Genomic DNA, 125,109 nt, shown 5'->3' with positions numbered 1-125,109 from the left:
TCACCCTCTGCTTTAAACATAGGGTTAGAGACTCAGATAGAGTCACAATCCTACCTCGCTTATACAGGCAACTCCCCGAATGTGAGAGGGTAACAGGCAGGAAGGCCAAGGGTCTCCAACGGGAGGAAATAGCCTGCAAGTGTCAGACATTTTTATCTCTTTTAAGCGGCAGGAGGAAACAAACCAGCAATATTTTTTTCTTCTCTATACAAATTTAAAAGGAGGTTTCTCTTAAAATACTGTGTTGCCATAATGACACCTGGTTTCACTTGGAGTTCAGTTCAGTTACTCAGTCATATCCGACTCTTTGTGACCCCGTGAATCGCAGCACGCCAGGCCTCCCTGTCCATCACCATCTCCCGGAGTTCACTCAGACTCACGTCCCGAGTCAGTGATGCCATCCAGCCATCTCATCCTCGGTCGTCCCCTTCTCCTCCTGCCCCCAATCCCTCCCAGCATCAGAGTCTTTTCCAATGAGTCAACTCTTTGCATGAGGTGGCCAAAGTACTGGAGTTTCAGCTTTAGCATCATTCCTTCCAAAGAAATCCCAGGGCTGATCTCCTTCAGAATGGACTGGTTGGATCTCCTTGCAGTCCACGGGACTCTCAAGAGTCTTCTCCAACACCACAGTTCAAAAACATCAATTATTCGGTGCTCAGCTTTCTTCATAGTCCAACTCTCACATCCACACATGACTACTGGAAAAACCATAGCCTTGACTAGACGGACCTTTGTTGGCCAAGTAATGTCTCTACTTTTCAGTATGCTATCTAGATTGGTCATAACTTTTCTTCCAAGGAGTAAGTGTCTTTTAATTTCATGGCTGCAGTCACCATCTGCAGTGATTTTGGAGTTAACTGATCACTTGAAGTTAACTATTCTCAAACCTTGAGATAACCAATGCATTTTTCTTATGGAAATGTTTATATTAAGCTATGTTAATGTTCTATGCATTTACTCCTAACTCTGTCTTCAAGTCATTTCCGCCTAATGGCTCAGAACCTGCTTGACAAACCAGTATGTTATACTGATATTGTTCCCCTAATCTATGTAAATGAAACTATTTGTATGGTAATCTGTCCTTCTACAAGATTCAAGTTAATCGTTTTATGGCCCAGGATAAACCATTTGGTGTCAAGATTATCCCAAAATGCATCTGTGGGTGAGGGGCCTGGTGCCATTCTGAGTTTTAAGACATTTTTATCTTCCCTGGTGGCTCAGACGATAAAGTGTCTGCCTACGATGCTGGAGACCCGGGTTCAATCCCTGAGTCAGGAAGATCTCCTGGAGAAGGAAATGGCAACCCACTCCAGTATTCTCACCCGGAAAATCCTATGGACAGAGGAGCCTGGTGGACTACAGTCCATGGGATCACAAAGAGTCAGATGTGACTGAGCAACTTCACTTTCACTTTTTCTTTCATTAACAGACTGCTGAAGACTAGCAGGGGGGTACTCTTTTTGCCCCCTTCTGATGCCTATGTCAGAAGCTTTCTCTATCTCCTTTATACTTTAATAAAACTTTATTACACAAAGCTCTGAGCGATCAAGCCTCATCTCTGGCCCTGGATTGAATTCTTCTCCTCTGGAGGCCAAGAATCCTGGCCATCATTTCATTCAGCAACAACCTTTCAGATGTTTGTTTCTAGACTGTGGGTGCATTTCAACAAGCTAATTTTGTGGGTTTGTTTTATCCTTTAACAATGACACCTCCATCATGCACCATCCTGTCTCCTTAGCCCAGTCCATCCCAGCACCGATACCACCTGGGAAGAAGCTAGATGCTGCTAGGGCCACAGGTCAGGGGGGGCCCTCCCTCAACCTCTGCCCCCCTGCCCCCACCAGGGGGTTGTGCTATGAAAAACTCTGAACCATGGCATAGCAAGCACACAGCCCACATGGAGAATTCAGGACTGGGTTCCCATACAGGCAGGTCGTGACCCTCGGCAGGTGGCACACACGGGGGGTGGGGGGAGAAAAGCGGGGAGGGAGGGTATCAGAATGATGTGGGAGCATGGTTCATAGCCAGGCCCAGTGACCAACTATTCACTGTGGCCTGGAATGCCCCGGGTTTTTTTCTTGGCTGAGCCACATGGCATGTGGGATCTTAGTTCCCCAACCAGGGATGAACCTGAGTGCCCTGGAGTGGAAGTATGGGATCCCAACCACTGAACCGCCAGGGAATTCCCAAGGGATGTCCCGGTTTAACCTTCAATTTTCCTTATCCTGGGAAATCCTGCAGTCTGGGCAAGTTTGGACAATGGGCCACTTCTGCTATCTGCACTTTCCCACACAACCAAGCAATTAACTCAGTTCCCTGAGGACACTGCCCAGCGTCCCACAAATTTTACTCAATTCTGATTCCATCTGCCTGGAGATCTCACAGATATAAGAGATCGGTGCCACCAGACCGCCCCCGTCATTGCCCGTCCCAGGTCACCTGTGCTTCGGATGGACCAGCTACTGCTCAGAGATCTTGTTACCTTGCCAGAGGGGCTCACAGAACTGGAAAACAATTTACTCACTAGATTACCAGCTTATTTTTGTAATGAATGAACAGACAGAAGGGCCGCAGGGTTTCCGCGCTCTCTGAGCCTGCTCTCCTCGCCCTGCAAGGCCCCCGAACCCTATCCTTTTGGGTTTCTGTGGAGGTTCTGTTGCAGGAAGGTTCTGTCTGCTTGTGTAACCCTCAGAAATGAATTGTCTGAGGAGACGCACGTGCTGACAAAGCAAGAGCCTTTATTGAGAAAGGACACCCAGCCGGAGAGCAGCAGGTGAAGGGAAACCAGGAGGACTGCTCTGCCATGTGGCTTGAAGTCTCGGGTTTCATGGTGATGGGACTAGTTTCCGGGTTGTCTCTGACCAGTCATTCTGACTCAGGGTCCTTCTTGGTGGCCCAGGCATGGCTCAGCCAAGATGGTACCAGCGAGGAAAATTCTGGGAATTGGTAGGGCATGTGGGCTAGTGACTCCTCTCTCCTTTTGATCTTCCTAAATTCTTCTGATTGGTGGTCGCGTGTTAGTTCTGCATTCCTTACTAGGACCTCCTGTTGTAAGATAATGTTGTAAGATAACTCACACTCTCAGGTCTGGCCAGGGCAGGCAGTTTTGATTGGTGATTCCCATAATATTTCCATTACATAGGCCTAGGCATGGTTGGTCATATCACTCTGGCCCTTCTCCCCTCCCTGGAGGTCGGACTGCCAAGGGGACTGGAAATTCTCCTGGCAACTGGCCCCCATCCACAGCTACTTTCCAAAGGTCACAGCATGAACAAACTGATGCGGTTGAAAGGGGATTGTTGTGAGTAACCAAGACACACATTTTATCACTCATCACTTAGGAAATTCCAAGAGTTCTAGGAGCTTTGTGCCTTGAACAAACATATATTTCTTATTATATCACAGTATCACAGAATCCTCGGGGTCCCAAGCAGACCTGCAAAGGGACACATGCAGAGGGCAATTGGCTTTCGGTCTCTTTTGCTCAGTTGCAAAGTCGTGTTCAAGTCTTTGCAAACCCAAGAAGCACGCCAGGCTTCCCTGTCCTTCACCATCTCCCTGAGTTTGCCCAAACTCAGGTCCATTGACTCACCTACTTTTATTTTATAAACGCTAACTGCTGAGGGCCTCTTACTTTTGAGACCTGGGACCTGAGCAGGTGAGGAACTAGAATTGTGGATGCCTTTGAGGCAGGAGGTAGATGGCGCCACCCCCTACCAGGTGAAGCCATTGAACATTCTTTCCCTGTAGACTGAAACTTCAGGATAAGAATAGCAGGACAATTAAAAGAGGAGGCTGGGCCCTGCCCAGACCACAGATCTCTTACTCCTGAAGTCAGGAGACCTCCCTGACCACACGCACTCAGAAAGGCTCCTTGGAGGTCAAAGGGGAGTGATGTCATGGGATGTTCTACCCATATGCTTTTGTGATAGAATCCATCTTGGCTGAGAGATGTGTGCACTCATGGGAGGGCCCTGAGGTATACCAGAAAAGAACTGAACTAAGGAAACCAGAATGACTGGTCAGAGCAAACCCAGAAGAAATGCCTCATAAAAGCAATCCAATCTGCCACGAGGGTGCAAGCCTGCATCTCAAGGGCTCTCCCTCTGAGTCGGCCTGTGTGTCTGTCCACCTGAACTGTATCTTGTGTGTCTGTCCACACGTATCGCAATCCTGTGTGTCCACCCACATGTACAGAACTCCTATGCGTCTACCCCCATATTGCACTCTTTTTCCTCTTAGTAAATACTTACTTTGCCTCTTTCCATCTCTATGGGAATTCTTCTCAGCAAAGCTAAAGGGCCAGTGCCCTGGTCACTGACCACTGGTCTACTGGTTAGGATCAGGAGCCTGAAGGAATATGAACAGTAGACTCAGCTGCACTCAGTCCATTTCCTCTTTTTGTGACTTATTCCGGCTAGTTTCCAAATAATGCTTTTGAAATGTTTCCACCTTCTCCTGGTAGGACTGGAGACCCCAGGAAGGAGAGTGGACCCCCGGGGGGAACCCTGAGGTTCAGGCCCAACCTGCCTCCCGTGGCATGACCTGGATAAAATTTGTTTTCAACCTTGTCAAAGTGCAGGTGGAGGACTGGCAGTCCAGGGGTTAAGACTCCACACTTCCAATGCAGGGGCTTGGGTTCCATCCCTGGCCAGAGAAGTTCCGTGTGCAGGCCGCATAGCATGGCCCTCTAATTTTTTTCAATTAAAAAAGAAAGAGGTACTGGTGGAGGGGTCCATAGTGCCCCCTCCCTGTCCCTGAGAGGAAGTGCTTTAAGGATCACGACTGTCCACGTGGGAAGAGATGGGTGGCAGAGTATCCCTGCTTTGGTCCAGGACAAATCCTGGGGCGCTGAGAGGCCCGACCTGCCAGGGCCTGAGGAGCCTTCCTGCTTGCAGCCCTCCTTGGAGCCATCCTCATACCTGGGGGTGCATGCATGGCCCATACCGTCTCTCAATCCAACCGTGGAAAATGGGCTCCGGACACTCAGCACAGTCTTCTGCCTCTGTCCATCCCTCCCAATGACCCCTGCCTATCTAAGAGCCCCACAGACCTTCCCAGATCCCTCCCAGTGCCCAAGGGTTCCCTTGTCCTCAGCTGAACTGAAAATAATCCCAGGGGTTAAAATGTGACCTGTCTGGGTAGAAGCTTCCATCTTTTCACACAGCCTTTCTGGAAGTCATTCTTTAACTTTCTATAGAATATACTAACAATGATGAGAAAGTCAAATGGCACGCTCAACCACCTAATAAAAACAACATGTTACGGGAACAGCTGATGGAAGTCGCCTGTCCTGACCAGGCCTGACAGTAACCACTTGCGTGACTTATATTACAACAGGAGCTCCTGATAAGGAACTCGGAACCAACAAGCTACCACCAACTGGAAGGATTCGGGAAAGGTCAAAAGGAGAGAGGACACACAAGTCCACATGTCCTACCTATCTCCCAGAATTCTCCTCGCTGGTACCGTCTTGGCTGAGTGAGTGTGCACCACCAGGAAGGACCTTGAATCAAAATGATTGGCCAGAGACAAGCTGGAAACTAATCACCCATCACCATTAAACCTGAGACTTTGAGCCACATGGCAGAGCGGTCCTCCTGGGTTCCCTTACCCTGCTGCTCTCTGCCCGAGCGCCCCTTCTCAACTCAGTCTCTTTCTTTGTCAGTAGCAATTGTTTACTTGGACAATTCATGTCCGAGTGTTGCCCACTCTCAGGCCCTGAAAGGTTCCCTTTCCTGCAACAAATTCAGGTGAAAATGCCTAACCTGTGTGACTCCCACATGCACCTCCTGGGGAGGGGGCCTTGGAGCTCCTGTCTGTGGACAGCCTGCTCCATCTTGCTGGGGTGCTGCAATTATTTCTCCCAAGATGACTCCACTGTGATTGTGTCAGCATAATTTCTTAACCATTGTTCTTGCAAAAACAAATTCCACGTTGCAAACAACAATCAGTTTCTCCAGAAAGTGCTGTATTTCACATTTCTCATTAGCTTGAAGCTCTCTGACAATTGAATGGGTCAAGTTTAATAATGCTGTCCCCACCTCCGCCTTTTCAAACAGAGATGTTGGCTCTAGTTACTAATTTTTAAACTTCCTCTTTATCTAATTATCCCAGAACCTCAGCTGGATTTTAAATGCCTTTGCTGAGGGCAGCGTTTGAGATGCAGCCATGAACACTTTGTCTTGGTTAACGTGACAAATACCCAGTGTCCTTCAAGAGCCAGCACACGGTTGTCCTGTGGTTGTTAGGATGAAAAATATGTTGCCTTCTGGACTTCTCTGGTGGTCCAGTGGCTAAGAATCCACCTGCCAGTGTAGAGGACACCAGTTTGATCCTTGGTCTAGGAAGACCCCACATGCCAAGGAGCAACTAAGCCCGTGTGCCACAATTACTGAACCCAGGAGTCTAGAGCCCAGGCTGCACAACAAGAGAAATTAGCACAAGAAGAAGCCTGAGCATCACAACTAGAGAGAGGCCCTGCTCAACGCAACTAGAGAAAACCCATGTGCAGCAACTGTCGACTTAAAAAGATGAGGACCGCAGCCCAGGAGACAGCACCTCAGATGGTTATGAGAGACTGCTCCAAACAGGTAGGAGGGGGGAGGCCAATATGTGTGATTTTGGTGAAGAGGGAGTACACGCAATCAAGCACTTATCTTACAAAATGTTCTCTGCTAGTCATGAGGAGCTGACGTCATCACGAAGGGATTTAGTGCTTTTCTGGATATGAAGAGGTGCAAGGATTGGGATCATGAAATCAGTTCCTGAAAATATCTAACTATCTAAAGACGCATTCCACCAGTTTCCGGAGCACAGAGTGCCTCACTCCACCCCAAACTCCCCTCAGAGGGTGTCAGCAGCTTCAGTAGCACAGGGTTCAGTAAACCACAGAGGCAGATGCCAAGTGCCCTTGGCAAGCTCTGGCAATCTATTGCTGACACAATGAACACCCAGTGCAGCCAAAAATATAAAATAATTTTTTTAAAAAATGTTGCTATCTGGGGACATAGTTCTAAGCCAAGGATGGTACTTACTCTACTACGAATGCAAATGTGGCTTTTTAAAATTTTTTATTGGAAGTTAGTTCAGTTCAGTTGCTCAGTCATGTAGAACTCTTTGCAATCCCATGGACTGGAGCACACCAGGCTTCCCTGTCTACCACCAACTCACTGAGCCTGTTCAAACTCAGGTTCATTGAGTTGGTGATGCCATTCAACCATCTCATCCTCTGTTGTTCTCTTCTCCCCCTTCCCTCAATTTTTCCCAGCATCAGGGTCTTTTCCAGTGAGTCAGTTCTTCGCATCAGGTGGCCAAAATATTGGAGCTTCAGCTTCAGCATCAGTCCTTCCAATGAATATTCATCATTGATTTCCTTTAGGATTGGCTGGTTGGATCCGCTTGCAGTCCAAGGGACTCTCAAGGGTCTTCTCCAACACCACATTTCAAAAGCATCAGTTCTTCGGTGCTCAGCCTTCTTGATGGTTCAGCTCTCACATCCATGCATGACTACTAGAAAAACAATACTTTTTTAACTAGACAGTAAAGCAACTTTGTCAGTAAACTAATGTCCTGCTTTTTAATATGCTGTCTTGGTTTGTCATAGTTTTTCTTCCAAGGAGCAAGCATCTTTTCATTTCATGGCCACAGTCACCATCTGCAGTGATTTTGAAGCCCAAGAAAATAAAGACTGTCACTGTTTCCACTGTTTCCCCATCTATTTGTCATGAAGTGATAGGACCAGACGCCATGATCTTAGTTTTCTGAATGTTGAGTTTTAAGCCAGCTTTTTCACTCTTCTCTTTTACCTTCATCAACAGATTCTTTGATTCCTCTTCACTTTCTGCCCTAAAGGTCTTGTCATCTGCAAACCTGAGGTTATTGATATTTCTCCTGAGAATCTTGATTCTGGCTTGTGCCTCATTTAGCCTGGCATTTCGCATGATGTACTCTGCATATAAGTTAAATAAGTAGGATGACAGTATACAGCCTTGATATACTTCTTTCCCACTTTGGAACCAGTCCCTTGTTCCAGATTCTAACTGTTGCTTCTTGAGCAACAGTTAGAGCAATACAGATTTCTCAGGAGGCAGGTAAGGTGGTGGTCTGGTATTCCAATCTTTTGAAGAATTTTCCACAGTTTGTTGTGATCCACATGGTCAAAGTCTTTGGCATAGTCAATAAAGCAGAAATAGATGTCTTTCTGGAACTCTCTGGCTTTTTCAATGATCCAGCAGATGTTGGCAATTTGATCTCTGGTTCCTCTGCCTTTTCTGAATCCAGCTTGAACATCTCAAAGTTCACAGTTCACATACTATTGAAGCCTGGCTTGGAGAATTTTGAGCATTACTTTACTAGTGTGTGAGATGACTGCAATTGTGCAGTAGTTTGAGCATTTTTTGGCATTGCCTTTTGTTGGGAGTGAAATGAAAATTTATCTTTTACAGTCCTGTGGCCACTGCTGAGTTTTCCAAATTTGCTGGCATATTGATGCAGCATTTTCACAGCATCATCTTTTAGGATTTTTTTTTTAATTTAATTTTACTTTACAATGCTGTATTGGTTTTGCCATACATCAACATGAATCCACCACGGGTGTACATGTGTTCCCAATCCTGAACCCCTCTTCAACTTCCCTCCCCATACCATATCTCTGGGTCATCCCAGTGCACCACCCCCAGGCATCCTGTATCCTGCATCGAACCTAGACTGGCGATTCATTTCTTATATGATATTATACATGTTTCAATGCCATTCTCCCAAATCATCCCACCCTTGCCCTCTCCCACAGAGTCCAAAAGACTGTTCTATACATCTGTGTCTCTTTTGCTATCTCGCATACAGGGTTATCATTACCATCTTTCTAAATTCCATATATATGTGTTAGTATACTGTATTGGTGTTTTTCTTTCTGGCTTACTTCACTCTGTATAATAAGCTCCAGTTTCATCCACCTCATTAGAACTGATTCAAATGTATTCTTTTTAATGGCTGAGTAATACTCCATTGTGTATATGTACACAGTCCATTCATCTCCTGATGGACATCTAGGTTGCCTCCATGTCCTGGCTATTATAAACAGTGCTGCAATGAACATTGGGGTACACATGTCTCTTTCAATTCTGGTTTCCTCGGTGTGTATGCCCAGCACTGGGATTTCTGGGTCATAAGGCAGTTCTATTTCCAGTTTTTTAAGCAATATCCACACTGTTCTCCATAGTGGCTGTACTAGTTTGCATTCCCACCAACAGTGTAAGAGGGTTCCCTTTTCTCCACACCCTCTTCAGCATTTATTTCTTGTAGACTTTTGGATCGCAGCCATTCTGACTGGTGTGAAATGGTACCTCATAGTGGTTTTGATTTGCCTTTCTCTGATAATGAGTGATGTTGAGCATCTTTTCATGTGTTTGTTAGCCATCTGTATGTCTTCTTTGGAGAAATGTCTATTTAGTTCTTTGGCTCATTTTTTGATTGGGTCATTTATTTTTCTGGAATTGAGCTACAGGAGTTGCTTGTATATTTTTGAGATTAGTTGTTTGTCAGTTGCTTCATTTGCTATTATTTTCTCCCATTCCAAAGGCTGTCTTTTCACCTTGCTTATAGTTTCCTTTGTTGTGCAGAATCTTTTAATTTTAATTAGATCCCATTTGTTTATGTTCGCTTTTATTACCAGTATTCTGGGAGGTGAGTCATAGAGGATCCTGCTGTGATTTACGTCAGAGAGTGTTTTGCCTATGTTCTCCTCTAGGAGTTTTATAGTCTCTGGTCTTACGTTTAGATCTTTAATCCATTTTGAGTTTATTTTTGTGTATGGTGTTAGAAAGTGTTCTGCTGCTAAGTCACTTCAGTCATGTCCAACTCTGTACGACCCCATAGACGGCAGCCCACCAGGCTCCCCTGTCCCTGGGATTCTCCAAGCAAGAACACGGGAGTGGGTTGCCATTTCCTTCTCCAATGCATGAAAGTGAAAAGTGAAAGTGACGTCGCTTAGTCCTGTCCGACTCTTAGCGACCCCATGGACTACAGCCCACCAGGCTCCTCTGTCCATGGGATTTTCCAGGCAAGAGTACTGGAGTGGGGAGCCATTGCCTTCTCTGAGAAAGTGTTCTAGTTTTATTCTTTTACAACTGGTTGACAAGTTTTCCCAGCACCACTTGTTAAAGTTCAGTTCAGTCGCTCAGTCGTGTCTGACTCTTTGCGACCCCATGAATCACAGCACGCCAGGCCTCCCTGTCCATCACCATCTCCTGGAGTTCACTCAGACTCACATCCATTGAGTCCGTGATGCTATCCAACCATCTCATCCTGGGTCATCCCCTTCTCCTCCTGTCCCCAATCCCTCCCAGCATCAGAGTCTTTCCCAATAAGTCAACTCTTCGCATGAGGTGGCCAAAGTACTGGAGCTTCAGCTTTAGCATCATTCCTTCCAAAGAAATCCCAGGGTTGATCTTCAGAATGGACTGGTTGGATCTCCTTGCAGTCCAAGGGACTCTCAAGAGTCTTCTCCAACACCACAGCTCAAAAGCATCAATTCTTCGGCACTCAGCCTTCTTCACAGTCCAACTCTCACATCCATACACGACCACAGGAAAAACCATAGCCTTGACTAGACGGACCTCAGTCAGCAAAGTAATGTCTCTGTTTTTCAATATACTATCTAGGTTGCTCATAACTTTTCTTCCAAGGAGTAAGTGTTTTTTTAATTTCATGGCTGCAGTCACCATCTGCAGTGATTCTGGAGCCCAGAAAAAGAAAGTCTGACACTGTTTCCACTGTTTCCCCATCTATTTCCCATGAAGTGATGGGACCGGATGCCATGATCTTCATTTTCTGAATGTTGAGCTTTAAGCCAACTCTTTCATTCTCCTCTTTCACTTTCATCAAGAGGCTTTTTAGCTCCTCTTCACTTTCTGCCATAAGGGTGGTGTCATCTGCATATCTGAGGTTATTGATATTTCTCCCAGCAATCTTGATTCCAGCTTGTGTTTCTTCCAGTCCAGCGTTTCTTATAATGTACTCTGCATAGAAGTTAAATAAGCAGGGTGACAATATACAGCCTTGACGTACTCTTTTTCCTATTTGGAACTAGTCTGTTGTTCCATGTCCAGTTCTAACTGTTGCTTCCTGACCTGCATACAGATTTCTCAAGTGGCAGGTTAGGTCGTCTGGTATTCCCATCTCTTTCAGAATTTTCCACAGTTTATTGTGATCCACACAGTCAAAGGCTTTGGCATAGTCAGCAAAGCAGAAATAGATGTTTTCCCAGAACTCTTTTGCTTTTTCCATGATCTAGTGGATGTTGGCAATTTGATCTCTGGTTCCTCTGCCTTTTCTAAAACCAGCTTGAACATCAGGGAGTTCAGAGGTTGTCTTTAATCCATTGTATATTCTTGCCTCCTTTATCGAAGATAAGGTGTCCATAGGTGTGTGGATTTATCTCTGGGCTTTCTATTTTGTTCCATTGATCTATATTTTTGTCTTTGTGCCAGTACCATACTGTCTTGATGACTGTGGCTTTGTAGTAGAGCCTGAAGTCAGGCAGGTTGATTCCTCCAGTTCCATTCTTCTTTCTCAAGATTGCTTTGGCTATTCAAGGTTGTTTTTTTTTTGTATTTTCATACAAATTGTGAAATTATTTTTTCTAGCTCTGTGAAAAATACTGCTGGTAGCTTGATAGGGGTTGCATTGAATCTATAGATTGCTTTGGGTAGTATACTCATTTTCACTATATTGATTCTTCCGATCCATGAACATGGTGTATTTCTCCATCTATTAGTGTCCTCTTTGATTTCTTTCATCAGTGTTTTATAGTTTTCTATGTATAGGTCTTTAGTTTCTTTAGGTAGATATATTCCTAAGTATTTTATTCTTTTCATTGCAATGGTGAATGGAATTGTTTCCTTAATTTCTTTTTCTACTTTCTCATTATTAGTGTACAGGAATGCGAGGGATTTCTGTGTGCTGATTTTATATCCTGCAACTTTACTATATTCACTGATTAGCTCTAGTACTTTTCTGGTGGAGTCTTTAGGGTTTTCTATGTAGAGGATCATGTCGTCTGCAAACAGTGAGAGTTTTACTTCTTCTTTTCTAATCGGGATTCCCTTTATTTCTTTTCTGCTCTGATTGCTGTGGCCGAAACTTCCAGAACTATGTTGAATAGTAGTGGTGAAAGTGGGCACCCTTGTCTTGTTCCTGACTTTAGGGGAAATGCTTTCAATTTTTCACCATTGAGGATAATGTTTGCTGTGTGTTTGTCATATGTAGCTTTTATTATGTTGAGGTATGTTCCTTCTATTCCTGCTTTCTGGAGAGTTTTTATCATAAATGGATGTTGAATTTTGTCAAAGGCCTTCTCTGCATCTATGGAGATAATCATATGGCTTTTATTTTTCAATTTGTTACTGTGGTGAATTACATTGATTGATTTGTGGATATTGAAGAATCCTTGTATCCCTGGGATAAAGCCCACTTGGTCATGGTGTATGATCTTTTTAGTGTGTTGTTGGATTCTGATTGCTAGAATTTTGTTAAGGATTTTTGCATGTATGTTCATCAGTGATATTGGCCTGTAGTTTTCTTTTTTTGTGTGGCATCTTTGTCAGGTTTTGGTATTAGGGTGATGGTGGCCTCATAGAATGAGTTTGGAAGTTTACCTTCCTCTGCAATTTTCTGGAAGAGTTTGAGTAGGATAGGTGTTAGCTCTTCTCTAAATTTTTGGTAGAATTCAGCTGTGAAGCCGTCTGGACCTGAGCTTTTGTTTGCTGGAAGATTTCTGATTACAGTTTCAATTTCCGTGCTTGTGATGGGTCTGTTGAGATTTTCTATTTCTTCCTGGTTCAGTTTTGGAAAGTTGAACTTTTCTAAGAATTTGTCCATTTCGTCCACGTTGTCCATTTTGTTGGCATATAATTGCTGATAGCAGTCTCTCATGATCCCTTGTATTTCTGTGCTGCCTGTTATGATCTCTCCATTTTCATTTCTAATTTTATTGATTTGATTTTTCTCCCTTTGTTTCTTGATGAGTCTGGCTAATGGTTGGTCAATTTTATTTATCCTTTCAAAGAACCAGCTTTTGGCTTTGTTGATTTTTGCTATGGTCTCTTTTGTTTCTTTTGCATTTATTTCTGCCCTAATTTTTAAGATTTCTTCCTTCTACTATCCCTGAAGTTCTCCATTTCTTCCTTTTCTAGTTGCTTCAGGTGTGCTGCTGCTGCTGCTGCTAAGTCGCTTCAGTCGTGTCTGACTCTGTGCGACCCCATAGACGGAAGCCCACCAGGCTCCCCCGTCCCTGGGACTTTACAGGCAGGAACACTGGAGTGGGCTGCCATTTCCTTCTCCAGCTTTAGGTGTCGAGTTAGGCTATTTATTTGACTTATTCTTGTTTCTTGAGGTATGCCTGTATTGCTATGAACTTTCCCCTTAGCACTGCTTTTATAATGTCCCACAAGTTTTGGGTTGTTATGTTTTCATTTTCATTCATTTCTATGCATATTTTGATTTCTTTTTTTATTTCTTCTGTGATTTGTTGGTTATTCAGAAGCGTGTTGTTCAGCCTCCACATGTTGGAATTTTTAATAGTTTTTCTCCTGTAATTGAGATCTAATCTTACTGCACTGTGGTCAGAAAAGATGCTTGGAATGAATCAAGTTTTTTGAATTTACCAAGGCTAGGTTTATGGCCCAGGATGCGATCTATCCTGGAGAAGGTTCTGCGTTCACTTGAGAAAAAAGTGAAATTCATTGTTTTGGGGTGAAATGTCCTATAGATATCAATTAGGTCTAACTGGTCTATTGTATCATTAAAAGTTTGTTTCTTTGTTAATTTTCTGTTTAGTTGATCTACCCATAGGTGTAAGTTGGGTATTAAAGTCTCCCACTATTATTGTGTTATTGTTAATTTCTCCTTTCATACTTGTTAGCATTTGTTACATATTGCGGTGCTCCTATGTTGGGTGTATATATATTTATACTTGTTATAGCTTCTTCTTGGATTGATCCATTGATCATTATGTAGTGTCCTTCTTTGTCTCTTTTCACAGCCTTTGTTTTAAAGTCTATTTTATCGGATATGAGTATTGTTACTCCTGCTTTCTTTTGGTCTCTATTTGCGTGGAATATCATTTTCCAGCCCTTCATTTTCAGTCTGTATGTGTCCCTTGTTTTGAGGTGGGTCTCTTGTAGACAACATATATAGGGGTCTTGTTTTTGTATCCATTCAGCCAGTCTTTGTCTTTTGGTTGGGGCACTCAACCCATTTACGTTAAGGTAATTATTGATAAGTATGATCCCCCTGCCATTTACTTTATTGTTTTGTGATCTGGTTTATACACCCTTTTTGTGTTTCCTGTCTAGAGAATATCCTTTAACATTTGTTGGAGAGCTGGTTTGGTGGTGCTGAATTCTCTCAGCTTTTGCTTTTCTGTAAAGCTTTGATTTCTCCTTCATGTTTGAATGAGATCCTTGCTGGGTACAGTAATCTGGGCTATAGGTTATTTTCTTTCATCACTTTAAGTATATCTTGCCATTCCCTCCTTGCCTGAAGAGTTTCTATTGAAAGATCAGCTGTTATCCTTATGGGAGTCCTCTTGCGTGTTATTTGTTGTTTTTCCCTTGCTGATTTTAATATTTGTTCTTTGTGTTTGATCTTTGTTAATTTGATTAATATGTGTCTTGGGGTGTTTCGCCTTGGGTTTATCCTGTTTGGGACTCTCTGGGTTTCTTGGACTTGGGTGATTATCTCCTCCCCCATTTTAGGGAAGTTTTCAACTATTATCTCCTCAAGTATTTTCTCATGGTTTTTCTTTTTGTCTTCTTCTTCTGGGACTCCTATAACTCGAATGTTGGAGCATTTCATATTGTCCTGGAGGTCTCTGAGATTGTCCTCATTTCTTTTAATTCATTTTTCTTTTTTCCTCTCTGATTCATTTATTTCTACCATTCTATCTTCTACTTCACTAATCCTATCTTCTGCCTCCATTATTCTACTATTTGTTGCCTCCAGAGTGTTTTTTATCTCATTTATTGCATTATTCATTATATATTGACTCTTTTTTATTTCTTCTAGATCCTTGTTAAACCTTTCTTGCATCTTCTCAATCCTTGTCTCTAGGCTATTTATCTGTGATTCCATATTAATTTCAAGATTTTTTATCATTTTCACTATCATTATTCGGAATTCTTTATCAGGTAGATTCCCTATCTCTTCCTCTTTTCTTTGATTTGTTGGGCATTTATCCTGTTCCTTTACCTGCTGGGTATTCCTCTGTCTCTTCATCTTGTTTGTATTGCTGTGTTTGGGGTGGCTTTTCTGTATTCTGGCAATTTGTGGAGTTCTCTTTATTGTGGAGTTTCCTCGCTGTGGGTGGGGTTGTACGGGTGGCTTGTCAAGGTTTCTTGGTTAGGGAAGCTTGTGTCGGTGTTCTGGTGGGTGGAGCTGGATTTCTTCTCTCTGGAGTGCAATGAAGTGGCCAGTAAAGAGTTATGAGATGCCAATGGTTTTGGAGTAACTTTGGGCAGCCTGTATATTGAAGCTCAGGGCTGTGTTCCTGTGTTGCTGGAGAATTTGCGTGGTATGTCTTGCTCTGGAAGTTGTTGGCCCTTGGGTGGTGCTTGGTTTCAGGGTAGGTATGGAGGCGTTTGATGAGCTTCTATTGATTATTGTTGCCTGGAGTCAAGAGTTCTCTGATGTTCTCAGGATTTGGACTTAAGCCTCCTGCTTCTGGTTTTCAGTCTTATTTTTACAGTTGTCTCAAGACTTCTCCTTCTGTACTGCACCGTTGATAAAACATCTAGGTTAAAGATGAAAAGTTTCTTCACATTGAGGGACACCCATATAGGCTCACAGTGTTACATGGAGAAGAGAAGAGGGAGGAGAGAGTTAGAGGTGACCCGAATGAGATGAGGTGGAATCAAAAGAGGAGAGAGCAAGCTAGCCAGTAATGACTTCCTTATGTGCACTCCACAGTCTGGACCGCTCAGAGATGTTTACGGAGTTATACAGAGAAGAGAAGAGGGAGGAAGGAGACAGAGGTGGCCAGGAGGATAAAAGAGGGGAATAAAAAGGAGAGAGACAGATCAGCCAGTAATCAATTCCCTAAGTGTTCTCCACTGTCTGGAACACACAGAGATTCACAGAGTTGGGTAGAGAAGAGAAGGGGGAGGGAGGAGACAGAGGCGATCTGGTGGAGAAAAAGGAGAGTCCAAAGGAGGAGAGAGCAGTCAAGACAGTAATCTCGTTCTCAAGTAAAAATGGGTACTGAAGATTGGGTTTTTGAAGGTACAAAATTGATAACAAATACCAAAAAGCAAAGATTAAAAATCTAGAGTAGAGGTTGGATTTTCAAAAATACAATATTAAAGAAAAGAAGAAGGAAAAACAAAGTCACAAGAATTATTTAAAATCTATATATATGAAGTTTGTTTTAAAAATAGGGTCTTTTTTTTGAAAAGTAATAGTAGGTTATAAAAATGAAAATTAAAGGAGTAATAGAGGACTTAAAAATTAAAAAAGGTTAAAAAAAAGAAAAAGAAAAGGAAAAAAAGAATGATCATAAAAATAGTAAAGATATATCTAGGACTTTCTCTGGTGGTGTTGTGCGCAGTGTGGGGTCAGTTCATTTTCAGATAGTTCCTTGGTCTGGCTTATGTTTCTCAAGAGCTATAGGCCCCTTCCTATGTAGTCGGTACTAACGACAGGGTTTTAATCTATTGCACCTGTCACTTCCAAGGCGGTTCCCTCTGGTTTAGCTTCTTCTGTTTGCTGGTCTCTTCAGTGTCTGATTTCCGCCCTGACACAAGGAGGGCGGTGGTGGACACTTTTTTTTAGGCTCACTTATTCAGTCACACTGTGGGGAGGGAGGGATGATGCAAACAAATAACACTGGCGTGTGCTCGCTGTGTCTAAGCCACACTGGGCCTGCCCCTGCTCACGCTCAGGCTCTAGGTTGCTCCACCGGGAACCATCTGAGGCCGGCCCTGGGCTGCGTGTGCCTCCCAGGTCTAAGCCACTCAGGCTCAGGCACTCAGGTAGTCCTCAGAGGCACAGACTCAGTTGGGCCTGCGTTTTGTGCCCTCCCCAGGTCCGAGCAGCTCAGGTGTTTGGCGAGCGTGGTCGCTGCGACTTATCGCCTCTCCCATCTCTGCTGCTCAGTTTTCTGGGTGTACAACTGGCGCACCTTCTCAGGCGGATGATGACTGTCCAGGACCCCGAGAAGTCTTAGTTAGCAAAGAAGCCTGTTTGCAGTTTGGTAGTTAATGTCTCTCTGGGGCTGCGATTGCCCCCTTCCGGCCCTTCCATCTCTGGCTGCCTGTCACCAGAGGGGGATGGTCTGCAGCCGGCTAATTCTGTTCCGTCCTCTCTTCTGTGTGCGGTCCTGGCGGTGTCTTATGTTAGAGCTTTTTGTGTGGTAGCTATCCCACAGTCTGGTTTGCTAGCCCAAGTTAATTCGCTCTGGTTATCCTCGGGGCATTCAGCCCGATCCTTAAAAAGCAATGCAGCCCGCGCCTCCCTGCCCAGCCCCCGCTTGCTAGTGGCGGATGCAAGCATCTGTGCAGTTTCTCCGCTGGGGGAGTTACCACTGGGCTCATAATCTGTGGGTTTTAATTATTTATATATTTTTCCTCCCTGTTATGTTGCCCTCTATGCTTCCAAGGCTCGCCACAGACTCGGCAGTGAGAGTGCTTCCTGGTGTTTGGAAACTTCTCTCTTTTTAAGACTCCCTTCCTGGGGTGGAGCTCCATCCCTACCTCTTTTGTCTCTCTTTTTGTCTTTTATATTTTTTCCTACCTCCTTTCGAAGACAATGGGCTGCTTTTCTTGGTGCCTGATGTCCTCTGCCGGCACTCAGAAGTTGTTTTGTGGAATTTACTCAGGTTTGAAATGTTCTTTTGATGAATTTGTGGGGGAGAAAGTGGTCTCCCTGTCCTACTCCTCTGCCATCTTAGGACCGTCCCCCCATCTTTTAGGATTTGAAATAGCTCAACTGGAGTTCCATCACCTCCACTAGCTTTGTTTGTAATGATGCTTCCTGAGGCCCACTTGACTTTGCATTCCAGATGTCTGCATCTAGATGAGTGATCACACCATCGTGATTATCTGGGTCATGAAGATCTTTTTTGTATAGTTCTGTGTATTCTTGCCACCTCTTCTTAATATCTTCTACTTCTGCTCTATGAAGACCTATAATACCTTCTAGAACTAACAGGAAAAAAAAAAAAGATGTCCTTTTCATCATAGGGGACTGGAATGCAAAAGTAAGAAGTCAAGAGTAACTTGACTTAGAGTAACAGGCAATTTTGGGCTTGGAGTACAAAATGACATAGGGCAAAGGCTAACAGAGTTCTGCCAAGAGAATACACTGGTCATAGCAAACACCCTCTTCCAACAACACAAGAGACAACTCTACATATGGACATCACCAGATACTCAATACTGAAATCAGATTGATTATATTCTTTGTAGCCAAAGATGGAGAAGTGCTATACGGTCAGCAGTAGGAAGACCTGGAGCTGACTGTTATTGCAAAATTCAGACTTAAATTGAAGAAAGTAGGGAAAACCACTAGGCCATTCAGGTATGACCTAAATCAAATCCCTTATGATTATACAGTGGAAGTGACAAATAGATTCAAAGGATTAGATCTGGTAGAGTGCCTGAAGGACTATGGACGGAGGTTTGTAACATTCTACAGGAAGCGGTGACCAAAACCATCCCCAAGCAAAAGAAATGCAATAAGGCAAAATGGCTGTCTGAGGAGGCCTTATGAAGTGCTGCAAAAAGAAGAGAAGTGAAAGACGAAGGAGAAAAGGAAAGATATACCCATCTGAATGCAGAGGTGCTCATATTTTGTTCAGTTGCTCAGTTGTGTCCAATTCTTTGCAACCCTATGGTCTGCAGCACACCAGCCTTCACCATCTCCTGGAGCTTGCTCAAATTCATGTCCATTGAGTTGGTGATGCCATCCAACCATCTCATCCTCTGTTGTCCTCTTCTCCTCCTGTCTTCAATCTTTCCCAGAATCAGGGTCTTTTCCAGTGAGTTGGCTCTTTGCATCAGGTGGCCAAAGTGCTGGAGCTTCAAAGTGATGTCTCTGCTTCTTAATACACTATCTAGGTTTATCATGTTTTTCTTCCAAGGAGCAAGCGTCTTAATTTCATGGCTATAGTCCCTGTCCACAATGATTTTGGAGCACAAGAAAATAAAGTCTGTCACTGTTTCCATTCCTGCCCCCCATCTATTTGCCATGAAGTGATGGGACCAGGTGCCATGATCTTAGTTTTTTGAATGTTGACAGGATGCCATTACTTTAGTTTTTTGACTGTTGAGTTATAAGCCAGCTTTTTCACTCTTCTCTTTCACGTTCATCAATAGGCTCTTTAGTTCCTCTTCACTCTCTGCCATTAAGGTGGTGTCATCTGCATATCTGAGGTTATTGGTATTTCTCTTGGCAATCTTGATTCCAGCTTCAGCTTCATCCAGTCCTGCATTTTACAAGATATATTCTGCATCAGTTCAGCTGAGTTCATTTCCTCAGTAATGTTTGACTCTTTCGACCCCATGGATTGCAGAACGCCAGGATTCCCTGTCTATCACCAACTCCCGGAGCCTGCTCAAACTCTTGTCCACTGAGTCGTGATGCCATCCAACCATCTCATCCTCTGTTGTCCTCTTCTCCTCCTGCTTTCAATATTTCCCAGCATCAGGGTCTTTTCCAATGAGTCCATTCTTTGCATGATGTGGCCAAATTATTGGAGTTTTGGCTTCAGCGTCAGTCCTTCCAATGAATATTCAGGATTGATTTCCTTTAGGATTGACTGGTTGGATCTTCTTGCAGTCCAAGGGACTCTCAAGAGTCTTCTCTAACACCACAGTTTAAAGGCATCAATTCTTCAGTGCTCAGTTTTCTTTATGGTCCAACTCATATCCATACATGACTACTGGAAAAACCATTGCTTTGACTAGATGGACCTTTGTCAGCAAAGTGATGTCTGTGCTTTCTAATATGTTGTCTTAGTTTGTCATAGCTTTTCTTCCAAGGAGCAAGTGACTTTCCATTACATGGCTGTAATCGCTACCTGCAGTGATTTTGGAGCCCAAGAAAATATTTTGTCACTGTTTCCATTGTTTCCGCCATCTATTTGCCATGAAGTGATGAAACTGAATGCCATGATCTTAGGTTTCTGAATGTTGAGTTTTAAGCCAGCTTTTTCCCTTTCCTCTTTCACTTTCATCAAGAGGCCCTTTAGTACCTCTTCACTTTCTGCCATAAGGGTGGTGTCATCTGCATATCTGAGGTCATTGATATTTCTCCCAGCAATCTTGACTCCGGCTTGTGCTTCTTCCAGCCCAGCGTTTCTCATGGTGTACTCTGCATATAAGTTAAATAAGCAGGGTGACAATATACAGCCTTGACACATTCCTTCCCAATTTGGAACCAGTTCCATGTCTGGTTCTAAGTGTTGCTTCTTGACCTGCATACAGGTTTCTCAGAAGGCAGGCCAGGTGGTCTGGTATTCCCATCTCTTTAAGGATGTTCCACAGTTTGTTTTGGTTCATACAGTCAAAGGCTTTAACGTAGTCAATGAAGCAGAAGTAAATGTTTTTCTGGAATTCCGTTGCTCATATTTAGAAAAGTGCTAAACCCCTTCATGGTGACATCACCTCCTGTGACTAGCAGAAAACCTTTTGTAAAGTAAGAGCTTGATTGCGCCGAACTACTCCTTTACCAAAATCACATATATTGACCTTCCCACCTACCTCTTTGGAGCAGTTTCTCTTAGTTATTGATGCGAAGCAGTGCCTTGTGGAACTCCTGGACACAGAGGCCTTTTTGTCCTGCATTTCCTATAGGTAAGACTTCAGCCTCCATGGCCTCTCAGTTCCAGGAGGCAGAGCAGTTCTTAATCAAAGGAGGATCAGCAATGTACCACCTGAGGCCAGACTGAAGGGCCAGAGAGATTCATCAAGATCAGGAGACAGACCACCTGAGACCCTGCACACCCCTCATCTTGTCAGCAACATTGCCCTTTCTAAACTCTGCTGTGCTGTGCTCAGTCGCATCCAACTCTGTGTGACCCCCATGGACTGTAGCCCACGTGGCTCCTCTGTCCATGGAATTCTCCAAGCAAGAATACTGGAGTGGGTAGCCATTCCCTCCTCCATGGGATCTTCCCAACCCAGGGACTAAACCCAGGTCTCCTACATTGCAAGCGTATTCTTGACCATCTGAGCCACCAGGGAAGCCCCTGAAATCTTGCAGAATGAATAGCATGTTACTGTCTTGATTCTTATCACATACTCCTGCCTGACTATATAACCTCTCCCTGCTCACCAGGAAGGAAGGCATAGTTCTTGAGGCACTAGCCTACTCTGTTCCCCCTTTGCCTGGCAAATTTATAAAGCTAGTCTCTCCTTCTCCTCCATAACTCTGTCTCCATATTTCTGTTTGGCACTGATGCACAGAGAGCCAAGATTTTGGCGACACTATCTCCGGCAGCCTCCTGGGCTGCAGTCCTCATTTTGCCCCGAATAAAACTTAACTCATAACTCTCACATTGTGCATCTTCTTTAAGTCGACAACTGGAAAAGGTGGGGCAGACACAGCTTACTGCAGTCAAGGGCCTTTTGCTGCCTGACATGGGCAGAAAGGAACCTTGTCCCTCTACAAAGAGCCAGAGCAAAGTTGAAGACAGTCTTGTTAAAACATTTGACAGTCACACTGATGCGACCTCAGAGACCTGTGGTCTCTGTGCGCAGGAGGGCCGGCTCCGTCCTGGCACCACAGAGCAACAGCAGCAGGACCCAGGCTCGCTCGGGGCTGCCCTGAAAGGGAAGGGCAGGGACATGAACTCTGGGCTCTGACCTGTGGCCCTCAGGTCCTTTCAGTATGTGACCCTGTGACCTTGTGATGTCAGCAGTGCGCTGAGCTGTGGCACTAAAGCTCATGGCAGCTGAGGTCATGGAGGCAGGAACTGGTGGGTTTGGGATGTCAGCTCACAGCCCTGATGCGCTGTTCTCCTGGCTTGGGGAGAGCATGTGGAAGATTTTAAAGGCCAGGCTGCTGAGTCCTAGCATGTTGGGGTGCTTGGGAGATGCCTCTGAGGCAAGAGATAGATGGGCCCCTGGCTGAACAATTTCTGAACAATTAAAAACACCCTAATAGCAGAAACTCCATAAAATCAGGTATTAGGGGAATTTAATGGAAGTAGTCTTGTTCAGGCTTCAGAAGCAAGGAGGCAGAGCAGGCCTCCAACCTTGCTGCCGGCCTGCCTGGACACTACCCTGACTATCTGTCTGCTCCTGAGGGCACCAGTTGTTACCTGTAAGCCAGGGGCACTGTAGATAAGATTGGGAGTGAGTCCTGGAATTCTCTTGAGCCCCTGAATCTGGCCAATCCCCCATGGTCTAGCAATCTTATCACTTACAAGATAAAAGAAAAATAGCATTGTAAAAAGATTAACATGAAACCAGAGCTACATTTCTGCCTGCAAACTGTTGATCAGTTTGTGGCCTGGGATTATAAGTGGAAGCCCCTAAATTACAACTTTCAAGTCTCACCCGTGGGGTGGAAGAACTTTCCCAATTGGGACTCCAGATTGCTACTACATGGGACTTCCTACGCTGTTTGAGTCTGGATGTTGGTTGGCACAGTTTCGTGATATATGTGCTGTTACTCTCCTCTACAGTGTCTCTCTGTTTTTAAATGTTTGTATCAGTTCAGCTGCTCAGTCATGTCTGATTCTTTGTGACCCCGTGGACCGCAGCACGCCAGGCTTCCCTGTCCATCACCAACTCCTGGAGCTTGCTCAGACTCATATCCATCAAGTTGATGATACCATCCAACCATCTTATTCTTTGTTGTCCCCTTCTCCTCCTGTCTTCAATCTTTCCCAGCATCAGGGTCTTTTCCAATGATGGTATTGTCAACCACAAATTGGCATTTGCCAAGAGCTTTTGCCAGCAACTGAAGAGCAACAACAAGGGCATTTCCCGTCTACCTCTGTGGAGACTGAAGCCTATGCTGCTTTGGCCGCCAACCTTCAACACCCTTTGAGGGAGATCAGGGTGGAGAGTGAGGCACTCTGTGCTCCAGAGAATCTGCACCTGTAATAGGTCTTTGGATAGTTAGATTATTTTCAGGAACTGATTTCATGATCCCAATCCTTGTATCTCTTCATGTCTAGAGAATCCTTAAATCCCTTCATAGTAACATCAGCTCCTCATGACTAGCAGAGAACCTTTTGTAAAGTAAGCACTTAATTACAATGAATCCCTCCTTCACCAAAATCTTAAATATCTACATCCCCTACTACCCCTTTGGAGCAGTCTCTCAGAACTATCTGAGGTGATGTCTCCTGGGCTGCAGCCCTCATTTTATCCCCAGTAAAACTCACCTTGCAACGCTCACATTGTGCATCTTTTTAGTCAACAGTTATGGTGGCCAATGAAGTGACCTAAGTCGACTTCCCTCCTTCGCCTGAACTTCATGAGGAATTGGAGCTTTGGTCCCAGCAGCAGCTGGGACCCTTGTGCCCATCTGCCTTCTTGGGGAGTGCAGATGGGAACTCTCCTGGTTCTCAGATATCCTGTATGGGTTGAGACCATGAGTTTTATTTGGTGGTGGTGGAGCAGGTTACCTGCTCCCCCTCCCAGCTGAAAGATACTGAGGGAGGGGAGCTGAAATATGCTGAGGCACATCCACTAATACCCCAAATCACTGTGGACAATGACCGCCACCACAAAATTAAAAGACCCTCACTCCTTGGAAGGAAAGCTATGATAAACCCAGACGTGTATTAAAAATCAGAGACATTCGCTTTGCCACCAAAGGTCTATATAGTCAAAGCTATGGTTTTTCCAGTATTCATGTATGGATATGAGAACTGGACCATTAAGAAGGCTGAACACCCAAAAACTGATGCTTTTGAATTGGGTTGCTAGAGAAGACTCTCGAGAGTCCCTTGGACTGCAAGGAGATGAAACCAGTCAATCCTAAAGAAAATCAACCCTGAATATTCATTGGAAAGACTGATGCTGAAGCTGAAACTCCAGTGCTTTGGGCATCTGATGCAAAGAGCCAACTCATTGGAAAAGACCCTGATGCTGGGAAAGATTGAAGGCAGGAAGAGAAGGGGACGACAGAGGATGAGATGGTTGGATGGAATTGCCAACTCAATGGACATGAATTTGAGCAAACTCTGGGAGATGATGAAGGACAGGGAATACTGGTGTGCTGTGGTTCATGGGATTACAAAGAGTCAGATATGACTTAGCAACTGAAGAACAATACCCACTCATAGTCCAGACACTGTGTGGGGCTTGGTTGAAAGATACCATCGGAATACCCACCCAGTGGAAAGGTACTGGGTTGGGGGGCTCAACTGAAAAAAATTCAGGAATATTGGGGGCTTGGCTGAAAGTTACCAACGTCGCTCTGCTGCAGAGGACTGAGTGGTTAGTAAGAGGCTGACCTGTCACTTTTCCTCAGTTCTGCTGCCTTTATAGAATTTGTCGGGATAAAAGTGAGGAGAATGAAGAAAAGGGACCAGTCTCCTCCCAGCTGGTTCCAGTTTTCTCAGGGGACTGAGAAATTTACAGAAGTGGTGGAGGCCTAGTCCTCACACCATGCAGTGGTCCCTTAGGGAAACCCATTCATTAATTAAAACACTTGCTCGTCCAGGGGTCACAATAACAATTGGCCATTTAGCGACCTGAGCAGCCACAGTCATCTTGGATTGCCAGAGGCAGAATCTGAGACAAGTAAGATGGGCTGAAACAACTTTGGGATGACTCCTGGAGGAGGTAAGCCAACAAGCAGCACACAGGCCCACCACACAATTTCCCTAGTGATTTTTGTCCCTGACAAATTCAACTTAAAATGGGAAACGGTATCTCAAAAACAGAAATGAAGAGCATCAGAAAGTCAACTTCTGATTAACATTCCAACTAGATTTATGTACAATATATACAGACTTATATACTTGCAAGTATCTAGTTAACTGAACCTATATACTTATGTACTTGCAAATACCTAGTTAACTGAACTTCCCTGGTGACTTAGATGGTAAAGAATCTGCCTGCGGTGCAGGAGACCCAGGTTTGATCCATGGGTCAGGAAGACTCCCTGGAGAAGAGAATGGCAACCCATTCCAGTATTCTCGCCTGGAGAATTCCATGGACAGAGGAGCCTGGAGAGCTACAGTCTACAGGGTCACAAAGAGTTGGACATGACTGCGTAACTAACAGATGTAGTTAATCGGAGAAATTATACTGAAGGACCTCTCAACAAAAATGTCCAAATTGGAGTTCTTTTGATATTCCAAAATTGATATTTTTGCACACACTTAGAAAATGCTGGCCATAAGATCAAACAGACTAAATGGAATGCTTTCTTTAGTATTTAGAAGGTTCTAAAAGAGGAAACGACAGAGTAACTTCTTTGCAGAAAATCAAATGAAATTGCTTGAAATTATATCGAAACTAAAAAATGCCACCTAGCACTGACTCTGCCAGGTCACAGGTCTAATGGGACTGGGAAGTCACATTTGACATTTATGCCATTTGGCTATTGACTTCTTGGGTATCTCTTTGCCTTTTGTTTTATTTGAAGTGTGACTTCTGGTTGGTAAGCTTCTGGTTTGGTTTGGTCTGAGCACACAGACATCTGGTACAAACGGCTCAAGCTAAAACTGGAAGTCTACCTCTCACCTAGGAGCCTTTTGGGAAAGATTTTAAATGACTGATCACCCCATACATTATGATCCAATGACGAGGAAGAATGGCCTAACAATATTAGATCTTTATTGCCATAGGATGGGAAAACAGACTGAAGTTCCCTTATGTGTAAGACTTTTCTCCTGTATTCAACAGCCTGGAGCTGATCTAAGACCCCCACCTCTCAGAGGGACAATCCCTTCTGGAACAGATATTTTATCAGCCAGTTAGGGCCAACTTGAGCACTATCTGGCCTAAAATTTGGCTCTGAAACTATGACCACAAAAAAATAAATATGCTTTTTGACAGTGTGGTCACAATATTCTTTAGCCTCCAGAGAAAGTTTGAAGGGAAAATTATCTCTTTAGAATCCTTGCCCTGAGGAAATAACTCTAATTATGCCTTGAGACCAGAGCTCTCTGGATCGCTTATCTAGACTATCTCTAATTCCTGAAATTGAAGGGAAAAAAAGGAAATAAAGCCTTTAAAAATTTTCTTATTCCAACTGCTATTTACAAGTAGTGAGTTTCATATTGTGATATCTGATTCATAGCTAAGTTTGGAAAACAAAGCTATGAGATCTCTTGTGTCTGTTTGGATACATATGTGTCTCCGTACGTGTTTTTGTCTTTGGATAATATTGGTGATTGCTGAGGTTAGTTTGTAAATGAGCTATAATCTAATCGGCAGAAAGAAAAGTAAGCACTTACAAATCAAACAATTCTAAATACAAGAGAAATCAACCTAAATGAATTTCAGGTCCATGTGAACTGGGAAATATTCAGTATTAAGTTAATACCCGGTGTCAACGTTTGTTGATCTAACTAATACAGACATGTCTAAGAGTCATTAACTTTAAGCACAATATTTTCATTGTGCCTAGGTTTAATATAAGTTAAATATTATTATATCTGTTACAAGTTTATCAAGAAGGAAAGTAACTCAAGTAAAGAAACCTCTCAGGAAAGAATGTAAACGAGATAGGAACTTTTAGATAAACTCTATTAAGAATAATTATACTTTAGGAATATCTGTCTAAAATGGTCTCTGCAGATTTTGGTAACCTGAATTTCTAGGGTTATGCTAAACTGAATGATAAAAGCTTATTGAATACCTAGGTCATTTCCAAATAAAATAAGATTCTGAAACACTGATTCTTGAAAACTAATTTCCTCTTACAAAGCAACTTTGGGCTATTGATGAAAAATGCTTGGTGCCATCCTGAGATGCCTTCTATAAGGAAGCAAAGGTTTTTTAGAAATTATCACTAGCATTTATACAGCCAGCAAAAACAAGACTGGGAGCTGACTGTGGCTCAGATCATGAACTCCTTATTGCAAAATTCAGACTTAAATTGAAGAAAGTAGGGAGAACCACTAGCCCATTCAGGTATGACCTAAATCAAATCCCTTAGAATTATACAGTGGAAGTGACACAAAGATTCAAGGGATTAGATCTGATAGAGAGTGCCAAAAGAACTATTGACAGAGGTTTGTAACATTGTACAGGAGGTGGTGATCAAAACCAACCCCAAGAAAAAGAAATGCAAAGGGCAAAATGGTTGTCTGAGGAGGCCTTACAAATAGCTGAGAAAAGAAGAGAAGCAAAAGGCAAAAAGAGAAAAGGAAATATTTACGCATCTGAATGCAGAGCTTCAAAGAATAGCAAGGAGAGATAAGAAAGCCTTCCTCAGTGATCAATGCAAACAAATAAAGGAAAACAGTAGAATGGGAAAGACTAGAGATCTCTTCAAGAAAATAGAGATCCTAAGGGAACATTTCATACAAAGATGGGCACAATAAAGGACAGAAAAGGTATGGACCTAACAGAAGCAGAAGATATTAAGAAGAGGTGGCAGGAATACACAAAATAACTGTACAAAAAAGATTTTAATGAATGAGATAATGATGATGCTGTGGTCACTCACCTAGAGCCAGACATCCTGGAGTGTGAAGTCAAGTGGGCCTTAGGAAGCATCACTACAAACAAAGCTAGTGGAGGTAACGGAATTCCAGCTTATCTGTTTCAAATCCTAAAAGATGATGCTGTGAAAGTGCTGCACTCAATATGTCAGCAAATTTGGAAAACTCAGCAGTGGCCACAGGACTGGAAAAGTTCCATTTTCATTCCAATACCAAAGAAGGACAATGCTAAAGAATGTTCAAACTACCACACAACTGCACTCTTTTCACATGCTAGCAAGGTCATGCTCAAATTTCTCCAAGACAGTCTTCAACAGTAAGTGAACTGAGAACTTCAAGATGTGCAAGCTGGATTTAGAAAAGGCAGAGGAACCAGAGATCTAATTGCCAATATGCATTGGATCATAGAAAAAGCAAGGGAATAAAAAAAAAGTCTACTGTTTCATTGACTACGCTAAAATCTTTGACTGTGTGGATTACAACAAATTAAAGAGACAGGAATACAAGACCACCTTACCTGCCTCCTAAGAAGTCTGTATTAAGGACAGAAAGCCACAGTTAGAACTGGACATGGAAAAAAGGACTGGTTCCAAATTGGGAAAGGAGTACACCAAGGCTGTATATTGTCACCCTGCTTATTTAATTTATATGCAGAGTACATCATGCAAAATGCCAGGTTGTATGAAACACAAGCTGTAGTCAAGATTGCAGGGAGAAATATCAACAACCTCAGATATACAGATGATACCACCCTAATGGGAGAAAGTGAAGAGGAACTAAAGAACCTCTTGATGAGGGTGAAAGAAGAAAGTGAAAAAGCTGGCTTAAAACTCAACATTCAAAAAACTAAGATCATGGCATCTGCTCCCATCATTTCATGGCAAGTAGATGGGGGGAAAGTGGAAACAGTGGAAGATTTTATTTTCTTGAACTCCAAAATCACTGCAGACAGTGACTGCAGACATGAAATTAAAAGCCTTTGCTCCTTGGAAGAAAAGCAATGAGAAACCTAGACAATGTATTGAAAAGCAAAGACATCACTTTACTGACAAAGGTCTGTATAATCAAACTATGGTTTTTCCAGTAGTCATGTGCGGATGTGAGAGTTGTACCATCAAAAAGCCTGAGCACCGAAGAATTGATGCTTTTGAACTGTGGTGCTGGAGAAGACTCTTGAGAGTCCGTTGGACAGCAAGGAGGTTAAATCAGTCAATCCTAAAGGAAATCAAGCCTGAATATTCATTGGAAGGACTGATGCTGAAGCTTAAGCTCCAATAATTTGGTCATCTGATACAAAGAGTCACCTTATTATAAAAGACCCTGATGCTGGGAAAGATTGAAGGCAGGAGGAGAAGGTGGCAATACAGGATGAGGTGGTTGGATGGCATTACTGAATCAATAGACATGAGTTTGAACTAACTCCTGGAGACAGTGAAGGACAGGGAAGCCTGGTGTGCTGCAGTCCATGGGGTTGCAAAGAGTTGGACAAGACAGAGCAACTGAACAACAACAACATTTATGCTCACCAATCTATAGAATGCTAATATTAAGGTCAGTTTTGGGTTGCTTAAGGAAAGTAGGTTGTGTGTTTTTGATAAAGAAGGTATGAGGAATGGATCGCATTTTATGAACGGAAAAGGAAGTATGTCTGACTTACAAGTGGTTGTTTCAGGATGTCAGAACAATCAATGTATGCTGAAAATGATACGAAGGTTTGTGGATAGTGGACCCTGAGCACAGAGTTTTGGGCAGGGTCAGGACAGACTAAGTTTAAAATAAATTTAATTAAATTTACTTTTAAATGAATTTAAAAGTAAGTTGGTGTAAAAACTTGAATTTGACTCTTCTCTCCGTTAAGAGGATATGCTTTCTTCAGATGTTGAACTGCCTTTGATAACAGATTTAAGTTTCTTTACCTCTTAAATAATCTGTTCTTTATTTGCTTTTGAAATCCTTCTTGGTTACTTTGGCTAAGTAAATAGCTATTGTCACCGTGACCTATGATCCTATCTGACCGAATGTTCTAAACTCTTTTGATATTTATTGACAACGCTTCCTAAATCAAAAACTAATGAAACACTTCTGACTTCTTGCTAACTTTGGGATGCTTCAGAGGGCCCCTGAAACATCCCAAAGAGAGATATTAAACTAATTAGGCTCATTTGGTATGTCAAATTATATGGGAAGTATTGTCAAATGAGCAATAAATCTCAGGTGTGGTAAATATTATTAATACAAATATCCTAGAAATTATGTGCCTGCTCAGTCGCTTTGGTCGTATCTGACTCTGTGCGACCCCATGGACTATAGCCCACTGGGCTCCTTTGTCCGTGGGATTCTCCAGGCAAGAATACTGGAGTGGGTTGCCATGCCCTCCTCCAGGGGATCTTCCTGACCCAGGATGAAACCCACATCTCTTACACCTACCTGCATTGACAGGTGGGCTCTTTACCACTAGCACAATCTGGGAAGCCCTAGTTTCTAAAATTCGGATAGGTCCTGGTAAAATGTTATCAGTCATGATTCTAGTTACTATCTTAAAGTGCTGTCACGGTGGTAACCAATTTTTGCGAAAATGCTTTCTCTTAAAGAAGATTTATAGAAAGGACTTTTGGATAAATATTTTAGTGGGCTACCTGATGGCTTCACAAAGATTAGCAAAATGACAGGTTTGGTGTGGGAGACTCATGGCTGAAATATTTACTTATAATTCCACTAATGTTATTAGCTATATTACTTGTATTTTGCCTGTTTTACAAGATTAGTTTTTCTTGTATTACCAAGTGTATGACTGAGCCACAAATGAAAATAACGAGGACTAGATTTGAAGCAGCTGATCAAACGTGTAACTCGGTATGTGACCAGTTCAGTCGCTCAGTTGTGTCTGACTCTTTGCGACCCCATGAATCGCAGGATGCCAGGCCTCCCTGTCCATCACCAACTCCCAGAGTCCACTCAAACCCATGTCCATTGTGTTGGTGATGCCATTCAACCATCTCATCCTCTGTCGTCCTCTTCTCCTCCTGCCCTCAATCTTTCCCAGCATCAGAGTCTTTTCAAATGAGTCATCTCTCTGCATCAGGTGGCTAATGTTTTGGAGTTTCAGCTTCAACATCAGTCCCTCCAATGAACACCCAGGACTGATCTCCTTTAGGATGGACTGGTTGGATCTCCCTGCAGTCCAAGGGACTCTCAAGAGTCTTCTCCAACACCACAGTTCAAACGCATCAATTCTTTGGTGCTCAGCTTTCTTCACAGTCCAACTCTCACATCCATACATGACTACTGGAAAAACCATAGCCTTGATTAGATGGACCTTTGTTGGCAAAGTAATGTCTCTGCTTTAATATTCTGTCTAGGTTGGTCATAACTTTCCTTCCAAGGAGTAAGCCTCTTTTAATTTCATGGCTGCAATCACCATCCACAGTGATTTTGGAGCCCAGAAAAATCAGCCACTGTTTCCACTGTTTCCCCATCTATTTCCCATGAAGTGATGGGACCAGATGCCATGATTTTAGTTTTCTGAATGTTGAGCTTTAAGCCAACTTTTTCACTCTCCTTTCACTTTCATCAAGAGGGTCTTCAGTTCTTCTTCACTTTCTGCCATAAGGGTGGTGTCATCTGCATATCTGAGGTTATTGACATTTCTCCCGGCAATCTTGATTCCAGCTTGTGCTTCCTCCAGCCCAGCAATTCTCTTGATGTACTCTGCATAGAAGTTAAACAAGCAGGGTGACAATATACTGCCTTGATGTACTCCTTTTCCTATTTGGAACCAGTCTGTTGTTCCATGTCCAGTTCTAACTGTTGCTTCCTGACCTGCATACAGGTTTCTCAAGAGGCAGGTCAGGTGGCCTGGTATTCTCATCTCTTTCAGAATTTTCCACAGTTTATTGTGATCCACACAGTCAAAGGCTTTGGCATAGTCAATAAAGCAGAAATAGATGTTTTTCTGGAACTCTCTTGCTTTTTCCATGATCCAGCAGATGTTGGCAATTTGATCTCTGGTTCCTCTGCCTTTTCTAAAACCAACTTGAACATCTGGAAGTTCATGGTTCACATATGTGATCAGTGATGGTAATAGTGTAACTCTCAATATGGGAAGATGCAGAGAAGGTGTACTTTCCTGGACTGTAACTAGAAGACAGGTGTCCAGAGATCTTTGACTATTAAGACCCAGTCCAGTAAAAGCACACGGAGTGGCCTGTCGGCAAAATCTTCTCCAGAACTAGGAATGAGCCTTCCTGGCAACGAGGGGATGAAATGATCATGAAATACCTCCCAAAGTATGGTCCAATTTATGACCATGAGACTGAGAAGGCCATGGCACCCCACTCCAGTACTCTTGCCTGGAGAATTCCATGGATGGAGGAGCCTGGTAGGCTACAGTGCATGGAGTCGAGAAGAGTTGGGCACGACTGACCGGCTTCACTTTCACTTTTCACTTTCATGCATTGGAGAAGGCAATGGCAACCCACTCCAGTGTTCTTGCCTGGAGAATCCCAGGGACAGAGGAGCCTGGTGGGCTGCTGTCTGTGGAGTCACACAGAGTCGGACACGACTGATGCGACTTAGCAGCAGTAGCAGCATGACCATGAGACAGCCCTGTCAATTACAAATTGGCACTTGCCAAGATCACTTGCCATAACTGAGCAGCAATGATAACAATGAGGGCTTTTGCCATCTGCCTCTGTAGGGATTGAACCCTGTGCTGCTGCAGCTGCTGACCTTCAACACCCACTGAAGGGTATTACAGTGGAGAGAGAGACACTCTGGCTCCAGAGAAATTGGTGGAACAGGTCTTTAGATAGTGAGGTATTTTCAGAAACTGATTTCATGATCCCAGTCCTTGACTCTCTTCACATTTAGAAAAGCACTGAATCCTTTCATGGTGACATCAGCTCCTCATGCCTAGTAGAAAACCTTTTGTAAAGTAAGCACTTGATTGCATTGAACTCCTCCTTCACCAAAATCTTATGTACTGAACTCCCCCAACTACCTCTTTGGAGCAGTCTGAGGTGCTGTCTTCCAGTCTACAGTCCTCATTTTATCCCAAATAAAACTTAATTCATAACTCTCATGTTGTGCATCGTTTTGGTCAACAGTATATTGAAAGTAAGTTAGATAATTCTCTATTAAGTATTTAATTTATTTGTGTATAACGAGTTTCTTTGGTTAACAAATCCTTTGAACCTGAAATGGAAGTTGACGCTTTTAGCAAAACAGCAGGATGATGGAGGACAAGATAAATGATCACATATTCCTCATTCTCAAAGTTAAGAATTCTCCCACTAGACACGCACAGAAAGGTTGGTTGGAGGTCAAAAAGGGAGAGGGTGCCACCCCACAGCATGTGATGTCAACCCACCCACAGGCCTCTTTGCTGGAATCTGTCTTGGTTAAGAGGTGTGCACACATGGGAGCACCCTGAGATAAACCCAATATGGACTCAGCAGCAGGCAAAGCAAGATGATTGGCCAAAGGGAATTCAGGAAGAAACACTCATAAAAGTGATTCAAGCTACCTCGAGGCCACAAATCTGAGCCTACCTGTGTGTCCATCCACATATACTCTTTTTCCTTCTAATAAGGACTTGTTTCACTACTTTCTGTTTCTATGTGGAAATTCCTTTTACACAGCTGCTGGGCAAGGGCCTTGTCACTGGTTGCTGTCCCTGGTGGTCTAGTGGCTAGGACTCAGCGCTGCCTCCTTCTCTGGCTCCATTTCTGTCTTTGGCAGGGAACAGATATACCCTGCTTCAAATGGTAGCAGGCCATCTGTCTGCATCCCACCTATCTCCCCAGTGTCAGCTAGATTCCATGCTGGACTACAAAGCCCCTGCCCCAGATTTCACAGCAATAGTCAGGGTTGAGGTAAGTGTGGGACAGTGGTGGAACACGATCCAGTAAGCTATGCTTGGATCCTGAATTGGATCAAAGATTACAGAGACCCTGGGCTTCCCTGGTAGCTCAGCTGGTAAAGAATCTGCCTGCAATGCAGGAGACCCTTGGTTCAATCCCTGGGATGGGAAGAGCTGCTGGAGAAGGGATAGACTACCCACTCCAGTATTCTTGGGCTACTCTGGTGACTCAGCTGGTAAAGAATCTGCCTGCAGTGTGGGAGGCCTGGGTTCAATACCTGGGTTGGGAAGATCCCCTGGAGAAGGGAACAGCTACCCACTCAAAGAATTGATGCTTTTGAACTGTGGTGTTGGAGAAGACTCTTGAGAGTCCCTTGGACTGCAAGGAGATCCAACCAGTCCATTCTAAAGGAGATCAGTCCTGGGTGTTCTTTGGAAGGACTGATGCTAAAGCTGAAACTCCAGTACTTTGGCCACCTCATGCAAAGAGTTGACTCATTGGAAAAGACTCTGATGCTGGGAGGGATTGGGGGCAGGAGGAGAAGGGGACGACAGAGGATGAGATGGCTGGATGGCATCACCGACTCGATGGACATGAGTTTGGGTGAACTCCGGGAGTTGGTGATGGACAGGGAGGCCTGGCGTGCTGTGATTCATGCGGTCACAAAGAGACACGACTGAGCGACTGAACTGAACTGAACTGAATCCACTCCAGTATTCAGGCCTGGAGAATTCCATGGACTAGAGTCCATGGAGTGGCAAACAATCGGACACGACTGAGCGACTTTTCACTTTCTTTCTTTCAGAGAGACCCTACCCCATCCCCCACCCCACCTCGTAACAGAAGCTCCACCCCTGATCTCAGCACTGCTCTACCAGGGGAGGTGGTCTTACCAGACTGGTCCAGGAAGCCTCAAGTCAGGGACCCCGGAAGCTTAGGAGATGGGTCTCTGGCTTCCCTGTACCGTCCCCGAAGCCACATTGCACTTTTTCAAACACAATCAAACACAAGAAAGCAACTGGACTCTTGCAATATATATATATTTTTTATCATTTCTTGAGGCCGTCGGGGCCGGAGCTGCAGCCTACAGACCTCCCAGGAGAGGGCCAGCCCCGGCTGAGCCCCGGGGAGTTAAGGGGGGGTGCGAGGATCTGGGTGTCGGGGCGGGAATGGGGGCCTAGCGCACTTGTTCTACACCGCCTGCGAGACCAATCCAGGAAGCAGCGCCACTCCCTGACTCCTGAAGAGCTGCTGCACCTCTTGTGGGCCAAGGCCTCGGGGGAGCCGCAGCCGAACAAGCTCTCGCTGTCGCGCAGGCGCACTGGGTCGCACGGATCCCGCAGCCTGCCGCTTTCCCGCCGCGCAGGCGCACTGAGCCGCGCACAGGGAGGCGGGATCGCGAACAGCTGGGAGCAGGCTGGAGGGCGATGGGCGGGGCCCCTGTTGCGCTGTGGCCTGGCCGTTGCTCCGCCCACTTCCGGCGTGCGGCTCTTCCGGGCGAAGGCGCCTGGCCTGGGTCTGAGGTGGGGCTCGTCCAGACGACGGAGACGGCGATCAACCGTCAAGGCTGCAGAGACCATGGCGTCCAGCGGAGTCCGCGGGCCGACTCCGCGCTGGGGACCAACACTCTGCGGCGCTGCGCTGTTCCTGCTGCTCCTCCCGGCGGCCGCCGCTCAGGGTGAGGGCGGTCGGGGGGCATAGGGTCAACGGGTAGAGGGGACCAGGCGAGGTGAGGACAGGGGGAGCAGGGTCGGGGTCAAGGAGGGCGGAGGGCACGGGGTCGCAGCCGCCCGGGGTCGCTGCTCCAGTCCCGCGCGGTTTGCGGGGGCGGCCGAGGGCCACCCGAGTGTCCGTCGGTGGCCTGGGCCCGCCCTTTGTCCTGGCTGAGCATTCGGGGTGGTGTGGGACAGCGGGGGCGGCCTGGCAGAGCGCGGTGTCCCCTCTAATGGCCCCGCTACCCTGGGAAAGAGCTGTCGAGTGTGGACCCGGGGTCGGAAGCAGAGCTGGAGAGCTTGCCTGACCCACAGTAGGTCAGCGGCTGGAGTCCAGGGGCCTGGCCTTGTGTGGGCACCGCTGGTGTGTTGTGGGGTTTGCTCCCCTCCAGGAGACCTGTGTGCAGCCCTTTCACCGATGCCCACTGTGCAGAGTAGACCCCTCTGAGGAGCTCCAGGGACAGGGGCCAGTGGTTGAACTTGGCCTGCCCTGCCAGGGCAGTCTCTAGGCTCTCCAGACCTTCCCTACTTGGGTAGGTGGGTGGCCCTCCTTGTTTATCCCACCGCCTCTCAGTAACCACCTGTGCCAGGTGCTGAGCCCACATGGTGACTGGCTGATGGAGGCGCTGAGTTCTGGGCTGCCTGACCTGGAAATAGCAGTTAGAGGGGTGAGGAGAGTGCATGACCTAAGAGCTCAGAAGCTCCAGAAAAGGGGCTGCTGGAAGGCAGCATCCTGTGGGTGGTCTGCAGGTGGGTGGGAATCTTGGACGATTTGATGGAGCTGTGTGTGGCGTGCGAGGGGTGGGGGGATAATCACCAGTGTGGAAAACAGAGCCTCTGGCTGGTGACCTCACCCACCTGGGCCAGCCTGAGGGGCTGGGGTGTTTCTCAGCTCTGGTCAGCTGTAGCTGCATCAACTCTTCAGCACTGCAAGACACCTTTCCTCTGTGCGGCCTGAGCGGGTGTCTGCGTGCAGCACTGCATGAGTCTCTTCAGTCTCCTGAACATGCTTGGGTGCACACTGGTGACATTGTCTCTCAGTGCAGCAGTGGAGTTGCACAGAATAGGGAACTTTTGGTTGAAATTGACTTTTCAGCACAAATAATGAATTTTCAGCACAACAGGATATATGTAGCTGTAGAGAAAGAGTTGTTACGAAGACCTGGCTCCCATGACCGTGGCTCCAAGCCTTGTGAGCTGGTCTCTTTGACCTGGGAGTGCTTTTTACTAAACAGGCCGGATGAGAGCCAAATCTGCTATCACCCAAGAGCCTCTCCTGGGTGGCTGAAGGGCCTGCGCTCTAGTATTGTTAGAGTAGGTGTGTCAGGAAACGCCCCCAGTGTGTTTGGCTGCTTGCTTTTCATGCTGGCTTGGCCCTGGACTTCTGAAGCCGCCAGAGACCCCTGTGAGCTGAGTGGGCGGGTCCTGTGACAGTTTGGGAATGAAACCAGGCATAGTATTTCAGGAGAAAAGCCGCTGTTTTTCTAGCCACACTGAGCACTGAGGTGCCCCTTTCCCACAGAGGCTGGGCTTGCTGTGTGATTTTACTGCTTGTCATGCCATAGGAATGTGACTACACCATCTATGATACTTTTCATTCCTTGCAAGGATGCTGTGCATATTAGTCAGGAAAAATTACCCTAAAGAAACAGAACCAGCAGGATATATGTAGAGTTATTTGGCTCAGACGGTAAAGCATCTGCCTGTAATTGCAGGAAACCCGGGTTCGATCCCTGGGGTGGGAAGATCCCCTGGAGAAGGAAATGGCAACCCACTCTAGTACTCTTGCCTAGAAAATTGCATGGATGGAGGAGCCTGGTGGGCTACAGTCCATGGAGTCACAAAGAGTCAGACACGACTGAGGGACTTCATTTCACATGACGGACTGGCTTACGGGACCATGAGGCTGAGGAGCCCCATGAGCCACTGTCTGCTCAACCAGGGAGAGCTGGTGTGTTGTCTAGTCCACACCTCAAGGCCAGGCAGCAGGGAGGCAGGGAGTCACGGCGCAGCCTAAGCCTCACTGGCAAGAGGAGATGACATCTCAGATTACACGGCAGATTTGTGCCGCTTTGCCGTTTTGTTCTGTCAGGGCCTCAGTGGATTGGGAGATGCCCACCTCCCTGGAGAGTCCACTGGTTCAGATGCTAATCTCTTCTGGAAACACTTTCACAGATACCACCGGAACTGTTTTGGGAATTCCCTGGCAGTCAAGTGGTTAGGACTCGGTGCTTCCACTGCCAGGGGCCCCGGTTCCATCCCTGTTCGGAAAACTAAGATCCTGCAATCCATGAGGCATGGCCAAGAAGAAGAAAAAAGTCTTCGTAAAAAGGAAAAGAGAAACGGTGTTTTACCAGCTCTGTCGGCATCCCTTAGCCCAGACAATTGATAGATAATATTAACCACCACAGGTGTGTGAACTCAAAGACCATCACAACAGTCCAGAACCAGGCATGTCTTCTCTGCTGTGCGCTTGGGTGGAGGGGACGCATTAGGAACCAACAAGGTGTTGAAGAGCTTCGGAGAGAAATTCATTGAACTGAAGAAGTTTTGTGGTTGGACCCTACTTTAATTGTGTATGGGGTCAGACTCCAGCTGAGTTTCATCTTCACATCTGGAGGGAAGGCGACCCCTGAAAGGACCTCAGTCTGATGTTCTAAACAGGGGTCCAGAGGAGCTGTGGGGGTGGAGGTGGGGCTCCTTTAGCACTCTTTCAGTCCAGCAGCACTGCGGTCCTGCTGCTGAAAACTGCGGGGCGGGGGACTCCCAAGCAGGCCACAGGGCAGTGGGCGCGTGCATGGGTCTGAGCCTTTGCCTTGCTCTGTACTCTCCTTCCCCCTTTTCTGCCTAGGTGGTGAGACAGCGAGGACTTTCTGTCTAAATGAACTTGCACTTCTGTGGAATTGGCAGCCGCAGCACCCTCTGCCCCCTGTGTCCTTTCACCCTGCGCCATGGCCACAGTGCCTGATTCTGGGGACCTTCCACTGCCCTTGGCATGGCCAAATGCAGCCCTCTGGTCTGTTACGTTCCACAGGCAATATGCTTGCTTGTTTCTTTGTTGTTAGAAAACATGCCTCTTAACACACGTAGTGTGTATCCTTGCATGGTTAAGCAGAACTCCCCTGAAACTGTAGGAAAGAGCTCACATGTACCACAGCTGGTGTGTCCTGAGAACCCTTGTTCTTCAGCTTAGTTTTCCTGGGAGCACAAGACTTAAGGCTCTCGAGTCAGTGGCTCAGAGTCCAAGCTGGAGAGCCCAGCCTCAGCGAATCGCCGCTTCGAGCTCGGGATCTTGGGCAGGCTTTCTAGCTCCAGATTTCCTGTTTCTGTGTTGAGATAAAATGCCCTGAATGACCAGGAGTGCCTGGTCTCTGGATCAGATGTAAGTAGTTAACATGTTGCCATTTCTTACTATGCCCTGGTGTTTTCAAGGGCTCTGTGCTGACTTCGTGAGGGCTGTGTAACATTGGCGTTTCTGCACTGAGAACCTGCCCGGTGGTTCCAGGCCATGCTAGGAGCAGGAGGGCGAGGCAGTCCCCTTAGCCTGCCATTCTTGGCCTGTCTGTTGACTTGTGTTGGCCCGTGACCTGGAGACCCTGGGCTGGACGGGTTTGCTGGTTCTTGCAGGACCAGTTGTCACACAGGCTTCTATGTTGGAAATTCTCCATGAAGAATTCCTGTGCTTTATTACTGTTGCTCTCCTGGTCTCTGTTAAGATTGACGACAAGGAAGTGCAGGCTTTCTTCAGTTTTTCAGAAGGAATCGAGAGTGAATGCGTTAGGCGTCATGCAGATAGATCCCCGCCGTGCCTCCCTGCCCAGCGCTTTATTAGAAAAAGTTCAGAGCTGCAGAGAAAGTTGAAGGAAAGGTGATGCGGTGATCTCCAGAATCCCTGTCTGTTCTTGCAGACTGGGCCATGTGTGCTCTGCCTTCCTGTCTGTGTCTACCTGGGACGGCTTATTTGCTTATTTTGGCTGTGAAATGTGGCTTGTGGGACTGTACTTCCCTACCCAGGGACTGAACCCAGGCCAGTGCAGTGAAAGTGCGAAGTCCTAGCTGTTGGACTGCCGGGAAAGTTGGATTACCCATATCGATGAGAGCAAGTTGTGATGCGGCCATTTGCCCTAAGTTCACCAGGGTGTATCTCCTAAGAAGGAAGATATCAGCAGAACGTGACAGTCAGGTCTGCATGGTGACCATTAGAATGCTACTGAACACTTGGTTTAACACACACCTCGTGCGCATGGATCACCAGTTACCCAGTAGCATCTTCCGGCCGCTGACCCCGGGCCCACACGTGTTGCTTTTGGCTGTGATGTCTCTTAGTGTCCCTTCCCCTGGGGCAGCCCCTCAGCATGTCCTTGGGCTCAGAGGCCTCTTTGCTGTCCCGTCAGTTTCCTCTGATCTGATTCGAGTGCATGTGGGGAGGGTTCAGCCACTGGGTGACTGTCCTTCCTGCACCCTTGCAGGCACCTTCTGCCACTGGTGCTGTGGTCTCGTGGTCACAGGTTGTCGTGGCAGTACGTTTATCACTCTGCGGGTGCCTTTTCTCTTCCTGAGTACAGATAAATGGGGTGGGGGTGCCCTGAGACTGTATGTAATCTCTTGTCCCTCCACAAATGGCTCAGTGGTCTTGGCGTCCATTGTGACGGAGACTCTTGGCTGGTTGTCCTTCTCTGTTTATTCCATGCTAGTGTGAAATCACGAATATTCAGGAGGTGAGAGTCCATCACTCTGATGTTTAAGTCGTGCCAGTTTGGCAAGGAGGACCCCCCACCCACGCTGGCTTCTGGGCCTTTGTGCCACTCTCAGAGGCAGCAGGCTGTCTGAGGTGACAGTGTCATCTCTGCCCCGGTTGTGGGGTCAGCTGTTGTTCTGCACGGAGCCTGGTGCCTTGTAGTGGGGACAGTATCATCTACCCTTGGCCCCTTGGTGGACAGAACTCAGAATTCAGCTTTCAGGTAAAGCCGTCCTCATGGCAGCCCCATGGGGTTCTGCCTCCTGCCATCCAAGGCCTGGGGGTAGGGGGACTCCGAACACCTGTGGCAACCCTGCCCTTTCGGCCCTGCTGTGAGAGGCGTTTGGGGGCTGTTAGCTTTCTCTGCCCTCCTGAGCTGAATGTGTCAGAGTAGTCTAAAATCAGCTTTAGCAGAAACCTAACAGCACGCCACTGGGGGCTCTGAGAAGGGTGTTGTTTAGTAGTGATTGCCTTAGAATGGTATGTTGTGACAAAAATGGGCTTTTATTTTTAAAATTGGGATGTACAAGAGCTACACTGTTGAAGAGAAGCACTCCCCAGCCCTCTCAGACAGCAGTTTAGTACAGGTCCTGGTCAGCAAACATTATGAATGAGATTGTGACTTAGACCTAAAGCTCTCTTTCCTTGCATTTTATCATGAGAATCTCAGGAAGTCCAGGGAGTTGTGGGACCCATGTGGTGAGCACTCCTCTGCCCACTGTTGGGTTTGGGTTTGTCACATTCTCAAATTACAGACACCCCTAGTCCCCCAACCCCCGCGCCTCCCTGCACATGTCATTACCAAAAGCTCAGTGTTCCTCTTTTTTGAGATCCATTCATTTTATGTGCAGTGAGATGCAGGGACCTACGTGTGCTGTTGAGTGCATTCCACCTGTGCGACCCTGACCTCTTTCCAGCCTCAGAACAGGCATCTCCAGCGGTCGAGGCCCCACCCAGTTGGACCTGTGTCCCCGCAGTTGAGTCTCACCTGTCCTGAAGCCTGTGCTGTGTGCCTTTGTAGGGGCCTCTCCCGGCCCTCGTGGTCTGTAGAGTCATCTGTGTGCAGGCATGCTTCTTTTGGGGGCTGAAGAGTGTCCCACTGCAGGACTCACCAGTCACCTCTGTCCCCTGCCCCCCAGGCACTGCGTGTGAGGAGAAGGTGGTGCTGGGAGGGGAGCATGCTCCCACTAGGCAGGAGGAGCCACCTGGCGGCTCTCTGGACCTGCAGGGAGACTGAGGGGCATGCATGGTGCCTGGACCCCTGGCCGTGTTCAGCTCTTGGCTGTTAACCATATGTAAAGCTTGCTGTCAGCCCTCCTGTGCATGGGGGTCCTGGTGTATCTGGGACACACAAGACTGAGAGTGGAATTGCTGAGTCTTGGGGGAGCATCTTGTTGGGGTCCTTCAATGGACTGGAACCTGGTGGTCTGGAGTCGAGGATAAGAAAGTGAAAGAGAGAAAGAGGCTGATTGATATTCCCTGGTTTATGCAGATAACCAGTAAAGCTCTTGACACCGAGCTTGCATCGCTCACGAAGGCACTAGGCGCCCTCTCCAGGGAATGAAGGCACAGGGCGCCTTCTCGAGGGGGTCTGAGAAGCCTGGGCAGGAGAGTGAGCTCGACGGGTGTCTGTGCTCCAGAGAATTAGCCTGGGGGAGAGCGGGGAGAGAAACAAAAACAACATGGGGACCTAAGCTCTGATGGAGCAAAGGTGCTTTAATGATCTTTCTGTGAGTATATAGGCTGTTGTACAAGAAATTTCTTTCAACAATGATAAAGATCAGGAAACCAAATGTACAGCAACCGTTACCAAGGGAACAAGGGGTTAATAATGGTCACAAGTTCAGGAGACAATCCATATCTCAAGAAAGGGGATCGAGACTAAGCAGTTTTGTTGTAAAGAGAATGTTTACTAAAGGAGATTGAAGCCTGTCTCACACAATGACCTCAGTTCCTGGGAGCAGCGTGCTGCCCCGCGTGAAGAGAAACAAAGGACTTGTGAGAAGCAGCACGTAGGAATCCTGTTAAATGCTCCCTGACAACATCTGTTTGTTTTCAAGTGGCTGAGCCGTTGTGCACACCTGTTGACATGTTGAGAGCCCCTGGTCCTCGCCATGGTTTCACATCCTCAGTTCGGGTGGGTGGGAAGTAGGACCTGACTGTGACTCCTTGCCTTTCCTGGTAGCCGAGGGTTGTGCTTAGGCCTCTTATGAGTGTGCGCACATGTCGGGGCAGCCTGGGGTGAAGAGCAGCTGCTTGGTGGTGGGTTGGAGGGTCTTTGTTCATACACCAGCTCTCCCCTGACTGACTTGAGTTCCAGAGCTGTTAGCTGCTCAGCTTTGAGTCCTTCCTGTAGTGGTTGTCCTGTGAAGATGCCCGAGAGTCGGGGGTGTGTGGGGTACTCCATGGGGTTGGAACGGCTTCTCCCTCCTGCCTGGGGAACCGGCCGGGGGCTGAGGCTTGGCTCAAGCCCAGCCTGGAGCTGCTGTGGCCTTCAGCTCCAGAGCATCTGCTGAGGACCTGGTCATTGGTGCCCAGGCAAGAAGCAGACGACTGTCTCCTGGGAGACCCCCGGGGTCAGGACCACACACGCTGCTGGCGTGTCCCCACAGGATTCCACTTACAGAGGCTCAGCCATGCACCTTGAAGGCTGGGTGTCCCTCTCCAGGTTCTGAGCATGACTTGCTGTGCCCTCCTGGTGTTGAAACTGCAGGATTCTCAGTGATGTTCATTCTTTCCCTGCAGGTTGTTCTCAGAACACAAGCAGAACCTGTGAAGAGTGCCTGAAAAACGTCTCGGTAAGTGGTACGTGGTCAGCACATGATCCAGAAGCACACTGGCCAGCTCTGACTCCAGGCACCGTGTGCATGGTATGGGGTTCAGGGCGGTCAGTAACAGCTTTTTTGGGGGGATTTAAACTGTCAGGAGAGCTGCACACACCACCAAGTGTTATTAACGTGCAGCTTCAGCCCCAGAGAGCAAACGTGTAACTGGCTCACGGCCAGGAATGCATATGAGCCCTGGGGCCTGCAGGTGTGGTGTTGGGTGAGTGCAGGTGCTTGAAAGTGGGGGGCATGTTTAGCCCCTAGTCTGTGACTGTCGACCTGTGTCCAGGGCTTCCTGGGTGTCTTTCCACCTTGCAGGCCTGTTGGGACAGGGGCTGGACTGGTCTACACATGGGCCCTGAGACATGGCCGGTGTGCCTGGGGTCCTCCCAGCCCCCCATTCTCACCCGGTGCTAAGCGTCAGCTCTCCTGCTGAGGGGTCCTTGAGACAGAGCGCCCCATGTTCTTTCTCATCTCTGTGGTTGGGTTTGCCCAGATGACTGGGTGCACACGTCCTCTGAAGGCCTGACTCCCACTCTGAACCCAGGCAGGGGAGGGCTTCCCTGGTGGCTCAGTGGTGAAGAATCCACCTGCTCAGTGCAGGAGACATGAGTTTGATCCCTGATCTGGGAAGATCCCACGTGCAACTAAGTCCCTTGGCTGTAAGTACTGAGCCTGCGCTCTGGAGCCGATGCTTTGCGACAAGAGAAGACACCACAGTGCGAAGCCCACACGTTGCAACTAGAGAAAACGCCTGAGCAGCAGTGAAGACCAGTGCAGCCGAGAGTAAAGAGTGTAGAGGAAAGTGCAGCCAAGAGTAAAGGGTGCAGAGGAGAGCCAGGCCCTCAGTGTGTGACTCCTCGAAGCTCAGGAGCTGCTAGAAGGGTCCATAGGCCCCTGCAGCCTGCCAGCGCCCCGTGTGGCTCACCGCGTGCTTATACCTCGTTATCTAAAAACGGGGGAGAGATGGTGGCGGAACCTCCACAGAGGAGGACTTGGCGCAGTGCGCTCCAGGGGCTCTCGGTAAAACTGCAGGGGAAGAACGGAAGATGAGATGTTTAAAACTTGACTGTTTTAAAATGGAGGATTTCCCCCCAGTTTTTAACTCAGGAAAGAACCACTGAAATGGAAGGGATCCTCAAATGGCCAAAACGAAGAGGGCCTTGCTGCTGTTTGTCATTTGAACACGAGGCACCAGAGTGTACACTGCCTTGGTGGTCCTGGGACCCCAGGTTTCATTGTGACATTTTTTTTGGTAACAGACTCTCACCCTAACCTGGGATGGAAGAATAACATTGTTTTCCATCCTGTTAAAACCTGTAAGAAAAACAACTTAGTGAAATCTTTACTTTCAAGCATAAAAATACCCAGACTATTCTAACCTGAGTGGGCTTGTTAGGTGGCTCAAACCTCCCATCTGAGCCGATACGTGCCCGGCTCTGGGCCCCTGCCTGCTGTGCCGGCCAGGTCCCCACCATGTGTTCCAGGGACACGGGCAACACGCCTTCAGGTTCACTAGCTCCACTTTCTCTTCAGTTGCGTCCTTTAAAATGGACTGCTCGGTGGAGCTATAGCAGTCAAGTGGGGTCTTTGCGGGGTAATAACCTTAGGTGGACACCACTCAACTGCCTGGCTTGGTCCCTCCTGCAAGGGATGCGGACCCTCCAGTGATGGATGTGGGGAAGCACACAGTGCCTGCCTTCCTGCCAGAGCTGCAGGAAGCCACGAGGCACGGGGGTGCCTGGTGGAGGAGGTTTGAGTGAGGAGGGCCTTGGTGGGTGGGTGGAGTTGAGCTGCTGTGTTGAGGAGGGGGCTGAGGAGGGAACAACAGTGGCGGGGGCGGCACAGGGCAGACCCTGGCCCGTCTGACGCCTGAGATCCTGTCATCGTCTGTTCCAGTGCCTTTGGTGCAACGCAAACAAGATGTGCTTGGACTACCCAGTGACCAAAGTCCTGCCGCCCAGCTCCCTCTGCCAGCTAAGCTCCGCACGCTGGGGCGTGTGCTGGGGTAAGTCGCCACTTTCTTTGGTTTCTTGCAAAACCAGTGTCATTTTGAACATTCTGGTTGTGCTCAATGAAGGGAAGACACCGCAAGTGGGGATGGGCGGTGAGAGTGCTGGTGTCTGAGAGAGAGGTGGCCCGGGTTTGACGGCCATGGCCCCGGTTCTGCAGGCGCCTCCCCACGTGCCAGGGCCGTGCAGGTGGTGTCAGCCCCTGTCCCAGTGGCGGTGCTTCTCCTGGGGAGACGCGCGCTCAGTGAGACCCAGGCTGGTTTCTAGTGGCCATATGAGTTGGTGGGTGGTACGCGCTGCCACCTGGAACTCATTTTTATGAGATGGGCTTATTAATCCTTTCCTTAGTGGCTCAGGTTTGGGGCCTTCCAGAGGCCCGCCGGGCTGCAGGTTGAGGGAGCTAGTGCTCTCTCAGGGAGTTGTGATGGCCCGTCTGTGTGTTTGCATCCTGGGTTCATCTGCAATTTATTCTGTTACCTTTTTCTAAACGATTTCTGTCCCAGAATTTGTCAGCCTTCAACTGAACAACTCACTTCTGATTTCACCTGCTGAAATCTCGGGGACCCAGAAGTTTGTGGCTGTGTGAGTGTGTGTGTGTGCATGTACACGTGGAGACGTGCCTGTTGATGTCCATGCAGCTGGCTGCCCTCCTGGCCACCCTCGCTCTGGAACAGCTCCCTGGGCCTTGCCAGCGTCTGTGTCGTCCTGGTGTCTGTCTCCCTGGGACCTTCCCTCCCACCTGTTCTGCAGGGATGGCTCTGGCTCCAAGGAACCGTGGGCATCTCGGGCTCGAACTATTAAAGTGCTGTCAACAGTTGGAAGCGTGACGCCTAACACAGTGCACACTTGAGTCCTCACCCCTCCAAGCCTGAGCTCTAGAGTACACGCATGCGTGTGCACATACATGTGTGTGTATAGACACTCGTATTCTAGTGGACACACACACATGCATGTATGTGTGTGCAGACACACTCGTACTCTAGAGGACAAACATGCACGCACATGTGTGTGGATAGACACACACACACGTGTGTACTCAGTGGGTTGTCACAGGAGCCTGCAGGTAATGCCACTCAGCAAGACACACAGACCATATCCAGTACTTGCCTGTCCCCTGGGACCCCACGGGTGGCTGCTGTGAGTACTGTCCCCTGGGACCCCACGGGCGGCTGCTGTGGCGTGCTGTCCCCTGGGACCCCACGGGTGGCTGCTGTGGTGCGCTGTCCCCTGGGACCCCACAGGCGGCTGCTGTGAGTACTGTCCCCTGGGACCCCACGGGCGGCTGGCTGTGGCATGCTGTCCCCTGGGACCCCACGGGTGACTGCTGTGGTGTGCTGGTGGACATCGGGCTGTATGTGGGCTGCCATGTCCTCCTGTGTGGGCTGAATGCAGCCGCCCACCTCTCTGGGCATGCCCTTAGGGGGACTGCTGGCTCACACCAGCAGTTTAGCCTGTCGGCCACACATATCTCAGGAGTGGCCGCCCCAGTCGACACTGCTTCAGACAGGGTGGGGCCTCAGTCGGTCCTTTTCTGTGACGTGAGGTTCCCGCCCTGGGGCTGTGAGTGCGGCTGGACACAGGACGCCCTGGGCAGTTTGGGGAGGGGCCTCTGTGCTCCACGCAGGCTTGCACTGGGTGAGGGGGTGCTGGGGGCAGTCTTTGTGGTAACAGGAGGGTAGGGTGCCCGCAGTTTGGACTTGGGCTCATCCTCGGGCAGGCAGGGAGCTGGGATCCGTCCAGGGGAGCCTTGCGGTCGGGCCGCTGGAGACACTCCCGGTTCACCTGGTCACAGCACACCTCGCTCTCATGCAGGCCTGCACCCTAGGTGCCTCCTGTTCTTAGAGGTGACCATAGGGGCATCTTATCCAGTTCTAGGCATAATCGTGTGGGCTTGTGACTGTGACACAGTCACAACGTATACATTCAGTTGGAGAACAGTGAAGTCTCTATCATTTGGCCCCTTGCCCAGGTCTCTCTTTGCTCAGGTCTGATACATCCTGTTCCCCATCATGGTGAGGTTTCTGTTTCTGCTTTATAACCCGGTCTAGCTGCTGACGAGAAAGGCTCCGGTGGGGGCAGGTGTGTCTTAGAGCCACGGTCTTCTCAGTGTGACTGTTTTTAAAGTTGATTGTTTGGGAGTTCTCTAGTGCAAAAGGTATATCCTCTGCCTGCGAGGGTCTTGTGTTACTTCCGTTTCTTGTGTTTCTGGCACTTCCAGGATAGGTCAGGGGACGAAAAACCACAAGATTCACGGCCAGTGCTGTCACGCTGGCAGCCTGAGGTGGCTCTGGGGTGGGGGCACCAGGGCAGTGGGCATCTGCCTCCCCCATCCCCAGCCAAGAAACCGGCAGGGTCAAAGGTTATCAGCTCCGTGAGGCAAGTCCAGGGCTGCAGGCTATCGTGGGAGGGTCCCACCACCGTCCAAGAGTACAGGGCGGGGCCAGGCTGACTAGACTGTGCCAGGCTGTCCTGTGAGAGGCTCTGGTGTGAATGGAGTGGAAAAGTACTGACTGGCTGTTTTTAATTTGTAAACCCTCAAGAGAAGCTGGAAAGAATTGGAACTTGTCCTAAGTGTGTTTGGTCTGGACAGGAAACCATGGTCACCTGATGGCGGCAGTGCCGTTTTCCAGCCCCCGGGTGTCCCTTGGCCTGGGCCATGGCTCTGGCAGGCCCTTGGCCTGCACAGGCGGACATGCCTCCTGCTGGCCTTTGACTGAGGCCGTCAGAGCAGGGCTGGTCTCCCTGGTTTTGTCAGCTTTTCTCAGGCTGGAAACATCTCTCCAGCATCAGGTGGTGAGGAAAGTTACCTGCTGCTTGAAGTTAATGGAAACTGGTGACTCAGTCACAGAAACAGGCTGGAGGAAGGTGGGGCATTGCCTCCACACTCCTGGTTCTGGAGGCCTCATGGAGGAGGGGCACTCCTGTTCTGGAGACCCATGGGGGAGGGGCGTCCCTAGTTCTGGAGTCCTCATGGGGGAGGGGCATCCCTGGTTCTGGAGACCTCGTGGGGGAGGGGCGCCCCTGGTTCTGGAGACCTCATGGGGGAGGGGTGTCCTCGGTTCTGGAGACCCCATGAGGAGGGGCGCTCCTGGTTCTGTAGACTCCACGAGGAGGGGTGTCACCAGTTCTGAAGACCCTTTGGGGAGGGATATCCCCGTTCTGGAGACCCCACGAGGAGGGGCGCTCCTGGTTCTGGAGACCCCACGAGGAGGGCTGTCCCCAGTTCTGGAGACAGGGCAGGGAGGGGTGCTGCCGGGAGCACTCGGGCCCTAACTCTGCGCCTTTGAACTTGCAGTGAACTTCGAGGCCTTGATCATCGCCATGTCGGTGATCGGGGGCTCCCTTCTCCTGGGGGTTGCCATCTGTTGCTGCTGCTGCTGCAGGAGGAGCCGGAGCCGACGGCCAGACAAGAGCGAGGAGAAGGCCATCCGGGAGCGTGAGGAGCGCCGGGTCCGGCAGGAGGAGCGGTGAGGCCCAGCCTGATCTGGGGGCAGCAGGGTGGGGCGCTCCTGCTGCCCGAGCTTCCTCCACGTCTGAAGAGCAGGACCACGTGGAGTGTCCACAGGGTTTTCTGAGTGGTGTGGAGGGTGGGAAGCTGAGTGTGGGGGCTGGGCCGGCATGGCTTCTAGGGGGTTAGGCTCAGCGGGAGGAAGGCGTTTAACTAGGTCTCCTGTCCATCTGAGCCTAACTGGGCCTCTTGTGTGGCCAGTGCTCTGGTGACCATGTGTCCCTGGTCCTGGAGCCCTTTGGCGAGTATGTGCAGTGCAGCCAGGGTTGGGGGTGCTGACCTGCCAGCCTGTGGCTGCTGGGGGCCAGAACCCATGTACTCCTCACTGTCTTCAGAACCAAGGAGAAGATCTTTGCTGATTTGTTGTTATGTGAAAAGAATGTTTTCTAAAATTACAGTAAGGGGCGCTGGAATTGGTTTTATCGAAAGGAGGAGTTGAATGATGTGCCATTAAAGCAGCCTCAAGTGTGTGCTTAACACCTGCCCGTCCTGGTTGGGGTGGCCACAGCCAAGCTGTCCTGCGTGGTCTGGTTCCAGGCCAGAGGATGTGAGAGGCACAGCTGTTAGAATTACGCTGTAGTTTGGTGCTAAACCAGATTTCTCTGTTTTAGGAGAGTGGAGATGAAGTTAAGACATGATGAAATCAGAAAAAAATATGGTAAGAACAGTGGGCTCCTCATTTCTGTTGGCAGGGGCTGGCCCGGCCTTCCCTGTCACGTTCAGTGCCGGGCAGTCTCTGCTGTGTCGGGGGTGGCTCTCCAGGAGCATGCTGTTGACCACTGGTCCTCCCGCGTGTTTGTGCCTCCGTCGGCCTTCCCGGTACCTGTGTGCCTGTGAAGTGCTGCCTCCCTTCCCTTCTGCTCTGATTTGCCTTCCAGTTGGGGGGCTTCTGAGCTGCGGGGCCCTGCGTCCCCCGCCCTCATGCCGGAGTTGCTTCTGGCCTGACTTCCGCCCTCTCGGCAGTGGCCACACTCAGGCCTTGTCCTGGGAGCTGTGTCTTGTTCTGTCCAGTGTTTGCTTGGCGAGGTTTTCCATGGGGGGACTGTTTTCTTTGGTGTTAGGAGCATTGAACCTGCTCCTGTGTTTAGTTGGTTCTGTGCTGATTCTCAAACCACCAGGATCATTGGTGTTTTCTGCACTTGGTTTCCTACGAAATTGGAAATTGTAGAAAGGAGCTTTTTGACATCTGTTTAAAATTAATGTAAGTAAGAGACAGGTGGGTGTGTGCTCGCATGCGTGTGTACACACACACACACACACCTGGACCTGTGCCCAGCCTGCACAAGGCCTTTTCTGGAGCAGTCCGAGATTCCCTGTATTCCTTTCAAGGAGCTGATCAGTTGCCCTGTAATTGCACTGATGGAATTAACTTGTGCGCTTTTGTGTGAAGCCTCCTGAATGGCTGGGACTGTGGAAGGAAAGCCTCTTGACCATGGGAAGAATTTGGGGCGGGGTCAGGGCTGAGCCTGATTGACACACGAGACACAGTGCAGATGAAACCCCCTCCTTTGGCTTCCTTCTCACCAGGCAGCTTCCCTCTGGTTTTCCCTCTAAACTAGAAGTAGCGCCAGGAGCTGGTTTGGGTATTTTTTTCCAGCAGGACCTTAACAGTACTGCTTGTCCTTGGCACATGATAGTCTCCTACCCCAAACCAGCCGTGCGTTTCTCCCCAGCTGAGCTCACCGTCTTCCCCTGACAGACAGCACCCCCCCTCTGCCCGCACCTGGCCCCATCATCCCCCACGCCCCAAGCCCTGTGGGGAGGAGGGTTTTGCAGTGGCTCCAGCTGTTTAAAGAGAGGGAGAGTACGCTTCTCACACACGCAGCTTCTGGTCTTCGGGTGTTTAGCTCCTTCACTGTCGAACTGATAAGTCACCTTCTGCCTGTGATCTTAATTCTGAAAATTAATCAGGATTTATATAGAGCATCTCAAGTATGGTGCTTTTGTTTTCGTCTGTATAATTTAGCCAGCCACGGAGGGATGACACAGTGGCTTTCCTATTTCTTTCTGGATCAGCAAACAAGTCTTTTTTGCTTAGGACCTATTTTTCTTAAAAGTATTGTTTCCAGTAAATTTCGCTTTGGTTTTAAAGTCGCCAGTGGTGTGACTTTGTCCGAAGGGGCTTCAGGAAACCTTCATATGGGCTTCTGTGGAAACCTTCACGTGCCATTTTCTGGCTCTTGTTGCCTGTGGCTGAGTGTATTTCTAATCAGGCTTGTTTTGTTTTCAGGTTTGTTTAAAGAAGAAAATCCATATGCCAGATTCGAAAACAACTAAGACGCACTCGGTGGCGCGGCGAGCAGTCTCCAGGCCTCTGGTCAGCAGGGACCCCTGCCGCCCATGCGCCTCCCACCCTGGGGAAGGAAGCTGCCTGGGGTGGAGGCCTGGGAGCTTCTGTTTCCTCTTCTCTCATTTCTGTATTTAATCACTTGAGACACGAAGGCTGTCAGGGCTTCTCTGTTCTGTTGTCCACTTGGGGAGGAAGCGGCACACTTCAGGCCTCCGCTCGTCTGTGAGCCCAGTGCAGATGGCCCTGCATCCAGGCCCGCGAGGTCCACGTGCAGGAAGCAGAGCAGTGCAGTCCGTCCTGGGACCTCCCCAACCCCTGCCGTTGCCCTGCATCTCGGGGCCCAGGATGCAGTCTGACCCCACCCACACCGAGTAGCATTGAGCCATAAACCTTTCTTTTTTTAATTATTGGATTTTATTCTCTCACCCAAAAGATTCTCCCAAAAAGCTTTGTTGTCAGAGTTCAGACCGCTTATGGGGTGATTTTCCAAGTTTGTGTCTTTACTGGTACATCAAGATATTTTTCTAGGGTTCATCTGAATTATAAAACCTCTAACGGGCAGTCATCGGTCAGGTGCTATTGTGTCCTGGGGGTGGGAGGGCCTTCTGAGGCTCTGCCTGCCTTCTCTTCAGCCCCACTGGGGGTCAGCCTCGGGGTCTCCTGAGTCAGACCCTCCCTACTGTGTCTGGTGGTCACTCAGGGCTTGCAGATGACCGCAGGCTCTCCCTCGAGAGGAGGCGGCCACCGATGGGATCTGCACACACTGGCGCTGGCGGCTGTCCCGCTTGTCCACCGACCCTAGCTCCCTATCCGTCATCTGTGTCAGCCTGTCCTGGGAATCTCCCGCAGAGGCGGCTTCTCAGAGGGGCACTGGGTGCGCGTGGTGCCGCCCTTGGGGTTCCTTTCTTCCAGGTCAAGATGCGTGCCTGCAGTCAGTAGCCCTTGCACTTCTTGGCAGGGACGGCAGATGGTGAAGTCACTGTGAACAGCCTTTCTTAAAAAATATCTGAAAATAGTCCTAGTTTCCAGATTGTTTTAAATAAGAAAAACATTGAGCTTTGGGAAGGAAGGTGAACATGCACAATAGGTAGGGGCGTTCATGCGGATCCAGGGGTCGCAGGACATATTGTCACAGTCACATGTGCCTGGTTAGCCACACGGATCTGTGTTTGACCACACAGTTCCACCCTCACGTTTCACAGACCAGAAACAACCTTTAACAGAGTCTTTTGTCTTATTTCTCTGATTTCTTGGGCATTTGATAGCAATGAAAGTATTACGAAACATTCCTAAATATAACAGTCTGCAAATTTTCTTTATGCTGTTTGTTCATAAACTTTGTAGTAGATTTTAATGAACTTTGTATTAACATGGTAGTATGGATGTAGAATCACTCTTTCTTGACTTGAGGCTGCTGAGCTGAAAGCAGAGCCGGGTTGAAGATAAAAAGGGTTGTTAGAGCGGGGATGCTGGTGCACTGTGCCACCTCCCACACAGCACAGAGCCCTCCTGGGAGCGGCTCTGCAGTTTCACGTTCTTCTGAAGCAGCACCAAGAGCAGCCAAAGATTGTAACCTCAAGGAAACCACGAGTCTGAGTGCCTTAATCTTTAACCAGTTACCAATCAGTTGATTAATACATGCTTTTGTTGACTATGCCTTGCGTTCCTTGTGTTTCATTTCTGGGGGCTGTGGAAATGAGTGCTTGAGGAGCAAGGGCAGCAGGGCTGCTGGAGTGTAAGACGGGCTTCAGGACCCATTGGCACGAGTGTGCAGCCTGCTCCTAATGCCAGGCCGGTAGGGAGCCTCCACACCATAAGGTGAGTGGTCCCCGGGCCCTGCCTCGCCATGCATTCATTGCTCCCGCAGCTCCCCTGCTTCAGACCTGTGGCCAGGATAGACACCTCTTGCCTCATCCCCCGCCCCCGCCCCGGGGCCTCATTGCCTGCTCTGAGGCCGGCCCCTCCATCTTCTGAGTTGCTGCTTAGTTGGGGTTTTTTGAGCACAAGCCACGTGTCTCTGCTTAGCCCTGCGATAAATGTTCGCTGCTCCAAACTCCGAGGTTAGTCTCAATTACAGGGTTGCTGAGGGCAACTGGAAGGGACGGAAAGGCAAAGCACTGCAAGAGGAGGTTGGACCTATTCACACCTGGAACTGGGCTCTGCTGCCTCCCCTCAGGACGCAACTCAGGAAGGGAAACCATGGTGGGGGCCAGGCTAGGTGGCTGCTTGGGGAAACTGGCCCACCTCCCAGGAAGGCTCCAGGCACTCACTGCCCACCAGTGCTGGCTGAGGGACAGTGAGGTTGTGCCAGCCCACAGGGACCCTGCCTGCTCAGTGGCTGAATCCCAGGGGTCCAGGCACCAGAATGAGCAGAAGCCTCTCCACATGCTTCTGACCACAGCCTCGGCTCCATGATCTGTGACTGCGCTGCCCAAGTGTGCCGCCCATCGTCGTCATCAGCAAGTCAGCAACTGGCCTCCAGGGGACATTGTAGCGTGTTCCCAACACCCAGATTGCTGGCGGGCCACCTGCCCTGATCAGTATGCTTCCCCCCACTGTCTGGGGGTGCACAGGATCTGGCTGAGCATCTGGGCTCCCTGCTCACGGGGCCCCAGCAGCTGTGACCTTTGAGGCTTGGCCTGTGGCCCCAGCCGGTCCTCAGGGCTCACCTGGAACAGCCAGAGGGGGGCTCAGAGGATCTTGGAGTGCCTCCGCTCCAGCCACTGTGATGAGACCAATGGCTCGAGGCGGGCACAACAGACATTTCCTGTCTCAAAGTCAGCCCGGGCGCCTCAGGCAGCCCCTCCTGTGGGAGCGTGTGGCCGTCCCTCTACATACCTGTCCTCTCCTGTCCTTGGAAGGACCCGGACAGACAGGATTAGGGCTCACCCAGCGACTTCGTTCTAACTTCATTTCCTCATTAACCATCCCCTCTCCAGAGCTTGACATTCGAAGTGCTGGGATTAGGGCTTTGGCTTGTGAATCTGGGGGACACGACCCAGCTGTTCACATGCAGGGAGCCCCACATTTGACCCTTGGGGTGCAGTAGCCTGGGGCACCTGCTCTGGGGTGCAGGGCTCTGCTCGCCATCTCAGCGGCAGGGGTGGCTTCCACAGCTTCCCAGGCCTATCTATAGGGCAGTCTTCCCTTCAGTCCCAGGCACCAGTGGGGAGGCAGCAAGTGATGTCTCATCCCTGACACATGTCTGGGCCTCTTGGTTCCCACGGACCCACAGTGAGCTAGACTCGAGTGGGACCCGTCCTCATCTGGCCTCCACAGGCCCCACTCTGGCCAGCAGACCTCGGTGGCTGGCCAGGTCCCCACAGAAAATGTTAGCTGTTCAGTCATATCTGACTCTGCGAACCCTGGGCTGTAGCCTGCCTGGCTCCTCTGTCCTTGCCATTTTCCAGGCAAGAATACTGGAGTGGGTTGCCATTCTCTCCTCCAGGGGAGAGGACTCGGATTGAATCCCAGTCTCTTGCATTGGGAGGCAACTTCTTTATCATCTGAGCCACTGGGGAAGCCCCGCAGAACTGGTAATAACTCCCGAGGGTCAGGGATTTCCTTTGCTCCAGGACAGTGGCCCTTGAAAATGGCTACAGGTTCATCTGGGGGAGCCCTGAGAACCACTCCATGGTCTCACCTGTGGCTGAATGACAGGGTCCTTTCTCACCAGCCTGGAGACCACTGGGGAAAAGCCAGGTGTCTCCATTACCGTCACAGCTGGGTTTTGCCGGAATGTATATGCACACTCAGTCATGTCTGACTCTGTGACTCCATGGACTGTAGCCCACCAGGCTCCCTTGTCCATGGAATTTCCCAGGCAAGAATACTGGACTAGGCTGCCATTTCCTTCTCCAGGGGATCTTCTAGACCCAGGAATCAGACTCGCTTCTCTTGCATCTCCTGCGTTGGTAGGCAGGTTCTTCACCAGCTGAGCCACAGGGGAAGCCTTTGTCAGACTTCAGGAAGTCTTTGACCAAAAGACCTAGAATTTTCCTTAGCTATGCATCAGTTTCATTCTCAGGGCCCCTCCCCTAACAGTTCCTGGGGCTCAAAAAAATTCCGATTCCTCTCCTTCCTTCCAGGTGACATATTATTTGCTCCTGATCTATCTCTAGCTTCTGGTGCTGACCCCTGGCATCCACCCCACCAGGACCCCTTGGAGATCCATGGCAGACTCTCCAGTCTGCAGAGGTCAGCCGCTGAGGGCGCTTTGCCTGTGCATTTCTCCATAACTCGGTGCAGGAAGTGCCCTGAATTTGGATGGAGGGGCAGGGCGGAGGCTCACGTACTAGGCCCACCAACGGCCTCGTTTCCAGGAGCCCAGACCTTTGCTCCACAGCAACTAACCTACCTTGGCAGCCCACTGCCCTCGCCTGTGCCAGGCCCCGCCTCCAGGCACGTCCATTGCCCGCCCCTGTGCCAGGCCCCGCCTCCAGCGCGTCCACTACCCTCTCCCGTGCCAGGCCCCGCCTCCAGCACGTCTACTACCCTCTCCCGAGTCTGGCCCCGCCTCCAGGCGCACCGGTCTCCTGGGTTTGGGGAGGGAGGGACGCACGAAGTGGTTTTCCCCCACGGTCTCCAGGTGATCTTAATGCGGAGCAAGGCTTAGAACGACTGCCCCAGAGGCTTGCTCCGCGTGATGTGGTCCGGGTTAAGTAGCCTGGCGTCACCTGGGAGCTCGATTGGCTTGGAGAGCGTCAGTGCCCACGCAGGGCCTGATAAACCAGAGCCTGTGTTCCTCCGATGCCAGTTTGGAGTGTCCCGGCTGAGCACCGCCCACCAGGGCTCTCAAGCTGCAGCTGCGTCGGAATCCCGGAATCCCCCGGAAGGCCCTTAAAACCCGGATGGTTGGGCCCCGCCCCAGAGTCTCTGATCTAGTCTGTGTACTTGCAGCCTGTTCCCAGAAGGCGAGGATGCTGCCCGTCCAGGGATGCAAGAGGATGACCCCGGTGAAGCCCGACGTCCTGTTAGCCCTGCGTCCCTGGCCTGCTCTCACGGCTGCACCAATAGCCCCAGGCTTGTGCAGCACCTCCCAGGTCTGACAGGCGCGAGGCCTGTTTCTAGGATGTTCCCCAGACCCCGCCAGGACAGCTGGGGAGGACCCAGACCCTCGTTTGGGGTCGGGAGGTGGTCGGCAGAGGGGCCCCACCTCCGCAGGAGGGGCCAGGTGGAGTCAGGCGACCGGAGGCTGCCCAGGGATCCAGCAGGGAGGGAAGGAGGATAAAATGAAGGATCGCTGACGATTTTTCTGGACCACGGGGCTGTTTCCCGGGTTCTGTGGCCAGGAGGAGGGGTTTTCTGCGAAGGTTTGGGCGGGTGCACTGCCCTCATCGTGCTGCTCCAGGATTGGGATCTGTCCAGGAGTAAAAGAGCACAAAACCTGGGTTCACCATGGCCTTCGGTCCTCACGGTCCCCTTTTCTCTGGCTAGAGAGACAGGATTTCTCTTGGGGTTTTGCCACCTGCACTGGCTTGTCACCCCCACACTGGGGGCGCCCTCTGGTGGGAACTGGGAGATGAAAGAGGAAGAACACCGTGGAAAGTCACCATATCGAGTCTCTTGGGTCTGCTCTCTAACCTGCCTTGTCACACCGGAAGTCTCTCCTAGTCTTCAGGAGGCCGGTTTGCCGGGTGTAGAGATCTGAGCTCCAGGTGTATAAAGGCATCTGTCCTTCCTCTTCCTGGTCTCCCGCTTGCGTGGTCTCTGCATCAGGTGTGTGGTCTTCTGGTCCTTGTTCTTCTGCATGTCATGTGTCTTTTCTCCCTCTGCCTGCCTTCAAGATGTCTTCCTTATCTTTGGCTTTCATCACTTTGAACATGATGTGTCTTGGTGTGACTTTTGTATGTTTATTATGCCGCGGCTGCTTAGTCACTTCGGTCGTTTCTGACTCTGTGCGACCCTGTGGACTGCAGCCTGCTAATCTTCTCTGTATACATTTAAATCCTTCTGAATTTGAATCTGTGCCATGGTGTCTTTACTTATAGAAAATTCCCAACCATTATTTTTTTCAAATATATCTCATGCTCATTCTTGCTTCTCCTGTGACTCTAGTTGTTGCTAATTGTATGTTGTATGGTGTGAGTGGCTCAGTTGTTTCCAACGCTTTTCGATCCCATGGACTGTGGCTCGCCAGGCTCCTCTGTCCATGGAATTCTCCAGGCAAGAATACTGGAGTGGCTTGCCATGTTAGGCCATTTGAAATCATTGCAGGCTTTTGTTTGCTCTGTTCTGTTGGGGGTGGGGCCCATCTTTCCTCTCTGTTTAGTCTGGGTTATTTCCATGGTCTTATCTCAAAGCTCATGGTTCTTCCCCTTGTCTGTACTGAGTCTCCTCATGAGACTGTTGAAGATCCTTCATCTCTGTTCCCCTGTTTTTATTTCCAGAATTTCCATGGGCCCCTTCTGTCTCCATCTCTGTGCTCAAAGTCTCCACTCTTTTCTTCATGTTATCTTTCCTCTAGAGGCTTAATATCAATTCGGTCTGACAACCCCAGCATTTGAGTCACATCTGAATCTGGTTCTGGTGATTTTGTGTCTTGATTGTGGGAGTTTTTCCTTCTTTTTTGTGTGTCTTGTAATTACTGAGAGAAAGATACTGTCTGGAGGGCAATAGAGACTGCGGTTAACAGTATTTATATCTAGAAATGGACATTTTTCTTCCGTTTGGCTGCTATTGTAGGGGTCAGGCAGCTACAGGGCTGACTGGCTCTGGGTTTTGTGGTTGCCATGGTTACCTTTAGTGCCCACTGACCTCACATTCCTCAGCATCACCCGTGCTGAGGGTGGAGGATGGTTTGCTGGAAGGTTTTTCTCAGTGTCCCCACTCCGCCTGGAACTCCAGGCCTGCCCTGCGCACCTGCACCATGGGGAGGGCCTCTCTCCAGGCTCACTCCCCTCAGTGTGATGGACCCTCCAGCTTGCTTCTGGGCACTGACTGCTCTGGAATGGGGCGTGGCAGGTTGGGCTCACTGTTGCCGTGATGCAGGTTCACATGGACGCAGATCTCATGTCCCTGCACTTTGGGGTGGGACTTAGTGACCCTGTTTCCTCTCCAGAGACAGAAGACCACCAAGGGGCTGGGCCTGGATGTACTCTGACAATAACGACAGTGAGGTGATACCTTTAAAGACTTTAGGCTCAGACTTCTATACCCAGAAAGCTGTCCTTCTAATATTGAGAGACTTCTGGTGCGGAAAAGACAAAGTGAGCATCTATCTGAGGAGCCTGAATGCTTCAGTCTGAAAGTAAGAGCAGACCGATTAGGGAGAGAACCCTAAATTTAAACACTGGAAAGTCAAAATCCCAGTTTTCTGATGGGTTTAAGAAAAGTTGTAATTTTTAGGTTGTCCAAATTTTCTCATTTGTAGACCGGGAAAATGATCATCCCAGCTTTCCACATCCTAGGCAGAACTCACCCTCCACAGGATTTTGCTTCTTGAGTTTTCTTAGAGACCTAATATGTGCTCAAACTTTGTAAATATTCCAAGGTGATGAAAAATAGTACATACAGCTTTCTTTGGCTTCCAAGTTCTCTCTCTATGCATTCAGTTCAGTTCAGTCACTCAGTCGTGTCCGACTCTTTGTGACCCCATGGACTAAAGCACTACACGCTTCCCTGTCCATCACCAACTCCTGGAGCTTGCTCAAACTCATGTCTGTTGAGTCAGTGATAACATACAAGCATCTCATCCTCTGTAGTCCCCTTCTCCTCCAGCCTTCAATCTTTCCCAGCATTGGGGACTTTTCCAGTGAGTCAGTTCTTTGCATCATGTGGCCAAAGTGTTGGAGCTTAAGCTTCAGCATCAGTCCTTCCAATGAATATTTAGGACTGATTTCCTTTAGGACTGACTGGTTTGATCTCTTTGCAGTCCAAGGGACTCACAAGAGTCTTCTCCAATACCACAGTTCAAAAGCATCAATTCTTCAGCTGTCAGCTATCTTTATAGTCAAGCTCTCACATCCATACATGACTATTAGAAAACCATAGCTTTAACTAGACAGACCTTTGTCAGCAAAGTAATGTCTCTGCTTTTTAATATGCTGTCTAGGTTGGTCATAGCTTTCTTTCCTAGAAGCAAGTGTCATTTCATGGCTACAGTCACCATCTGCAGTGATTTTGGAGCCCAAGAAAATAAAGTCTGTCACTGTTTCCATTATTTCCCATCTATTTGCCATGAAGTAATGGGACCAGATGCCATGACCTTGAATGTTGAGTTTTAAGCCAGCTTTTTCACTCTCCTCTTTCACCTTCATCAAGAGACTCTTTAATTCCTCTTTGCTTTCTGCCATAAGGGTGGTGTCATCTGCATATCTGAGGTTATTGATATTTCTCTTGACAGTCTTGATTCCAACTTGTGATTCATCCAGCCTGGCATTTTGCATGATGTATTCTGCATATAAGTTAAATAAGCAAGATGACAAAATACAGCCTTCATGAACTCCTTTCCCAGTTTTAAAACAGTCTGTTGTTCCCTGTCCAGTTCTAACTGTTGCTTCTTGACCTGTATACAGATTTCTCAGGAGGCAGGTAAGGTGGTCTGGTATTCCAACATCTTTAAGAATTTTTTATATTTGTTATGATCCACACAGTCAAAGGCTTTAGTGTAGTCAATGAAGCAGAAGATGTTTTTTTCCTGGAATTCTCTTGCTTTTTCTATGATCCAATGGATGTTGGCAATTTGATCTCTGGTTCCTCTGCCTTTTCTAAATCAAGCTTGAACATCTGGAAGTTCTCAGTTCACATACTATTGAAGCCTAGCTTGGAGAATTTTGAGCATTACTTTGCTAGCACGTGAGATAAGTGCAATTGTGCGGTAGTTTGAGCATTCTTTGGCATTGCCTTTCTTTGGGATTGGAATGAAAACTGACCTTTTCCAGTCCTATGGCCACTACTGAGTTTTCCAAATTTGCTGACATATTGAGTGCAGCACTTTCACAGCATCATCTTTTAGGATTTGAAATAGCTCAACTGGAATTCCATCACCTCCAGTAGCTTTGTTGTAGTGATGCTTCCTAAGGCCCCCTTGACTTCACATTCCAGGATGTCTGGCTCTAGGTGAGTGATCACACCATCGTGAGTATCTGGGTCATTAAGATCTTTTTTTTGTACCATTAGTTTGTGTATTCTTGCCACCTCTTATTATCTTCTGCTTCTGTAAGGTCCATACCATTTCTGTTCCTTATTGTGCCTATCTTTGTATGAAATGTTCCCTTGGTATTTCTAATTTTCTTGAAGAGATCTCTAGTATTTCCCATTCTACTGTTTCCCTCTGTTTCTTTGCATTGATCACTTAGGAAGGCTTTCTTATCTCTCCTTGCTATTCTTTGAAACTCTGCATTCAGATGGGTATATCTTTCCTTTTCTCCTTTGCCTTTCACTTCTCTTCTTTTCTCAGCTATTTGTAAGGCCTCCTCAGGCAATCATTTTACCTCTTTGCATTTCTTCTTCTTGGGGATGGTTTTGATCACCACCTCCTGTACAATGTTACAAACCTCTTTCCATAGTTCTTTAGGCACTCTATCAGATCTAATCCCTTGAATCTATTTGTCACTGTATAATTGTAGGTCATACCTGAATGGTCTAGTGGTTCTCCCTACTTTCTTCAGTGCTCCCAGTTCTGTTTTTGCTGACTATATCGTTTCTCCATCCTTGGCTCCAAAGAATATAATCAATCTGGTTTCAGTATTGACCATCTGGTGATGTCCATGTGTCGAGTTGTCTCTTGTGTTGTTGGAAGAGGATGTTTGCTATGACCAGTGCATTCTCTTGGCAAAACTCTGTTAACCTTTGCCCTGCTTCATTTTGTACTCCAAGGCAAAACTTGCCCATTACTCCAGTTTTCTCTTGACTTCCGACTTTTGCATTCCAGTCCCCTATGATGAAAAGGATATCTTTTTTTTTTTTTTGGTGTTAGTTCTAGAAAGTCTTGTAGGTCTTCATAGAAGCATTCAGCTTCTTCAGCATTGGTGGTTGGGGCCTAGACTTGGATTTACTGTGATATTGAATGGTTTGCCTTAGAAACAAACAGAGATCATTCTGTTGTTTTTGAGATTGCACCCAAGTACTGCATTTTGGACTCTTTTGTTGACTGTGAAGGCTACTCCATTTCTTCTAAGGGATTCTTGCCCACAGTAGTAGATAAAATGGTCATCTGAATTAAATTTACTCATTCCAGTTCATTTTAGTTCACTGATTCCTAAACGGTCAATGTTCGTTCTTGCCATCTCCTGTGTGACTATTTCCAATTTACCTTGATTCATGGACCTAACATTCCAGGTTGCTATGCAATATTGTCATTTATAGCATCGGACTTTACTTCCATCACCAGTCACATCCACAACTGGGCACTGCTTTCTCTTTGGCTCAGCATCTTCATTCTTCTCTGAGCTACTTCTCCACTGATTTCCAGTCGCATATTGGGCACCTACCGACCTGGGGAGTTCATCTTTCAGTGTCCTCTCTTGTTGTCTTTTCATACTGTTCATGGGGCTCTCAAGGCAAGAATACTGAAGTGGTTTGCCATTCCCTTCTCCAGCGCACCATGTTTTGTCAGGACTCACCACCATGACCTGTCCATCTTGGGTGGCCCTACACACGGCATGGCTCATAGTTTCACTGAGTTAGACAAGGCTGTGATCCAAGTGATCAGTTTGGTTAGTTTTCTGTAATTGTGGTTTCCATCTTGTTTGTCTGCCCTCTGATGGATAAGGGTAAGAGGCTTATGGAAGCTTCCTGGATGGGAGATACTGGCTGTGGAGGAATCTGGGTCTCGCTCTGATGTGTGGGGCCATGCTCAGTAAATCTTTAATCCAATTTTCTGTTGACAGGTAGGGTTGTGTTCCCTCCCTGTAGTTTCTGTTCAGTTCAGCCACTCAATGGTGTCTGACTCTTTGCAACCCCATGGACTGCAGCACACCAGGCCTCCCGTCTATCGCCAACTCCCAGAACTTACTCAAATTCACATCCATCCAGTCTGTGATGCCATCCAATCATCTGATCCTTTGTCGTCCCCTTCTTCCCCTGCCTTCAATCTTTCCCAGCATCAGGGTCTTTTCCAGTGAGTCAGTTCTTCATATCCAGGTGGCCAAAGTATTAGAGTTTCAGCTTCACCATCAGTTTTTCCAATGAATATTCAGGACTGATTTCCTTTAGGATGGACTGGTTGGCCTGAGGCATTAGTGGTTGGGGCGCCCTGTAGTTTGGCCTGAGGCCAAACTATGGTAGGGGAAATAGAGACCTCCTTCGAAAGGACTTATGCCAAGACTGTTGTATTCAGTGCCCCGACCCCACAGCAGGCCAGTCGACTCATGCCTCTGCCAGAGACTCCTGGACACTCACAGACAAGTGTGGCTCAATCTCTTGTGGGGTCACTGCTCCTTTCTCCTGGGTCCTGGTGCACACAAGGTTTTGTTTGTGCCCTCCAAGAGTCTGTTTCCCCAGTGCTGTGGAAGTTCAGTAATCAAATCCCACTGGCCTTCAAAGTCAATTTCCCTGGGAGTTCTAAATCCCTTTTGCCGGATCCAGGTTGAGAAATCTGTTGTGGGCCCCAGCACTTTTGCAACAGTGCGAGAACTTCTTTGGTATAATTGTTCTCCAGTGTATGGGTTGTCAGCTTGGTGGCTCTATGGTGGGGCTCACACGCCTCTCAGGTCTGCTGCAGCCAAAGCTCTTGCCCCTGCAGCAGGCTGCTGCTGACCCATGCCTCCTCAGGAGATGCCCAAACACTCAAAGGCAGGTCTGGCTCAGTCCCACGTGGGGTCCCTGGGTCCTGGTGTGCACAACATTTTGCTTGAACCCTCCAAGCATCTCTGGCTGGTATGAAGATTGATTCTAAATGCGATTTCAACCCTCCCAGTGTCTTGGTGGGGCTTCTCCTTTGCACTGAGTTGTGAAGTATCTTTTTTTGGTGGGATCCAACATTCTCCTGTCGATGGTTGTTCAGTGGTTAGTTGCAGTTTTGGAGTTCTCACAGGAGAAGATAAGTGAATGTCCTTCTACTCCACCATGTTGTAATACAAGGTGCAAGCTTATCGCAAGATTATTATGTTACTCAGATCTTCTAAATGCTTACTTAGTTTTTGTCATTGTGACATCTTTCGGAAAGAAGATGGACTTTCACACAAATTTTGGTCCAGCCGTCAAGACTGATAACCATACATACACACTAAGACAGTATGGAAATGTTTATCCCTTACACAAGGAGGCTTTTTGGGGTGAGCAGTGCAGGCCCCTCAAGCTGGTCTAAACATGACTTGAGAGCCAGGAAAGGAGAAGCACCTGGGCTTCTGTTGTGTTAGGGGTGGGGCCTTGATGAGGGTTCCGGCACGGGCAGGTGCCTCCTGTATGGTTTGAATTTCCTACTTGTACCAATTTCCAGGCTTTCTTTTCTGTCTGCTAAGATGTGGGGAGAAAGAAAAGACTCAGGGATGAGGCTTCAAAGATGTCAGCAGTTACCTAGAGGGGTGGGATGCAAGGAGGTGGGAGGGAGGTCCTAGAGGGAGGGGATATATTTATACATACAGCTGATTCCTCTCATTGTACAGCAGAAACTAATACAGAAAAACATCAATAACAGATATGCAGATGACACCACTCTTATGGCAGAAAGTGAAGAACTATAGAGACTCTTGATGAAAGTGAAAGGAGAGTGAAAAGGTTGGCTTAAAGCTCAACATTCAGAAAACTAAGATCATGGCATCTGGTTCCATCACTTCATGGCAAATAGATGGGGAAACAGTGGAAACAGTGGCTGATTTTATTTTGGGGGGCTCCAAAATCACTGCAGATGGTGATTGCAGCCATGAAATTAAAAGATGCTTGCTCCTTAGAAGGAAAGTTATGACCAACCTAGATAGGATATTAAAAAGCAGAGACATTCCTTTGTCAACAAAGGTCCATCTAGTCAAGGCTGTGGTTTTTCCAGTAGTCATGTTTGGATGTGAAAGTTGGACTATAAAGAAAGCTGAGTGCTGAAGAATTGATGCTTTTGAACTGTGGTGTTGGAGAAGACTCGTGAGAGTCCCTTGGGCTGCATGGAGATCCAACCAGTCCATCCTAAAGGAAATCAGTCCTGGGTGTTCACTGGAAGGACTGATGCTGAAGCTGAAACTCCAATACTTTGGCCATCTGATGCGAAGGGCTGACTCATTGGAAAAGACCCTGATGCTGGGAAGGATTGAGGGCAGGAGGAGAAGGGGACGACAGAGGATGAGATGGTTGGATGGCATCACTGACTCAGTGGACATGAGTTAGGGTGGACTCCAGGAGTTGGTGATGGACAGGGAGGCCTGGTGTGCTTTAGTCCATGGGGTCGCAAAGAGTCGGACATGACTGAGTGACTGAACTGAACTGAATTACACTTCAATAATAAATAAAAATTTAAAAATAATAAAATAGATAATCAACAACAGTCTACTACAGCACACAGGGAACTCTAGTCAGCACTCTGTAATAACCTATATGGGGAAGAATTGAAAAAGAATGGATATATGTGTATGTAAAACTGAATCAAGTTGCTTTATACCTGAAACTAATACAACGTTGTAAATCAACTATACTCCAATATAAAATAAAAATAAAAAATATTAATGGATAAAAAGGGATTCCAATTTTTTCTTTGTGATGATCTTCTGGTCAATAAAGTAAATAACCTAGAACAAGCAAGCAAAAAAACAAACAAAAAAAAAACAGAGTCAGACTCCTATTTGCAGTTTCCTACCTGCTTCTTGGTGGAATGGACCTGTTACTAATGTATTGATAATGTATCTCTTTGATGCTGAGGTTCAAGCTCCAATACTTTTGCCACCTGATGCAAAGAACTGACTCATTGGAAAAGACCCTGATGCTGGGAAAGACTGAAGGCAGGAGGAGAACCGGACAACAGAGGACAAGATGGTTGGATGACATCACCAACTCAATGGACATGAGTTTGAGCAAGCTCTGGGAGATGGTGTTGGACAGGGAAGCCTGGCATGCTGCAGTCCCTGGGGTCACAAAGAGCTGGACACAACTGAGCAACTGAACTGAACTGAATGTATCTCTCATTGTCCATTTGATGCTTTGTGGTTTGAAATGTATTTTATCTGATATAAAAGTTGTTATAAGCTATAGCGAATTTGCTTTTTATTTCTACCTTTTCTTCTACTCTTCAGCTGTATCTCTTACAAACATAGTTGTGCTTTTTTGACACATTTGGGAAGCAACTGTCTTTAAATGGAACAACTTAATCCACTAATACCTAGTGTGATTACTGGTATTTATTTATTCTTGGGTTTCTCAGGTAGTGCTAGTGGTAAAGAATCTGTCTGTCAATGCAGGAGACACAAGAGATGTGAGTTCGATCCTTGGGTTGGGGAAGATCCCCTAGAGTAGGAAATGGCAACCCAGTCCAGTATTCTCACCTGGAGAATCCCCATGGACAGAGGAGCCTGGTGGGCTACAGTCCAAGGAGTCGCAAAGAGTCAGACATGTCTGAGCATCCAAGCACACACACAGCACATGAGGTAGCAGGTCAACAGCCGTTAACAAAACACCATCACTTGGGGCCTCAAGTTCCCTAAAATATCTTCATATACAATATTCAGAATAGAACGTTCATGGAGAAAACCAGAAATCAAATGATCAAAACCAATTATATATTAATAATGAATCCACTGACATTATTAGATAGGTTTAAAAATAACTTTAAATAATATGTTCAAGGGAATAGTTTATGAGATGGAAATCTTCAGCCGTTAAGTGAAATCTATACAAAAATAGAAATTTGTAAACAAAAATGCAATTGTTGAAACTAGAAGAGTTTAACAACAGATTAGACACAATGGAAGAGATGATTCTGAACTGGAAGTCAGGTTAGAAGAAAATAGAAGCAGAGGGAGTGGATTTTCCCAAGAAAATGAGAAATAACTTTCAAACCACTGCAAGAACAACACATCAACAAAATGGAACCAATTAACATAGTCATAAAAACAGGTAAAAGGAAACAGTAGAAAATAACGGAAGATATTTACATAGCACTTACATGACTTGCACTCTCCTACCTTCATATAGATTAATGGAATGAGGTGAGTAAGTGTTAGTCGCTCAGTCGTGTCCGACTCTCTGCGACCCCATGGACTGCAGCCCACCAGACTCCTCTGTCCATGAGATTTTCTAGGCAAGGATACTGGAGGGGGTTGGGTACCATTATTGAGCCATTGCACAGGGAAGTTGAGGCACACGTTTTGCATCCAAGGTTACCTGGTTAGTAAAAGCAGCAGAGCAAGGATGAAAGCAAAGGAAACTATACTAGCTCTAAAATGAGAAACTAGAATAGAATATGAAATATAGTAAGAATATATAAATGGTGCTGTCACTCAGTCATGTCCGACCCTTTGCAACTTCGTGGACTTGAGCCCATCGGGCTCCTCTGTCCACAGAATTTTTCAGGTAACAGTACTGGAGTGGGTTGCCATTTCCTAATCCAGGGCATCTTTCCCAACCCATCACTTGTTTCCTGCATGGACAGGGTGTTTCTTTACCACTGGCGTCACCTGGGAAGCTGATATATTGTGTGTGCGTGAGAATTAAGTTGCTTCAGTCATGTCTGTTTGCAACCCCATCATACCAATCATCAAATACCTGAAAAGGAAAACCACTTCCTGTCTTTTGGGGATCTTCACCCCTCAGAAAAAGTCTTTTCTGTTTTGGCAGCTATCTAGTGTCTTCAGATTTTTAAAATATTTTTATACACATTTTCTGGTTGTTCAAAACCATAATAGTTTTATAATTTGCTTCATAAAAAACAACATATGAACATATTTTTCCTGTTATCAACCTTTTTTTTTTACACATTTAATAGTGGCATAGCTGTTCATTATATGAATGAACTGTAGTTTAATTCCTTTTGTAACACATTTAGATACTGTATTTCATCAACTCTAACCTGTAACCTGCATAGTTTAATGTGTCTGTGTTAAAGGAAACAATGTCATATTTTATAGCTGCTGGTGTCTTAAGAGTCACTGATGGGTCTGAACACTGCCTATCTGAAACTACACCACAGCCAGTCGTCTGGGGGCAGGGGGTGATTCTGGTCCCAGATGTCCACCTCTGTCCTGGAAGGGGCAGGATCGAGAGACTCCCTTCTCCAGCAAGCACCCCTTGAGCTGGCCACTGTGCCAAGATCCTCTGGAACACCGCTGGTCACATTCCAGGACGACAGGGGCCAAACTTTTGGACCTGGCTGAGATGGGAGCTCAGGTCTGACCACACCTGTCAACTGAGAGACTTAGTCTGTGATGTGGCAGCTCCATTCTGGGGCGCTCTTTCCCCCTCTCCCATTCATTTTGACAATGTTTTGTCAGTGTTCTCTTTTCTCAAATAATTAAAAAATATTATTTCGGCTGCTTCAGGTCTTAGTTGTGGCGCATCTTCTTTGCATCACTCGGGAGCTTTCCTGGCACCTCATGCAGGCTCACATCCAATAGGATCTTAACTTTCCCCAACCCAGCAATCAGCATTGCCTGCATTGCAAGGCAGATTCTTAACCACTGGACCACCAGGGAAGTCCCAAGAAGTGAATTTTTAAGAGTCAAAAACGGTTAGATTAAGGTCCATGAAAACTTGGCTTTATGGCCTTTCGATATTGACAGGAAATGCGCTAAACCCAATGGGCTAGATCACTGTCTCCTCAGGTGCTCAGCTTCCACTGGCCAGGCTCAGAAGGACCCTGAAGGGGGCTGGACAAGGGGAGAGGAAGGAGCCACACACATTCAGGGAGCACAGATCGCAAAGTGGGTGGAACTAGAGACTGTCCACCACCCCGAGGCCCTCTTAGAAAGGCCTCTTGATGCCTCTGTTCACCCGAAGCTCAGGGTGGAGGCAGCGGACTTTGGAGCCTGCGTGGCCTTGCTGAATGAACACACCATATGTCCTTTGTGGACGGAGCTGCCAGGTGGGTCGGCCTCGTAGGAATTCTTCCTCACTCCCACTTCCTCATGACCTGACCTTCGGCTCCTCAGTGGAGGTTAGCTGGCTTTTCCTAGTAGCGTTGGGTCCCCTCCAGAGCAGCTTTCACTCAGGTCTCCTGGGGCCACTGTGGAGGTGGTTCTCCTGGCTGGCTTTATTTTCCTTGTTTCCTTCTGAGAAACGCACGCACTATACGGGAGTCAGTGAGTGCAATGGGGTTTGGCTGGTGGAGCTGCGGTAGGTGAGTGGCCAGTTTGGGAGACGGGGACTGAAGAGGTGAACCGGCCATTCTCAGGCTACAAGATCGGGTGTCAGGCCTCATGGCTTGGATCTCTGTGCACCCTTGGGGGTCCCAGTGCGCCCCCTCGGGGTCCCCGCGCGCCTTCCAGCGGCTCCCCGGACCCTCGGGGCCCCGGGCACCTCTGAGTCCCAGCGCCCCCTGCCCCACAGCTTACCCCTCGCCACCCCAGCTGCCCTATGCACCGCCCCTGACCTCGACCCTAGCTGCTCTGTGCGCTCCCCGAGTCGCAGCGCGCCCCTACTCCTCCAGCGGCCCCAGGCCTCGCTGCCCGGAGCACCCCCGAAGGCCAGACGCCTGACCGCGCAGGACCCGCCCGGTGACGCATTTCCAACAACCAGGAACCCTGGTAGACCGGGCACGCGCCCGACGTCCGGGAGCGCGCCTCGTGCACGCGCGACTGCCACGTGACCCTCGCCGGCCAACCTGCGCGCAGGGATTTGGGGGCAAAGCGCGGCCCCGCGAGCAGTTGCGGCGGGAGAGCGGCGGGCAGAGAGCGTGAGTCGCTCGCCTGGGGCTGCCTGCCGTCCCGCTGCCCTCCGAGCGCAGCCATGTCCGAGGAGAAGCCCAAGGTAAGGGCCGGCGGGTGGGGGTCGGGCCGGACTCAGCCCCCACGCCCGCGCCGCCCCCGCGCCCGCGCTCCGGGCCCCGCCGCCCTCCGCCGCCGGCCGCTGGGACCCGTGCCGAGCCGCGCCGCTGGGCCTCCCCTCCCCCCTTCTCCCTTCACCCCTCCCCCACGCCGCCGTGCCCCGCTCGGTTCCCCTCCCCCCGCCCGGTCTCGCGCCCCGCCCTCCTTCCAGGCCCCGCCCCTTCCAGGCCCCGCCCCTACCCAGACTCCGCCCTCGCGTTCCGACTCCGCCCAGCTCCTGCGTCCACTGTTCGAACTCCACCCCTCGGCTCCAGCCCGGCCCGCCGTGCGGGGAGCCCCGCCCCGTTGGCCCGAGTCTGGGAAAGCCGGAGCTTCTAGTCTGGAGCCTCTCCATCCGCCGACATCGCCCGCGTCCCCAAACCCTGTCTGGGGCCGTCCCTCCCCAGGACCTCTTCCTTCGCCAGGACCCTCCCTAACTATGCCCCTCACGGGGACCGGCCAGCCTGGGCTCTACTGCCCCGCGTGCGCGTGGTCCCCTCCTCAGTCCTCGCTGCGGAGCGCCGAGAGGGCGCAGGCTGGGCAGGGGCTCCGAGAGGCCTGACTTGTCTGGATCCACTGCGGCCCCTTGGGTGTGCGCCCATCCCGCGTCGCCGCTGCCGGGTGTGCGCTCTGCAGTCTGGTGCCCTGGCCGGCAGTCCTCGCGAAGGTCCGCGGTCGTGAACATTAGTCTTGGAAATGGGTTTCTGGAGCTTTTCGTCTGCACTCTTGCTCTGCGCGCAGCCTCTCTTACCCCGCTGCTGTTGCTTGGAGATCGCACCCTAGTGCGTACGGGAGGCAGAGCCGGGCTGGGTGCGCCTGCAAGGAGCCCTTGGACGGGATCCCACGGTGGGGCCCCGGTGGACGCGGCCCTTTCCGCCCTGGAGCCTCCTCGGAGCTGTCTTTGCTTTTCCGGTGGGGGTGGGAGCAGATGTAACTGCCTTTCCTTATGCCCTCTAGGTGGTCTCCTCTTCCTGAGTTTAAATGCAGTGAGATAGTGAAATACGCCCAATACTGATCCTTTGGGTGTAACACTCCCACATGTTCAATGTCCAAGGCCTAGTTCAGTAGAATTAACTTGTTTTAACTGCTTCCAAGATAGCAAGCTGGTTGTGCCTCACGCCCCACCCTTGTCTTCGGTGGCCTTGGTTCCTGCCGGGCTGCTCTGGCTCAGATATGCTCTCTCCTTCGGGCCTGGAGGGGAGGGGTAGGAGGCACACCCCAGGTCATCTTGGTGCAAAGAAAACCTTGTGGGTCAGTTGGGAAGACAGTTTGCCTCCCCTGGAGAGTCCAGGTAGGGGACTGACCGGGTGAACCCTGCTGTGGTTTTCAGGGTTTCTTCCTTCCCTTTCCTTTTTCCCAAGTTTTGATGATTAGGGACTCACCCCAGGTCTGGCCTTCCTCTGCCTGGTTTGTAGCCACCGCCCTCTTTCTGTTTGTGTTCTGGTCCCTGCATCTCTCTGTTTTAAACACCCATATTTTTTTATGAAAGTAAATGCATCATCTGTCTATGTGCAAAAGAATGAAGTTGGACCCTTCTCAACACTAAATGCAAAAATTAAGTCAAGATGGATCAAGAATTAAAACAATACAACTTTAAGGTGAAAGCATAGGACAAAAACTCCATGACATTGGACTTGGTGGTGATTTCTTGATTATGACACCAAAGACACAGGTGTCATGAAAAAAAAAACGACTTATGAAAATTTAAAAATTTTATACATCAAAAGACACTGATAAAAGAACAGGGTAAAAATGCAACCACAGAAAAGGGAGATGATATCTTCAGACCACTATCAACCCAAGGAAACCCCAGAAAACTGCCAATAAGAAAGTAATTTGGGGTGTTAGGAATTGTGATTTGGGAAACACAGATTTGGGTAAACCAAAGAGCTTTCTGGGTAAGAGAAAGAATCGGGCTTACAAAGGCAGGAGCCACAAGGTTGAACTCTGACATAAAAGAAATGTGTGTCCCGAAGGTGTGGCTGTCACGCGTTGTTTCAGGGTCAGGGTCCCACAGGCGTCTCGAGTTTTGGGCAGGTATCCTGGATGCTTCGTCAGGATAGGATGTGGTCACAGGTCAAACTCCATCCTGGTTGAGGTGAGCGTGAGTCCCGTCCTCAGTGATCTCTGGGTTCTGTCTGAGGGGCTTTCTGAGCAACACCGACTCCCTTTTGATTTTCCTTCTACATTGCATATCTCATAAAGGATCAATATTTAGACTATATAGAGAACTCCTAAAACTCAACAAAAAAATAACTGACCTCATTAAAATAATGATAAAAAAAACCTGAATAGACATTTCTCCAGAGAAGACATACAAATAGCCAAGAAGCTCATGGAATGATGCTTGACATCACTGATCAGGGGAATGCAAACAGAACTACGGCGAGATGCTGCCTGACGCCCATTAGGATGGCTCCTTTAAAAATCAAAACAGAGAGCAGCAAGTGCTGGAGAGGGTGCGGAGAAGTTGGAATTGTTGGTGGGAATGTCAAATGATGCAGCTGCCATGGAAGAGAGAATGGAAATTCCTCAAAGGATTAAAAGCAGAATTTCCATATGATCCAGCAGCTCTACTGCTGGGTCAAAGTGTTACTGGCTCAGTGATGTCCAGCTCTGTGGACCCACAGACTATAGCCCGCCAGGCTCCTCGTCCATGGAATTCTCCAGGCAAGAATAACTGGAGTGGGAGCCATTTCCATTTCCAGGGGATCTTCCCAACCCAGGAATCAAACCCAGGCAGATTCTTTACCACCTGAGCCACCAGGCAGGCCTGATCTATTCAGGCTTAAAAAGGAAGGAAATCTCGACTCTTGCTACATCAGGGATGAACCTGGAAGACATTATTATGCTGATTGATGTAAGGCAGTCACTAGAGGACATATACCGTAATTCCACTTAGAGGAGGTCCCTAGAGGAGTCAGATTCATGAAAGTGGAAGAATGGTGGTTGCCAGTGGCTGGGGGAGGACGAGTGAGGGTTTCATGGGGACAGAGTTTCAGTTTTATAAGATGAAAAGAGTTGTAGAGATGGATGGTGGTTTGTAGTATTTTATACTACAAACTGTACACTTAAAAATGGCTGAGGTGGTAAATTTTATGTGTATTTTAACACAGTGAATAAGCAGCGAAGAAATAAAAGAATAAATGGATAGGAAATCATATCTGTAAATGCAAGGAGGTACCCTGGATTGGATTCTGGAACAGAAAAATGATATTAGTGGAGAAAAATTGTGAAATACAAAACAGAGAAAGAGTATTAGTGGAAAAACTGGTGAAATACGAAAAAGCTTGCAGTTCTGTTGCTAGCGGTGTGCTAGCGTTGCGTTCTTGGGCAGGAGGCACACTGCAGCGCGTGAGATGCTAATACCAAGGAGACCCAGTGGGGCGTGTAGGAGCGCTCTGCCTCTGTATGGCAACTTTTTTGGAAATGTGGGATTTTTTTAAAATAAAACCTTTATTTGAAAAGATGAAAAAGCAAAAGCACCCTTGGTTTCTGGGGAGTGGTGAGGTGCTGATTGTGGGACCCCCAGCTTCATCAGATGGGGGCTCGTGGCTAGAGTCTCGCCTACTGGGACCACTTCTCAGAGCCAGTCTGAGCTCCCCTACTCTGGCTCCAGGGGCCTCCTTTCCTTTCCCCTCCATGTGGCGGGGAGCAGGTCCCAGGGCTTGGACGGGGGAGCGGTGGGGAAGGAGAGCCCCAGGAAGAGGAGAACTTGGCTGGGACAGCACACAAACCTGCTTTGGGCTCCATCCAGACTATGCAGATTGACTTAGGTCAGCTTCATCATTTTGTGAAAAAGCAGAGACTCCTCTTTTCCCCAGCAGTGTGCTCTCAGAACACCAGCTTCTTGCATCAACTTCCAGTAGTTTCCAAGGACCAGAGACCTTGTTGATTGCTCAGCAGCTTGGAGCGTCCCATGGGTCATGTCAGGATGGGATAGGGCGGTGACCCCATTCAGGTGGGACTGGCGACCCAGGACACACTTGAAGGTGGCCCTCCCTGGGAGGCAAGCGGGGAAGCCACGGGCAGTCTGGACCCTGAGCCACTGCGCAGCCTGCTGTTCTGGCCAGAAACGTCTCTGGTGTCTGACTCACCCTCACACTTGAGTATAAGTCACTTGTGCTCCACTCTAAGAGCAACCTTACAACAAAGCCGGGCCTTCTCTCTCTTGTTTTCTGGTGTTACGCAGACTTTTTTCCCCTTAAGCCGATGTTTGTGACAAACGCGAGGTTGGCAGGGCATTTGCCTGATTCAGCAAATAGAAGTTACAAGTCAGTTCGGTACAGGAATACGACAGACACACCAGTGACTGAATTGCTGGGGTCGTTTAGGAAGCAGTGGTGGTTGTGGGCCAACAGGTGGAGGCCCAGATGCATGTCTCTTTGCAGGAGGGAGTGAAGACGGAGAACGACCACATCAACCTGAAGGTGGCCGGGCAGGATGGCTCCGTGGTCCAGTTCAAGATCAAGAGACACACACCGCTCAGCAAGCTGATGAAGGCCTACTGCGAGCGCCAGGTGTGGGGAGGGGTGGTGAAATGTGCGTGCAGGGGCCTGTGTGTGTGCTCATGTGCGGCCAGGTTGGCCAGGCTTCCCCGGGCGGTGCAGCTGTCTGGTGCTGTTGGAATCTGAGCAGTGGGTTCTCACGGATTCCATCCCTCCTCCTCCGTGTCTGTGGAGACACTGCCCTGGCAGTTTGCTCCAGACACACTTAATCAGTTCAGTTCAGTTCAGTCGCTCAGTCGTGTCTGACTCTCTGTGACCCCATGAACTGCAGCACGCCAGGCCTCCCTGTCCATCACTAATTCCCGGAGTCCACCCAAACCCATGTCCATTGAGTCGGTGATACCATCCAACCATCTCATCCTCTGTCCCCTTCTCCTACCTTCAATCTTTTCCAGCATCAGGGTCTTTTCAAATGAGTCAGCTCTTCGCATCAGGTGGCCAAAATACTGGAGCTTCAGATTCGTCAGTCCTTCCAGTGAACATCCAGGACTGATTTCCTTTAGGATGGACTGGTTGGATCTCCTTGCAGTCCAAGGGACTCTCAAGAGTCTTCTCCAACACCACACTTCAAAAGCATCGATTCTTCGGTGCTCAGCTTTCTTTATTGTCCAATTCTCACATCCATCACTTCCCTTTATTTACTGCTTTACAAGACAAAGCCGCCTCACTGGCGCCCTCCCATGGTGATCAGAGACAGTGAAGCCCAGCGCGTGTGTGTGTGTGTGTGTGTGGGGGGGGGGGGGGTGGTGGTGGTGTGGGGTGTGTGTATGTGGGTGTGTGTGTGGGGGGTGGGTGGTGTGGGGGGTGTGTGTATGTGAGTGTGTGTGTGTGGGGTGTGTGTGTGTGTGGGTGGTGTGGGGGGTGTGTGTGGGATATGTGTGTGTGTGTGGTGTGGGGTGGGTGTGGGTGGTGTGGGGTGTGTGTATGTGGGTGTGTGTATGTAGGTGTGTGTGTGTGGGGGTGTGTGTGTGTGGGGGGTGTGTGTGTGGGGGGTGTGTATGTGGTGGGGGGGTGTGTGTCAGACTGTGCCCTGGGGCCCCTGGTGCTCTCCACAGGAGCCAGTCCTCTGGGGGGGATTCGGAAATCCTTGACCTTAGTTTCCACCCTTAGCTTTGATAACCCTTGCCTTGGCCTGTTTGTTGTTGCTATTAAAAACACCTAAAAAAGCTCCGTGCCTTCCTCTTTTTCTCCCCTCTTTTCAGGCTTTGCTCTTCAGAGGAGGTCACTGTCAATTCCAGCTTTTTTTTTTTTTTCCACTTTTTCTTGGTAAATATACTTGTGCTTCTGTTTTGTAAATTTTGGATTTTGGAGACTATTTTTACCTGTGAAAGGTGGGACTTCTGCTCTGACCCATGGTCCACACAGCCAGCCTCTGCCCCCGCACACAGCCCCCTCCCTGCACCCAGCCTGCTCTGGAATCTGCTGCTTTTGTGACCAGGCAGCCACCCCAGCCACATAGCAGGTTGTGCTTATTGCTGGCTCTTGTCTGAGTCCTGTTGTTCTTGGTCTGGTGGTGGCTGTGTGTGTCGATTTCAGGGTGTCTCGTCGTGACTTTATGCCCTGCATTTCCTGCCGTGCTGCACTGTCTCCCACCCGGGCCCCTCCCTCCTGCCCCACCTGGGCTGCTTCTCTGCGGTCCTCCCAGAGCCTCCCGGGAATCCTGCCCACGTCCTCGGCCCCCGTCCTGGACTAATCTTTCTGGACTAATCTTCTTCCCGTCTTGATAAAGCATATCTTCCAGTATCTTGCTCGGAAAGCATATGAAGAATACTGCTTCTCTGAACGTGATTTGCTTTATAAACCTTCACACTTGAGTAATTTGACTGCACGTAAATTTCTAAGTTGAAATTCATTTTCCTCTTTTGGAGTTCCTGCATCATATTCTTCTAGTTTCCCCCATTTGTGTGTAAAGTTCAGTGACGCTCTGATTCTCGGTCCTTTGTTGTAATGTGGTTTATCTCTGCTAGCTTTCAGGACTTTATTCTTGGGCTTTTAGGTAGGCATTTTTGTCTTAGACTCTTCCGGGCACGTTCTCGGCCTTTTGGTCTAGAAGCTCAGTTCAGTTCAGGAACTGGACCTTCTGTCAGTCAGAGACAGTTTGTGTCCCTCTCCAGTGGGATTCCATCCGATTTAGTCATCTGTGCCAGGTGTGTGCATCTGGGTCATTTCCTCCAGCTGTGCATGGGGTTTGTTGCTGTTGGTCTCCTTTCTGGGAGGTTTTCTCGACTTTGTGTTCCCACTTTTTATGGGTGGTCTTGTGTCTGTCATGATTTCTGATTTTCAAAAGTCCTTGTTCTTTACTGTTTTTTGTGGCTCCCTTTTCTGGGGGGGACTCCGTTGTTTTCTAGCTGCTTCAGAGTTTCAGGCCCACTGGTGAGACTTTGTAGTCAACTGGGTCGTAAACCTGTGTATTCACAAGTCTGGTGTTTTGATGAATGTGTGATTCTTTTTGAACTAATGTGTTAGCAGGAAATACTTACACAGTGATAACTGCTTTTCTTTTCAGGGCTTGTCAATGAGACAGATTCGATTCAGGTTTGATGGACAACCAATTAATGAAACAGACACCCCAGCACAGGTAGGAACCCAGCAGGTCGGCACTCAAGGGCTACTTCCGACCTGTGTGTGGCAGCTGCCAGCAGGAACGCTCACGTTTGAGAGTTACTGATCGCTGTTCATACGGAACACTGTACATTTTCTTTCCTTTTTTTTTTCGTAGCCTGCTGCATGGCTTATAGTTCCTGACTAGGGATTGAACTAACGCCCCTGCAGTGGAAGCGCAGAATCCTAGCCACTGGATGGCCAGTGAATTCCCCTTATATTTTCTTAACGGCTTAGATTATTAGATTTTGTAATTTTGAGGTTTAGTTTTCAAATGAGAAAAATGTACTTTGTCAGCCTCATCTGTGTTGGGAGAAGGAGCAGGGGGGCTGGGTTCTAGCTGAGGTGGTCCAGGGTGACGGCCGAGGCCCAGCGTCCTCACCCCCGACCCCCACCCCCACCCCTACTCCAGGTGAGCTGGGCAGATATGATCACCACCGCATGTTGTCGGGACACTGGCCCTGCAGCGTTAGTCTGCAGCTACATTCCCGCCTCCATCTCCTGCCCTCTGAGCACTGACGCCAAGGGACATGAGTGGAGAGGGGTGCAGCGTGCTCCGTTTCCTCCAGCATCAGTCACCATGTGCAGCTCTGTCAGGTCCGCTCGTCGCTCCTCATGGAGGGAGAGCCCGGGGTCCAGGCTGCACCCGTCACTTGTCTTCCAGACGACTGTGGAGTTGAGTGTGGGGAGAATCAGCCAGGCTTCAGTGTGAAAGGGCTGCTCTGTAGAGGTTTCATCTCTGCTCCTGTGGGGAGCCGCATGCCCCTTACACAGAGGGAGGGGGCAGCCGTGGGCTCCCCCAGCCTCTGCGCTGATGTGCGTGCTGGGTCATGTCTGCAACAGTAGTCCTCCCCCTGCCCTCCCACCCCCCTCAGGGGTACTGCTCTTGATTTCTGAGCAGGATGCTACTCGACGGGATGGGGAGGCCAGCAGGGACCCCTTTCTTTGGGATGGAGTTGGCTTTGGCAGCACCCGTGTGGACTCCACTCCTCACCTCTGAGGTCCCCAGGATTCAGCGCTTCTGGTCACTCCTAGCTGAAATCTGATTTTGTATACTTCTCAGTAAAACTTGAGACACTTTGCTTTTAACGGGACTTAGTTTCTCTGTCAGTCAAGGCCCTAGTGTTGTGGATTCTTTTAGGAGAACTTGGGGAAGAAGCGAGCTAACTGGAAAGTCATAGCTGAGTCTCTGTCCTCATGTGCCGACTTGAGGGTGGGCTCAGGTGCGTGGGGGCGGGTCCCCCCCCCCCAGCATAAGAAAACACTGACACGCCTTCTGTGCCTGCAGCTGGAGATGGAAGACGAGGACACCATCGACGTGTTCCAGCAGCAGACGGGGGGCTCCAGGGTGGCCAGCTGCCTCTCGGGGAGCGACCTCTAGAGACCCCATCCCCTCGTGGCACTGTGCTGTGTTTGCTATTGAACAGTGGACGTGTGGCCAAGCCCATCAGCAGGGAGGCTCGGACACCGAGGACATTCCCCAGAAGGACTTTGCTCTGATGCACTTGAGTGCCACCGTGGTGATGGTCCCTAGCCTCCCTAGGCCCATCACCTGGTACCTGTGTTTGGGTAAAATGCGTGGTGAGGGACTTGGGCTTTGTTTTTACTTTTTTGTTTTTTCTCCCTCCTATGACATTTTCTCCAAGCTTGTGGCCTGAATGCCTGCTTTCTGTCTAGATGGGGATCTCACTCCAGGTGTTGACCCTCCTCATTCCAATCATGGAGAGAACGTCACTACTCTGGGGGTGCTTCTGTGGGGCGAGTTTTGGGGTCATGATTGGTATGGGAGATACACTTTCACTTACTATTTCTTGTGGGCACAGGTTTTTTTAATGCTACATATTAAAAACGTAAGCTTTGCCAGAGCATAGTAAAGTTGAAGGGAAAATACTGGAATGTTTCTTATAAGGTAAGAAGTTTTGTCAGTAACACAGCCCTGGGCGGGGTCTGGGGCCCTGGACCCATTGCCACCAACTGCTGGTGACGCTGCTTGGACACAACAAAAATGGGCTTTTCCCCATTTCTTAACAGAGAAGAAAGTAAGTCCCACACGTCTGCTGTGGTCACAGTGCCAGGGCCTCAGATTTCCTCCAGTATTTGCTTCTGATGAGTAACAATGGTCTGTATGTAAACAAGGAAGATAGAATATTGCTGATTTTGCTGGTATGTTTTTGTGTAAAAGAGCTGCTTCAGAGTGTGGCTACAAGTGAGAGATGCCCCCGGGTTCTCCCCGAGGACCGTGCTCTGCTCCCCAAGTTGGTATGGAGCTTACGTTACGTGTGATTTCAGTTCTGTGCATTTTGGGGTCTGTTTTGTTAACCTCTGATTGTCCTGTTGCCCTTCCGTGTGGACTCACTCCTGTCTGATGTCCCGTGGCTGCCTGTTTTGGTCACCTGGGCAGGACAACCACCATCATCTCCTGCTCGCCTGAGACCTTGCTGGAGAAGTCTGCACTTCCTTTGTACCTTGCTGTTTGGGCACAGGCAGGGTGTCTGCGACTCTGTTATGTTTATTCCCCAATTTGTACATTATTTGTTGTCCTTTACTACTGTCAACAGTAAATATAGTTTGGTATTCTGTCTCTCGGCTCCTATTCTATTCTGCATTTGGAGATTGGACATCCTGTCACGCTCAGTATTTGCAGTGACTCTTCAGCAAGACCACTCCGACTTCCATCTGAAGGCTAGCTCACCTCCCATACTCCTGCAGGCTGTGACATCCCTGCCGAGGCCGCCCCCTCCCCTGCCGAGCCCTTCTCCCTCTCTTGGGCTCCTGGAGGGGTTACCATCTCTGGGCTTCTTGATATTTTTCGTGTTTGAATGTGAGACTGTCTTCCTTTGTGCAGTGCAGCTGACAACTTACTCCATCTGTTTTGAAATGGAAGTGAGTTGACACTGTTTTGGAAACGTCTGTGTTGCACTGTGATACTGTATCAGGGTGGTTGGGGAGGTGAGCACAGGCTGAAAGCTCAGGGGCAGCGAGCACGTGACTTGCTTACAGCAGCAGCAGGCAGAGCATGGCCCAGAGAAGGTGTGTGTGTGTGTGTGGGGGGGAGGGTTTGTGGAGCCCAGGAAAGCAGGCCCTGCGCTCGTGGGGTCACATGTCGGTTTCTGGGGAGCCCTAGTGCAGTGCTGCCTGAGTCCTACCCCCAGCATCTGCGTGACAAGCAGGCAGTGTCCTGGAGTTTGTCTTTTTATCTTAGAAATGTGTGCAGATGGTGTATTTAGAATAACAGATCTGCTGATATATTAAAATATTGTTATGTAAAATCAGCTCCTAGAATCACTGGGTTAAACTGATGCTTCAGTAGGAGACAGGCTCGTCTTTACTGATTCTATTACGGGTGCCCTGGGTCCCAGCTGGCACTTTCCCAGTTTCAGTACCAAAACCCCACACCCCAGGACCCCGTGGCCCCAGGCACATGGGTGGTGCTGGTTTGGCTGGGGGGCACAGGTGGGAGTGCAGCCATTAATCTCAGCTGCTCCATGACACAGCTTTTATGGAAAGAATCTGCAAAAAGCAGACCCTTTTTATACCTCAGAACTTCAATTCCCAAAGAAACTATAATTCCCAAAGAAACTAGTTCATTCCGAACTTGCTGGTCTGTCCAGTGGTTGAAAGCCTGTAAGTATCACATACCGGGTGCTCGGAACCCTTCGGACACCAGGACCAGCTGACCTGAGCTGAGCATTGCCAGATTTAGCGAATAAAACAGAATGCCTAGTCTCAACTTGAATCTCAGCAAGGATGCACGGAGTGGGGTATAAGTATCCTTGAAGTGAGCCTGACCCACCAGCCACAGGGAGGTGAGACTTCCATTATGTTCAGTTCAGTTCAGTCGCTCAGTTGTGTCCGACTCTTTGCGACCCCATGAATTGCAGCATGCCAGGCCTCCCTGTCCATCACCAACTCCCAGAGTTCACTCAGACTCCCGTCCATCGAGTCAGTGATGCCATCCTGCCATCTCATCCTCTGTCGTCCTCTTCTCCTCCTGCCCCCAATCCCTCCCAGCGTCAGTCTTTTCCAGAGTCACCTCTTCGAGTGAGGTTGCCAAAGTACTGAGTTTCAGCTTTAGCATCATTCCTTCCAAAGAAATCCCAGGGCTGATCTCCTTCAGAATGGACTGGTGGGATCTCCTTGCAGTCCAAGGGACTCTGCAGAGTCTTCTCCAACACCACAGTTCAAACGCATCAATTCTTCAGCACTCAGCTTTCTTCACAGTCCAACTCTCACATCCATACGTGACCACAGGAAAAACCATAGCCTTGACTAGATGGAAGCACCTCATATTTTGGGTTTTTGTCACTTGATACTAATCCTGGTACACACTGCTGAACAAACTGTGAACACACACTGCTACAACAGAATGACCTCAAAGACAGCAAGTGACAGACGTGGGTGCAGTTCAGAAAACACCCAGCATCTAATGGGTGCTGTTGTCTGAGCCACATGTTGATCATAGTACTTTTTATCACCTGCGCTTCTGCCCCGTTCCAAGTAGAATTGTTTAGTTGCCCTTTGATCCCTGACCTGCATGGGGGGATGGGGTGTAAGCTGGATCACAGAGAAGGAAACTACTTGAATGCGAGATGGAAACCTCAGGAGTATTTGCAAACCCATTACTTTTTGAAACTGTTTAAAAGTAGTGTTTTCATATAAATCACAATGGTCATTTGAAAAGACAGTGTCAGGCTGAATTTTTGTTGATGCCTCTACTGCCATACATGCATCATTGTGAGGTTTATTTGCACGGTTTTATTCAACTCAATAGATGCTTACCACATCCAGGAATACAGGAGACAAAAACTCCCTGCCCTCATGGGACATGTTTCTGGGTAAAGAAGACAAATAATAAGTTGTATATACATTATACTAGAAAACTCCACAGGGCATAATGTAGAAAATTCTACACAACAGTATGTTGGAATAAGTGTTGTGAAGATAAAAACTTTTAGGAATGGGGTTCTAAGAAGTACAATAGAGGAATAGATAGATCAATGGGCCAATCAGCTGTAGAACCACCATGAATAATAATGAAAAAAGGACTCATCCTAGTGACCTGATACGCATTAGTCAGTGGAGAAGTCAGAGCAGCGGGAGTGGATGCTGGCTTCTTGAGGCAGAGGACTAGGGGAAGACCGAGGGGGCCGCTGCCTGGGGCGTGCGGGGCGTGGGGCGGTGGGCTGCGGTTGTGCGGGAAGCCCGTCCACCCTGGGGTTGGGGGGTGTCTGGCTGCTGCTCTGCTCCCTCCTCGGTCTCCAAAGCTCCTCTCCAGGCCAAGCTGAACCCAGACTGACAGAGCATAAAACGGCCACAATCGCCAATCTAACTTTTTCAAACCTAAAACCGTGTGAGAGTCGTCACCGAGCACCAACCGCTCTCCGCGTGGATGTTCTCGCCTTAATTGCAGTTGCGCCTGAGAAGTCACCGCCTCTGAACTGCGCGGGTGACGTCGCAGAAGCCCCAACACGGTCCCAGGTGCACCCCATAAACAATCTGAACGACACCCGCTCACACGGCCCCGCGAGAGGCCGCCCTACCCAGCCGCCCTTCCATCCGCCCTCCCTGCCCACCCGCCCTTCCATCCGCCCTCCCTGCCCACCCGCCCTTCCATCCGCCCTCCCTGCCCACCCGCGCTTCCATCCGCCCTCCCTGCCCACCCGCGCTTCCATCCGCCCTCCCTGCCCACCCGCGCTTCCATCCGCCCTCCTCGGCGTCTCCACCCTCCGTCCGCGTCCCCGCCGCCGAAACCCCGGAGGCCTCGAGGACGGAACAGGGAGTTCACACACTTCTGCTGAAGCCCGGGGCTCCGAAATCTTCTGCTAACTTTCCTATTGGAACCTGGATCCGCGGAGGCGGAGCTGACCGCACAAAGTGGCTCTGGGCCCGGACACCGCGCATGCGCCCCACGCCCCGGAAGCGCTCCTGTGCCCTCACGGCGACCCGGAAGTGGCCCCGGCCTCGGGCGGGAGGGTAGGGAGCTGAGGCGAGACTGAGGGCGCAGCCGTTGCCTGGACGATGGCGGGGACGGCGCTCAAGAGGCTGATGGCCGAGTACAAACGTGAGTTCGAGACTGCACCTTGCCTGCCGTCCGGTGCGGGGCGTGGACTCCGTCGGTGCGCCGTTGGGACGGGTTCGTGCGACCGCCCGGGGCCGCCCGCGACGTCCGGCTGGGAGAGGCCGGCGTGGCGCTGGTCTGGAGACGCCGGCCCTGCGGTAACGGAGGGCCCGCTGCCCCAGCCTCGCGGACGCCCGCGGGTCGGGGAGGGGCGCCTCGCCGGCCTCCTGGGAAGTCCAGGAAGCGACCTGGGGGTAGTGGGGAGCGCATTGTGATGGGCCGGAGGTGAAAGGTCAGACCCGGGGCTCCGCTTTAACGAAGGGCTTTTGAGCGGTGCCACCTACCTTTCTTCTGGGTGGTGTTGACACAGCGTCCTTAGTGCTTAGTGCCCGCAGGATTTTCTGATGTTTGCTGAAGGCAAAGGGGAAAACGAGAACCGTCTTCTGCCTTCTACCGCGGAGGCGCCCTTGGAGTCTCGGTGATAAGTGGGAGACGAATGCTCTTGTGTTTGCTGGGACACAGTGGCAGCCTGCGTTGCGGTTCGGACCTGCCGGTCAGCAGTCCGACCTTGGCCTGGCCCTCGCCCTGCACCTTCCCCCATCCCCATCTGTGAGGATGGGGCCTAGGCAGGTGCCTGACAGCTGGCTGTCTAGAGCGTGCGCTGTGACAGTTGTCGTTATACTGGGGACACTTTCAGAAGAAACTTGAAAGATAAACTATAGTAATGAATGTCATAAAGCGAACTGGTAAACCTGCGCGCACCCTAAACTGTCTTGGTGGCCCTGCACAGAGAGTATTGGTGTTTGGCTGGAGGGAACCAGTGTTGCAAGTGGAGGCTTATTAAATGTTTAAACAGTGCACCATCCAGTGTTCTCTAAGGTAAGAATGTATATTTAGGAAAGACTTCTGGGGGCAGAGTGGGGAGATATGGTTCCCCCTGAACAGATTGGGGGTTGGGGGCCATTGCCTCTGTCTCCTCATGGGACACCTGGCTGGAGTCAGGTGTCTGGGGACACATGCCATCTCCTGCCATCCTAGTGTGTGTTGCTGTGTCTGTTTGTGTGTTTGACCCTGTTTGTAGACTGCCAGCAGGTGTTATTTTTGTAGAAGACACTATAAAACCCCTGCACAGGGAATTTGGGTGGCTGCTTCAGTCTAGTCTTTGCATCATTGAGCTTGTATTTTCTCATGTTGTCCCTTTACCATACTTACAAAAGTCTCATTAACTGTTTCAACCATATTGTCAGTTTGTAGTAATAAAATGTAAATAGCAGTTGATTTTCAAAGCTGTATCACAGAAATGTATCTTGTGTGTTTTAATGTGTAAATGCACAACATTTTGGAGTGTGTGTAGCACAGAGCTCTACAGGTGTCTCCCAAAGACTCCAGTCCCTGGTTACCCATCAGACACTGACCTGGGCACCTCTGTGAGGGACTTTGGAGCTGTTGGTAACTAAGGAGCTGACGTTCAGGTGGGGAGTGTGTCCTGGGCTATTAGGGTGGAACCCAGTCGTCACACGAGGTCCCCAAACAGATGAGGAGGCAGGAGGGGAGGTCGGGGACCCAGGAAAAGGACCCCCCTGACAGGGCTGGGCCAGGACCAGAGGAACACGGTGGTCTCTGGAACCTGAGGACGACCCCTGGCTGGCAGCGGTGAGGACCGGGAGCTTCGGTCCTGCAGCCGCCGGGAGTGGGATCCTGCCAGGCTCCTTAGTGAACTTGGGTGGCAGCCCTGTGAGAGTATCAGAGAACCAACTGGCCTGTGCGTGCCCAGCCTCTAACACAAAAATTGTGAGGTCATCGATGGGTGTTGTTTTCAGACACTGAGTTTGTGGTCATTGTCACATCAGCTGTAAAAAGTGACTACAGTGTATTGAGGGGGGGGGGTTGTTGTTGATCTTGGTGGCTCAGAGGTTAAAGCGTCTGCCTCCAATGTGGGAGACCTGGGTTCGATCCCTGGGTCGGGAAGATCCCCTGGAGAAGGAAATGGTAACCCGCTCTAGTATTCTTGCCTGGAGAATCCCATGGACGGAGAAGCCTGGTAGGCTACAGTCCACGGGGTTGCAAAGAGTTGGACGCGACTGAGCGGCTTCACTTACTTACTTGTTGATGCTGTATCTCAGGAACATGACAAAATTCCACTTAGTGATTCTTGTCTTTTGTGCCTTAGCATCCCGGCTTGCTGTCCTCCCGCAATTTAGGGTGGTGCATTCTTTGGGAAGGTATTCCCCCAGAAGCAGCTTCTGTGCACGAGGGATTAGACAGATTTGGATGGGGTTTAGGCCCACTCGGAGAAGGCAGTGGCAACCCACTCCAGTACTCTTGCCTGGAAAATCCCATGGATGGAGGAGTCTGGTAGGCTGCAGTCCATGGGCTCGCGAAGAGTTGGACTCGACTGAGCGACTTCACTTTTACTTTTCTGTCGGACCCCTTTCCTTGTGCTGGCTCCCGGCACTTTTCACTTTCATGCATTGGAGAAGAAAATGGCAACCCACTCCAGTATTCTTGCCTGGAGAATCCCTGGGACGGGGGAGCCTGATGGGCTGCCATCTATGGGGTCGCACAGAGTCAGACACAACTGAAGCGACTTAGCAGCAGCAGTAGGCTCACTGTCTTGTACTTGAATAGTCATAGAACTGCAGAAACTCTGAGGTGGTAGGATCTTGGGTGTGAGTCTGTTCAGGCTCCTGATTTTACAGATTTTGTAGGGAATTGAGTAACAGACAAAATGATTTGCCCAGGTTCTTACAGCCAGAAAAAAGGAGAGGCAGGGAAAGAACCAAAGTGTGTTAAACTGACCTGTTTTCTTGATGTTTTATCTTTATGCATTTGGGATTTTCTGGGGGTATCATAGATGGACTTAGAGCTCCCGTAGCAACTCTTCACAATCGAGTGGGCTTAACACAAAAGAAATTTATTATGTCTCAGTCTGGAGGCTAGAAATCCCAGCAAAGTGTTGGCGGGCCTCGTTCCTCTGAAGGCTCTAGGAAGGATCCTTCCTTGCCTCTCCCAGCTTCTACGGTTTGCTTCCCACGGCCGGCTTCCCTCTAATAAAGATGCCAGTCATTGGTTAGGACCCATCCTAATCCGGCGTATCCTTGTTTTAACTCGATTACATCTGCAGAGCTCCCATTTCCAAATAAGGTTACATTCAGACTCTCGGGGGCACTGTTAAAGCCAGTTAGGTATAGTAGGAACCCCAAACTTAGGTGTGTAGAGCCGAGCCCCTGTGCTCCTGCATCTGTTGCCCCACAGCCTTCCCTGCCTCAGCTGGAAGCAATCCGTAGAAGCTCGGAGAGGCAAGGAAGGATCCTTCCTAGAGCCTTCAGAGGAACGAGGCCCACCAACACTTTGCTGGGATTTCTAGCCTTCAGACTGTGACGTAATAAATTTCTTTTGTGTTAAGCCCACTCGACTGTGATGCATTGCTACGAGAGCCCTAAGTCCATCTATGATACCCTTCGGCCTTGTTCTTCCAGTTGTTTGGGCTGCAAGCCTTCGATTGTCTTTGCTGATTCGTTATTCTGTATCCACGTATAGTCTGTTGACCCACTTTCAGACTTTCTCCTCTATCTGGGGTTCCACGCTGGCCCAGGCTCTGTTCCCAGCACAGGAGAAAGTCAGATCGGGTCATTCTGCCCAGAAGCCCTCTTAGCCTCTGATCTCTTGGCCTCTGCATGCCCTAGCTCTTCCACCTCTGATCTCATCAACCCATCTGCCCAGTATGACTCTTCAGCCCCGTGGGCAGCCCTTCCCTGCCCCGCTTCCCTGGAAATGCCGTCTCTGAACACAGCAGACACCTGGCCTTCCTGTTACTGTCGTCCTTTCCTGTCTTTAACTCTTTTTAGCTTTTTAAAGCTTTTATTGTGAAAGATGTTATATTTTAAACAATATAGGAGGTGTACATTCAGATGATATAGTAAAATGACACCAGCTTAAGGAGGAGAGCGTTAGCAGGAACCGAGCAGTCTGGTATGTGTTCCTTCCCACCCCCACCAGGAGTGACGACCACCGAATTCGGTGTGACTTGTTCTTTTCTTTGTAGTTCTGTCACTTAATATCCTCCTGTGTGCACGCATGCCAAGTCGCTTCGGGCGTGTCTGACTCTTCATGACCCAGTGGAGAGTAGCCCACCAGCCTCCTCTGTCCATGGGATTCTCCAGGCAAGAGTACTGGAGTGGGCTGCCATTTCCTCCTCCAGGGGCTCTTCCCCTCCCAGGGACTGAACCCGCGCCTCTTCTGTCTTCTGCTTTGGCAGGCGGACTCTTTACACTAGTGCTACGCAGGAAGCCTGTAATATCCTCCTACACGTTTTACTGACTTTTGCCTGGTTTTATACTTAGTGGAGATGGGATTGCACAGTATGTATTCTGCAAATTGAGTTTTTGCTCAGCACTGTTTCTGAGATTCATTTATTAGAGCTGTGTCCATTTTCACTGCTGAGTAGTGGTTATGTGTTACAAGAGTTTTATTCCTTTTATCCCTGTTTGTGCTTTGTCTTTCAACCTTTGTGGTGTCTATTTTCCTAGCCACCCTTTTGTAAACAGTTTTATTGAGGTATAATTGACCTGCAGTAAGTTGGTGTATAAAGGGTTCATTGATGACTTTGGTGTATGTGCAGCCGTCCCACCTCCCCAGCCTCCTGCTGCCTCTTTGTAATCCTCTGGGCCCTATCTTTCCTGCACCTCCAGCACCCAGGCAATGACTAATCCACCTTTGGTCCACGTTGATCACTCTCCTAGTTGTTTGGACTTTCTTTGTCAGAGGTCTTTCACTCTGCAGTCATGTTGCAATTCCTCAAGGTTGCTGCTTTGGCCAGTTGTCGCTCCCTGTCCTTGCAGAGGGACGTTCCTCTGTGTGGGCAGACCCGCCACGGCTTGTCACTGCATTCACCTGTCAGCGGACCTTTGGGTTGTTTCTAGTTTTCTTGGCTGTTACAGGTAAACCTGCTGTGAACGTTTGGCTCCCTGTCTTTCTGTGGACATACGCTTTCGTTTCTTTAGAGTAAATTCCTGGGTCACATGTGAGATGTGTGTTTGATTTTTAAAGAAATAGCCAAACTGTTTTCCCAAGCAGTACCATTTCCTCCCCACCAGCAGGGTGTCGGGAGGCCCGCCGGCGTGCTGACCCTTGGTGGGATGAGGTTTAAGCTTTCGTCATTCTGCTGGGCGTGTAGTGGTGTCTCATTCTGGTTTTAGTTCCTGTTTTTCTACACCATCCCTGTATCTTTATTGATAATATGTCCTGAGTCTTTTGCTCAGGTTTTAATTGAGTTTATTGTTTCCTTATTACACCCTAAAAGTTCTTTGTATGATGCTGGTGCAGGTCTTTTGTTGGACATTTTGAAAGTGTTTTCGCTTGGACTGGCTTGCCTCTTTAAAGCCTGCGGTGAAGCGGTGCTGCTGCCCGGCTGGCATCTGGAGCGCACCGTGCGGTGTGAGCTGTGCGCACTGGCTGTTTGGCAGGACTCTAGCTCCTTCCCTTGGCTTCCCTCTGTCCCTTGAATGACGGCGCCTGTGGCTTGCCTTGTAATTTTCATAACAGTGCCTTTAAAAGAGCAAAGGTTTTAAAATTTTCAGTGACATCCAGTTAATTGACTTTTAAACCATTTTTTGCTTCCTGTGTTATGTTTAAAAAATCACTGCCTAACATAAGCTCACTAAGGGTTTCTCCTGTGATTTCTTTATACTGTTACCTCTTACATTTCAATCTGTGATTCATGTCAAGGTTTTGTGTGTGGTATGGGATAAAGATCAAGGTTTATTTGCAGATGATTTCCAAATGGCTCTCTGAGTTTTTGAGTGCTGCATTAGTTTGCCTGGGCCTCTGTAACAAAGTGCCGCAGGATGAGGTGCTTAAGCCACGGAAACCGCTTGCTTACATCAGACATCCAGTTGCGGCAGCACTGGTCTCTGAAGCCTGTCTCCTGGGCATGGAAGCAGCTGTCTCCTCCCTTGTCCTCACGTGTCCATCCCTCTGCATGCCTGTGCCCTAATCGCCTTAAAAGGACACCTGTTAGATTGGATTAGGGCCCAGCCCCGTGACCTCACTTAATTTTAATTCTTTTTTAAAGATCCCAGTTGTGCACTTTTCTCCATTTTGTGCCACTTACTGCATCCTGGAGTTCATCCTGTATGAGGACACAGAGGTGTCCCATCAGTAGGGGTGTCATAATATGGCTGGTCCCCTGTTGATAGACATTTAGGTTGTCGCCAACTTTTTTGTTTGTTTGTTTGCTATTACAAAAAGCCTTGAAATAACTAACTTTACCCACATGTCTTTTCTTATTTTTACCCTTGTGTCCAGGGGATAAATTCCAAGAGGTAGAACTGCTGGTCAAAGTCTATATTTTATTTTGTGCGGTATCTATTTCTTAAGTCACGACTTAAAATGATTTTATTAACCAGTTATCATTCTCAAGGAATCAGTGGCAAAGAATGGGCATTGTAAATTTCTCTGATATTAAGATTTTGTTTCTCTTTTTGAAGTTGTTTTTATCATTAAACGTGAAACAATATGGTTGTGTGTGTGTGTTTTAAAAACAAAACAACAGAACAAGTAAACAGAGCGTTGTTTGTTGTTTAGTCGCCCAGTCGTGTCCAACTCTTTGCAGTCCCACGGCCTGTAGCCTGCTGGGCTCCTCTGTCCATGGCATTTCCCAGGCAAGAGAATACTGGAGTGGGTAGCCATTTCCTCCTCGGGATCTTCCCAACCCAGGGATTGAACCTGCATCTCCTGCATCGGCGGGTGGGTTCTTAGGATTGCTGTAATTCTTTGCTGACCAGTAGATGCCGCTGTTGACCAAGGATGAGGGTGGGCAGGCTTCTGGAGGTAGCAGTTCTCCAGCTGCAGAGTTAAGACCTTGCCCCTCCCTGAAGGGAGGGTGTCATTGAGGGGGTTGGGGGGGTAGTTCCCAGGGGAACTCCATGCAGGAGGAAAAAGGCCAGCTCTTTTGGGTGCAAGTTCCTCCCCAGGCCCAGGCACCTCACTCCCTTTCCTACCAACAGTATATCCCCCACCCCTCTTTAGCTCTTTGTAGTTCATCTACCCTTATCAGTTGAAGCAGTGACAGATTTTATTTTCTTGAGCTCCAAAATCACTGTGGACAGTGACTGCAGCCATGAAAGTCAAAGACACTTGCTCCTTGGAAGGAAAGCTTTGAGAAACTTAGCATATTAAAAAGCAGAGACATCACTCTGCTGGCAAAGGTCCATCTAGTCAAAGCTATGGTTTTCCCAGTAGTCACATACGAATGTGAGAGTTGGACCATAAAGAAGGCTGAGCACCCAAGAATTGATGCTTTCAAATTGTCATGCTAGAGAAGACTCTTGAGAGTCCCTTGGACAGCACAGAGATCAAACCAGTCAATCCTAAAGGAAATCAACCCTGGATATTCATTGGAAGGAATGATTCCAGAGAGTCGCCTTACTCCTAGTTACTGTGCTTGATCAGGGTCCATTCTCTGTCCCTTTTGGGAGCATGCTATGTGTTACTGTCTAAAACTGCTTAGTCACATCCAGTGACTTCTCACCTGCTACTTCCTCATATTTTTCTAGAAGTGGATTCATAGTGGTGGTGGTTATAATTTGTTACAAGTTGCTCTACACAGAAGCATCTTTGTTGCTACCTAGATTCTGATGCTAGTCTTCGAAGTCATGACATCAACAGTTAAAAAAAAAAAATTCTTCAGCGTGTCTCTTGGTGCCCGTGTGCACACATACCTGAATTTACACTCTGGAGATGACTTTCTGGGTCATGTTTATTGTTGTTCAGTTGCTAAGTCGTGTCTAACTTCTTTTGCAACCCCATGGACTGTAGCCCACCAGGCTCCTCTGTCCATGGGATTTCCCAGGCAAGAGTACGTGTCTGTGGCTGAGCAGTGTCCCTGGTGTAGATGGATCGTACATTGTTCATTTACCATAGATAGACATTTGGGTTGTTTCCTACGTGAGGCTGTTATGATGTTCCTATGCCAGGAACATTTCTGTACGAGTCTGTGGGCACATACGTTTTACATTTTATTTAATTTTACTCCATTCCTGTTTTTAGGCGTCATCCTGTGTTCAGGACCCCCGATTTATGCGTCCAGCCTGGACTACTCTTCAGGGCTCTAGTCACAGGCCCAGTTTCCCCCTTGACAGTCTGTACTTGGATGACTTGCAAGCATCTTTAACTTGATGTTTCAGAACTAGACTATTTTCATCCTTCTGAAACCTGTCTCTCTGGCGGGATTTTCCAGCTCAGCAGCACGCTTCCTCCCTGTGGTTCAAGTCTGCCGTGCAGTTGCACCCCTGACTCTGCCCGGCTTCAGTGGCCCACAGAGTTCAGCAAGGTGCCAGGGTTTCTTGGGGCTTCATGGTCACTGGCTCCTCTGTAGGAGCAGAGTGGTCGGGTCACCACACCGGCAGGTGCTGGACGTGGTGGGGCCCTGTGGGGTCCTCTCCCAGAGAGGACTCAGGAGACTGCAGGTCCGTAGTGCAGCATTATCATTTTGACGACCACTGTTAACATGACAGGAATTCCCATTCAGTTGGGATATAATATATCATGTTTGATTTGTGAGCTTAAGTCAGAATAACCAGCAGGAGTATTTTGGAAAGTTAAGCCAGTTTGTTTGTTTGTTTGTTTGTTTCTTCATTGTAAAGTGAAAGTGTTGGCGGTTCTGAAAGTTTCCTTTTTGCTGGCAGAAAGAACTACTCACAGTCTTGATCTGAAGTGTCAGTGCAGCCGGCATTCACTTGGGACAAGCAAAATTTCCATTCGCTACTATGTACGCTATGTCATGTATGAATAGCTTTATATATGTTTTACAGTTTTTTGTTAAAATGCAAGGTAATATGCATTCTTTTTCATAATGGCCTTATCTTTTATCTTACAGAATTAACGCTGAATCCTCCAGAAGGAATTGTGGCAGGTAAGGTTCTGTGAAGTTCAGTCTTTATCATTTACTCCTAACTGCCAAAGTTTCCTACAAAATTAAAGTTCTGGAATTTCTTCTTTCCCTGCAGGCCCCATGAATGAAGAGAATTTTTTTGAATGGGAGGCATTGATCATGTGAGTTCATCATATGTGTTGTTTGGTTTTAAGCCTTTACTGGAAATTAGAACTGTGCATCACGTTCAGCAGTGTGACTGCTCGGAGGTGTCAATGAGAGAGAAAGGCCAAGTGCACCACTTTTGTTGAGTTTTTCTCTGTCTGCTGATCTGAAAGCAGAAAATGGCATGAACATTTGAACTAATTTACAGAACAGAAACTGTTGCACAGACTCAGAGAATAAATTTATGATTGCCTGGGGGGATGGATGGGGGAAGGGATAGTTAGGGAGTCCGGATGGATGTGTACACAGTGCTATATTTAAAATGGATAACCAACAGGGATCTGCTCTGTAGCACTGGAACTCTGCTCAATGATATGTGGCAACCTGGACGGGATGGGAGTTTGGGAGACAAGGATGCATGTATATGTGTGACTGAGTCCCCTTGTTGTCCACTTGAAACTGTCATATTGTTAATCATTTATACCCAAATATAAAATAAAAAGTTTGAAAAGAAAAAACACAAACAGCAGGAACATTCATCCAAAGGGAATGAGTGTTTTCTTAAAGCCAGTGAAAGGCTTAGTTAAATATTTGTATTTGTAGAGTTTCAGAATAATTTGGACTCTGGGTTAGCCTCAAACAGAATGGGCTCAGGCTTTGAGGAGTCCCTGTGAGCCTGGGGCCCTGGCGGTGGGGAGGGCTCCCCAGGGTGTGGGCGCGGCTCCACGTCTGTGGGTGCAGCCTGGATTCATCTCCCCCTCCCCTTCTCCCGGTCCCTTTCTCCTGGTCCCCTTCTCCCCGCCTTCCCAGTCCTTCTGGTCCCCTGCTGCTGCTCCTTTGCTGTGTACCTTGTCTGGCCTTCCCTGTCTTGACTTAGAGACATGGCTTAGTTCTAAGGTGAGCAGTGTGGTTCCTGACTTCATTCTAGAAAGGTCCTGCCTGGATATCATATGTCACTGTTAAGTGTCGCTTCTTGGAAAGAGCAGTGGTCTTCTGACTCCAGAGTGTTCTTTGGCCTGTGACCCAGGCCCTTGTTTTCTGTTGACCTTAGGTGTGTGGTTCTTGACCATTCTTAGGTGGTATTTTAAACAAAATGTGGGTAGGTAGAATATAGGAAGTTGAAATTAAAATCGGTTTTGGTGTTCTTGTTAGTGAAATGAGACCTTTCAGTTAGCCAGCAGGTCTTCTTCAGGTGGGTTTGCTGGGTCGAGGCGCGCTCTGGCGGGGCCAGCCCAGGAGGTGTGTGAGGTTTGCCCGGGCAGGTGTGCGCCTGGGTCTGCAGTGTACTTAGGGTCAGGAGACGCTCTGTGTTTGCTCAGTGCTCATATCAGGTTTAGTCTGAGAGACCAACTGCTGCTGAGTGTTGTCTGTAGAGCTTAGATTAATACATGAAAATTGGTGTGAAAGTGAGGTTTGTTGATAAGCAAATTGTTTTAAAAATCATCAATAAACACTATCCAAAGAAAATAAGTCACAGCTAGCATTGCCTCATCATTTGTTACAGCCGGTGGCTTGGGCCTGTGATGCCCATCTCTTTCCTGTGGGGAAGTGCTTTTGGCAGGAGGATGACCTCACCATCTGTGTTTGTATCTAACAGGTACTGTCTTTCACCCCCTAAGGCAGGTCCAAACTGGAGGGTGCGTCTCCTGGTCAGCATGTCTGCGTTTGAGGCCCTCGGGTCAGCGGTAGCTTTTTATCTTTGGGGAAACAGGAGATTGAATCCCGCGAACTTGGTCTGTAATATGTCCTTTCCATTTGTCAGGTCACGTGCGTTCTTTCTGTCCTGCCCAGGGCAGCCTGTCTGTGGGTGCACAGGGGTCAGCGAGCCCCTGATGGCCCTTCAGCCTTCCCAAGCTGTGGCTGAGGCGCACTTAACAGGACATAAGAAGCCCTTCTGGGACGCTCGAGCCTTCCAGTGTGTGTTTTTTTTAAAGGATTTACTGTTATGAATCTGTTAGAGTAAATATTACTAATTATAGGTAAATAGTGTAAAATTAAACCAATATTTTGAAAACTTATCTTAAAAAGTGATTAGAACTACTTTTAGGTAGAGCACTTTTGTGTTTGAATAGGCTTTTGCGTTAGTGTGGAATTCCCCAGCCCCGGGATCTGCTGAGATTGTGGGTTTTGGTCCCGTTCCAGATCCTTCCACAAACAAGAGGCCGTTTACAAATGTGCTGAAAACATCTATTAAGGAATTAACTGTCCTCCCATTGATTTGTCTCACTCCGCTGTTCTGGCAGACGGCTGAGTTTTGCTCCTTGGTGTGGTAGGTTTTCTCTTTCCTCTTTTTATTCTTTGATTGTTTCCAGAGTTCCCTTCATCCCCTTGTGCTTCTAAAAAGCGCCGTGCCTGTTTCTGGGAGCCCGGTACTGTTGGGCTTTGCTGTAGTGCTTACCTAGAAGGCCTCAGCTGTGCAGCGAGGAAAACGTCTGTTCAGATGTCCCAGCAGCAAATACCAGGAGCCGGTCATATGGGGGCCTCGTCTGAGGATACAGACATGTCCCGGGTAACCCCACAGGTCTGCCCTGAAAAAACAAGGTTAAGGGCCTAGGATGGGAAACCCAGCAAATTAAGAAACAGTAATAAAGTTGCCACAGCCTGGAGACAGGCACTCCAGTGACTCTCGGCTCAGCTTAAGGTAGAATTTGAGCCTGTGGCCCAGGGGGAAAGGACTGGGGCTTCTGGTCAGTCCTGCTGAGGCCTGTGGGTCCCTGGGCTGTGTGTGTCTGAGTGGCTTCATGGTCTTGGACAGTCGCTCTGCGCCTCTCTGGATCAAAACCTTTGTTGACAGATGGCTTCATGTCCACCTTGTCCAGCTCCAGGGTCTCTGGCCTGTGCAACCTCAGTGGCCCTTGGCCACCGTGTGTCTGTGGTTGGGGAGTGAACACGTGCTTTTGCAGGACAGGAGGAGCCCTGCCATGCAGGGTGGTAGTTTATCTTCCGTGTCAGGACAAGACGTGGAGTCCTTGGTGTCTCGCTGCCTAATTTCTGTCCTATCTCAGGCTTCTAAAAGCAGCTGCTGCGATTGAGCTGCTGTCCCATTTCCAGGTCAGGGCCCTGAGGCTGTGGTGAAACGAGCAGGCCCACCTCCCTTCCTGAATAGCTGGGCCCTTGGCTGACTCCATCCCTGTGTCTGCCGGCACACTCGGGTCCCAGCTGGTTCACACCCGCTGTGGCTGGGCTTCCCCGATCGAGGCCCCTCCTAGGCCGCGGCTAGGGTTCCTGGACTGAGGCCCTTCCTAGGCTGTGCTTGGCCCATGCTGAGTGCCAAGGCCACTGGCATGGTGCCGCCCTCTATACCAGGCTTTCATGACGAGTCCGGAAGCTGGCTCCCGTTAGTGCTGTGGCTGCTGAGATGGCCCTGAGCTGCTACAGCACATGGAATGACTTGTACTGCATGTCCTCGGGCCCAGCAGTTCGCCGCCTGGGGTCCTTCATCAGAAGCGTTAGAAAGGACTTACTGGTGGTCCAGTGGGTGAGAACCTGCCTGCCAGTGCAGGGGGCATGGGTTCCATCCCTGATCCGGAAGGATCCCATAGGCTGCAGGACAGCTAAGCCCTTGCACCACACCCATCGGAGCCCGCGTGCTGTAGGGCCCTCAAGCCACAACTGCTGAAGCCCACGGGCCTAGCACCCATGCTCCTGAACAAGAGAAGCCAACACGATGAGAAGCTCGTGCATTGCATCGAGAGAGGAGCCCCCCCTCTCTGCAGCTAGAGAAAGCCCACACAGTGTCGAAGACCCAGCGTAGCCGAAAACAAAACCTGAAAAAAAAAAGGTGTTATGAAGACCTGTGTGTGAGGACGTTCATTGCAACATTCACTGCAGTCATAAAAAAAAAAGTGGAAATGTCATTGTCCAGCCCAGGTTATGGACGTCCAGTCAGCAGGATGCCGACGGCACGGCCCCGGATCGGGCAGATGTTGGAAGGCAGGTCTAGACCAGTGTTGTCCCTGAGTAGGGCCTCTCCTGTGGGATGTTGGGCCATGTCTAGAGACACCGTGGCTGACACCCCTGGGTGGCAGGGGAAGCTCTTGCCCTGTCCTGGGTGGGAGAGTGCTGAGTGCCCCACAGTGCCCCGGATGCCTGAGGTGGCAGTGGTGTTGAGGTTGAGAGACCCTGGTGTGGCCAAGTACATTGAGCAGCTTTATTGAGAAAGGATCTACATGCAGAGTTTTACCTGGATTGAGTGTGCCAAGTCAGTGATTTTTTAGTACATTAAATAAGGAGAGTTTTGCAGTCATTTTTAGAGCATTTCCAGAAAAGTGCTCATGCCCATGTGCACGCAGTCCCCATTCCCGCCCTCAGCCGCCGGCACCATCGATCTGCTCTCTGATCGTTGACTGGCCTTTTCTGGACTTTTCCGCAAGTGGAGTCACAGGATAGGGCCTCTGGCTCCTTCTCTGGGCGTGGTGCCTTCGAGGTTCCTCCGTGCAGCCTGGGGCAGCGGCTCCAGCCTGTGAGCTTTACCCACTGTGCAGGGATCTGCTCACCCGCTGGCAGCTGTCTTGCTGCTCCCCTCTTGGGCTCTTGTGACGGTGCAGCTGTGAACTTTGGGTCTGAGTGTGCAGACAGGTGTCCCGTCCCCTGGGCTGAATGCCTAGGAGTAGACTCGCAGAGCCAACGTTTCACGTTCCCACCTGAGTGGTGAGTGTGCACTTCTTCACTTCCTCACCCTCTCCGTGTCGTCTGATCCCAGCTGTCCTGGTGGGTGTGATGTGGGTCTCAGTGTGGGTTTGGTCTGCATTGCCCTGGTGACCGAGGCTGTTGAGCATCTTTACATGGACTGAAGAGCCATTCAGATGTCTTTCTTGGTGAACTTAGAAACTTTTGCCCAGTTTTAATTGGGTTATCTTTCATTTAGTCCTAAGAATTCTTTGTATATATTGGATGCAAGTCCTTTATCAGATGTATAATTTTCAGGTATTTTTTCCCAGTCTGCCTATTTTCTTTCCATTTTTTAATTTTTTAGGCCATGCTGTGTGGCATATGGGATTTGGGATCTTAGTTCCCCAACCAGGGGTCAAACCTGTGCCCCCTGTATTGGGAGTCTTAACCACTGGACCACCAGGGAAGTCCCTTCTTTTCAATTTCTTAAGAGACTCTTTTGAAACGCAAAGGTTTTTATTGCTGATAAAGTGCAGTTTCATGGGGTCGCACACGACTGAGCGACTGAACTGAACTGAAAGTGCAGTTTAGCAGTTTTTCCGTGTATAGGTTATGCTTTTGGTGTCATATATCCAAGGTAACAAAGATTTTCTCTTATGTTTTCCTTTAGAAGTTTTATATTTAGAGTTATTAAATTTAGATTTGGGGCCTGTTTTGGATAATCTGGGGGTATAGCATTGGGTAGGGGCACCTTCATTCTTTTGCATGTGGCTGTCCCTTTGTCTTGCACCGTTTGTTGAAAAGAAAGTCTTTCCTGTATTGAATCACTTTGGACCTTTGTCAGAATGAGTTGATCCTTGGTGTGAAGGTTCTGAGTTCTGTCCCCTTGACCTGTGTCTAACCCTCTGTGAGCGCCACACGTTCTCCGTCACTACAGTTTGATAGTATGTTTGGAACTTTGGGGAGTGTTCTGTTCTCCTTTTTCAAGATGTTTTACCTGTTCTGGGCCCCTTGTGTTTCCACTGGAATCTGGGGATCAGCTTTTCAGCTTCTGTGGAGAAGCCATTGGGATTTGGTCAGGATTGTGCTCAGTCTTTAGATCCGTTGGAGGCATATTGACTGTTTAACCATCTTGAGTGCTCCAGTCTGTGCACGTGGAGTGTCTCTCCACTTATTCAGGTCTTAAAAAACTCCTCTCGGTGGTGCCATGGTACTTGTTAACGAAAAGTGACCCTGCTTTGTGGGTGAAGGTGTGAGTGGACGCGTGTGGAGAGAATCCTGGAGGGTCAGGACTCCGCAGAGGCTGCCTCAGAGCTGGGCCAGGATGCGGAGCACCTGCATTTATTCTATGTGCTGCTGTGTTGGCATGTTTTCTAACAGACCTGTTTTCTCTAGAGTCAGAGTTTATGTTGTCGATGCTATTGTCCATGTCAGCATTCGCTATGACGTTCTTGTAACTGATGGACTTATTTTGTGAGCTTTAACTATAGTTCAAATATATTTGATGTAAAGTTTTCAGAAATTTCTGTTACGGGAAAAGTTAGGGGATAAGTGTATGCTTACCTTTAGAGAGATTTAATCATGAAAATAATTATATGGAAGGGAGCTGTATGTGCTACTGCCGTGCTTTCCTGAAATGGAAGCCTGGTGCTTTTCTTCCTCAGAGTGACCAGCACTGGTTCTCTACGTCAGCACCTGGGGTGCTGAGAACACAACAGAGGCACACGGCTGTCTGGGCCCATCCCAGAGACAGTGCTGAGGAGGGCTGATCCCAGGGGCTTGTAGACACTCAGTCCAGCCAAGACCATCAGGCTCCCACTGGCCCCCGGGATGACAGCTCCCTGTGGCCTGTCCTGTCTGTCCCACAGATGTAAGTCCTGTCAGCAGGACCTTCCTGGCAGCGTCTGCAGCCCCGTTGCTGGCCAGGTGGCCCTCATGCAGCAAGCATGCCTTCAGTGACTTGGGGCCCTTGAAGCACAGCAGGGCACCCCAGAGCTGGAGTCCTGGCTCCTGGGGGCTGTGTATGCAGCCCATGTGGGCAGGGGAGGCAGGGGCTTTGGCTTGAAGCTTTGACTGAGAGCAGAGCCAAGGGTACTGGAAGGAGGTGGTGCCCCTGCTCTGGCACCCCTTGGAGCTGCCCGCCCGCCCACCAGCTGGGTACTCCCTGAGGTTCTTGTGTGGGTAGGGGCGGTGTGCTCCCCTGACTGAGAGTGTCAGTGAAGCCGTGTACCCTTCTTTTTTATGCTTTGATATGCTTTTTTATGCTTTTTATGGTCCTGACTTTGGAGAGTAATTGTCCCTAGGTGATCCAGTTCAAGGGGGTGCTAGTGAATGGGTTTACAGTCTCTCCATTACTTCAAGCCTTGTATGTACATTTGAGACATCTTGTCTGTGTGCTGTGACAAACTTGAAAAAGAGAACAGCATAAAAACAGCTTCTTCCACACCTGTTGCAGCTGGAGTGACGGGCAGGCTGCGGTCCTGGAACATGCCTGGCGGGCAGATGGCTCACCAAGCCCAGACACACCCAGGTTCCACGGTGGAGTGCCCTGGCCTCCCCATCGCCTTCGGAATGCAGCCGTGGGCTTCTTGTGTTATCTCATGTTACAGTTTTAGAGATGAGAAGCAAAGCACAGTTCTTCCCTTGAGGGTGATGTTGGAAGATTAACCCCGCGTGTCTCCAGTGTTTACTGGCTCTACAAGTGACCGCAACCACCGTCCTACAAGAGGACCAAGCCTTGCTGGGCCTGGTCGGGCGGGGACGTAGGTGCTGCGCTCATGGTGCTGGCCCCAGCCTCTCGCTCCCCGGTAGCCGGGAGAGCAGAGTAGACTGCTGCTTTTACAGAGGAGACCAAGGCCGTTATGCTCTGCTCTGAATGCTGGTCTCAGAAAGGAAATGAAATACATCTCTCAGAGCTCTGCAGTAATTGAGGCCATCATTTTAATCGATTACAGTAGAAAACAACTCGTAGGCTTTGAAGAATTTGTGTTTGCCTCAGATAAATATGGTTTTGAGGTGAGGCCCTCTTTAGTGGAGGAGGAGTGAAGCTGTCCTAAAGTGTGGCAAGAAAGCTGTCCAAAAACAACACTAATTATGTCTCCCATCTTAGCTTAGGAATTTACTCGATAGCATTTTCCGTGAAGTCAGCCAGCGTGCCTCCGTGCATGTGGGCACACCCGCGTGCTGGGCCAAGGCGCCGGGTGTCCTGGAAGAGAGGAAGCCCCCATTTCAACCAGTAGCGAACCAGAGCATTTGAAAGTAGCTTTGATATTTCAGATGTGGGAGCACTTTAGGAAATGTTTGATCTTGCTTCTGAAGCTGTGGACGACACAGTGGGTTTTGTTTTATTTTAAAGAAAGCCCTGTTATGAGAAACAAAGACCTGTTATCAAAGTCTTGAGCAAATACTAGTTGGCTCAGTCCAAAAACACGACCTACCTAGACGTTCTTTTCTGTTCTGGCTCGGAGCTGCCAGGGACAGTGAGGCGCTGCGAGCCTTCCTGGCATGCCCATGGCCTGCTCTGCCGGCTCCTGGGTCAGCAGCCTGGGCTGTGCTCTGCACCACGCCCCCTCAGCCACCCAATCTGGGACCCGGCCCGAGGTGGGGGGACCCTAGCCGAGGCCACAGCCCTCCTTCTTGGCACCTCCCCTGGGAGGATGCGTGGGGAGCCCCGCAGTGGTGTTCATCCTCTGCTGTGAGCTCTCAACTGGAGAAGGGGGCGGGGTGCAGACCCGTTCAGAGGGGAATGCTTGGGACAGCTGTCGGGGAGCCCCTCACCCTCGCCCCCTGTGTGGCTGTCCTGTCCCAGACTCTGGTACTGCTGTCTTGGACACTCAGGCACCACACTGACCAGCTTTTCCCTCTGGTCTCCCCCAGAGTAGCAGGGACACAGCTTTCAGAATCCACGTATGTGTCTTCCGTTGAGAAAACACGGCTCCACCAAACCTTGTCGCCTTGATCTCGTTTTGACCATTTCCACCTGCACCCCCAGCAGTGGCGCGGTCCCAGCTCTGTGTGCTGGGTGCCTCCACCAGGAGAAGTCAAGTGTCTCTGCACAGGGAGCCTCTGCTGTAGCGCAGGCTCTCTGTCCCCTGCCGTCTCCAGGGTCCGCGTGTTCCCTTGGCCTCAGGCCCTCTCCGCTCCTGTGAAGAGAACAGGATCCCTCCTCCTTGTTGGACTGACTGCTCTTCCCACAGTGTTGCCCTGTGTCACTGTGTGTAGCTGTTATTCGTCAGTTCTGCCTCCTTTCAAATGTTTGCTTAGGAAAGCTGGCCCACGTGTTGGGCCTGTTTTATGAGACGTTTGTATCTGTGAGGGGAGAAGGTTTCTCCCTGACGCACTGTGAGCGGGGTGGCTCGCCGCTCTCTCTGCTGGCCTTCCATCTTGTCTGTTGTTCAGAATAGCGTTTTTAAAATTTGACAGGACTTTGAAAGTGGTTTGGCCTGTTTCTGCCATTTTCCGCACGAGGAGGATGTGAACCCAGGCAGGCAGGCACGTGCCTGGTGACAGCGAGGACCCGGGTGACTGTCGGCCCAGGATGTGCGAGCCCAGGCCTGTAGGTCAGGGCTCGCGGCTCACACACGTGTGCTCGAGCCTCATCAGCCAGCCATCCCTGTGTGCTCTGGGTCTGCCCCTTGGAGGTTACAGAGTCACTTCTCAGGCACTTTCCAAAGCTACAGCTAGCCTTCGAGATAATAGCTGGCGGCTGCTTGTTCAGCACAGTGGAGCCTGCTGTAACACGTGCCTTGGTGCGTGTCTTTATCGTAGCGTGTAGTTGTACTGCGCAGGCAGACAGGACCCTGCGCGCCCGCATGCCGGCTCCGGCTCGCTCCTCTGACCCGCTTCTCTGGCAGGTGCTGCGGCCTCCCTCTCACCCTTGCTAATGTGAGACTCTGCCTGGCCCGCCCTTCATGGTTTAAGCCAGATTGGAAGGGGACAGCGACACAGTGCTTCCCATCCAGAGCCAGTTCATCGTGTTATTTAGATCATCTTTTCACCTACATTTATTTGTAAAGCAGTAGAAGTATCCTGTACTTATGTCTAAAATGTGATAGCCTTTGAAGAAAATCTACCTGTTTCTGTTTCTCTTTCTGTATCTTCCAGGGGCCCAGAAGACACCTGTTTTGAGTTTGGGGTGTTTCCTGCCATCCTGAGTTTCCCGCTTGATTACCCATTAAGTCCCCCAAAGATGAGATTTACCTGCGAGATGTTTCACCCCAACAGTAAGTGCTTCTGAAGTAGCGTGCTGGCTCCAGGGACGCCTGGAGGTGCGTGCAGGCGGGCATGCGTCGCGTGGCGCGGTTCTGCTGTGTGTTTGGAATTTCCCATAATACAACGTTTAAACATTCACTGTGGTTGGTAGAGGCAGCTGAAGAAGTCAGCAAGTTCAAGGTGATTAACAGTAAAATGCAACTGAAGACGATTGTGCGTAATTAAAAATAAGATTACATTGAAGATAAATACAGTCTTTAAAATGACACCTGTGATGTAGTTTAAAGACAGATGTGGCCAATAAGTTGCTGAGTTATGGGGGTGCTAATAGTCTGATAACATATTTGATGTTCAGATAATCAGTACAGTTTTAAAATTTAGCCTTACAGTGAGTGAGTATGCGTGCCACTTTTATTTTGTTAGTTGTTTTGAGAGAACTGTGTGACAATATCATGAAGGTTGGTCAGTCCATAAACACGGAGGGCAACCCAGCAAATTCACCGTGGGTTGCTGGGGTGCCGCAGTGAGCAGATAGTCAGAGGTGGGGGCGTGATGGGCAGGAGCTCCCATCTGAAGGCAGCGATGGGCGCTGATCACGGGGTTGTACAGATGAGAAGCCCCATGGGGGCCAGGAGGGCACCTGCGAGGTGGGTGTGGAGCCCCCTACCGTGGGAGGAGCAGCAGGGGTGGCCAGGGTCTGTGTGGGGCAGAGAGGGAATCTGGCCTGTGCAGAGGCCCCGTGTTGGGGGTGTGGGGGCAAACCTCCAACTAAGAGGCAGTGGGCCTCTTAGTCAACATTAAGGATTCTGATGTTTGTCTGAGGAGCAATGGAGGTCCACTGGGGGGCTGGGAGAGGGTGTGAGGGGGTGGAGAGGCCGGCATGACCAGTGTGGTCTCAGAAGGGCCATGGTGTGCAGTGTAGAGGGCAGAGTGAGTGCACAGGCTGGGGCTCTGCTGTGGCTGGAGGAGAGAGACTGCCAGCCTGGCACCAGGGGTGGGTGCTGGGGACGAAGCCCTGTGGGTGGGGGTGGGGGTGGGGTGGGGGTGGGCTTTAGGAGGTCACACTAACGGCTGCAGGGGGGTGGGGCAGGGGCACAGCTACTTACCGATGTTTCTGGGGCAGCAGTGCCATCGCATGGGCCTCGCACTCTGAGGAAGTGACGCTGGAGTTGAAAACTGGATGTGTCCTCTCTGTCCGTGGCAGGGAGAGCTGTTCAAAGTGTCCTGGGTGCCTGGGTCCCATGCGTGTGGACCTCGGACGGACATCCCAGTGTCCAGGACAGATGGCACTTGGTCTTCTAACCCTTCAGTGAGTGCGCAGCAGCTGCTGGAGCTGGATGTTGGGGTCCAGGGGCGAGGTGTGGAGGAAAGGCTGTTTAGAGCTGCTCCCTTTGCTAGAGGGTCACAAGATGGTGGAGGTGAAGTCAGCCAGTTTATTTAAAACTGCCTGTTACTGGTACCACTGAATAGCCTTACAGGTTGACGAGTTGATCCCTGGGTATCTGAGCATGTACTGATTCATCTGAGAGCTGTGAAAGGAAAATGGCAGGTGCATCTCGAGGGTCTAGTTGGTGGTGCTGTTGATGGAAGATGGATTTCAATTCAAGCACAGCTGATTTCCAGAGAATTCAGGTGGTCATTTTCTGTTAGAATAAGTTACCAGGAGAAATCTCAGTACCTGTGTTTTTCTGGACAGTTAAGTAATTCCTGTAGCCTTTTTCCTAGTCACGGGGACTTGTGTTTTACACAGTCCAGTTCAGAGGTTTAATGGCAGAATGAGGAGTATCTGAGAAGCTCGTAATGAGAGTGTTGTGAAGATCCTAACTACGTGAGACACATGGGTAGAATATCTGATGACCAGATGGCCTTTCATTTATCCCCTTGGATGTAATACCTGTAAAATCCATATGAAAATGGAGCCACCCCACTGGGACTAGGGCTGTGCAGGCCGGCCCAGCACCGTGTTCGTGATTGAGCAGTGCCCTGGGAGCCCGCTGGGCCTGTGGGCGGGGTGTGGATGTTAGTGTGGCGCCCAGGCCACGGTTGTGTCGTGGTGCAGACAGCTCCCTTCAGTGGCCACTGCTCGTGCCTCTTCTCCATGGTCCGACCGGTCCCTGTTGGACCTGTCACCAGCGTTCCCTCTGCTAACTGTGTGTGTCCTGCCCCGCAGTCTACCCAGATGGCAGAGTCTGCATCTCCATCCTGCACGCTCCTGGTGACGACCCCATGGGCTATGAGAGCAGCGCCGAGCGCTGGAGCCCCGTGCAGAGCGTGGAGAAGATCCTCCTGTCGGTGGTGAGCATGCTGGCAGGTAACGCCGCCCCGCCGCCCCAAGACGGTAGCAGTTCCTGTCCAGAGAAGAGACTTGACACTGGGGCCTGCTTCTCTTTCTTCACTAACCCTTGTCTTGCAGCTCGCTGGTCCTTCCTGAGTGGTGGTGTTCAGTCGCTCAGTCGTGTCCAACTCTTTCCGACCCCATGGACTGCAGCACGCCAGGCTGTCCTGTCCATCACCAGGTCCCGGAGCTTGCTTAAACTCATGTCCATTGAGTCTATGATGCCATCCCACCATCTCATCCTCTGTCGTCCCCTTCTCCTGCCCTCAGACTTTCCCACCATCAGGGTCTTTTCTAATGTGTCAACTCTTCGCATCAGGTAGCCAAAGTATTAGGGCTTCAGCTTCAGCATTAATCATTCTAATGAATATTCAGGATTGAGTTCCTTTAGGATTGACTGGTTTCATCTCCTTGCGGTCTAGGGGACTCTCAAGAGTCTTCTCCAACACCACAGCTCAAAAGCATCAATTCTTTGGCATTCAGCCTTCTTTATGGTCCAACTCTCATATCCATTCATGAGTACTGGAAAAACCATAGCTTTGACTATACGGACCTTTGTTGGCAATGTAATGTCTCTACTTTTTAATACACTGTCTAGGTTTGTCATAGCTTTTCATCCAAGGAGCAAGTGTCTTTTAATTTCGTGGATGCAATCACCATCTGCCGTGATTTTGGAGCCCAAGAAAATAAAGTCTGTCACTGTTTCCAATTTTTCCCCATCTATTTGCCATGAAGTGATGGGGCCATATGCCATGATCTTAGTTTTTTGAATGTTGAGTTTTAAGCCAGCTTTTTCATTCTCTTACACTTTCATCAAGAGGCTCTTTAGTTCTTCTTCACTTTCTGCCATAAGGGTGGTGTCATCTACATATCTGAGGTTGTTGATATTTCTCCTGGCAGTCTTGATTCCAGCTTGTGCTTCATCAAGCCTGGCATTTTGCATGATGTACTCTGCATGTAAGTTAAATAAGCAGGGTGACAATATATAGCCTTGACTTACTCCTTTCCCAATTTGGAACCAGTCCGTTGTTTCGTGTCCGGTCCTAACTGTTGCTTCTTGACCTGCATACAAGTTTCTTAGGAGGCAAGTAAGGTGGTTTGGTATTCCCATCTCTTTCAGAATTTTCCACTTTGTTGTGATCCATATAATCAAAGGCTTTAGCGTAGTCAGTGAAGTTTTTCTAGAATTCTCTTGCTTTTTCTGTGATCCAGTGGATATTGGCAATTTGATCTCCAATTCCTCTACTCTTTCTAAATCCAGCTTGAACATCTGGAAGTTCTTGGTTCATGTACTGTTGAAGCCTGGCTTAGAGAATTTTGAGCATTACTTTGTTAGCATGTGAAATGAGTGCAGTTGTGCAGTAGTTTGAACATTCTTTGGCTTTGTCCTTCTTTGGGATTGGAATGAAAATTGATCTTTTCCAATCCCGTAGCTACTGCTGAGTTTTCCATATTTGTAGGCATATTGAGGGCAACATTCCAATACCTCCACCAGCTTTGTTCATAGTGATCCTAAGGTCCACTTGACTTTGCAAGCCAAGATGTCTGGCTCTAGGTGAGTGACCACACCATCGTGGATAACTGGGTCATGAAGATATTTTTTGTATAGTTCTTTTGTGTGTTCTTGCCACCTCTTCTGAATATCTTCTGCTTCCCTACCATTCTGTCCTTTATCGAGCCCATCTTTGCATGAAATGTTCCCTTGGTATCTGACTTTCTTGAAGAGATCTGTAGTCTTTCCCATTCTGTTGTTTTCCTCTACTTCTTTGCATTATTCACTTAGAAAGGCTTTCTTATCTCTCCTTGTTACTCTTTGGAACTTTGCATTCAGATGGGTATATCTTTCCTTTTCTCCTTTGCCTTTCACTTCTCTTCTTTTCTCAGCTATTTGTAAGGCCTCCTTTTTGCCTTTCTTCTTCTGGGGGGTGGGTTTGATCACTGCTTCCTGTACATGTCATGAACCTCCTCCCTGAGTAGTTGATGTATATTCTTCTCTGCTTTTTTATTTAGCGTTAGTCGCATGCTCTTCTCCAAGCGTAAGCTCACTTTTCATAACTGGGGATGTGGAGACGGTCTTGTGTGTGTCTGCCATGCCACTGGCTGTGGTTAGCTGTGCCCTGACCTGGGAGTCCTGCTGTATTACAGACACCGTGTCCTGGGTGTAAAGCTCAGGCAACACTGACCCCAGGCCTGAGGCCCCACAATCTAGGGCACTTTGACACCCACCAGTGGTGCAGCACAGTGGTCGATCTGAGGTGAGGACATGGGGCGCTTGGGCCACTCCCTGAGGTCAGCTTAGAACACAGAGGAGTTACAAGGTGAGGGGGGTGGGGCATTTGCAGTGAGTGCTGAGCCTCATGGTGGCCCTGCCAGGACTGGGTGTGGCTGGAGCCCAGCTTGGGGAGTTGCCCTGTGGACAAGTGCTCTCCCAGAGCCTGACACTCATGGGGCTGTTAGACCATACGGCAGTGCCGAAGAAGAATCGTCCTTGCAGCCCAAGTGCTTGAAGCAGGTGGGGAGGGTCCCAGCCGAGAGGAGGGCAAGGCTGGGAAGACCCTGGCGGCTCAGTGCCTGGTGTGAGGGGGCACCTACTCCTGCCCTGACAGCGGGTGGAGGGGCGTTGTCTTTGGGATGGGAGTCGAGAGGGAGCAGGATTTGGGGAAGAGCAGAGTTTGGGTGTCCACCCTTGACAGGGGCTCTCCAAGGCCTGGCCATGGAGGTGAGGTGTGGGGCTGTCTCTGGAGGAGGCAGGAGGGGACGCAGCTTGGAGGGACTTCTGTAGGCGGGACACAGGGGGCTCAGAGGAACCAAGGGAGGAGTGGCCTGCAACCCTGGTCGTGGGGGCAGTGCCTCCACGGAATGGAGAGGCTGGGCCCTTCGGCTGCTCGGCCTGCCAGCTGGTGTTAAAGTGAAGCTGTCGCTCTGGGTGGAGAAGCCCGGGGGTGGCTTGCACCACTCTTCTTCCTGGCCCCTCAGGAGGCGCTCTTCCCCCCAGAGAACTGACAGCCTCCCACAGTTTCTGGTCTGCCTGGTTCCCTCCGTGGGGAGATGCCCAATGCCCTTACGGGACGTGGGGGGTCGTGCCAGGCCCTTCCTGGCCAAGCCCCTTTCACCTGGAGATTCTCCCTCTTTTCAGAGCCCAACGATGAGAGCGGTGCCAACGTAGATGCCTCCAAGATGTGGCGGGACGACCGGGAGCAGTTCTACAAGGTCGCCAAGCAGATTGTGCAGAAGTCGCTGGGGCTCTGAGCCTCCCGTGCCCGTGCACAGCCGCGTGCAGACGCACTGCCAGGCGGTTCGCGGGGTTTCCTCTGGGACACTCAGTGACAGGGACACTCTGTGCTGGTACCAAAAAAGGCGAGCTTGCAGAACCACAGCATCTGTGTTTTTTGTACCTTCTCCACCCCAGGCAGGCTTCTCTCTGAAATGCGGGCTTCCGTAGGATGGCAGCCAGGCGCAGCTGGGGCTCCCTATGAGGGACTCGGGGGCCGGGCGCGCCGTCACCACTGCCTCTCCCGCTGGCACACCTGTGCACCCCGCACTGCCTGGAGTGGGAGCGCTGAGGGGGCATGCCAGCCCTGTGACTAGAGCCGCTGACTCTCCCCCTGAGGATCTGGGGCCTTTTTGCCCAGGCGGAGGGCTACAGCCGGATGTCTCCGGGGTCCCTCTTGGTCCCCTTGTCCCCAGCAAGGAGCACACGACTTTGTTTCAGTACCTTGTTTCGCAAGCAGGTTATTTTTCTTGCAGTCTAGTCATATTTTTCATTTGTTGTATGTTACACATAGTCACATTTAGAAATACTGTCAGGAAAGAAATACTTTTTTAAAATGTGGTTTAATGGAAAGGGGGTGCATGGAAAAGTCCCGTGCTGGCTGTAAGGCCCAGCATCTTCCCTGCTGGTGTTCACTGCAGCTCACCCTTGAGTCTCGGGTACTAGTACGTTTCCTGGAGTGCGAGCATGTGAAGCCAAGGCTGTAGTCTAGGCACCTTTTGGGTGTGCAGGAGGTTTTCTTTTCCAGTCTGAAGGCCAGGAGGTTCTGAGCGTGTGTACACAGTGGCTGTGGCAGCAACTATGACTGTTGGGACAAAACCATTCTTTGCAGCTTGGGAGGGGAAGGAAGGGAAGGGCTCCACTCAGCGCAGAGCACAGAGCGTGCCTTACCTGGACCTGATCAGCGCCTTCGAGAAGCATGGTGCGGGTCCCGGATCCCTGTTGTGGGCGGGCGCTCAGCTGTGGTTCGTGATTTCGAGATGGTCTGCGTGCCCCGGCATGGGCAGCTCAGCCCTGGGGTTACGTTTCAAGCAATAACAGATCTATTGCGTCCAGAATCACACATCTGGCCTGTTGCAAACAGGTTCAATTTAAATAGGAGTTTTATTTTTGAAATAAGGGACAATCTACAAGACGCACAGGACGCTCGACGTCGTGCTGTCCTTTGCGCTGGTCGACGTGCTGTGGGCAGGGCTGTGCTTCCTGCGAGCTCACTGATGCTTGATGTTCAGTAGTTCTGCCTAAGAGGCTTCTGTGGGAACCCGAGTCCTCCTCCTCAGAAAGGGGTCATTTACAGGTTGAAGTTCAGTCTGAGGACTGGTCCTGGGAAAGGGGTGGGAATGGAGGTGTCGCACCTGGTGGTGCTCACAGGCCTGCGTGGGGCTGCAGCGCCTTCGTGGAGAGGAGAAAGTGGCCGTGGGCTGGGTGTGAGGGGCGGGCACTGCGGGGCACGCTGGCCACAGGGCAGCGAGCCCAGAGACGGCGTAGAGGCGGTCCCTCTGCAGAATGTCTTTATTCATTTGTATTAAATGAGACAAGAGAGTCCCGTAGTGTCCTTATTCTGTGACAGAGTCTAATTCCTACGGTAAAAATAAAGTTCTATTTTCCCCCTATTCTGACAGTGTTTTCCTTTGTCGTGGTGTAATGTAATTGTATGGGAACAGCGGAGCGGCCCCCTGGGGAGCACGGGCACTGGGACCCCCACTGCCCCATCTCCCCAAGACGCCTGAGCTTCGGCGAGTTCCACTGGCTTCCTGTTCCTCCTGCCCTCTGGTCTCCCCTGATTCCCGGTGTCCGCGTCAGGGTCTGTGGATGTTTTCACCAACCTCATTGGGCAAGGGGAGACCAGCAGGCGCTGAGACGGTGCTACTGTTCTGCCCTCAAATCTCACACCCGTCACAGCTGCGGGTCTCGGCATGGCTGCTGACACGAGTCTGGTCTCGGGCTGTGTTGGTGCAGAGGCCAGCTGCTGACCCGCCACACTGTTCCTGTGTGGCCCCGTGATGTCCTTCTGCCCCCTCCTCCCCGGCTCCACGTGTGTACGGTTGGGGCTTGGCCCCTCTCCCAGCAGCGCTCATTCTGCCCTTTGCTGAGGGTCTTCCATCCCGCTTTGTATTATTTTGATCTCTGGCAGGATAGTGAGGTGGGTCCCTAATGCTACCCTGGGTTCAGGGGGTGCTCAGGAGGCCTCACAGCTGCCAGCTCTTAGAGCGAAAGGCCCAGGGGCTCCAGCACCTCCAGAAACATGGCCTGGGGAGAAGTCAAGGGGGTACCAGACACAGGCTTCCTGGGAGACAAGCGCTGAGGGAGTTTATCAGGGGATGCTCACATGGGCACCCTCTGCCTGGCACCAAGGCCCCAGTTGCCGAGCAAGAGCAGGTGTGCAGCGCACACCTCACGGTTGTGCAGACGGTTGAGACCCCCACGTGAGACGCCTCACCACACTTTCCCTCCTGCCTGAGGATGGCATCCCGGGCCTCCTGTGCACATATCCTGAGCTTTTCCTGGTGGGGCTTTTAGTTAGGTTGTTTCAGGATGTTTGGTTGCTCTGTGAACAGTTCTGTTGGTTTGGTGCCCCTCTCCCACGGCGCTGGGCTTCCGCAGGTGTTAGGATGTTTGGGGTGAGTGCCCACCCTCGTTCTCCTATTTGCCTGGTTCCAGGGATGGTGAGCAGAGCTGTGGGCGTGGAAGCCTACTCGCTGCCTTGTCCTGGGTGTGTCCTGGGAAGGGCGTCTCTGTGGGCTCTGGCCCGGGTGACTGGAAGAAAAGAGCTCACAGGGTCCGTTCCCCACTCCCTCCCATGTGTGGCCATGGCTGCTTCCTGTCTGGTTTTATAGAGTCAGGTTGCTCTGAGGTCGTGCTGGTGTCTGCACCCCCTCGTGTGTGTGTCAGTCAGGGGCCCTGGGTGGAGGACGGAACCCACCCTCATAACCCCAGGCTCCCCTGCTACTGCTCCCCCCATCCCAAGGCCTGACCACAGATGACGTGGCCAGGAGGCTATGCCTGGGCCCTGGGTGCCTTCCCAGCGCCTCAGAGCACAGCAGGACGCTGGACCAGCTTTTGTAGAGGGGGGCTCAGACCCCTGGTTCCGCCCCGGTAGAGGACAGGACAGTCTGCCTTCCCCACCCATGAGCCAGGGTTCCTGGGTGTGGACTTGCCTTGGGGCCCCCACCCTCCCCTGGAGTGAAGCCCAACTTCCGAGGCAGCCCTTCCAGCCTCTGTCCCGTCAAGGCCATCTACCTGGGCCCACCGTCACCCCCAGGCTCCCTCTCCACCAACACCTTCCCTCCTGAGGCACCGACTCCACACTGCGGTCCGCTCCATCCCTGCTTTGGGGTGCCCTGCTGTGTCCCCCTCTGGCTTCTCCCCTCCTTCCTGGCAGGGGTGGGGCCCTGGGTCTCACCGTTGCATGCAGGCAGCCCTCAGCATCTGGGTGAGCCGGTCAGGCCCCGGCACCCTGGGTTCCTCAACTGAACAGGGGCTGGCTGGGCTGATGTGGCCCCCGTGGGTGCGGCCAGGCAGGTTCCACCTGTGCCCACAGACACAGCTCCTCTGGGGCAGTCATCCTCTAGACACAAAACACCAGGGTGTCCTCAGCCTCACCTCTTTGTTGACTGGACTTATCAGGTGAAGAAACAACGTATGAAACACACGGAGCCGGGAGGTTCCCGGACGGGAGTGGCTGGTGTGACACTGAGGGGTGCTGGGCTGAGTGACCCTCAGAGCAGCAAGGGTGCAGCCCCCCTGGCCGGCACCCTGCACCCGTCCATCATGGTGGGTCCCATGCTGGGGGGATCTTGCAGGGGCTCCAAAGTGACTGAGCAGCCTCAGTTGGTCCTGCTTAAACATTCTCCTCCCGTGAGTCCCCAGGGGTCTCAAGACTTGCACCTCTGATCAGGATCCCAGATGAGGGCAGCTCAGCTCCGCCCTCCAAGGGGCGCAGGGAGTGGGGTGGGTGGGGTGGTGGAGATGGGGGGCCGCAGCTTGGGGAGGGGAGCAGAGGTCAGGGGTGAGACCTGACCACCTCCGTCCCTCTGCACAGGTTGCTGCCGTTGTGGCTGGGGAAGGCCCTATTGGAGCAGCTCCCGCGGGGCCCTGGCAGCAGCACACTGGGGGCACCTGGGCCTGTGGAGTGGGGACCTCAGCCCGGGAGCTGCCAGGCAGGGGTGCCCTGGGGGCAGCCAGACCAGATCGTGAGCCCCACACGCTGCAGGGGTGCGTGCCCACAGCCTGTCCCCACCCCACGGGGCTCAGCCAAGCTGTGTGTGAGCGACTGGACGACCCTGTGGCTTGGGCTGGCTCCAGGGAGCGGTGGTGACACATTCCTTTCAAGTTGGTGTGAGCGTGTGTGTGCGGGTGTGGGCTTACCCTCCTGGCAGAGGACCTGACATTGGAACCAGCTTGGAGGGAGAGGAGAGACGGAGAACTGCCTTCCTGGTGGCTCTTTGAAATGCTGGGTGATGTACTCGACGAGCTGGAACCACATGAAACACTTGGAGCTTCGGGACAGAGCAGTCTCGGGGATTCTTGTGGGGTTCTCCTGGGGCAGCTTTGCGGGTGCCGGCATGGGAGGGAGTCCCACCTGCAGACCCCGGGCGCCCCCTCGCCCAGCCCGGCCTTCTGCTCAGGGTGGGTGCCCCCCTACACACACGTGTGCACACATGGGCTCCTTGGGGCAAGAAGCCTTGAGGGCTGGTGGAGGGTGAGCACCAGCCCTCACCTACCAGACCCTCCAGTGTCCAGGGAGGAGGAGACCACCTGAGGTCCTGCCCTGTGGGACATGGTGGGCATGGAACTTGGCCTTCATGTCCCCCACCCCCTGCACCCCCTGGGCACTGCCCAGCGCCCAGAGGGCTGACAAGGACCATTGGGCCTGGGCTGCAGGGACAAGGGAGGGAGGGAGTCCCAGGCCTACTGCACGGAGCTGAGATCACCGGGTTGTGATCGCTGCCAGCCCGATTCAGCCCCAGCCAACCAGAGCCCCGCTTCGGGGGAGGGTGGGGTGAATCTCCTTCTGTCCACTCTTCCCCAGACTGTGGGGAAACACTGAGTCTTCCCTTGGCCAAACCAGGCCCCAAACTGGAGAGCACAGATGCCCCCGAAAGCAGGGCCTGAGCCAGGATAGTGGAGGGAGGAGGCGGTGGACCAGGCCTCAGCCTTAGAGCACCCTCAACACTGGGCCCGCAGGGAGCCCTCGGGGCCAGCCTTCTGCGCTGGGGCCTGCAGGTGGTCAAGAGAGTGGACACGTTCTCGAACCAGGGCCCTGGGTCTTTGGAACCACTTGGGAGAGGGCCTGCCTTCCCACCCACATCGTCACCTCTGTCTCCTCTTCCTGCCTTCAGCCAGGCCACCCCATCACATTAGCTCTGCCCGCTGTGGACGCGGAATCTGTGTGGGCGAGCCAAGTGAGGTGCTGGCTGGGTGTTCACTGCCGCCCAGGGCCGAGGGGACACACGAAGGGGGCCAGCCGGTCATTGCCGGGAGATAATAATTGCCCCCAGATCCCTCGCCTTTTGAAGCACAAGCCAAGTCCTCCTGCTCCTGTGCTGTGAAGCCCAAGGGCTTCTGGTCAGTGGAGGACAGGCCATCTCGGGAGAGCCTGGCACCACCACCCCCGACCCCATGCTGAGATGTGCCCCTCCCCGCCCGCCCCCCCACCCCCACTCTGGGTCGTCTTCAGGACGCTGCTTAGACTTCACTCACTCTGAGGATGCCTGCCCCGCCCTGCCACCTGCCTACACCCACGAGCACCGTTTCCATGTTAATCCCTCAAGGCAGTTGCATTTCCGGATTTTCTGTAATTACACCATCCGGTGTTTGTGGGTAATCCCATCAGCCTGTGGTGCAGTTCCTCCTGAAATTATCTGCTCCGCCAGCCTGGCAGCGTTCATGAGGCTGTGGAGCAGGCTTCTCCCAGCGTCTTGATTTTGGCACCAGAGTCAAGGCCTCAAGGATCGTTTGAAGAATCTCCACTCTGTTTCCTTACTGGATCACCTGTTTCTTGGAAGTTGGTTAGAACTCACCTGTTAAACTACTTGGACCTGCTGTTTTCTTTGGGGATTTTTTGTTGTTGTTTGTAACATGTAAGCTCTATATAGTGTTGTATGTAAAACGGATTTCTTGGGACTTCCCTGGCAGGCCGGTGGTTAAGAATCTGCATTTCAGTGCAGGGGACGCAGGTTTGATCCCTGGTCAGGGAACTAAGAGCCCATATGCCTTAGAGCAACTACAACTACTGAGCCCACACAGTCTGGAGCAGCGCGCGGCAACTGGAGAAGCCTGAGTGCCATAGCCAAAAAGCCCAGCCCAGCACCCCGCCCAACCAAATTTTTTTAAATGAAAGTAAAGTTGACGCAAAATGATTTTTGAAAAGTGGATTTCTTATAGATAGCACATCCTGGGATCTTGTTTTTATGGTTTTACTATCTTTATCCAGTGTGACAGTCTCTCTTCTAATTATTATTTCTAATTATCTCTCTTCTAATAATTAGTATATTTCCATTTAATACAATCATTGAGGTGCTTGGACCTGTCTACAGCTTTATCTGCTTTCTGTCTGCTCCTCTGGCTGGGATATGTGTTTCTGTTTTCCCGCCTTGTTTGGGGTTATTTGAACTTTTTTCCAGTATTCCATTTAGTTTATTAGCTTTTGAAATACATGTATTGTGTGATTTGTGTAAAGATTTATTGTGTTATCTTTTAGTGATTGCTCTAGGGATTATAATAGATATACTTGACTTTGTGAATCTACATTGGAAGGACTGTTGCTGAAGCCGAAGTGTCAATATTTTTGTCACCAGATGCGAAAGACCCTGATGCTGGGAAAGATTGGGGACAAGAGGAGAAGGGGATGACAGAGGATGAGATAGTTGGATGGCATCACAGATTCAATGGACATGAGTTCAAGCAAGCTCCAGGAGATAGTGAACGACAGGGGAGCCTGGTATGCTAAAGTCCTTGGGGTCGCAAAGAGTTGGACTCGACTTGGTGACTGGACAGCAACAACAGAAGTTAATATTTAAGGGACACCCAGAATCCTATAGCCGTTCAAGACCCCCCATTTGTCACTGAGTAACATGCCCACGGGGATCACCCAGATGATGTTCTAGCTTTTGCTTTCAGGAGTTAGTTATTTAAAGGCTTTGAAGGAGGCAGTTCAATTCAGTTGCTCAGTTGTGTCTGACTGAGGTTTGTCTCCAAACCCCATGGATTGCAGTACGCCAGGCTTCCCTGTCCATCACCAACTCCTGGAGCTTACTCATTTCCATCCATCGGTGATGCCATCCAACCATCTCATCCTCTGTCGTCCCCTTCTCCTACCTTCAATCTTTCCCAGCATCAGGGTCTTTTCCAAGAAGTCAGTTCTTCACATCGAGTGGCCAAAGTATTGGGAGTTTCAGCTTCAGCATCAGCCCTTCCAATGAATATTTAGGACTGATTTCCTTTAGGATGGACTGGTTGGATCTCCTTGCAGTCCAAGGGACTCTCAAGAGTCTTCTCCAACACCACAGTTCAAAAGCATCAATTCTTCAGTGCTCAGCTTTCTTCATAGTCCAATTCTAACATCCATACATGACCGCAGGAAAAACCATAGCTTTGACTAGATGGACTTTGTTGGCAAAGTACTGTCTCTGCTTTTTAATATGCTGTCTAGGTTGGTCATAGCTTTTCTTCCAAGAAGCAAGCGTCTTTTTTTTTTTTTTTCTATTTTTTTTAAATTGAAGGATAATTGCTTTACAGAATTTTGTTGTTTTCTGTCAAACTTCAACACAAACCAGCCATAGGTATACATATATCCCCTCTCTTTTGAACCTCCCTCCCATCTCCTGCCCCATCCCACCCCTCTAGGTTGATACAGAGCCCATGTTTGAGTTTCCTGAGCTACACAGCAAATTCCTGTTGGTTACCTATCTTACATATGGTAATGTAAGTTTCCATGTTACTCTTTCCATACATCTCACCCTCTCCTCCCCTCTCCCCATGTCCGTAAGTCTATTCTCTATGGCTTGCTTCTCCACTGCCGCCCTGTAAATAAGTTCTTTGGTACCATTCTTCTGGATTCTGTATATATGTGTTAGAATACGATATTTATGTTTCTCTTTCTGACTCACTTTACTCTGTATAATAGGTTCTAGGTTCATCCACCTCAGAACTGACTCAAATGTGTTCCTTTTTATGGCTGAGTAATATTCCATTGTGTATATGCACCACAGCTTCTTTATCCATTCATCTGTTGATGGACATCTAGGTTGCTTCCATGTTCTAGCTATTGTAAATAGTGCTGCAATGAACAATGGGATACATGTGTCTTTTTAAATTTTGGTTTCCTCAGGGTATACGCCTAGGAGTGGGATTGCTGGGTCATATGGTGGTTTTATTCCTAGTTTTTTAAGGAATCTCCATACCGTCCTCATAGTGGCTGTATCAATTTGCATTCCCATCAACACTGCAAGAGCATTCCCTTTTCTTCACACCCTCTCCAGCATTTACTGTTTGTAGACTTTTTTAAAATATAAATTTATTTATTTTAATTGGAGGTTAATTACTTTACAATATTGTATTGGTTTTGCCATACATCAACATGAATCCGCCACAGGTATACACACCGAGGAAACCAGAATTGAAAGAGACACGTGTACCCCAATGTTCATTGCAGCACTGTTTATAATAGCCAGGACATGGAAGCAACCTAGATGTCCATCAGCAGGTGAATGGATAAGGAAGCTGTGGTACATATACACAATGGAGTATTACTCAGCCGTTAAAAAGAATACATTTGAATCAGTTCTAATGAGGTGGATGAAACTGGAGCTGATTATACAGAGTGAAGTAAGCCAGAAAGAAAAACACCAATACAGTATACTAATGCATATATATGGAATTTAGAAAGATGCTAATGATAACCCTGTATGTGAGACAGCAAAAGAGACACAGATGTATAGAACAGACTTCTTTATTTTTCTTAGTATGCTGTTTCTTGAGAGCAACACGCCGGCGTTTGTGTTGCAGAACTCGTGGAGTCACGAGACGCTGAATCTTGGGTGCTTTAGTCCTAGGTTTCTTACCGTCTTTGTTTAGGGGCTTTTGCACAGCATATTGGTGGACATCATCTTTAGAGAGATTGAAAAGTTTGCGCATTCTGCCAGCTCTTTTGGGACCCAGGCAACGAGGCACTGTAGTATCAGTGAGTCCAGGAATATCCTTCTCCCCTTTTTTCATGATGACCAAATTGAGAACACTAGATTGGCATCCGCAGTGCAACCCCGTACAGATTTGCGCTTTCTCTCTCCAGTCCTCCTTGGTCATTAACAGGAACGCCCCTTACTCAGTAGCAGGCAAACTCGGCCATGGGTCAAGACACCCTGCTTCATGGGGAAACCCTGCTTATCGTTCCCGCCATCGATTCAGACCACATAACCCTTCCATTCTTCACCCAGAGCGTCAGCAGCAACTTCTGTGGCCATTCACTTCTCATAGAAGGTACGAAGTTTTCGTTCATCGTCCACTTTAATCGCTTCTGGCAGCCAGTGGCCGGGAAAGAGATGTTCAGCTTCATTCTGAAGCGGCTGACAGCCTCTGAGGCGCCAAGAAAAAGAGCTATCATATAGTTTTTATCTTTCAATTTGTTAATATGGTGTATCACATTGATTGATTTGCATATATTGAAGAATCCTTGCATTCCTGGAATAAACCCAACTTGATCATGGTGTATGAGCTTTTTGAAGTGTTGCTGAATTCTGTTTGCTAAAATTTTGTTGAGGAATTTTGCATCTATGTTCATCAGTGATATTAACCTGTAGTTTTCTTTTTTTGTGTTATCTTTGGTTTTGGTATCAGGGTGATGGTGGCCTCGTAGAATGAGTTTGGAAGTGTTCCTTCCTTTGCAATTTTTTTCAGAGTTTTAGAAGGGTAGATATTAGCTCTTCTCTAAATGTTTGATAAAATTCTCTTGCGAAGCCATCTGGTCCTGGGCTTTTGTTTTTTGGGAGATGTTTGATCACAGCTTCAATTTCAGTGCTTGTAATTGGGTTGTTCATAATTTCTGTTTCTTCCTGGTTCAGTCTTGGAAGATTGAACTTTTCTGAGAATGTTTCCATTTCTTCCAGGTTATCCATTTTATTGCCATATAGTTGCTCATAATAGTCACTTATAATCCTTTATATTTCTGCATTGTCTGTTGTAACCTCTTTTTCATTTCAAATTTTGTTGATTTGATTCTTCTCTCTTTTTTACTTGAGGAGTCTGGCTAAAGGTTTGTCAATTTTGTTTATCTTCTGAAAGAACTAGCTTTTAGTTTTATTAATCTTTACTATTATTTTTCATTTATTTCTGCTTGGATCTGTATGATTTCATTCCTTCTGCTAATGTTTTTTTTGTTCTCCTTTTTCCAGTTGCTTTAGGCGTGAAGTTAGGTTGTCTATTCGATGTTTCTCTTGTTTCTTGAGGCAGGATTGTGTTGTGTAAACTTCCCTCTTAGAACTGCTCTCACTGCATCCCATAGGTTTTGAGTTGTTGTGTTTTCATTGTCATTTGTTTCTAGACATTTTTTGATTTCCCTTTTGATTTCTTTAGTAACCTGTTGGTTATTTAGAAACATGTTGTTTCATCTCCATGTGTTTGTGTTTCTTACAGTTTTGTTTCTTGTAATTGATATCTAGTCTCATAGCTTTGTGGTTGGAGGAGATGCTCGATACGGTTTCAATTTTCTTCAATTTACTGAGGTTTGATTTGTGACTCAAGATGTGGTCTACCCTGGAGAATGTTCCATGTGCACTTGAGAAGAAGTTGTATTCTCCTGGATTTGGATGGAATGTCCTGAAGATATCAATGAGATCCATCTCATCTAATATATCATTTAAGACTTGTTTCCTTACTAATTTTCTGTTTTGATGATCTGTCCATTGGTGTGAGAGGGGTGTTAAAGTCTCCTACTATTATTGGGTTACTGTCAATTTCTCCTTTTATGTCTGTTAGTGTTTGTCTTATGTACTGAGGTGCTCCTGTGTTGGGTGCATAGATATTTACAATTGTTACGTCTTCCTCTTGGATTGATCCCTTGATCATTATGTAGTGTCCTTCCTTAACTCTTGCAATCTTTATTTTAAGGTCTATTTTGTCTGATATGAGGATTGCTATTCCGGGTTTCTTTTGCTTCCCATTTGCATGGAGTATATTTTTCCATCCTCTTACTTTCAGTCTATATGTGTCTTTAGGTCTGAAGTGGCTTTCCTGTAGACAGCATATATATGGCTCTTATTTTTGTATCCATTCAGCCAGTCTGTGTCTTTTGGTTGGAGCATTTAATCCATTTACATTTAAAGTATTTATTGATATGTATGTTCCTGTTGCCATTTTCTTAATTGTTTAGGGTTGATTTTGTAGATCTTTTTTCTTCTGTTGTATTTCTTGACAATATAAGTCCCTTTAACATTTGTTGTAAAGCTGTTTTGGTGGTACTGAATTCTCCTAACTTTTGCTTTTCTGAAAAGCTTTTTATTTCTCCATCAATTTTGAATGAGATCATTGCCGAGTATAATAATCTTGGTTGTAGATTTTTCCTTTTCAGTTCTTTAAATATATCCTGCCATTCCCTTCTGGCCTGGAGAGTTTCTGCTGAAAGATCAGCTGTTAAGTGTATGGGGTTTCCCTTGTATCTTACTTGTTGCTTCTCCCTTGCTGCTTTTAATATTCTTTCTCTGTGATTAGTCTTTGTTAGTTTGATTAGTGCGTGTCTAGTATGTTTCTTCTGGGACTATCCTCAGTTCTTTTCATTCTTTTTACTTTATTCTACTCTTCAGAAGTTATTTCCACCATTTCATCTTCCAGCTCACTGATTCCTTCTTCTGCTTCAGATATTCTGCTATGGATTCCTTCTAGAGTATTTTTAATTTCAGTAATTGTGTTGTTTGTCTCTGTATGTTTATTCTTTAATTCTTCTATGTCTTTGTTAATTGATTCTTGCATTTTCTCCACTTTGTTCTCAAGGATTTTGATCATCTTTATTAGCATTATGCTGAATTCTTTTTCAGCGAGTTTGCCTATTTCCTCTTCATTTATTTGAACTTCTGTGTTTCTAGTTTGTTCCTTCATTTCTGTAGTGTTTCTCTGCCTTTTCATTATTTTTTTTTAAACTTACTATGTTTGAGGTCTCCTTTTCCCAGGCTTCAAGGTTGAATTCTTTCTTCCTTTTGGTTTCTGCCCTCTAAGGTTGGTCTTGTGGTTTGTGTGAGCTTCTTATAGGGTGAGATCTGTGCTGAGTTTTTGTTTGTTCGTTAGTTTGTTTCTCCTCTGATGGGCAAGGCTGAGTGAGGTGGTGATCCTGTCTGCTGATGATTGGGTTTGTATTTTTTTTGTTTGTTGTTTAGATGAGGTGTCCTGCACAGGGTGCTACTGGTGGTTGGGTGATGCCGGGTCTTGTATTCAAGTGGCTTCCTTTATGTGAGTTCTCACTGATACCCGCTAGGGTTAGTTCTCTGGTAGTCTAGGGTCTTGGAGTCAGTGCTCCCACCCCAAAGGCTCAGAGCTTGATTCCTGGTCAGGAACGAAGATTCCACAAGTGGTTTGTTATGGCATTAAGTGAGGTTAAAACAAATATCCCCAAACGAGAAACCAAAGGTGAACCCCAGACAAAAGACAGTTACAAATTAGGCAAATAATAATTAAAGGAATATACGCATATACATATACATCCATGAGCAAAGTCAAAACAGTCCAACAGAAATAAAGTACAGTAGATTGACCTGGAAAACAAAAGAAATCAAAAATTATAGTTACCGGTTAAGAACAAAACTAACTAAAGCACAAACTGGAAAGCAAAACTAAAGCAAGGTGCCAACGGGGGAATAAAACAATGGAAACAAAACCAACAAGTATGTTCAGAGGAAAAAAAGAAAGAATAGATGTGGAAAGTTAAATAGAGGTAGATGAAGAGGATTTGTATACATTAAAGATTAACTGCAAGGGGAAAAGAACAGTAGGAAAGGGAAACAGGAATAAATGTAGGGGAAATATAGGTTTAAAAAATTAAAAATTAAAATGATAAAAAAAGTCTTTTAATTTCATGGCTGCAGTCACCATCTGCAGTGATTTTGAAGCCCCCCAAAATACCGTCTGTCACTGTTTGCATTGTTTCCCCATCTATTTGCCATGAAGTGATGGGACCAGATGCCCTGATCTTAGTTTTCTGAACGTTGAGTTTTAAGCCAGCTTTTGAAGGAGGCAAGCATTATATTATACTTGGGGAGTTGCTCACTGTTTTCTTCCCCTGCCTGTGGGGCCTCGTCCCCTGTTGACAGTTGCCTTGAGAGCTTCCTGTGGGTGCTACATCCTCTTTTCTCTCATCCATGCCTGTTGTTTTGCCCGTGTTCCTGGAGACATCGCGCTCCACGTGGGAAACACACTAGATGCATCGTCCCACTGCCTGTTGCCTCTGTGTCCAGTGAGGAACCATCAAGGCTGGAATTGCTGTCCCCCGAACTCTCCTCCTCCTGATGGCTTCCAGGCTCCACCCTCCGTCTTTGGTTCTCACACCAGGGTGTGTCCGGCCTGGGCCCCCTTTCAGCCTGTTGGGTGTCACAGTTTGTGAGTGTGTATATTAGAGTGTTTTCCTGAGTGGAGCGGTTGTCCGCCATCCTTGCTCCCGTCACTGTTCTGTGCTAACTTCTCTCTCCCCTGGACACCAGGAGGTTATTTTAATATTTAAATATTTCACATTATTTGTGGCTTTAGCATCCTCTGTGTAGCCCACACTCTGTGTGGGGGCCCCGCATAGACCTTGGTGTCAGGCCCATCTGAAGACGCAGAGCAGCAAGAACAAGAACCCCAGGCCCAGCAAGGCCACTGTGCCGTGCACAAGCCTGTGGGCCGTCGGCATGGTGGGCAACAGACTCTGGGCATGAGGGTGTCCGCTGTCTGTGGGCAGCCCCCCAGGAGTCGTGGCTGTGGGAGCAGGACAGGGTTTCCTGCCACAATGAGGAGGGTGTGGAGAGCAAGGTGGGTGGCTATGGGGCAGCGGGGGCACCTCAGCTGCTGGAGGGTTTGAGTTGATGGTGGAAAGAGCCAGCTGAGGCTGGTGCTGTCTGGCTGACTGTGTTCCCCCAGCTCCTCTGCAGCGGGAGGCAGCCTCTCCCGCCCCACCCCCACTGCTGATCAGCTGGAGGGGCCAGAAATTCCAGAGTGATGGCTGAGCCAGCAGGTGGCCCAGAGTGGGGCTCTGGCTAGGGGTGAGGGTCAGAGGAGGCTGAAGTCTCAAGGGAGGGAGCCAGGAGAAGAGACTGGATGGGGTGAGGGAAGCGTCAGCATGTTCTAAACCGGGGCTTTGAGTCCCACTGTGGGGGATGCTGGGAGACTGCAGGGCTCTGCACCCCAGGGTTTTTTAGGTTGACCTTCTGGAAAGTTCTGTCGTGGGGCTAAGTGGAAAAGGGTGGTGGGATGAGGGGCCAGGACGGAGAAGCAGGGGTGGGAGCCCCACTATGAGGATGGTGTCCAGGCTTATCATGGGAGGGGCCGCACGGCTGGGCAGGCAGACAGTGCTGGAGTACGCATTCACGTCTAAGTTCCTGGACGCCCCGCGAGGGTCCCCCAGCCCCTCACGGCAGGGCAGAGGCCCGCCCTGCTCCGAGTCCCCGCCGGCTGGCATCCTCTCCATCAGATAGCGCCCCTACCCGGCAGCGCTCTGCACTTGTGGGTTGGCTTCAAGTATTTTCATGTACCCTCGAGAGAATGATTAAAAAGTAATTAACCTAAATTTAGCCTGATTGTCATAAATAAATTAGCCACATGAATCACCTGTGATTTGCCAGCCTGCACATGCCTGGCTCCAGGTGATCGTCACCGCGGGGCAGACAGCTGCCCGCTGCAGGGGAGGAGCCCCAGCCTCGTCGGAGGACTAGGGCCCCCCACCCCCGCCCCACATCACCCACCTGCTGCCACCTTGACAACCATAGGTGGCAAAGGAGGTCCCTGAGCGCTGCCGTCGTCATGCCCCGGGCAGCCTCAGTGATCGAGACGGGCTCCTGCCCGCAGCCCGTGGGCACTGGCTGGCCCCTCTGTCCAGCACTCCAGCCAGGGTCGTCCTCTGGTGGGGACCCAGTAGGGTGGGCAGATCTGGCCTTGGCGGCTGCTCTTGCTGTGCTCAGATGGCCATGGGGCTCCAGGACGGCCAGGAGGGGTGTGCCTGCTCCTCGAGCTCTGTCCCTGTCCCCATCCATTGGCCGTGGGCTCCTCACCTGTAGGGGCCCCTCCAGGAGGGGAGGGGGCTCAGAGCCAGTATGTTGTGGAGGGGGCTCTGTACCTGGAAAGAACAAAGACACAACAACAAGCTGAAATGACAGGTCTGTCCCCGTCTCGGCGAAGATATCTCTGGGTCCACACCCAACAGCAAAGTATGAAAACTCAGCTGTGGCCACTTGGGTCTGGGCCTCTGTTGATGACCCGGTGGCATCAGACGTGTAACAAGGACAGATGTGTTAGTCACTCATTGTTTTACATTTATTTGGTAAAATTTATATTCCTTACCCTTATTTCAAGGAATCACTATTTACATCATATTCAATTTTCATTAAATTGGTGTCTGTTAACAGTGCTGCTCTGCAATTGTAGTCAAAGTTTACAAAATGTGAATACATTTCCATCAAAAAATAAAGTTAAATAAAAAACAAGGGACTTCCCTGGTGGTCCAGTGATTAAGAATCCCCCTCGGAATACCTGAGACATGAGTCCAATCCCTGGTCAGGGAATTAAGACCCCACGTGCCTTGGAGTAACTAAGCCCACATGCAGCTCCAGGAGTTGGTGATGGACAGGGAGGCCTGGCGTGCTGCAGTCCAGGGGGTCTCAAAGAGTGGGACGCGACTGAGTGACTGCACTGACTGAACCTGAACCACAGCGAGAGTCCTTGCACCACGCGGAAGATCCTACACGCTGCAGTGAAGACCCGATGTAGCCAAACAAATAAATATTTTTTAAAGTATAAGAAACAAACAAAATACTTCTCTGTGTTTTCAAGAAGTGTGGTTCTAAGATACTCAAAGGTGTATATTACAAGTAAAATTGCAAATTATGACTGATAATTTACAAAAAAACAAAACAATGAGTATAACATGGAAATAAAAATTATTAAAATTAAGCTTTTGAAACTCTAATTGTTCAGGCAATGCAGTTAGATCTTACTGACGGTGCTTTGAAGGAGTGGATGGCCATCTGAGTGCTGAGTAGAAGGGGGCACCAGGGGGTCCCGCTGGATCCGCATGGCTGGATTCTAGCCACAAGGGCTGCAAACCCGCATAGCCCAAGGACTCTGAGACCACCCATCCATCAGAAGGGGAGCTGGCCTGCTCTGCCCTGCAGCCAGGACTGAACAGATGAGCTCACCCGGTCTCTTCCTCCCATCCAGCGGGGGCCCAGGCCCAGCTCTGCAGCCTCACTAGCTGCAGGTCCAGCCCTTCCCGGGTAGTGGCCCTGAGCCTGGGGCCTGGGTGGGCAGGCTGCGCTGGGCAGGGCCGGTTTCCTCATGGGTGTTACCTCCCTGTCTTTAGTCTTCAGCGAGTGTGTTGTTCTGTGTGTGACCTGCAGGCACCTGATGTGTGGGCTGCAGCCGCCCGGGGCCACCCCCGCCACCCACCCTTCTGGGATGCAGTCACCTTGCTCGCCTCCTGCTGGCAGAAGCAGTCACACACAGGGCTCAGGACAAGGCCAGGCCCTCCCAGGCCTGGACATACTGGGGGGTGGCCGTGTCCACACAGCTTCCCAGCACAGCTCCACACAGCTTCCCAGCACAGCTCTCGGGTCAGGTCTCCCCTCTCACCTCCCTCACCGGGCACCACTCCCTCCCCCCAAGGACTCATCTGGGGCCTGTGATGTCTCCTGGGGAGGAGCCCACCTGCCAAGATTCCCCTCAGCTGTATGTTTAATTAAAAAAAAAAAAAAAACCACTTTTTACCTTTTAAGTTTTGTAAATGCACGAGTAAGTGTGACTGCGCCAACCACCTCTACGTCTGCCCAGGAAGCTGGAGTGCACACCAGGCGACTCTCCCTGGAAGGGTGTCCAGGTCTGGGGTGGAGGAGCCAGGAGCCCTCAGCTGGGACCTGCTGGTCCTCTGTGGCGGCATCAGGAGGTGACAGTGACCTCCCACCTGCCAGCGCAGTTCTAACACAGCCCGCTGCTGTTCACTCCTAGGGTCTGCGGCCCCCCTCCTCTGCTCTGCTGGCCTGGCCCTAGCTCACAGTGCTCCCGGCACTATAGCCCAGCGTTTCCCCGGGCGAGGGTCTGCCTTTCTCCTCTAACTGCCTGCACCGCCTGGGTTTGGGTTCTGAGTGCCCAGCAGCCATTGAGATGAGGCTGCACACCAGCCATGTCTCCGCCCCTCTAGGATGTGGTTCCCCCACTCAGCTCTGACAAGAATTACTTTCCTGGACTTCTGCAGTCAGGACTGAGGTCTCGCAGAGAGTGTAGCCCCTGGGGGTGCTCCCACCCCATTTCAGGAACCTGGGTGCCACCGTCTGATGTGAGGGCTCAGCCAGGCTGGAAGCTGAGGTTCACTGGCCCAGAAGGACTCGTCCAGTGGTCAGGCCCCGTGTCCTTGTCCAGGGGCCGACTGATGACTTGAGGGAGCAGCCAGACCTGAGTTTGGGCCTGGATCCTACTCACTGGAGCTAGAGCCTGGTGCTCAGGGGCTCGTGGTAAACAGGACCAGTGACTGTTGTGTCACTTATCACCACTGCTGCCACTGACCTCCTGGGGTCCTCCAGGGCGGAGCCTGGAGTAACAGGCACCTTCTACTAGGTTGCCTTCCAGCGTCCCCCTCTGCCCGCCGCTGCCCCTACTGCAGACAGAGCATCGCCTGCACGGGAACCTCACCCTCCTCGTCTGCACGTGCACCACGTGTCCAGACCAGTTGCCAGCCCCTCATTAGCGATGGCAGCGGGCGACAGTCCCGCTCGGAACCTGTCCAGTCTCCTCCCTTCAGCCACCTGGAGATGCAGTCACTCACCTGGTCGGCCCAGATCCTATGGAAGCCGCAGGCCTGCCCCCGGCACGTATCACCTGCAGCGGAAGGTGACGCACAAACCTCGGAATCTCGCGGGGCCGTTGTCCCTACTGGTTAGATGGCCACACACGTGTGTGCACATACCCACACAGGCAATTGTATACATACGTGCACACATGCAGGCATGCACAGAGACAGCTGGGAACAGACTTCCTCATGAGGCTGGATGGAGCAGCCCAGGTGTGGCCCTCTGGGCGGTGTGTCCAGCATGACTATCCCTCCGCAGGCAGAGGGCCACGAGGTTCCAGGAGCCGCCCATGTGAAGTGGCATCTTCACAGGCCACTCCTGCTGGTGGGGAGCAGGTAGGGGGGAGATAAGGAGGCCGGTCAGCTGGAAGCTGTGCTGAGGGCAGCCCTGAAGATGGTGACTGGATGCACTCGAGGTTGATTTCAGAGAAGAACCAACGGGATTTGCTGTGGGTCTGAGGAGAAGCAGAGGCGAGGGACTAAGGCCGCTGGCTGAAGTCGGGTGGCCAAGAGATGGGAGTGCTGGGGCAGTGTAAACTGAGAGATGTTTGTTTGGGGCCTGGGCCCTTCTCCCCTAATTTGGCAATACCCCAACCCCAGTTCCTGGTTGTTCAGCAGAAAAGAATTGGACTGTGATGCAGGAGACATAGGAGACCCAGGTTCCATCTCTGGGTCTCATCCCTGGAGGAGGGCAAGGCAACCCAGTCCAGTGTTCTTGCCTGGAGAATCCCGTGGACAGAGGAGCCTGATGGGCTACAGTCCATGGGGTCACAGGGTCAGCCCCGACTTAACAACTGAGCACACACACGCCCCAGTTACCTTTGGGATTTGCTTCCCTCCACTGAGTGCAATGGTTGGGACCAGGAGCCCGTGACCCACTCTTCAGCCACTGGGACTGTGCCTCGGTGGTGGGAGCCTGAACCAAGAGTCCTGGGACAGACACATCCTGAGCAAACAGGTCCTCTCTGGATGGATGTCCTGTGGTCTTGTGACCCCGGAGCCCCC

At 49.4% G+C, this 125,109-nt stretch overlaps 3 protein-coding genes and 1 pseudogene across 4 annotated transcripts; 3 read left to right on the top strand and 1 right to left on the bottom strand.

Annotated features, from left to right (window-relative positions):
• Nucleotides 34,882–52,236, top strand: PTTG1IP (pituitary tumor-transforming 1 interacting protein). Its single transcript, XM_018052134.1, has 6 exons — nt 34,882–35,173; nt 42,691–42,743; nt 44,670–44,778; nt 48,078–48,249; nt 48,902–48,948; nt 50,521–52,236. The coding sequence occupies exons 1-6, from the start codon at nt 35,074–35,076 to the stop codon at nt 50,565–50,567; spliced, it is 528 nt and encodes a 175-aa protein (XP_017907623.1). The 5' UTR covers nt 34,882–35,073; the 3' UTR covers nt 50,568–52,236.
• On the top strand, nt 68,181–78,149 carry SUMO3 (small ubiquitin-like modifier 3). The gene is made up of 4 exons (XM_018052124.1): nt 68,181–68,403; nt 72,851–72,979; nt 75,474–75,545; nt 76,857–78,149. Exons 1-4 carry the CDS (start codon nt 68,383–68,385, stop codon nt 76,947–76,949), a joined length of 315 nt encoding a protein of 104 aa, XP_017907613.1. The 5' UTR covers nt 68,181–68,382; the 3' UTR covers nt 76,950–78,149.
• Nucleotides 81,500–107,705, top strand: UBE2G2 (ubiquitin conjugating enzyme E2 G2). 2 transcript variants are annotated; one of them, XM_018052113.1, is made up of 6 exons: nt 81,500–81,629; nt 90,505–90,540; nt 90,635–90,680; nt 100,378–100,496; nt 102,656–102,780; nt 105,957–107,705. In XM_018052113.1, exons 1-6 carry the CDS (start codon nt 81,587–81,589, stop codon nt 105,984–105,986), a joined length of 399 nt encoding a protein of 132 aa, XP_017907602.1. In that variant the 5' UTR covers nt 81,500–81,586; the 3' UTR covers nt 105,987–107,705. The 2 variants fall into 2 exon arrangements, with proteins under 2 accessions (XP_017907602.1, XP_017907599.1); XM_018052110.1 differs by having other exon boundaries at nt 102,656–102,796.
• On the bottom strand, nt 108,297–115,666 carry LOC102173045 (annotated as a pseudogene).

The sequence above is a fragment of the Capra hircus genome, chromosome 1 (assembly GCF_001704415.2).
Source record: "Capra hircus breed San Clemente chromosome 1, ASM170441v1, whole genome shotgun sequence".
Classification (NCBI taxonomy): Eukaryota; Metazoa; Chordata; class Mammalia; order Artiodactyla; family Bovidae; genus Capra; species Capra hircus.
This window is presented reverse-complemented; position numbering and strand designations above follow the sequence as displayed.

What these genes read in the sequence shown, in the direction of transcription:
- SUMO3 (XM_018052124.1), top strand. Translation starts at nt 68,383, where the DNA reads ATGTCCGAGGAGAAGCCCAAG. An exon ending in TGTCCGAGGAGAAGCCCAAG is followed by an intron (nt 68,404 to 72,850) that starts GTAAGGGCCGGC and finishes GTCTCTTTGCAG; the next exon opens with GAGGGAGTGAAGACGGAGAA. An exon ending in AAACAGACACCCCAGCACAG is followed by an intron (nt 75,546 to 76,856) that starts GTAGGAACCCAG and finishes CTGTGCCTGCAG; the next exon opens with CTGGAGATGGAAGACGAGGA.
- UBE2G2 (XM_018052110.1), top strand. Translation starts at nt 81,587, where the DNA reads ATGGCGGGGACGGCGCTCAAGAGGCTGATGGCCGAGTACAAAC. An exon ending in TCCAGAAGGAATTGTGGCAG is followed by an intron (nt 90,541 to 90,634) that starts GTAAGGTTCTGT and finishes CTTTCCCTGCAG; the next exon opens with GCCCCATGAATGAAGAGAAT. An exon ending in GGTGGTGAGCATGCTGGCAG is followed by an intron (nt 102,797 to 105,956) that starts GTAACGCCGCCC and finishes CCCTCTTTTCAG; the next exon opens with AGCCCAACGATGAGAGCGGT.
- PTTG1IP (XM_018052134.1), top strand. Translation starts at nt 35,074, where the DNA reads ATGGCGTCCAGCGGAGTCCGCGGGCCGACTCCGCGCTGGGGACCAACA. An exon ending in CCCGGCGGCCGCCGCTCAGG is followed by an intron (nt 35,174 to 42,690) that starts GTGAGGGCGGTC and finishes CTTTCCCTGCAG; the next exon opens with GTTGTTCTCAGAACACAAGC. An exon ending in CGGGTCCGGCAGGAGGAGCG is followed by an intron (nt 48,250 to 48,901) that starts GTGAGGCCCAGC and finishes TCTCTGTTTTAG; the next exon opens with GAGAGTGGAGATGAAGTTAA.